This window comes from Carex rostrata, chromosome 3, assembly GCF_964058835.1.
Source record: "Carex rostrata chromosome 3, lpCarRost1.2, whole genome shotgun sequence".
Lineage (NCBI taxonomy): Eukaryota > Viridiplantae > Streptophyta > Magnoliopsida > Poales > Cyperaceae > Carex > Carex rostrata.
The window spans coordinates 14106701-14225114 of record NC_135920.1 but is presented as its reverse complement, the minus strand read 5'-3'; the positions used below and the strand labels follow the sequence as shown (position 1 = coordinate 14225114).

At 33.7% G+C, this 118414-nt stretch overlaps 9 protein-coding genes, 1 long non-coding RNA gene and 1 pseudogene across 16 annotated transcripts; 1 reads left to right on the top strand and 10 right to left on the bottom strand.

The window, feature by feature from the left end:
- Positions 1-10808: 10808 nt before the first annotated feature.
- Positions 10809-12730, bottom strand: LOC144551663 (chalcone synthase 4). Its single transcript, XM_078299727.1, has 3 exons — positions 12284-12730; positions 11471-12163; positions 10809-11325 (listed from the first exon to the last, which is right to left on the bottom strand). The coding sequence occupies exons 1-3, from the start codon at positions 12459-12461 to the stop codon at positions 11018-11020; spliced, it is 1179 nt and encodes a 392-aa protein (XP_078155853.1). The 5' UTR covers positions 12462-12730; the 3' UTR covers positions 10809-11017.
- Positions 12731-13984: 1254 nt separating this feature from the next.
- LOC144551872 (uncharacterized) lies at positions 13985-14512 on the top strand. The gene has a single exon (XM_078299970.1). The coding sequence runs from the start codon at positions 13985-13987 to the stop codon at positions 14510-14512; it is 528 nt and encodes a 175-aa protein (XP_078156096.1).
- Positions 14513-25164: 10652 nt separating this feature from the next.
- LOC144552002 (uncharacterized) lies at positions 25165-28040 on the bottom strand. Of its 4 annotated transcripts, none has more exons than XR_013510913.1 (8): positions 27504-28040; positions 26947-27147; positions 26691-26792; positions 26513-26577; positions 26205-26265; positions 25909-26102; positions 25705-25782; positions 25165-25397 (listed from the first exon to the last, which is right to left on the bottom strand). It is a non-coding gene; the product is annotated as an uncharacterized LOC144552002 (long non-coding RNA). The 4 variants fall into 4 exon arrangements; XR_013510914.1 differs by having other exon boundaries at positions 26947-27054; positions 27504-28039; XR_013510915.1 differs by having other exon boundaries at positions 26947-27054; positions 27537-28039.
- Positions 28041-35626: 7586 nt separating this feature from the next.
- Positions 35627-37084, bottom strand: LOC144551666 (chalcone synthase 4-like; annotated as a pseudogene). The gene is made up of 2 exons (XR_013510853.1): positions 36801-37084; positions 35627-36680 (listed from the first exon to the last, which is right to left on the bottom strand). The product of XR_013510853.1 is annotated as a chalcone synthase 4-like (transcript).
- Positions 37085-43362: 6278 nt separating this feature from the next.
- LOC144551664 (chalcone synthase 4-like) lies at positions 43363-44884 on the bottom strand. Its single transcript, XM_078299728.1, has 3 exons — positions 44707-44884; positions 43894-44586; positions 43363-43744 (listed from the first exon to the last, which is right to left on the bottom strand). The coding sequence occupies exons 1-3, from the start codon at positions 44882-44884 to the stop codon at positions 43437-43439; spliced, it is 1179 nt and encodes a 392-aa protein (XP_078155854.1). The 3' UTR covers positions 43363-43436.
- A 16351-nt stretch (positions 44885-61235) lies between these two features.
- On the bottom strand, positions 61236-62994 carry LOC144551662 (chalcone synthase 2-like). Its single transcript, XM_078299726.1, has 3 exons — positions 62711-62994; positions 61898-62590; positions 61236-61767 (listed from the first exon to the last, which is right to left on the bottom strand). The coding sequence occupies exons 1-3, from the start codon at positions 62886-62888 to the stop codon at positions 61460-61462; spliced, it is 1179 nt and encodes a 392-aa protein (XP_078155852.1). The 5' UTR covers positions 62889-62994; the 3' UTR covers positions 61236-61459.
- A 9085-nt stretch (positions 62995-72079) lies between these two features.
- Positions 72080-73838, bottom strand: LOC144551665 (chalcone synthase 2-like). Its single transcript, XM_078299729.1, has 3 exons — positions 73556-73838; positions 72741-73433; positions 72080-72596 (listed from the first exon to the last, which is right to left on the bottom strand). The coding sequence occupies exons 1-3, from the start codon at positions 73731-73733 to the stop codon at positions 72289-72291; spliced, it is 1179 nt and encodes a 392-aa protein (XP_078155855.1). The 5' UTR covers positions 73734-73838; the 3' UTR covers positions 72080-72288.
- A 4035-nt stretch (positions 73839-77873) lies between these two features.
- Positions 77874-79580, bottom strand: LOC144551668 (chalcone synthase 2-like). The gene is made up of 3 exons (XM_078299730.1): positions 79382-79580; positions 78569-79261; positions 77874-78441 (listed from the first exon to the last, which is right to left on the bottom strand). The coding sequence occupies exons 1-3, from the start codon at positions 79557-79559 to the stop codon at positions 78134-78136; spliced, it is 1179 nt and encodes a 392-aa protein (XP_078155856.1). The 5' UTR covers positions 79560-79580; the 3' UTR covers positions 77874-78133.
- Positions 79581-86451: 6871 nt separating this feature from the next.
- On the bottom strand, positions 86452-88440 carry LOC144551656 (chalcone synthase 2-like). The gene is made up of 3 exons (XM_078299718.1): positions 87991-88440; positions 87178-87870; positions 86452-87032 (listed from the first exon to the last, which is right to left on the bottom strand). Exons 1-3 carry the CDS (start codon positions 88169-88171, stop codon positions 86725-86727), a joined length of 1182 nt encoding a protein of 393 aa, XP_078155844.1. The 5' UTR covers positions 88172-88440; the 3' UTR covers positions 86452-86724.
- A 10372-nt stretch (positions 88441-98812) lies between these two features.
- On the bottom strand, positions 98813-100448 carry LOC144551659 (chalcone synthase 2-like). Its single transcript, XM_078299720.1, has 3 exons — positions 100157-100448; positions 99344-100036; positions 98813-99213 (listed from the first exon to the last, which is right to left on the bottom strand). Exons 1-3 carry the CDS (start codon positions 100332-100334, stop codon positions 98906-98908), a joined length of 1179 nt encoding a protein of 392 aa, XP_078155846.1. The 5' UTR covers positions 100335-100448; the 3' UTR covers positions 98813-98905.
- A 6493-nt stretch (positions 100449-106941) lies between these two features.
- Positions 106942-115222, bottom strand: LOC144551660 (chalcone synthase 2). 3 transcript variants are annotated; one of them, XM_078299724.1, is made up of 3 exons: positions 108481-108665; positions 107664-108356; positions 106942-107518 (listed from the first exon to the last, which is right to left on the bottom strand). In XM_078299724.1, the coding sequence occupies exons 1-3, from the start codon at positions 108656-108658 to the stop codon at positions 107211-107213; spliced, it is 1179 nt and encodes a 392-aa protein (XP_078155850.1). In that variant the 5' UTR covers positions 108659-108665; the 3' UTR covers positions 106942-107210. The 3 variants fall into 3 exon arrangements, with proteins under 3 accessions (XP_078155850.1, XP_078155847.1, XP_078155848.1); XM_078299721.1 differs by lacking the exons at positions 107664-108356; positions 108481-108665 and adding exons at positions 114123-114815; positions 114936-115222 and having other exon boundaries at positions 106944-107518; XM_078299722.1 differs by lacking the exons at positions 106942-107518; positions 107664-108356; positions 108481-108665 and adding exons at positions 113532-113995; positions 114123-114815; positions 114936-115222.
- Between the last annotated feature and the right edge of the window lie 3192 nt (positions 115223-118414).

Below are 118414 nucleotides of genomic sequence, written 5' to 3'. Positions count from 1 at the left end.
TTCGACATTTCTGGGGTTACAAATATTGGAAACAACAGGGTCTTCACGGATGATGTCCTAATCGGAATGTTGAACGAACGTGATATGCGACTAGCTGAAGAAAGACAAGAGAGAAAAATAGAAGGAGCAAGATATAACATGCTCTTGAACAAATTATTCACCCTTGTTGGACAACAAAACCCAAATGTACAGGTAAGTAAGAATAACTGGGTCTTCCATGTTATAACTCCACTCACTGCCTTTATTACAAATTTTATTTATTTTGTCTTCTTCCAACATGACAGCTTGTCCTAAGAATGTTACAGTTTCGTTCATATGCTAATTAGGAATGCAAAATGAAATATCAATTTAGTTTGTTTTTATTTCCTTTTAACTTTCTTGTTAAATATATATTTCTCATATGACCAATTTAATTTCACAAGATTGTGCAAGGGACTGCGCAAGTACAATAGAAAGTAGTGTACTGTTGCACTATGATGGTTAGCTCTTATTGGTTTGTCACATATGTAATTTAAAAAGTACCCACTCCTTGATCCTATTAATTACTGATCTCATACCATTCTACATCCTAGTGCTAACCTTTCCTCTTGCAAAATTTTTACATAGGAACCACTTTACAGTTCTCATGCACTGCATGAGGGGGTAATGGGGAATATGCAAACTCTGCAGGTGACATCTTTCAACTTTAGGACTTGATCATTGTAATGTTATTCTATTATCAGATGTTGTTCTTCCAAATGCTAACAATGCCCTTGCATATGTAATTACTAGGGTCAGTGTCCTACATCTCTACCTCAATCTCAGGAAGGAGGCTCACTAATGCAGATTCCACACTCTCAGGTAAGGAGATTTACTAGTACTTGCATACTTACATACCTTGAAATTTTCAAGCAATGACAAGCACTGATAATGTAAAAAGACCCAAAAAAAAAAACTGGAATTTCACTGAATACAGTGACTAGGTTGCAAAATCGATTTCATCGAGGGTGCATATGGAAATCTAGCCTCAATAACATGTCACATTTTGTTTCAAGGGTTAATTTCTTATGTACCCTCCAACTCTTACTAAGTCTCTTACTCATCCCTCAAGACTTAAGTTAGCCACATGAAATGATTTATTTGGACTCGAATAAAATTCATTGGTGCTAGATTAATTGAGGTTCATACATTTCATTGGTAAAGCAATTTGCAATTTTGTCAGTGGGCATAGAGGAGATCAAGAGTAGGAAAAAAGAAGAGTATAATGGGAAAAAACATATCTTAGTAATTTTGAACTGTAGTTAACTATTTTTATGGATAAATAGAGAATAATAAAAAGAGTAAAGGGGTATATTACATACAATGAAAAGTACAAGGGTAAATAGAAAATTGAAGAAGTTTTGAAGGGTAAATTTTCAGATAAACCCTTGTTTCAATGCTTATACTGTACGAACAGTACTAACTTGGTGCTTACCACAATGTATACACAGGGTCTTCCATCTTTGCAGGCATCAACAAATCGAGATGGGGGATTCCAAACCCTACTACAAGCAAATTCTGGACCAGAGGTGGCCAACCTTATGGGGGCCGAAGTGTCAATGTGTGAATGGTTCGGGCAAGGCAACTTGGACAACAACCCGCTTTAATTGTCTGGGGTATTGCCAATATTTAACCGATAATTATAGATTTTTGGATTTTCAATAGGAACATAGTGGATGTTTAATTTTGGTAAATTTTTGTTGATGGGTGGTGCTCATATTTTGGTATAGGTAAATGTTTCATATTATCTATGGTTGTAATGTTATAACACATGTAAGGTTATAACAGTTTTTATTTTGGTACAATGCATGCTTTGTACATGGTTGATTTTTTTACTGTCATTGCTATTTCCAAGCTTTCCTATTCAATTTCAATGTGTTATGTTATGATTTATTTATTTCAATGTTAAACGTATCAAATTACTGGTACCGGGTTGGTACAGGGTTGGTACCGGGAGAATTTTATAAACATGGCTACTGATATGTTGGCATTAATAGTAATTTTATAAATTGTTCCGGATTATCAAAAATAAATATGATTAAATTATATTGTATTTACAAATAATTGGGTGGGACCCACAATAAATACCCTTGCAAATAAAATATGGGCCCCACTAAAGCTAACCTTGCTAATAACCTGGTAGGTCCCACGAGAGTCACCCTTGCTAATAACCGGAAGGGACCCACGCTGGATACGCTTGCTAATAATCAAGTGGGACCCACATGGGACATCCTTGCAAATAATACGTGGGACCCACAAATAATATCCTTGCTAATACTCTGTGGGGCCTACACTACATATCCTTGCTTATACTCAGTGGGACCCACAAAACATAACCTTGCTAATACTCAGTTGGGCTCCAAAAATCAATGTATTAGCAAGCGTGCTATTTGCAAGCGCCCCCCTTGCAGATACCCTGGACAAGAATATTAACAAGCGTAGCCCTTGCAACAAATCAGAATCCTAGTATTAGCAAGGGAGCTTTAACCAACGGTAGTTATTGCAAGCGCCGCGCTTGCTAATGGCCTTTTTTGGACTTGTAGCAAGGGCACGCCGTTGCTACAATCAGAATCCTACCGTTGCTAATATTGGGGATTCTAGTAGTGGCGTCTCTTAAAAATCAGGACGTGTCATTGTCGAAAATTTTGTTTCTTGTTCTAATATAATGTCACATTTATAAATAAATTTGAGTTGGGCTATGTTATATACATTGCAATGTATGAACTTTTGTACAATGAATCATAAATCGTTGGATTCAAAGTTCAAATAGTCTAACTCGAACTTTTCAGCATGATTTTCATATTAAAAATGTGGTTGGAGACCAAATTTTATATTTTTTTTTTGAATTTTTTTACTACTTATAAAGATTTTTTGAAATCACTGTTTATTAGAAATTTTTTAATTAATGAAAAACCGTGATTTAAAAAAAAATCAACAAATATATAATTTTGTCTCCAAGCAATTTAATATGCAGATCATGTTGAAATGTTCAAATTAATTGTTTGAACTTAATTTGAATATAACGGTTTATGATTCAATGTACAAAGTGGTCTATTTATTGTAATGTACCATAGCTCAACTCATAAACCATACTCCGTTCAATGAGTTTAGTAGATTGAAAAATGGAAATAGAATATATTTTGAGTGTTGGACTATCATGCTTTGAGAAATAAAGTGTTCGTTGTATTTTCCGCTCATATTTTTATTTTTAAATTTCAAACATTGGATCCAAAAAGTTCAACATATTCTCCATGTTAAAATATGTTTGGAGACCAAAATTTTCATTTTTTGGGCATTTTTTGCATTTCTTAAATTGATTTTAAAATCGCTGTTTTTAAATTTTTTTTACTATAATAAAATAGCAATTAAAAAAAATTCTAAGCAAATAGAATTTTTTTTCTAAAAAAAGATAAAATTTGTTCTCTAAATACATTTCATATGAAGAATATATTGAACCTTTCGGATTGAATGTTTGAACTTTAAAAATAAAGATATAAGCAAGAAGTAGAACATACACTTTACTTCCAAAAAAAAAAACAGACCAACTCATATTTCGAATTTTTTTTGGAAGATTAGTAGGTCTACTCGCCTATTTCAATTCATGTACAACAAAAAAATAGTGCGTCACAATACCAATATGCTCCCATAATTTCTTATTAAATTCTGCGTAAACTGAATTGCAGACTTAGTGTAGTGGCACGAGATCTTGTCTTTCTTCAGAAGAACGCATGTTTAATTTTCGAAAATAACATTTAAAAAATGCTACCAGTGGAATTTCTCTCACTTTTTATGTAGAAGTTTTATGTTTTGTATTTTTTTTGGGTTTCATTTTAATCTCTTTTAGTTTCACTTTTTAAAGTTCAACTAAGTTGAACCATTTTTAAACTTTCTGTAACAGGTTTCATATTGAAACTTAATTTATAGTATCAATAAAACAAATGAAGACTAGCTAGGTCCTTAATTATTTTTCCTCAAAAAAAAAATGCTACCAGTGTAGTTCTTTAATAATAATAAAAAAACAATAAGAAACTTCTACATAAACTTCCATTCTAAGAATGAATTATATAAACTAAGTAGAGATCTTGAAAAATAAAGCAGATACCAACACCGCTTCAAACTGAAACTCAATCCAGATTCTACATTGGCAAGCAATTTATTAGTCCTTAAAAATCTCCTGATTACACAAAATCTTCAATTGAATTTCTTAGCCTACTTATATAAAATTATTGTTTCTAACGATGATGGAAGTTTTGTAATCTAAACGTTTGAAGAAAAAGTATCACTTTATGAGTATGATACCATATTGTGAGTTGTGTCTAGGACTGCATAAAAAGCTCATTAATTGTAACCAATGTTATCGGAATCGGATTGGACATCGACTTGATAAAATTCTGAGTCAACGGTTCACTAGTTGGACCGATATATCAACCGGTCCAACTGCTGATTTTGTAAATACATATATTTATGAGATATGAGTACAATTATCAAAATTGTTCATATTTTTATATTAGTAAAAATTCTCACATACATATTAAATAAGTACTATAAAAAATAAATGTATAAATAATTAAAAATGCAAGAATTACATGTTTTTACAGCTCAAAATATGTTTAACTCATTCTTAAAATTATTAAAGTAAAAATAGTATGACAGCTTTTTTTTTACTAATGAGATTTTATTTTTACATTTTATTTTAAAATTGAATAATCAACCCCATAGGAATTCTTCATTTTTTGGTGATGAACAAAATTCCAACGATCTATATTAAAAAACATAATGTTGGGAAGACTCTTATATCATGCTCAAACGTAATTGCTTAAAAAGATACATTACAAAAATACAAACAATTGTACAGAATTGTCCACAGCAACCTTTTTCTCCTCAAAAAAATAAATGAGCCATGAGTTTGTGACAATTAACTAAATAAAAAGGAACTGAGTTCATCGGTTTTCTGCATAAACGACCAGCCTTTTTTTTTTTTTTTTAATTTTTCGGAGTCATATGCTTGTTTGGTCTTTCGTTTGAACCAAACCAGATTAGAGTCCGGGTCCTATTTTTTCTGGTCCACCTGTCCGGTCCGGTCCAGTTTTAATAACAGTGCTTGTAACTCATTTGGAATCAACTCTGATTCAACTCGCTAATAATTCGAGTTGAAACTGACTCGAGTTCACTGACTCAATTGACTTACGAGTTGAATCCAAATTGCCTTCTAACTCGATTCGGAATCAGCTCTGTTGGACTTGGACCAAGACTTGATATCATATTAAGCGGTTCGGATCATCTAAAAATCACTCCTTATGGACTATCCAAAAACAGTGATTTTGTACCTATCTAAACAAATAGTAAAAAAGTTCTAAAAAATATAAAATTTGATCTCTAAGCACATTTTCATATGAACATTATGTTGAGCAATTTGGATTGACTATTTAAACTTTGAGAATAGAAATAAAGATGCAGAGTATAGTTGTGGCACAAAATCAGTGTTGCATTTTAAATCTCCTCTTTTTAATTATGTATTTGCCACTGTCTCGTTAATGTTTTTCTATGTATTATGTAAGATTTTATTTTGATAATTTTTAATTTGATAAACTATCTACAATCTCACGAGTCACAAGTCAACTCAAGTTGCTCATGAGTAAAATTTGAGTTAGATTTTCTGAACCGGTTCTGGATTAGCAACCCGCACTAGTGGAAAATATGGAATCAGGATCGGTTATATACACATATCAGTAACGGAATCCAACCGATCCTGATGAAGGCGATACTGATACTATCAGGATCGGTTTTATATTTTTTAAAGAACCGTTCCAAATAGAAACTAATAGGATCGGTTTTTTCATAAAACCGATCTTAATAGTAGTTATCTAGATCCGTTTTAGAATACCAACCGCTCCAGATAGGAACTATTAAGATCAGTTTTAATATAAAAACCGTTCTTGATAATATTTTCGAATATTTTTTTTTATTAAAAATTTCATATCTAGATCAGTTTTTGAATAAAAACCGATCCAGATAGGAACTATTAAGATCAGTTTTTATATAAAAACCGTTCTTGATAATATTTTCGAATATTTTTTTTTATTAAAAATTTCATATCTAGATCAGTTTTTGAATAAAAACCGATCCAGATAGGAACTATTAAGATCAGTTTTTATATAAAAACCGTTCTTGATAATATTTTCGAATATTTTTTTTTATTAAAAATTTCATATCTATATCAGTTTTTGAATAAAAACCGATCCAGAAAGGAACTATTAAGATCAGTTTTTATATAAAAACCGTTCTTGATAATATTTTCGAATATTTTCTTTTATTAAAAATTTCATATCTAGATCAGTTTTTGAATAAAAACCGATCCAGATAGGAACTATTAAGATCAGTTTTTATATAAAAACCGTTCTTGATAATATTTTCGAATATTTTTTTTTATTAAAAATTTCATATCTAGATCAGTTTTTAAATAAAAACCGATCCAGATACGAACTATCAAGATCAGTTTTTATATAAAACCGATCCTGATACTTTTTTTTTTGTTGGAATGAGGATCTGAAATCTGGATCGGTTTTTAAAAAAATAACCGATCATAATAGTAGTAATCTGGATCGGTTGTTTAAAATAACCGATCCTGATGTTTTATTGAAGCTAAAAAAAATATTTTTATTTATTTGACCAGCTTCCATATATATTTTGCTGGCCAGCATCCTAAATATTTTTTTTTTTGCACAGTAAGAAACAATAATCAAATATCATATACACATCATAAATTAAATATCATACACATCTTAAATTATTACAAAAAATTCATGTTCATACAAAGTTTTGTGAAGCATTACATATTATAACAAGAAATTTAAATCCAAAAAAAATTAATTAACAAACATACAAGTGACTAATTGAGCTATTTCTTCAATTAACACACATTTATGCAATTAATGTAAAGCACAACAATAAAAAAATCAATAATTACCTCTTTTGCAATCACATCACTTGAGATTAAAAAAGATCCTAAAAATAAAAACAAATGTAACAATTAGATGGAAAAACATTTTACAATAAAAATACAAAAAAATGTGTTTTTAAAGCATAATAATGAGAAAATTATATAAAGTTAATACCGTAATAGTTGATCGGCCGAGCCGGAGGTGCGAGAGGCTCGGCTTTGAGAGGAAGAGACGGAGAGAAAGAGAGAGAGAGCCACGGAGGAGAGGGAGAGACGGAGACACAAAGAGTACAGAGGGAGAGACGGAGACAGTGAGAGAGACGCTAAGTTGAAAATGAGAGGCGCGGAATGAAAATAAGAAGAACCCTAAGCAGGTTATATAGGGAGTTATCATTAGGATCGGTTGTTTATAAAAAACCGATCCTAATAGTATCAGGATCGGTTTTTTATAAAAAACCGATCCTAATACTAATTTTTTTTGGCGGGACTAACTTTGAAAAAAATAGTATCAGGATCGGTTTTTTATATAAAAACCGATCTTGATAAATTTTTTTTTCAAAATGGGTTCTGCAAAAAAAAAAAAAAAATCAGGATCGGTTTTTTATAAAAAACCGATCCAGATACTATCAGGAACGGTTTTATTGCTAAAAACCGTTCTTGATAATTTTTTTTTTTTTTTTTTTTTTTTTTTTTGCTGCAGAACCAACTTTGAAAAAAAATAGTATCAAGATCGGTTTTTTATAAAAAACCGATCCTGATACTATATATAAGAAAGATCACTGCGGTAAACCCCACTCATATTGATGGTCTATCAACCATCAAACGGCTACCATTTATTTTCTTTTCTGTTGATAATGCATGTACACAGATAAATATTAAGAAAAATGTGAAAAATATCAAATTTATTTATTTGTGTTTGTATGGCCAAATCAACTCTACTATGATCAATTTTGTACAATTTTATTATTATTAATGGCATCAAATTGTTAAATGGAATGCAGACCGTTCATTTCTGCATGATCATCCAACGGTGGGTCTGTAATTAAATGACATGTAATAATTTTTAAAATGATCAAGATATAACATGGAACATTAATAACGTAAAAGTGCCGAAGGCCCGACAACTGTAAGTTTTGATCCAACGTAAATTATTTACGGCCGTGCGATGTTGCTATATTGTTTTGCTTTGATGAACTAGTACACGAATCCCGAATTGTATCAAATTTTATAATGGTGAAATTAATATGACATTCTTTCATTTTAACGGTTCCGATCGACCAAATGCTAATATTCATATTCGTTCCTTCACAACCCCACACAACAAGGGTTCAAGTCCTATGTATATTATTATATGGCACAAGTCATTGATGCATCATGCATGATTGTATAAAAAAATTCAATAGTCAAAATGACTTCAAAATGAAATATCAATGTCAAATAACTAATTATATTATCACATAAATTTTAATAATGTAAATTACATTAATTTTCATCAAAAAATATTTATAATTGAACCATATGCCATATACAACAACCATATATATATTCTATTAATCACCACACTAATTACATATACAACAACCATATAATTGAACCATATGCCATATACAAAAAAATAGTATTAGAATTGGTTATTTGAAATAACTGATTCTAATACTATTTTATTTTCAAAGTTGTTCTTAAAAAAAAAAAAAAAAAAAAAAATTATCAAGAACGGTTTTTAGCAATAAAACCGTTCCTGATAGTATCTGGATCGGTTTTATTGCTAAAAACCGATCCTGATGCTATTTTCTGATATATATTTCATTTGTTAGATGTATTTAAGTTATCTGAGAAATATATATATAACCAGAGATTATTTAAAAAAAATAAACAACTTGTTTGTGTTTGTATAATTGTTTGTTTAATTATTTATTTGTTATTTATAAATTAATACCATAAAATTAATTGCTTAATTGATGTCATGAACAAATGGAAACGAATTCATATTACCTGAGATAACAAAATATATATGGTTAGACCAAGACCATATTGATTCGAATTTGATCAGACGGTTCATATATAGGATGTACATAGGGAATGAAATATCTTTAATTTGACATCTTTAAAGAAATTAATTCAATTATAAACCTCTTTTAAAAAAAAAAACATACTTGAAAGCTGGCCAGGTTTTACAATGCTACCTTTAAAAAAAAAAAAAAAAAAAAAAAAAAAAAAATTATCAAGAACGGTTTTTAGCAATAAAACCGTTCCTGATAGTATTTGGATCGGTTTAATTGCTAAAAACCGATCCAGATGCTATTTTCTGATATATATTTCATTTGTTATATGTATTTAAGTTATCTGAGATATATATATATAACCAGAGATTATTTAAAAAAAAATAAACAACTTGTTTGTGTTTGTATAATTGTTTGTTTAATTATTTATTTGTTATTTATAAATTAATACCATAAAATTAATTGCTTAATTGATGTCATGAACAAATGGAAACGAATTCATATTACCTGAGATAACAAAATATATATGGTTAGACCAAGACCATATTGATTCGAATTTGATCAGACGGTTCATATATAGGATGTACATAGGAAATGAAATATCTTTAATTTGACCTCTTTAAAGAAATTAATTCAATTATAAACCTCTTTTAAAAAAAAAACATACTTGAAAGCTGGCCAGGTTTTACAATGCTACCTTTAAAAAAAAAAAAAAAAAAAAAAAAAATTATCAAGAACGGTTTTTAGCAATAAAACCGTTCCTGATAGTATCTGGATCGGTTTTATTGCTAAAAACCGATCCAGATGCTATTTTCTGATATATATTTCATTTGTTATATGTATTTAAGTTATCTGAGAAATATATATATAACCAGAGATTATTTAAAAAAAATAAACAACTTGTTTGTGTTTGTATAATTGTTTGTTTAATTATTTATTTGTTATTTATAAATTAATACCATAAAATTAATTGCTTAATTGATGTCATGAACAAATGGAAACGAATTCATATTACCTGAGATAACAAAATATATATGGTTAGACCAAGACCATATTGATTCGAATTTGATCAGACGGTTCATATATAGGATGTACATAGGGAATGAAATATCTTTAATTTGACCTCTTTAAAGAAATTAATTTAATTATAAACCTCTTTAAAAAAAAAAAAACGTACTTGAAAGCTGGCCAGGTTTTACCATGCTACCTTAAAAAAAAAAAAAAAAAAAAAAAAAAAAAAATTATCAAGAACGGTTTTTAGCAATAAAACCGTTCCTGATAGTATCTGGATCGGTTTTATTGCTAAAAACCGATCCAGATGCTATTTTCTGATATATTTTAATTTGTTAGATGTATTTAAGTTATCTGGATCGGTTATTATGTATAGACCCGATCCAGATGCTATTTTATGATATATTTCAATTAATAAGATTTATTTGAGATATTTTAATTATCAGGATCGGTTTTTGTTGGAAACGGATCCTGATACTATCAGGATCGGTTTTTACTAAAAACTGATCCAAATGATTGAACTATTAGGATCGGTTCTAAAATAAAACCGATCCTGATAGTATCAGGATCCGTTTCCACAAAAAACCGATCCTACTAGTAATAAACTAGGATCGGTTGTTACTAAAAACCGATCTGAATAGTTTTTAGGATCGGTTTTTTTAAATAAACCGATCCAGATACTTATTAGGATCGGGTGTCCATATAACCGATCCAGATAGGCCGATCCTGATTTCTGTTTTTCCACTAGTGCCGGATGTGATCAAGTTAGCTTGAGCTAATCCTTGACATTTTATAAAGGCTGAAAACATCAGAAAAACAGAAACAAAATCTGAGATGGATTACAATATATTCCGTGGGTTACACCATTTTCTTAGATAAATAAAATTTATTAATTACTTAACATTTTCCTTTAGTGATCACTCTTTATAGATAATAGTCACAGAAAAATAAAAGAATCGATAACCATTTGAATAAAATTTAGCAGAAATTAAATTTGGAGGGAAAGCAGATTGATAAAAGCCATCAGGCGTAGTACGTCTTCTCTCTCTTATTGCACTGTGATAGGCATGCTGTGCAGTACCACCGTCTCGACTGTAAGACCTGGGCCGAAGCCAAAAAGCACACCCCACTCGAGCCCCTCTCCAGTGGTTGCCCTGCCTTCCTCTACTGACCGCCTCCTCATCTCATCCAAAATAAACAATACACATGCACTAGACATGTTCCCATACTCACTTAAGATGTGTCTGGTGTCGCGCATTTTTTCCTTTTTTAATTCAAGCTTAGCCTCTACCTGGTCCAGGATTGCTGGGCCTCCAGGGTGTGCAATCCAGAAAATTGAGTTCCAGTCATTGATGCCTGTTGAACAAAAGAATGGAAAATTTTAGAAAAATATATCTTATTTTCCCTCAAGCTGTTACAGGATTAAAATTGTTCAACGAGAGGAATGTAATAGATTTTATAAATTAAATTGATGTTATCATAATAATTAACTTTTACGTACCAATAGGAGTGAATGCCTCAACGAGACTCTTCTCGATGTTCTTGGAGATGAGCCCTGGCACATCCTTAAGGAGGTGAAAGGTCAGACCTACTTCACGAAGATGGCCGTCTATGGCTCCCTCCGAATCGGGCAGAATTGTTTGTGAAGCCGAAACTAGTTGGAACAATGGTCGTTCAATTTTGGGCTCGGGATCAGCTCCAACTATGACAGCAGCTGCGCCATCCCCAAAAAGTGCTTGTCCAACCATGGAATCGAGGTGTGACTCTGTCGGTCCACGGAAGGTAACAGCAGTGAGCTCTGAGCAAATCACCAACACTCGGGCCCCACGGTTGTTCTCAGCAAGGTCTTTGGCCATACGAAGAACGGTGCCCCCTGCAAAGCAGCCTTGTTGGTACATCATGAAGCGCTTGACGGATGGACGGAGGCCAAGGAGTTTGGTGACTTGATAGTCAGCACCTGGCATGTCCACACCACTGGTAGTGCAGAAAATCAAGTGGGTGATCTTGGATTTGGATTGGCCCCATTCCTTGATGGCTTTGACTGCTGCCTCCTTCCCGAGCTTTGGAACCTCCCTGACAACAATATCCTGACGAGCATCGAGAGATGGCGCCATATAAGCACAGATGTTTGGATTTTCGTTCAGAATCTCCTCTGTCAAGTGCATGTATCTTTTCTTTATCATGGATTTGTCACCTGCAAAACAATAAATAACAATAGTGCATGTCTTGTTAGTAAGGGAAGATATATAAATTATGATAGATGATGATCTAAATTTAAATGTCTCATTATATAAAAAGTAGCAAAATCACTTACACATGCGCTTGAACTTCTCCTTCAGCTCAGTCATATGTTCGCTCTTTGTGATACGGAAGTAGTAATCAGGATAATCAGCCTGGTTAATGCAGTTGGCCGGTGTGGCAGTACCTATTGCCAGTATGGTGGCTGGACCCAAAGCACGCTGTGCCTGTCTGATTTCTTCGACTGTTGTCATGTCTATAATTTGTCTTGGAAAGAAAGTAAGGCTTGGCAAAGGTTATAGGGTTTTAGTTCCTGGTTAATTAATCAGGAGGTTCTGTTGGTAAACTAATTAAAGCAAGATAAGTCTTGTGGAATTGTGAGCAGAGGAGAAACGAGGACAGGATTTATAGAAGTGAAAAGATAGGAGTAGGTTCAATATACAAAGAAATTAGTTGCACTCGGACTGGCGGTCTGTGAGAATTGCCTTTAGTAGTTGGTGTGTATAATTGGAAAGAGTATGACAAATTTGAACTGACCAAGTTTTCTATTACCCGAATGAAATAATTCAAATAATAAATGATTTAAAATATTAGAATATATGACAGGCATGTGTCTGGTTTAGTAAAAGTCCACGTTCAATACCAAAATCCTATGCGTGGTTCCTTCTTGCTTCCTTACCAGAAAAGGAATGAATTAAATTTACTAGGCTCTAGTACAATACATAATAGGAACAAATCAGACAGCAACACAATTCGTTCTTGGTGGGTTATTTTGAACCACCAACCCCCACATGGTAATAGATGCGTCAAGTGCTATCTTGTTTGTATGAATATTTCAGTTCTGACTTGCGGCACTCTGTAAAACTGAAATTAGAACCCAAGTTTCAGATTACATTTTATCTCAATTTGGGTGATGTCCACCAACTAAATTAATAACGAAGAAACAATGAAATGTGTTGGAATGACAAGCTGACACGTGTAGTTGGTGCCACACTAGATCTAGAGGAGAAAATCAAGAAGGTGGATTCGGCCAAAGATTTCCTGGAGATAATTCAAGATACTATGCTGCCTTTGTGGGATCTACCAAATATTGCTAGCTGGAGATTTATTTCCTGATTGTGTGATTTGTTTCTTGATTGTGTGCACATGATTTCTTTCATTTTATATGCGTGTACAACCCTATAAGTTCAGGCTCTCCAAACCAGAAAATTAAGAGAGAAAAAATAATTATTTTGAAGTGTTGTGTGTGTTGTAACAAAACTATCTTGAGATGAAATAAAATATTGAGAGGGTGTGTGTGTCGTGGAGTGCGCTATAGGCGATACCACGTTAAAATCTCTGTGTTCGTTTGATTCTCTTTTCTGTGATGCTGCTATGATATTTTTTGTCATGGTATCAGAGCAGGTGTGACCTAGTGGTATAACTTGAGAAATTGAAGTCCTTCTTGTCCCCTCTTCGATTTCTCAAATTATAACGCTCTAAGGAGTTACCCTGCTGCTGTTGTTTTCCGTTGTTTTTTTTTTTTTTCCAAAACTCCTAGCAGCATACTCAATCTCTGTCATCATAAATAATGCCAGAGGTACCTCCTGAAAACCCTATCAAAACTATTGAAGTAGGATAGACTTCAAATACGGCCGCTCTCCTAGAAAAGTTAACCCAACTCTTCATCCTACAACAATCATCTCCTAACACCACACCATCAACCGAAGGATCTGCACCACCTATTTCTGTGAAACTAGATGGTACCAATTATGGGTTGTGGTCCCAGGTGGTAGAAATGTACGTCAAAGGACGGGATAAGTTGAGGCACATCACTGGGGTTCCTGGACAACCGCTGCCAGCAGATCCTCTGTTCCGAAAGTGGAGTATTGATGACTCAATTGTGAAGGGATGGCTAATTAATTCACTTGAACCGAGGATAATTGGCAACTTCATCCGCTTTCCGACTGCAAAAGATGTGTGGGACGCAATAGCTACTACATTCTTCGACGGCAATGATGCATCTCTAGTGTATGATTTAAACAAGAGAGTTGCAAAACTCAAGCAAGAGGGTAAACCGGTTGAAGAATATTACAGCAAGTTGCAAACTCTTTGGCGGGAGATTGACTTTCGACGCCCGAATCCAATGGAGCACACCAGCGACATAGAAAAGTTTAACTCTTATGTTCAAGAAAATAGAGTATACACCTTTCTAGATGGACTTGATGATCGCCTCGACAACGTGAGAGCAGATGTCCTTCAAATGAATCCGTTCCCTACTGTCGAGCAGTCTTTTGTGCGGGTTCGAAGGGAAGAAATGCGCTAGGTGGTGATGATGAAGGGAGATGAAGTGGGAAACAATCCGATGGCCTTGGTGTCTCGTGGGTATAAGCCGGCTGAGGTAAATCTGACTTTCACTAAACCTGGACCGAACCAAGAAAGAACTCAAACTAAATATAGTTGTACTAATTGTGGGGGTTCAAAACATACTAGAGAAAATTGTTTTAAGTTGATTGGTTATCCCGAATGGTGGAAAGACCAGAAAAAACGGAAACAAGATGGTCAAAAAGGGCGTGCAGCTGTTGTCATGACTGGACCAGCAGAATCGAACCAGAAAGGCAGCAAGTTCGGGTCTGATCAGCTGATCAAACAGACCCAAACCAGCTCGGGTCAAGTCTCTGACTCGGGTCAGATTAATGGAGCAGCACATGCCACAACTACAGTACCTTCGGACCGGTTAGTTTTGGGTTCTAATTCTGGGACAGCAGGTAAGCAATTGGCTCAAGGTAATATTTCAATCTCTGAAAATAATTGTGATGTCCAAAACATGCAAAATTGGGTGATTGATTCTGGAGCAACCGATCACATGACCTTTTCAGAAAAAGACTTTGTAAATATTATTGAACCAAGGAAGAATGGGATTCTGAATGCAAATGACATTTCTTATCCCGTGAAAGGAATGGGTGATGCACCTATTTCTTCATCGTTAACTCTTAAAAATACCCTATTTGTTCCGTCTTTATCTACTAGACTGATATCGGTTGGTCAGATTACGGAAGAATTGAATTGTGCAGTCCTAATGTTTCCTGATTTTTGTATCTTTCAGGATATCCTGACGAGGGAGATTATTGGGCGTGGTACTAAGCGGGGAGGATTGTATTACTTGGACAACTTGAAGTTGGGTCATACATGTTGTTCTAGCAATAACCCTTTTAGTCTATTTGACTAATTTGCAAAAACATACAATTATTGAATTTTACGATTTCTTCTATTTTAGAATTATGCAGGTTCAAGTCAAATGGAATTGCAATATGGAATACTTGAACTAAAGAAATCATGAAGACTTATCAAGAATGTAAATTGTAAAATCTAAACTTGGTAAAGTGTTTTTGATGTTGTTTCAACAGGATAAAAACGTTGGTAACGTTTATAAAACGTTATAACGATTATACCTTAAGAAAACGCTGTGAAACAACTCGATCAAAGTCAAAAAAAGTCAAAAAAAGTCAAAAAACGGTGCTGTAACGTTTTAAAACGTTGGTAACGTTTTCTGAACGTTTTAAAACGTTGGTAACGTTTTAATTAATTTCCAAACTTCAGAAATTCCTGATTTTGATCAAGTTTTTTACAGTGCAAAACGTTATGTAACGTTTTATAAACGTTGTAACGTTTTATAAACGTTGTAACGTTTTTGAAACGTTTGTGTAACGTTTTGGTGCAGCTCTCGGACTTTTGAAGGCTCATAAAACGTTACCAACGTTTCTGGAAAACGTTGTAACGTTTTAGCTCAATCAGCTCATTTTTGAGCTGCCACTATAAATAGACCGAAGGGATCACTTTTAAATCTAACCTAGCCGTCCCTAAACTTCAAAAGAGGCGATTTTCTGAGAGCTTGGTTCCACCATTGTTGATTGAGCTTAAAACTTCAATATCTCTCAATCAATCTCAAACAACCTCAAATCCACTTCACTAATCTCTAATTAGATTAGGTTAGAGTGATCTATTGAGTGTTTCTCTTGTTCTTGAGTAGCTCGTGTGACTTCCCTTGGTTGTAAGGGCTCGCCGGCGCTCATCTCTCGTTGGCCGTGACTTCCCGTTTTGTAAGGGCTCACGGTTCACAATTGTAATCCTTTCATATTGGGTAATAGAAAGGCGCACCTAGAAAGAGGTTGCGACGCCCCGGAGACGTAGGCCATTGTTTTGCCGAACTCCGTTATCATCCCGCGTGTCAATTTCTCTAAACTCATCTCTTTTACTTTCAATTGCAATTTATTTTCAGTTTTTGTTCAATTAGAGGTGCCCCTTATAGAGGTGCCCCTTAGTGTAACAAAGTGGTATCAGAGCAAGTTGCTCAAATTAAGACTCACTTAGTTTGAGTTAGATCAACTTGGGAAATGACACCTTATAGATGTGTGAGAGAACCCCCAATTTTCGGTAATACAACCAACAATTTTAGTCATTGGAAAAATCTTATGATTCAATTTTTTAAAACCAATGAGGTTTGGGACATTGTAGAAAATGGATATGTACCGAAAATTGATGACAATAATAATGTGACCGCCACATCCAAACTTGAAAAGCAAATTAATCTAATTGCAATAAATTATATAATTAATTCGGTTAGTGAATCTATCTCATCATTAATTAATGATTCGTGTAGTGCCCATGAAATATGGGAGGATCTAACCAATCGATTTGAAGTAAATGCCCAGATTAAAATGAGTAAGACAAAGATGGATGAACAAGATCTCAATCTTGCGTTGACGGCAAATGTAGATAAAGGTCCCTCGGCAATTGATGTGGACTCAATTATTGCAAGCAAGAACATCACCGACGAGACCACTATCGAATTTCTCATAGACCTTGTGAAATCAAGGAACATCAAGAAGGGCGATGATGGAATCGAAGCCTCAACTAGCTCCGCTAATGAGGTACATTTAAATTGGGGTCTTGATGGTATTGAGTCCGAAGATGAATTGACCGATGAGGAAGAAGGTGGTGAAGAATACAATGGTACCATTGATGAGACCGAAAATAACTTGTACACCAATCGGTTAGAAATCAATGAGTCAAGCATTTTCAAAAATGAGAGTATATCATGCTATGATGATGAATCAAAATTACAATCTCTCCTTGATGAGTCCAATAGAATTTTGGTTGAAAAGGAAGGTATTATTCAAAAATTGATTGCTAAAAATGACATGTTAGAATGTGAAGTTAGGAATTTAAAAACATCGCACATAGGTGAAATAGGCATATTAAAGGTTAAAGTTCAAACCTTAGAGACCGAAAATAGGGCATTAAGGTCTCCTAGTGAATCTTCAAATGTCACTAGTCTAGATCCTTATTATGTGAGTAATTTGATACATGATCAATCTTATCATAAAATAGATAGAGTTGGTCTTGGATTTGAGAATGATAAATCCTCATTTAAATCCAATCACATAAAAGGCCCAAAAGAAAAAGGGGAACATTCTCAAACTTCAAGTATTCCAAATGCCAAACTTAAGTTTAATTGTGAGCAATACTCAACTTATCAATTCTTTACCAAAAAGGGTTTAACTCCCTTGAACAAGGAGTCATCCAAATTGAAGTCTTCTCATGCCTCAAATGCTAAACAAGATAAAAAGTCACCAAATTATGCATTTAGGTATAAGTACAATAAAAGAAATTTCAAGAACAAAAATACTTTTCAAAATAGTGATAAGAACATGTTTAATCCAAAGGGGTCAAACAAAACTTATTTCAAAGGACCCGATGGATGGTTTTATGAACTTAAAAATAAAAATGCTTTACAAAACCAAACTCAAAGAAATGGTGTAGCTAGAGATGTTCCCCAACATCATAATCGATTTGATTTCAACAAAACTAAGAGTGTCACATCTAAAGTTGCAAATAGGTCTCATGATAGTCGTAGGTGTAGCATGCATGAAATTAAGCATCAATACCAATCCGCTTTCAAGCAAGGTTCTATTGCTCAAAAGCCATCAATTACATTTTGTAATTATTGTTGCAAAATTGGTCATACCTCCTTAGAGTTTAGGTTTAGGAATGGAGACAACAACTCAAATGTTGTTTGGGTTCCTAAAGTTAAACTAACTTAGATTCATACATAATCTCCCCTAATTTATTCAATTTGCCAAAAATCAAGGGGGAGATTAAACAACGTATGTGTTAGTTACTAACTCAACAATAACTAATATATACTATTGTAGGAGTGATTGATTGCATCTCATAAACAAAATGCTTGGATCATTGATAGTTGTTGTTACACACAAATATTATGCGCAATCTAAACTCTGCATAATTATGAAATTCGCTTCCGCTACATACCAATTATGTGTGACAACACTAGTGCCATAAAACTAAGCAAAATAAAAATATTTGTGTTAGCTATGACTCATACATATCGACACCAAAAACCAAATTGTCAATATTTTCACGAAATCCTTGAATTGTTGAGTCTCATGAATTGTGAACTTGTTAAGGGTTTGAATGCAAAAATGTTAATTGCTTGAATTGCTATATCTTAGTTAATTTGGTATTTGTTGTTGGTATGTATGAGATGTATGAATTATTTGAATTGTGTGAATTGATAACTTGTCAAGGGTTAAATTGCAAAATTGTTGAATGAGTAGAATTGTGTATCTTAGAATCTTGACAAGTTGTGTGATATATAGAAATGCATGAATTGAATTATTTTATATGAATTGATATGCATTGAATTGATTTGTCGATTGATAATCATTGCTTTAAAATTGCGACATTTAAATGGATTTGTAAAATGTTTGACATGAAGTATTAGAGTAATCCCTCAATTTTATCTCATTTGTGAATTATCGGTATCATATTACTAAATTGAGGGGGAGTGCATATTTTGAGGGGGAGCAATCTTAATTTGTGCTAATTTTTCTTCCTTTCGTCGATTTCCAAAAGGGGGAGAAATTGCTAAACGTGCAAAATAACAATTGGGTAAACCAAATTGAAAAAAAAAAAATTCTCATTTATGCACTTACTCGCATTGTATGTTTTTGCAAATCGTCAAAAGGGGGAGATTGTTGTTCTAGCAATAACCCTTTTAGTCTATTTGACTAATTTGCAAAAACATACAATTATTGAATTTTACGATTTCTTCTATTTTAGAATTATGCAGGTTCAAGTCAAATGGAATTGCAATATGGAATACTTGAACTAAAGAAATCATGAAGACTTATCAAGAATGTAAATTGTAAAATCTAAACTTGGTAAAGTGTTTTTGATGTTGTTTCAACAGGATAAAAACGTTGGTAACGTTTGTAAAACGTTATAACGATTATACCTTAAGAAAACGCTGTGAAACAACTCGATCAAAGTCAAAAAAAGTCAAAAAAAGTCAAAAAACGGTGCTGTAACGTTTTAAAACGTTGGTAACGTTTTCTAAACGTTTTAAAACGTTGGTAACGTTTTAAAACGTTGGTAACGTTTTAATTAATTTCCAAACTTCAGAAATTCCTGATTTTGATCAAGTTTTTTACAGTGCAAAACGTTATGTAACGTTTTATAAACGTTGTAACGTTTTATAAACGTTGTAACGTTTTATAAACGTTGTAACGTTTTTGAAACGTTTGTGTAACGTTTTGGTGCAGCTCTCGGACTTTTGAAGGCTCATAAAACGTTACCAACGTTTCTGGAAAACGTTGTAACATTTTAGCTCAATCAGCTCATTTTTGAGCTGCCACTATAAATAGACCGAAGGGATCACTTTCAAATCCAACCTAGCCGTCCCTAAACTTCAAAAGAGGCGATTTTCTGAGAGCTTGGTTCCACCATTGTTGATTGAGCTTAAAATTTCAATATCTCTCAATCAATCTCAAACAACCTCAAATCCACTTCACTAATCTCTAATTAGATTAGGTTAGAGTGATCTATTAAGTGTTTCTCTTGTTCTTGAGTAGCTCGTGTGACTTCCCTTGGTTGTAAGGGCTCGCCGGCGCTCATCTCTCGTTGGCCGTGACTTCCCGTTTTGTAAGGGCTCATGGTTCACAATTGTAATCCTTTCATATTGGGTAATAGAAAGGCGCACCTAGAAAGAGGTTGCGACTCCCCGGAGACGTAGGCCATTGTTTTGCCGAACTCCGTTATCATCCCGCGTGTCAATTTCTCTAAACTCATCTCTTTTACTTTCAATTGCAATTTATTTTCAGTTTTTGTTCAATTAGAGGTGCCCCTTAGTGTAACAAAGAGGTTGCGACGCCCCGGAGGTTGCTCAGTTTTTGTTCAATTAGAGGTTGCTCAGTTTTTGTTCAATTAGAGGTGCTCAGTTTTTGTTCAATTAGAGGTGCCCCTTTTTGTAAGGGCTCACGGTTCACAATTGTAATCCTTTCATATTGGGTAATAGAAAGGCGCACCTAGAAAGAGGTTGCGACGCCCCGGAGACGTAGGCCATTGTTTTGCCGAACTCCGTTATCATCCCGCGTGTCAATTTCTCTAAACTCATCTCTTTTACTTTCAATTGCAATTTATTTTCAGTTTTTGTTCAATTAGAGGTGCCCCTTAGTGTAACAATACATGCATTGTAAGGAGTGAATCTGAGAGTTCGAAGGAAAAAAGTGTGGTTATGGCATAGGAGACTAGGGCATCCCTCATTTGGGTATATGAGAAAGTTATCCCCTACTTTATTTTCAGGTTTAAATAATGAAGACTTTGTTTGTGAAACCTGTATTAAGGCCAAGAGCCACCGTGCAACTTATCATCTTAGCTTGAATAAAAGTTTTTTTCCTTTTGATTTGATTCATACCGATGTTTGGGGTCCTTCTCCAGTTATATCCAAATCTGGTTATAGATGGTTCATTATTTTTACTAATGATTGTACTCGTATGACATGGCTTTACCTTCTTAAGTCCAAAGATGAAGTACCCAAAGTTTTTCAAATTTTTTACAAGATGGTAAAAACACAATTTGAGAAAGAAATAAAGGTGGTTAGAAGTGATAATGGTAGGGAATACATTAACAAAAATTTACAAGATTTTTTTAAAGATAACAGAATAGTGCATGAAACCTCGTGTGTAGGAACACCACAACAAAATGGAATTGCAGAACGAAAAAATAGACATATTCTTGAAACCGCTAGATCACTTCTATTTGAAAACCATGTACCACAAGTTTTTTGGGATAATGCTGTGTCCACTGCTGTATATTTGATCAATCGTGCTCCTACAAAAACCAATGAATTCAAAACTCCGTTACAAAGGCTAGCTAATCATGTAAACATTCCTTCCGTTCTAAATATGCCTCCTAAAATATTTGGATGTATCGTGTATGTTCATGTTCAAAAGAAGTTTCGTTCCAAAGTTGAACCTTGTGCAGAAAAGTGTGTATTTTTGGGTTTTGGATCACACCAGAAAGGATATAAATGTTACAACCCGTCAACTAGAAAATTTTACACAACAATGGATGTAACCTTTATTGAAAATGAACCGTTTTTTAAACACCAAGTTCCTGTTCAGGGGGAGATGGAAAGTGAACCCGAACTGCTGTTTAGTAGTTTAGTGGGTTCAGCGGGCCCATTTTTTGAAACAGTTGATCCAAACCCAGCAGACCCGAACATAGTAGACCCTAATGCCACAGTTGATCCGAACCCGGCAATCCCGAATACCATAGTTGATCCAAACTCAGCAGATCCGAGTCTTATAGCCGATCTGAACTCAGAAAACCCGAGTTCAACAGACCCGAGCCCAGTCAAAGAAGGGTATGAGAATTTTGAAGAATCAGGAATCAATTTCTGGATAGAAATGGATGTGAGTAATGGAGGAGTAATACAATCCGAACTACAACCACATGGCTCAGAGTCTCCCGGGAATATTCATGAGGTAAGTTCACAGAACCCAAATTTTGTTATACAATCTAAATTACCACCAAGAACCAATCGAGGTAAACCACCAAAACGGTACATCCTTGAAAATGGAACAAGCAAAGAAATAAACTACCCTATTGCAAATTACACAACAACTGACCAACTAGCTGAACCCTTGAGAAGTTTTGCACATCAAGTCTCGTCAGAAGTTGTACCAGAAAGGGTAGAGGAAGCTATTAAAGATCCAAAATGGGTAAAAGCAATGGAAACTGAAATGGATGCACTTGAGAAAAACCAAACTTGGAAGATAATGGATTTACCCGAGGGAAAGAAAACTGTAGGGTGTAAATGGGTCTATTCTATAAAATACAATGTAGAAGGAAAAATTGAGAGGTATAAAGCACGCCTCGTTGCCAAAGGATATACTCAGACTTATGGAATTGATTTCCAAGAAACCTTCTCACCTGTTGCAAAACTAAATACTGTGCGAGTCCTCTTATCCCTTGCAGCGAATTTTGATTGGCCACTACACCAATTTGATGTGAAGAATGCCTTTTTACATGGTGACCTAAAAGAAGAGATCTATATGGATCTTCCACCCGGGTACCAATGTTCCGAAATAAAGCGAAAGGTGTGCAAATTAGAGAGGTCTTTGTATGGCCTGAAACAATCTCCTAGAGCATGGTTTGGCAGGTTCTGTAGCGCAATGAAGGGGTATGAGTATGACCAAAGCAACTCCGATCACACCCTGTTCTTCAAACGGAATCAAGGTAAACTCACAGTACTAATCATATATGTGGATGATATGATTATTACAAGTAATGATCATGAGGAGATCAAATTGCTAACAACAAAACTGTCTAAAGAGTTTGAGATGAAAAATTTGGGTGTCTTGAAATACTTCCTAGGGATTGAAGTAGCTCGAAGTAGCAAAGGTATTTTTCTTTCTCAAAGAAATTACATTCTTGACTTACTTGCCGAGGTTGGGATGCTAGAATGTAAACCAGCTGACACACCCATGATACAAAATCACAAATTGGGGTTAGACCCGAATCAGAGTCCAGCAAACAGGGAAAGGTACCAAAGGTTAGTTGGAAAATTGATTTATTTATCTCATACTAGACCTGACATAGCTTATGCAGTGAGTGTTGTTAGCCAATTCATGCACTCTCCAAGTGAAGAACACATGGAGGCGGTAATGAGAATTCTTAGGTACCTAAAAGGCGCTCCAGGAAGAGGAATAATGTTTAAGAAACATGGACATCTCGAAATAGTTGGTTATACTGATGCAGACTGGGCAGGAAGTGTGAGTGATCGCAAGTCAACGGCATGTTACTTCACATTCGTGGGAGGAAATCTAGTTACTTGGAGAAGCAAGAAACAAAATGTGGTAACCTTGTCTAGTGCAGAAGCGGAGTTTAGGGGAATGGTAAAAGGTATTTTTGAATTATTGTGGTTACGAAAACTTTTAACTGAACTAGGTTTTGAACCAACCAGTGAAATGCAACTGTTTTGTGATAACAAGGCCGCAATAGACATTTCTCATAACCCGGTACAGCATGACAGAACGAAACACATTGAAATAGATAGGCACTTTATCAGAGAGAAAATAGACTCAAAGATTATTAAAATTCTGTTTGTAAGATCAGGTGAGCAGTTAGTGGACATGCTAACCAAAGCTGTGTCAAGCAATGTGTTTAATGAGTCTCTTCTCAAACTAGGTATGATTGATATCTACGTGCCAACTTGAGGGGGGATGTTGGAATGACAAGCTGACACGTGTAGTTGGTGCCACACCAGATATAGAGGAGAAAATCAAGAAGGTGGATTCGGCCAAAGATTTCCTAGAGATAATTCAAGATACTATGCTGCCTTTGTGGGATCTACCAAATATTGCTAGTTGGAGATTTATTTCCTGATTGTGTGATTTGTTTCTTGATTGTGTGCACATGATTTCTTTCATTTTATATGCGTGTACAGCCCTATAAGTTCAGGCTCTCCAAACCAGAAAATTAAGAGAGAAAAAATAATTATTTTGAAGTGTTGTGTGTGTTGTAACAAAACTATCTTGAGATGAAATAAAATATTGAGAGGGTGTGTGTCGTGGAGTGCGCTATAGGCGATACCACGTTAAAATCTCTGTGTTCGTTTGATTCTCTTTTCTGTGATGTTGCTATGATATTTTTGTCAAAATGCATCCGCGCATAACAGTGATTGGAATGAATTGACATTGGAGGAGAGGAGAGGTGACATTAAAAACATAACCGTACCATCATTGGGGTGGTTTGTCAAGATCACAAATTGCACATTGTAGTGGAATCATTCAAATAATCATCAATTTTATTACGGTAGCAGACGAAGTAAATAATACTCAGCAGAGAAAACAAGGAACTGTTCTTCTAAAATAATTGTCATCAGATATCAACTATAGTTCCTTTTATGCAAAATAACTTCTATAAAATACATTATCTTAGATAGTTCACTACTAGAATCAGATTTTTTTACATGACAAGGAAAATGGCCTTTTACAAGGAGATACGCTTGCAACAAGCCCAAAAAAGCTATTTTCAAGAAGATACGCTTGCAAATGTACCCTTGGAACTGCATTCGTCACAAATACTCAGTATTTGCAAGGCCTTCCTTGGAAATACGCTGTTCTGACCTTTTGCAAGAGATTTGCCTTGCAACAACTACGCATGAAAATACTTTCAGAGTTGGCCCAGTTTGGAGTATTTGCCAGGGAAGCGAAGGTGGGTCCCACCTGATTATTTGCAAGGTTGGAAAACGTGGGTCCTACTTGACTATATGCAAGGCTAGCACAAGTGGGTCCCACCTGACTATTAGCAAGACTAGTCAACATGGGTCCCACCTGACTATTAGCAAGGCAATGTAACATGGGTCCCACATGACTATTAGCATGGGAGATGATTATCTTTTTACATGGTTGATTATTTTCAAGGATATGATTTACATTTTTTGCATGCACTTCAGTTCACACTATTTGCGTGGACGTACCAATGAATATATTAACAAGTGATTGCTGTAAATTATTATGCTCCAATTCTACCACCCTCTCCCTGTACCAATCTGGTACCAGCCCAGTTTTCCATTCATCAAGATTTACATAAAACACAATGAGAAATATATAAAAAGCAACTAATAAGCATTGAACAATAGTATAATCATCTTACATTATACCAGATTTAAAAAGTCATAAAACAACATCACCAATAACGACTTAACTTCTAAATATATCCAAAATGTACCCATCTGTCAAGCAGTAAAAGGAGACTAACAGTAATATTAAGAATTGACAACATGAAAAAATATTTTACGGGAATGATGCAGTCACTATTTCTCTTCTCTTGCTATGTTCTCACTGCAGTAAAAATGAGAAAGTGACTTAGTTTGTTTTGAAGAGTGGAGTACTGTTGATTATTGGATATTTTAATTTTTCAAGCATTGTTTCAATAATGTACAAAAAAAAATAACAAGTATATACAAGCATTTAACACAAATTTTGAATTTTATGAATGATAAGCAAAAGAAAAGCTAGGCTGAGTAATATATATAAGCACTTGACACAAATTTTGAAATGAGCTTTAGCAAGTACATATATATAAATAAGAATATGCATATTATTAATGGATAAGATGAAATAACATATATGAATAAATAATGCATACTTTTGTTTGGAAAATGATAGCAGTCAACATTATCCTTCATTGCTATGAAAATTCCATGCATTATGGATATTGGTTTCCCTGTGAATAAGATGGTCTAAATCAGTAACAACTTCCCATTAAAGCTTGTTGCTGAATCTGAAAGCACGTTATTTAGATGCACATGTTTACTGATTTCATAAGCAATTAATGTTACAAGTTAAATACCTTCAACAAATCTTCAAGTGGGAACCACTGCTTGCTTACTGACATCGTCAGAATTGAAGTGTATGAACATTGGCATGGAAGGCTTAGTAGTGTTGCACTCTTATATAACTGATATTAGTTGCCATAAAACAGATGCATAAATAATTATTAAGAAACCTGAAATAAACTGCTTTTGCTTCCCACCCTCTACAAACCTGAAAAATTACAACTTCGCCACTTAAAATGATAGCCATAACTTAAATCAACATTCAACTTAGTAAGATGACAGCCATAAGGCCCATAAATGAGATCCTTACCTCTGACAAGTATTCCTTTCAAGATTGGATGTCTCATCAAAGTTGTGTGTTTCACCTGTACCTGTGAATCAGAAAGTAAAGGATAGATGCTTGTGCTTTCTCTAAACATGTAACCTTTGACATTCGTCGTATTAGTTCAAATAGGAGAGCATCTATTAGTTCAAATAATCATCTAAAAATTCACCATAAGGCCAAATTCAGAAAATAAAATTCAAATTACAACTCATTATTTGCCTAGTCAGATTATAATCTTATCTACGAAAGAATGAGTGTTAATTTACTATAAGACACAAGCAAATTAAACTAACCGTAGATCAGCAAAGGGACCAAACCTCTAACTTCCAAACTGAGACCGAAAACAAAGTCCAGAACACTACATGAAAACATAATAAAACAGTTAATGTAGGTATCTTGTATAATTTCTTAGTTAATCGTGATTAGTGAGATAAAAACAAATCATGGTTATGAATCAATGTATTATTATACCTTAGTGTGAAAAGTAGTAAAATAAGTAGTCATTGGCTTGAGCATTAACCTCATGACATAGAATCCACATCTCTTAACATCACCCTTCAGCTGTTGAGGGCACTGTATAGCATATTTCAGACAAAAGATTAGTATTGTGAAAACTACAAGTAGCAACAATATAAAAAATATTTTTTCAAGCTTGATTAATTTACTTTTTATAATTCCATTGTCTATAGAATCTCAAATTTTAACTGTAGATAAGAAATGTGCAAACCTGTACTACCAATATATCTATGATCTGAGGTGAAAATTGCGAAACGAGCATCTTGCAGTCTTGACTGACAGTTCCGGTGGCTCCAATTTGTGCATTTTACAGAATATACTTGGATTTCATACAACAATACAAATCATTATATGAAAAAAAATTCAATTGCTTCTACTTTCAATAATAACAAGATTCTTCTGCATATCCACCCTAAAAAAATGGATTTGGCATTGTAGTCATTGGAATCACTCAAATCAATCAAAATAAAGTTTAAGAAAGCAGAAAGTTAATTGCTTTTTTTTTACTGGGTTCCTTAGGCTATGGTCGGGATTTTCATCAAATTCCATGGAGGTTTTCAAGTTTCAAGCACCATTGAATTTAATCTTTTCAGTCTGCTTAATCTCTTTTAATATTGTTGGCCGAATAGTTTAAGACAGAATACCAGTACACATTAATCTCTTTTGCAAACTTTTACTTTTGATCCAGGTCTTTCTGTTTCTGATACAAGCCGAGGTACAACTTATTTAGCAAAGTAAAATAGAAAATAAATAACAAGAACTGACCACCTTGCTTTAGATTCAAGGTTGTCGGAAGGTTACCGCTTGCCAGTATTCAAGGCTGAGCGGCGGCAGCTGTACCCCGTCCCGCCTGAGCCACCGACTCGCCCGCCTCCCGTTGTCCCGCCTGAGTGCGCACTACCTGAGCCGACCGTCGCTCCTCTTCTCATTTATCTTCCGCACTTTAGATCTAGGGTTTGGAAAACTAGAACTGGAAGGGGGCGTGGAGAGAGGACTGGTTGAAAGAGAGCGAAGGCAAAGAGAAGAGGTGGGAGGTGCTGGTTGAGAGAGAGCGCAGGTATTGTTTCGGGAGAAGAAAAACCAAGTCAGGGGGCGGCAGTTAACAACAGAGAGGCGAGAGAGAGAGAGATGGCGGAGAGTCTGAATTTAGGAAGGTGGACAGAAACAGTTAGGTTTTAGTAAAAGGGGAGGGAAAGAGAAGCGGGGGAAAGGCGGAAAGCCAACCTAGACGAAAATTGGGGGGGGGGGGAAGAGAGGCGGGGAACGCCAACCCTAGAAATTTGGTGAAATTTTAGGAGGGAGGCACGGAGCTGAGGAGGAAAGTGAAAAAAAATATCCACAGAAAGTATTCACTGGGAGGGTCTTTCGTATACTCAAAGGTAACATAATAAATGTGTTTATATCGGACTGTCTGATCATCATTATACATGAATATTAAAGGATCTTGTCCATCGCATAGGACAAGATCTAAACAGAAATATTATGTTACCGCTGAGAATATGGACTCTTTACCTCCATCATCTTAAATGAAAACATCAGGACCGTTCTTTGCTTATCGGACAGTCAGAAAAACTTGATAATTACTAATCACTTAATACATATACAACAATACATATGAAAAAAATTCAAAAAAAAAAAAAAATCTTTTTTTTACATCTTATATGGCTAAATAATACATATATATGTCATTTTTATAAACTTTTATTATTGTATACCTCTTCAAATTTAGAAAATATTTTTGGACCATTCATTTTCAAGCGAAAAATCAACGGTCAATCTACAATGAAATCACTCCAAATTTATTTTAAGATGATCAAGGGAGAAAATTAAACGTAACCAATATAAAAGTATGGAATTTTTATTAGGTATAAGCTTCGATCAAACACGAAATGTTTATGGCCATACGATTCTTCAATTTTTGGTGAACTAGATGGATGGGTAAATAAAAACAAAATTTGATCAAACTTGGATGCAAGACAATAAATGTAGTGCTATTTGATTTAAAAGGTTCGGATTGATCAATGGACGACATATTATCGTGTGTCTTTGTTAATTCCCGAAACAAGAGTTCATGTTTCATGTTCATGCATACGAGATGTAAGTCATATATATATGTTGAAGGAGCACATAAATTTGTTGTCCGTTAGTCGATCCTAACCGTTCAAATTAAGAAGCATTGCATTAATTTAATTGCAAAAAAGTTTGATCAAATTTTACGTTGATTTAACTATTCATCCCGCTATCAGAAAATTACGTCATCGAATGGCTACAAACACTTTACGTTAGATCGAAGCTTAGATATAACCAAACTCGAGAATTTTCATGTTGTTTATGTTCAGAGTTCCCTAATGATCATTTAAAAAAAAACTCTAGAATCATAGAAGATGTGAGTTGTGTATACAACATGCATGTATTGCTATAACATTTAATATGTCAAAATTATTTAATTAAGCAATAAACACTGTTATACACAATTAAGCAATAACATTTTTAATACAAAATATTTTACTAAATTAATGTCAAATTTGTTCATTAATCGCATAAATTTCATTAATCACGTAAATTATTAATTTTTTCCATCTCCAATTAAAAATATCAATCACGGACAATTAAAAATGAACACATTATATCCGAAATTTCATTCGAACGCTTGATAATTCTAATGAAACTGACAAGAATAATTGAGCCAAAATATTAAGAAACTATTTATAAGTGTTTAAGATCACCAACAAATTGAGTCTATGAAATAAGCGGCCCGCCTGTCAGACAGAACCACACAAATAGCTGTATGGCCTTGCCTCACTTTTTTCTTTCATTTGCTCTCAATTTCTCTATCTCTTCCAAGTGGATCCCACCCCAATAAAATATATCCCATCTCTCTCCCTCCATTTCCTTCCTGGAGAAGATAACTAACCCGCTCCATTTACAATTTTGCTCCAAAATTTCCAAACCAATTTTTTCATTTCGCTCCAAAACTCTAATTTTCATTTCCCTCTAAAACTCCAAAACTCCAGTACTTTTTAGTGACTTCCCTCTACATTTTTCCTCCACAATTTTTGGCTGCCGCCAAACAATTTTTTTACGGTGTAATCGACGATTAGTGTTATTGCTACCGTCATTCCGTCGAGAGACCGTCAGATAGGGGCAATCAGACTCGGTGCCGGCGCGTCTCTCTACACCAACGATTGCGCAGTGATCTCAGATCAAAATAGACGGGTGGCTTTGGACTCTTCAATGTTCCTTCCAAACTGTAAGACTGACTTTGTATCATAACTAATTTCTATGATTTGAACTGACTTCAGAACATAACTTCAAAATTGTGAAAGGTACTTGATGAATTGTGATTAGAAACTGACTGCATGTACGTTATGTGAAAGATGTTTGATGAATTGTCTGACTTAGGCAAAGTTATTAATTCAGATTTTTGTTTGTCAAATTGATACTGTACTCTATTTCAATATGTCTTTCATCAATTAATTAAAGATAAGAATATTTACAATGAGGATTTGTAATTAAATAAAGCTTTAATTTTTTTTTTATCTTGTCGTGCATACAAGATTTTTGTTGAAATGCCCCACACGAATTAGATTACAACTACCTACTTTTTCATTCAACAACTAATGGTGGCAGCTTTACATGTTTGCGGAGCTTAAACAAGCTAACACTTTGATTTTAACTTTCATTCTTAGGTAGGTCGAAGGATACGTGTCTATAGGGGAATTGCTTGCCATTTCTCCATTTTACAAATAAGTCCCAATTTTTCTTGAAATGGATGCAAACCATCATTTTATCTCAACTTTAATGTATAAGATCTATTTTGTTAATTATTGACAAATTTGTCACCTACTTGACAATATTTAAGTGGATTTTAATTTTGGTTGAAACTAATGATATTTAAATCGTATGATGTATAAAAGAATGGGTGAATTTGGTTATTTAGTTTAGTTTAATAGTATATATTTATCTTTCAGTTATTTACTTAAAAAAAAGTGTATGAAATATGGGTGTTTCAAGATTTTCATAACACATATGCTAGGGTACACATGGTGTTGGTACTAAAAAATCAATTACTTGACTTTACACGCCACTGGTACCAACTTATGGAGTTATCAGGATCTTAGTACAATATAGTTGAATTTAACAATTAACACTTTCTTGCATGCCAATTAGAAGATTTCATTTGGGAAATTTCATCAAACAATTTCATTAAACACTATCGCCCTTTCTTGCTTCTGTCTCCCTCTCTCTCTCTCCCTCTTTCTTTTTTGGCACCTTAGGTGTTTAATTTCATTGGTTTCTGGTCTGATTTTCTGTTTGAGGTATTCTCTGTATCAGTACCAGATTTCATGTGCTGCCATGATAGATATGCTTTTCAAGTTACATTACATAGTTGAAATCAGTGGCAAGACCCTTGTACTTTCTGAAAATTCTTAATTTTTCCTTTTCTTCTTCTTTTCTGTTGCTGGTACACAAGGACCATGGTATCGAACCCCTTACCAGTACACTAGGGAAGCCAGAAAAAATATGAAATAAATCATATAAGTACATTAAGTCTAAATGGACATTTTCATGAAAATAAATCCAAATTTCATGTAGCCAATTGCCTAGAATAAAATTAACAATTAAATGACAGAAAATGACAAACTGATGCCCTTGCATGCCAAATTTATGAATTAAAAATATAAATAAAATCTGTAAAAATGTGAAATTGGATCTAGAAGTGCCTAACATGGCCAAGGATGTGATTATGTAATAAAAATACATAACTATATTCAAAAATAAAAAGTTTAAGGATCAAATCCTGAACCACTAGCATATGAACTACACAGTGAATTTTTTTTAAACACTCAAATTGAAAATTTAATAAAACATAAGGTACATATGCACTCCAGAATCAATCTAAATGATTGAAACAATATCATTGATGCTCCTCTATGTTCTAATTTGACAAAAATCAAAGTTTCATATGATGAGATAGGCTTCCAGTACCAAACCGAAAGCTAAAACTTCAATTAATGAGATTCGACATGCGCATGCTAGTGGAGTATTTACACGGACCTTCAATAAAATATTATATAAACAGGTGGTGTAGTATTTGCAAGCGAATGTGGTTGAGTATTTGCAAGTACTTTTAATAAAATATAACATCTAAAATGTGCCAAAGTATTTGCAAGCGAATGGGGTTGACTATTTGCAAGGACATTCAATTAATTATAATATCTGACTTTCAAAATGTATTTACAAGGGCAGGATGAAAATATTTTCAAGGTTGCAGATCACACATTTTCCTGCGATACAATTTACAAGGGACTAGCCTTGCAAAAAGTTTGAGGATTCTAGAAATATCATTTCTTTTGCAAGGGCCGTCCTTATCTTGGAAAAAACTAGTCCTACGCTTGCAAAAAAATCAGATTCTAGTAGTGGTTGTACTCCTAGATAGCACGGACGCAACTATGTAATTTATAATATCTTCCAATCTATTGGAGTTTGTTAAATATGATAATTGCCCTGTTAACTCGTCTTCCATCCAATAGAAATATTTAATTATAAGCTTTTCTTTTTCAGAATTAAGATCTAAATATGGATTCATGTGCTATTTAAAACAGAGCTTCTGTGACATCAATATATATCGAACTTCTCATAAGGAACAACAACTATACCTTCTCATGTTGGTGATCTATTCAAAAAATGACTAATTGACTATGGCAATATCTAGGAGGGTACCGGTACCGGCGTGCACCAATAATCGAATAATCTCCCATCCTCTGAGACTCTGAGTCTATGCCAGGTTCTTCTTGTATATATTGCTTATTTTGCTCATAAAGCAATCACAAGGGTACGTAATAAGAATTAAAATAAGAAAAATGCAGATAATAGTACTACTTATTCCAATTTCTCATTTGGATCGCTGGAATAAATTCTTGATTGCGTCACATAGATTTTTTTTTTTTTTATTACAGCCCATACTCGTAGGCACGCACACCAACTCGCAGACGCTACTTGAACCCAGGTTCTCCCATAGGAGAACTAAGAACTAATACCATAACTAGCTGTTCTAGGCAGTGGTGGCGACTTTATCCTTAATGACCGCAACTCTTGCTAATGTTTTGGAAGATCATTAAGAGATGTAAATTGATACCGAATTTTTATTAATGCCCTAAAAAAAAATATTTTAATGAATATGCCCTAGATTTTTTTTTTTTTTTAAAACTGCCCTAACCGCCTCCCCATAGGTAGAGGTTTGCTAAACCCGTTAGGGGTTGAACCCGTTTTGCCCGGCCCGTACCCGTTACCCGTGGTACCCGTACCCGTTGCCCGGGTACAAATGGGTAGACGGGTACGGGTAATAAACGGACCGGACAACATATTTTTTTAAAAAACCCGTTGTACCCGTACCCGTCTACCCGCCAACCTGTACCCGCCTACCCGTACCCATCTACCCGCATACCCGTACCCGTTACCCGTACCCGACCCGTTTCAGTTCAAAAAAATTTGAATTTTTTGAATTTTCTGAAAAAAACAGAAAAAAACAAAGAAAAAAACAGGGAAAAAAAAAAACGGGTGGACCGGACCCGTACCCGCGGTACCCGTACCCGTCAACCCGCAACGGGTACGGGTAATAAACGAACCGGATAGAGGTTTTGGGAAAATTATCCGTCTACCCGTTACGGGTTTTACCCGTACCCGACCTACCCCTTTACCCGTCCTACCCGTTACCCCTAACGGGTAACTCGGAACGGGTCACGGGTAACCCGTTAGCAAACCACTACCCATAGGGCGGCCAGTTCTCAGCACCTGCCCCCATAGGGCAGTTAACTTTTTTTTTTTTAGATCTTAATATTTTTATTTAAATAATTTTGTGGAGTTTTAGTTTTCTCTTTTAGGATGTATGCCAAAAAAATAAAACATTTGATATATTTATGAGTGATGTCGTAACTCTTTGTAACTTTGACTTGATTTGTCAGTTGAATATCACAAGTATTAAGATAACACTAATTAAGGACTTGGCATTGATTCTTAATACTTTATTTTATTCAAATGTATACAAGGAATTATGATTAGTTGCCTCAATTACCTTCAACTACATAAATATAACAATTATTTTTTTTATTCCAAACAAGATGCTTTTGATGATTTTTGGATCATAAATATAACCATAATTCATGCTTTCGATGATTTTTGAATCATAAATATAACCATAATCCAAGGAAATAATCAGTTTAGAACAAGATTGTGAAATCTAAGAGGAGACGATTTTGAATTTTGAAAAAAAAAATTACCGTGTAAATGGCATATATTGAACAATCATAGATAATTTCAATGATATTTGAATAATAAATTAAACTGTAATCAATTAAAAAAAATAAACACACACTCACAATAAATAGTAAATGCATTTTAAAGTTATGGTCGTTTAGAAAGGATGAGTGCGTCATCGATGTTTTGATAATAATAAAGTTATGGTTATTTAGAAAGCATGGGTCCGTCATCGATGTTTTGGTAATGAAACATCAATGCACTTTTGCCTTCGTTAAGCTGGGCATAAAGCATCGGTGCGTTATCAGTGTTTTTGCATGGAAGCATCGCTGTTTTTTGAAAAAAAAACTTTAAACAACCATAACTTTGGCTTGGAAAATCAGATTTGCTCGTATGACCCCAATTCGAAAAGGGGGGGGGGGGGGGGGGGGAGAGGGACGAGACAGGTTGGAATTTTTCCCGGGGACGGGCATTCGACGGAATTAGAATTGCAAAAAAACTTCGTTAATTTGGTGTCTCAAAAATTCAGTTTAAGTTCTCTATCAATGGGAGACATACAATGACTGGTATTAGTTTTTTTTCAAAAGCCTAAGAGATTATTCAAGAATTACCCATATAATTATTTTAAAATGCATGTACTATTTATTGTGTGTGTTTGATTATTCAAGTAAATGATATATGTTGACAATAATCAAATAATCCAATTATTATCTAAAAAAAGAAGAAGTTGACATCATTGAGTCAATCTAACCATACTTCCTTGTATATATTTGAATAAAATAAATTATTAAGAATCAAGGCTAAGTCCTTAATTAGTATTATCTTTAGACTTGTGATATCTAACTGACAAATCAAGTCAAAGTTATAAAGAGTTACGACATTATTCATAAATATATCAAATATCTTATTTTTTGGCCTACACCCTAAACGAGAAAACTAAAACTCCACAAAATTATTTAAAAGAAAATATTAAGATCTTAAAAAAAAAGAGTTGATGGTCTCTATGGGGGACAGTCAGTTGCTGAGAGATGATAGCCCCTATGGGGGGCGATTAGGGCAGTTTTAAAAAAAAAAAAATCGAGGGTATATTCATTAAAATCTTTTGTTTTACTAAAAAAATTGGAAATTGATATCATGGCTGACATTAATGGCGTGAACTTAGAAATTAAACAATCTCTTTCCCGGATTACTTTTATTTTTTATTAGAATTTTCTTATAGTACAAGATGTTATTTCCGTTTTATTTTGGCAGAATTAGAGGAGCATACTTTTGACAATTATTGGCTAAAACTAATCTTTCAAACTTCACTCAAACTTCACATTACAAAAATCAGTCACTATCCGCGAAGGTAAAAGTGTTTTTTGCTGACGGTATCTTCGATACGTTCAAAAATAGCAATTTCTATTAGCATATCGATCCTTGGCAACTAGTCACTTCTTACTCTCATGAATAGTGTCATATTATTTGTAAATTACTGTTCACATTTTTCAGTAAAATAAATGAACATAATACATTATTTTTAGTAAAAGATATATAAAAAAAAAACAACATTTATTTTTCACTTTTCTCTTTAAAATTTTCAATGAACATAAATACAATAAATAAATTTGTATCTAATAATGTACTTCAATAGTATTTTTTCATAGAAGTGACATAGCTAAATTGGGCCAATTCAGTCATGAAGATGCGATTCTCTCTTATTAGGCGGTGATGGGAATGCTATGCAAAACAACAGTCTCGACGGTGAGTCCAGGCCCAAAACCCAAAAGCACTCCCCACTCGAGCCCCTCTCCAGTGGTCGCCTTGCCTTCTTCTGCTGATCGCCTTCTCATCTCGTCCAAAATAAACAACACACAAGCACTGGACATGTTACCATACTCGCTCAAGACCTGCCTTGTTGCACGCATTTTTTCCTTCTGCAACTCAAGTTTGGCCTCAACCTGGTCCAAGATTGCCGGGCCTCCGGGGTGTGCTACCCAGAAGATTGAGTTCCAATCATTAATACCTGCCAGAGGTACATGTAATTATCGATGTTTTTGGAGATGAGCCCTGGCACATCCTTGAGGAGGTGGAAGGTCAGACCTACTTCACGAAGGTGGCCGTCTATGGCTCCTTCCGAGTCGGGCAGGATTGTTTGTGAAGCTGAAACTAGTTGGAACAATGGTCGTTCAATTTTTGGCTCGGGATCAGCTCCAACTATGAGAGCAGCTGCCCCGTCCCCAAAAAGTGCTTGTCCAACCATGGAATCGAGGTGTGAATCTGTGGGTCCACGGAAGGTAATAGCAGTGAGCTCTGAGCAAATCACCAACACTCGGGCCCCACGGTTGTTCTCAGCAAGGTCTTTGGCCATACGAAGAACGGTGCCCCCTGCAAAGCAGCCTTGTTGGTACATCATGAAGCGCTTGACGGATGGACGGAGGCCAAGGAGTTTGGTGACTTGATAGTCAGCACCTGGCATGTCCACACCACTGGTAGTGCAGAAAATCAAGTGGGTGATCTTGGATTTGGATTGGCCCCATTCCTTGATGGCTCTGACTGCTGCCTCCTTCCCGAGCTTTGGAACCTCCCTGACAACAATATCCTGACGTGCATCGAGAGATGGCGCCATATAAGCACAGATGTTTGGATTTTCGTTCAGAATCTCCTCTGTCAAGTGCATGTATCTTTTCTTTATCATGGATTTGTCACCTGCAAAACAATAAATAACAATAGTGCATGTCTTGTTAGTAAGGGAAGATATATAAATTATGATAGATGATGATCTAAATTTAAATGTCTCATTATATAAAAACTAGAAAAATCACTTACACATGCGCTTGAACTTCTCCTTCAGCTCAGTCATATGTTCGCTGTTTGTGATGCGGAAGTAGTAATCAGGATAGTCAGCCTGGTTAATGCAGTTGGCCGGTGTAGCAGTACCTATTGCCAGTATGGTAGCCGGGCCTTGTGCACGCTGTGCTTGTCTGATTTCATCAACTTTCGACATGACTGATGTTGTTAGATTGTACTACAACAGAAATGACACTTTAATATTTTGGTTTTGGTTTGTAGGAAAGGAGGCTGTGAGAGTTTTGATAGATGGAAAAGGCAGAGGTGGTGAGAATATGTGAAAGAAGGGTGACTTATATAATTCAGAGAAAGATATGGTAACTAGTGGTAGGTTATGTGGACGGTCAGATATCATGCTACGTTGCATTGTATATCTGGATGCAAATGTAGTTAGAGATAGTAGGAGTGTTGCAAATTGGAAGAGGCCCGCCTACCTGGACGTTCTTACTTGGACTTCTTCGAGTCACATGTCCGAAAATTTAGAATAATATTTCTATGATGACCAACTATGGTTCTTTAATTTCCTTTTTCAAACAAAAAGCTAGCTGATAATTACTTCCGTGGGCACAAACCAAAAACTTTCTTTCAAGTGCTACGTACGTTGTGGTCAATTCTTCAAATTGTGAATTATTGCACCAGGAAAACAACCTACCTAGCTAATAGTCAAATTAGGTTGATTGAAGTAGTATTAAACGCAGAGACCGGCAACCTTCTCAAGTCTATGTTTTTTCTTTTCTCTCCTTTTTATGTTTGGACAGTATATAGTTAAAAATTATTGTATGGATTTCTACTTTTATGTAGAATTTGTGAATTGAAACAGAGAATATGAATGAGAAAGAAATGTATTTCACTCTTTTGTTTTATTGTTACAGTGAGCTTCTTATATAAGAAACATAAAGAGAAAAATAATGGTTGCCTAATCTACCTACTCTCTGACCCTATAAAACAGTAACTTACTATAAATGTACATAAGATTGAGTTGCTTTTTATTCTATAATTTGTAACTCTCTTATTTGTATCTAAACTCTATGATGGATAATCCTTAATAGATCTGAGGGTATTGGATCCTTTATTCATCTCTTTTCTCAACACCTCTCAAACTAGGGTTATAGATATCGATTAATCCTAGATTGCTTACATTATTCTCAAATGGTCTCGGATTAAGTCTCTTGGTAAATATGTCTGCCAATTGATCTTCGCATTGTACATAGGGAGTTTCAATTTCTTTGGCTTGAATTTTTCCTCAAATAAAATGGCAATCCACCTCGATGTGTTTTGTTCTTTCATGAAACACCGGGTTGGATGCAATGTTCCGTGTTGGATGATTATCGCAAAATATTTTCATCGGCTCTTGAATTTTAATTCCAATGTCCTCAAGGAGTTGTTTGATCCATGTTAGTTCGCTAGCGTTTGACGCCATGGCACAATATTCCGCCTCGGTGCTTGATCGTGTTACAACGTTTTGTTTCTTGTTTTTTCATGTGACTAGATTTCCGCCTATAAAAGTACAAAATGCGGTTGTTAATTTTCAATCAAAGCTACTGGCCAAATCTGCATCAGAATAGCCACACACTTTGTTAGAATCATTACATTTCATGAAAATTCCTATACTGGGTGTTCTTTTTGAATATTTCAATATTTCAATATTCTATTGATGGCCTCTAAGTGTGGTGTCCTTGGACTATGCATAAACTTACTAATTTGGCTTACGGAATATGAGATATCCGGTCGGGTTACCGTGAGATAAATCAATTTACCTACAAGTCGTTGAAATTGGTTTATGTCTTCTAATGGTTCACCATCCTCGGTATTTAGTTTAAATTTGCTATCTATTGGTGTAGAGGCCGGTTTACATCCTAGTTTTCCAGTTTCTTTCAACAAATCTAAGGTGTATTTTCTTTGAGAGATAGATCGATAAACCTTGACTTGAATATGCTACTTCTATCCCAAAAAATATTTTAAATAACTTAAATCTTTGATGTCAAGATTTTCTTTTCATTGGAGCTTTATTATTTTAACGTGTTCTAAATTGTTTTTGGTAATGATAATATCATCTACATACACTAAAATAATAGTGATATTTTTCTCTTCAATTTTGACAAATAGTGAGCGATCGGCATTACTAATTTTAAAATTGTAAGAGATTAAATGAGAGCTTAATTTTTCATACCATGTCTTTGGAGATTGCTGCATTAATCCGTAAATTGACTTCTTTAATTTACAAGCTAAATCACAATTTTGATCTTTTTCTTGACCGGATAGTAAGGACATATATACCCCTTCTTCAAGTGTCCCTTGAAGAAATATATTTTTGACATCCATTTGGTACAATTTTCATCCTTGATTTACCGCAATGGAAAGTAAAATTCTTACAGTATTAATTTTTGCAATGGGTGCAAATGTTTCATAATAGTCTGTACCGTAAATTTGTGTATTTTGGCAACCAAGCGAGCATTATACCGTTCTATGATACAATCGCTATTGTATTTAATTTTGTATACTCATTTGCATCATACAAGTTTTTTATTTTTTGGTAATTGAACAATTACCCAAGTTTCATTTTTCTCAAGGTCACTCAATTCTTCTTTCATGACTTTGGTCCATGTAGAATTTTTTATGGCTTTTACATAATTGTTTGGTTCTTGTTCTTTTGCAATTGAGGTAAAAAAAACTTTATAATTGAAAGATATATTACCATATGTAATAAAATTATGTGTAGGGTATTGTAACTGGTAGGTTTGTATGGACGTACGGTCAGATATCTTGCCACGAGGCATTGTAAATCTGGATGGCAAATGTAGTTAGAGATAGTAAGTTAGTTGACCTGGGTAGGTGTATATGCTCAAGGAGTGTTACAAATTTGAAGAGACCCATCTACTTGGCAATGAGTATTCTTACTTGGACTTCTTTGGGTCACATGCCCAAAATTTTAGAATAATATTTTAATGATGACCAAACAATGGTTCTTTCTTTTTTCAAACAAAGAAGCTAGCTGATAATGACTTCGTTAAGCACAAACCAAAACTTTCACAAAAGTCTACGTTGTGATCAATTCTTCAAATTAATGGTGAATTATTGATCAAACTCAGAGACCGGCAACCTTCTCGACCGAGTCTATGTTTTTTTTTTCTCCTTTTTATGTTTGAACAATCTAGTTAAAATTATTTAATGGATTTCTACTATTCTAATTTTTATTTATAACTTTGTTACGTTCCGTCTCTTAAAAATCAGGACGTATCATTGTCGAAAATTTTATTTCTTGTTCTAATATAATGTCACATTTATAAATAAATTTGAGTTGGGCTATGTTATATACATTGCAATGTATGAACTTTTGTACAATGAATCGTAAATCGTTGGATTCAAAGTTCAAACAATCTAACTCGAACTTTTCAACATGATTTTCATATTAAAAAATGTGGTTGGACCAAATTTTATATTTTTTTTTGAATTTTTTTACTACTTTTAAAGATTTTTTTGAAATCACTGTTTATTAGAAAATTTTTAATTAATGAAAAAACCGTGATTTAAAAAAAAAAAATCAACAAATATATAATTTTGTCTCCAAGCAATTTAATATGCAGATCATGTTGAAATGTTCAAATTAATTGTTTGAACTTAATTTGAATATAACGGTTTATGATTCAATGTACAAAGTGGTCTATTTATTGTAATGTACCATAGCTCAACTCAAAAACCATACTCCGTTCAATGAGTTTAGTAGATTGAAAAATGGAAATAGAATATATTTTGAGTGTTGGACTATCATGCTTTGAGAAATAAAGTGTTTGTGTATTTTCCGCTCATATTTTTATTTTTAAATTTCAAACATTGGATCCAAAAAGTTCAACATATTCTCCATGTTAAAATATGTTTGGAGACCAAAATTTTCATTTTTTGGGCATTTTTTGCATTTCTTAAATTGATTTTAAAATCGCTGTTTTTAAATTTTTTTTACTATAATAAAATAGCGATTTAAAAAAATTCTAAGCAAATAGAATTTTTTTTCTAAAAAAAGATAAAATTTGGTCTCTAAATACATTTTCATATGAAGAATATATTGAACCTTTCGGATTGAATGTTTGAACTTTGAAAATAAAGATATAAGCAAGAAGTAGAACATACACTTTACTTCCAAAAAAAAAAAAACAGACCAACTCATATTTCGAATTTTTTTTGGAAGATTAGTAGGTCTACTCGCCTATTTCAATTCATTTACAACAAAAAGATAGTGCGTCACAATACCAATATGCTCCCATAATTTCTTATTAAATTATGCGTAAACTGAATCGCAGACTTAGTGTAGTGGCACGAGATCTTGTCTTTCTTCAGAAGAACGCATGTTTAATTTTCGAAAATAACATTTAAAAAATGCTACCAGTGGAATTTCTCTCACTTTTTATGTAGAAGTTTTATGTTTTGTATTTTTTTTGGGTTTCATTTTAATCTCTTTTAGTTTCACTTTTAAAGTTCAACTAAGTTGAACCATTTTTAAACTTTCTGTAACAGGTTTCATATTGAAACTTAATTTATAGTATCAATAAAATAAATGAAGACTAGCTAGGTCCTTAATTATTTTTCCTCAAAATAAAATATGCTACCAGTGTAGTCCTTTAATAATAAAAAAAAAACAATAAGAAACTTCTACATAAACTTCCATTCTTAGAATGAATTATATAAACTAAGTAGAGATCTTGAAAAATAAAGCAGATACCAACAAAGCTTCAAACTGAAACTCAATCCAGATTCTGCACTGGCAAGCAATTTATTAGTCCTTAAAAATCTCCTGATTACACAAAATCTTCAATTGAATTTCTTAGCCTACTTATATAAAAGTATTGTTTCTAACGATGATGGAAGTTTTGTAATCTAAACGTTTGAAGAAAAAGTATCACTTTATGAGTATGATACCATATTGTGAGTTGTTTCTAGGAGTGCATAAAAAGCTCATTACTTGTAACCAATGTTATCAGAATTGGATTGGACATCGACTCGATAAAATTCTGAGTCAACGGTTCACTAGTTGGACTGATATATCAACCGGTCCAACTGCTGATTTTGTAAATACGTATATTTATGAGATATGAGTACAATTATCAAAATTGTTCATATTTTTATATTAGTAAAAATTCTCACATACATATTGAATAAGTACTATAAAAAAATAAATGTATAAATAATTAAAAATGCAAGAATTACATGTTTTTACATCTCAAAATATGTATAACTCATTCTTAAAATTATTGAAGTAAATATAGTATGACAGCTTTTTTTTTTTACTAATGAGATTTTATTTTTACATTTTATTTTAAAATTGAATAATCAACCCCATAGGAATTCTTCATTTTTTGGTGATGAACAAGATTCCAACGATCTATATATATTAAAAAATAATGTTGGGAAGACTCTTATATCATGCTCAAACGTAATTGCTTAAAAAGATACATTACAAAAATACAAACAATTGTACATAATTGTCCACAGATAATCACCCTCAGCTACAACCTTTTTCTCCTCAAAAGAATAAATGAGCCATGAGTTTGTGACAATTAACTAAATAAAAAGGAACTGAGTTCATCGGTTTTCTGCATAAACCAGCCGGGTTTTTTTTTTTTTTTTTTAATTTTTAATTTTTCGGAGTCATATGCTTGTTTGGTCTTTCATTTGAACCAAATCAAATTAGAGTCCGGGTCTGATTTTTTCTGGTCCACCTGTTCGGTCCGGTCCAGTTTTAATAACAGTGCTTGTAACTCATTTGGAATCAACTCTGATTCAACTCGCTAATAATTCGAGTTGAAACTAACTTGAGTTCACTGACTCAATTGACTTACGAGTTGAATCCAAATTGCCTTCTTACTCGATTCGGAATCAAATCTGTTGGACTTGGACCAAGACTTGATATCATATTGAGCGGTTCGGATCATCTAAAAATCACTCCTTATGGGCCATCCAAAAACAATGATTTTGTACCTATCTAAACAAATAGTAAAAAAGTTCTAAAAAATAAAAAATTTGGTCTCTAAGCACATTTTAATATGAACATTATGTTAAATAGTTTGAATTGACTATTTAAACTTTAAGAATAGAAATAAAGATGCGGAGTATAGTTGTGGCACAAAACCAGTGGTGCATTTTAAATCTCCTCTTTTTAATTATGTATTTGCCAGAGTCTCGTTAATGTTTTTCTATGTACTATTTTATGTAAGATTTTATTTTGATAATTTTTAATTTGATAAACTATCTACAATCTCACGAGTCACAAGTCAACTCAAGTTGCTCGTGAGTTGAATTTGACTTAGATTTTCTGAACCGGTTCTGGATTAGCAACCCGGATGTGATCAAGTTTGCTTGAGCTAATCCTTGACATTTTATAAAGGCTGAAAACATCAGAAAAACAGAAACAAAATCTGAGATGGATTACAATATATTCCGTGGGTTACACCATTTTCTTAGATAAATAAAATTTATTAATTACTTAACATTTTCCTTTAGTGATATGATCACTCTTTATAGATAATAGTCACAGAAAAATAAAAGAATCGATAACCATTTGAATAAAATTTGGAGGGAAAGCAGATTGATAAAAGCCATCAGGCGTAGTACGTCTTCTCTCTCTTATTGCACTGTGATAGGCATGCTGTGCAGCACCACCGTCTCGACTGTAAGACCTGGGCCGAAACCAAAAAGCACACCCCACTCGAGCCCCTCTCCAGTGGTTGCCCTGCCTTCCTCTACGGACCGCCTCCTCATCTCATCCAAAATAAACAATACACATGCACTAGACATGTTCCCATACTCACTTAAGATGTGTCTGGTGTCGCGCATTTTTTCCTTTTTTAATTCAAGCTTAGCCTCTACCTGGTCCAGGATTGCTGGGCCTCCAGGGTGTGCAATCCAGAAAATTGAGTTCCAGTCATTGATGCCTGTTGAACAAAAGAATGGAAAATTTTAGAAAAATATATCTTATTTTCCCTCAAGCCATTAGAGGATTAATTAAAATTGTTCAACGAGAGGAATGTAATAGATTTTAAAAATTAAATTGAAGTTATCATAATAATTAACTTTTACGTACCAATAGGAGTGAATGCCTCAACGAGACTCTTCTCGATGTTCTTGGAGATGAGCCCTGGCACATCCTTGAGGAGGTGGAAGGTCAGACCTACTTCACGAAGGTGCCCGTCTATGGCTCCTTCCGAGTCGGGCAGGATTGTTTGTGAAGCAGAGACTAGTTGGAACAATGGTCGTTCAATTTTTGGCACGGGATCAGCTCCAACTATGAGTGCAGCTGCCCCGTCCCCAAAAAGTGCTTGTCCAACCATGGAATCCAGGTGTGACTCTGTGGGTCCACGGAAGGTAACAGCAGTGAGCTCTGAGCAAATCACCAACACTCGGGCCCCACGGTTGTTCTCAGCAAGGTCTTTGGCCATACGAAGAACGGTGCCCCCTGCAAAGCAGCCTTGTTGGTACATCATGAAGCGCTTGACGGATGGACGGAGGCCAAGGAGTTTGGTGACTTGATAGTCAGCACCTGGCATGTCCACACCACTGGTAGTGCAGAAAATCAAGTGGGTGATCTTGGATTTGGATTGGCCCCATTCCTTGATGGCTTTGACTGCTGCCTCCTTCCCGAGCTTTGGAACCTCCCTGACAACAATATCCTGACGAGCATCGAGAGATGGCGCCATATAAGCACAGATGTTTGGATTTTCGTTCAGAATCTCCTCTGTCAAGTGCATGTATCTTTTCTTTATCATGGATTTGTCACCTGCAAAACAATAAATAACAATAGTGCATGTCTTGTTAGTAAGGGAAGATATATAAATTATGATAGATGATGATCTAAATTTAAATGTCTCATTATATAAAAACTAGCAAAATCACTTACACATGCGCTTGAACTTCTCCTTCAGCTCAGTCATATGTTCGCTCTTTGTGATGCGGAAGTAGTAATCAGGATAATCAGCCTGGTTAATGCAGTTGGCCGGTGTAGCAGTACCTATTGCCAGTATGGTGGCTGGACCCAAAGCACGCTGTGCCTGTCTGATTTCTTCGATTGTTGTCATGTCTATAATTTGTCTTGGAAAGAAAGTAAGGCTCGGCAAAGGTTATAGGGTTTTAGTTCCTGGTTAATTAATCAGGAGGCTCTGTTGGTAAACTAATTAAAGCAAGATAAGTCTGGTGGAATTGTGAGCAGAGCAGAAACGAGGACAGGATTTATAGAAGTGAAAAGAGAGGAGTTGGTTCAATATACAGAAGGGAAGAAATTAGTTGCACTTGGACTGGCGGTCTGTGAGAATTGCCTTTAGTAGTAGGTGTGTATAATTGGAAAGAGTATGACAAATTTGAACTGACCAAGTTTTCTATTACCCGAATGAAATAATTCAAATAATAAATGATTTAAAATATTAGAATATATGACAGGCATGTGTATGGTTTACTAAAAGTCCACGTTCAATACCAAAATCCTATGCGTGGTTCCTTCTTGCTTCCTTACCAGAAAAGGAATGAATTAAATTTACTAGGCTCTAGTCCAATACATAATACTAACAAATCAGACAGTAACACAAGTCGTTCTTGGTGGGTTATTTTGAACCACCAACCCCCACATGGTAATAGATGCGTAAGTGCTATCTTGTTTGTATGAATATTTCAATTCTGACTTGCGGCACTCTGTAAAACTGAAATTGGAACCCAAGTTTCAGATTACATTTTATCTTAATTTGGGTGATGTCCACCAACTAAATTAATAACGAACAAACAATGAAATGCATCCGCGCATGCATAACAGTGATTGGAATGAATTGACATTGGAGGAGAGGAGAGGTGACATTAAAAACATAACCGTACCATCATTGGGGTGGTTTGTCAAGATCACAAATTGCACATTGTAGTGGAATCATTCAAATAATCATCAATTTTATTACGGTAGCAGACGAAGTAAATAATACTCAGCAGAGAAAAGAAGGAACTGTTCTTCTAAAATAATTGTCATCAGATATCAACTATAGTTCCTTTTATGCAAAATAACTTCTATAAAATACATTATCTTAGACAGTTGTACTCCTAGATAGCACGGACGAAACTATGTAATTTATAATATCTTCCAATCTATTGGAGTTTGTTAAATATGATAATTGCCCTGTTAACTCGTCTTCCATCCAATAGAAATATTTAATTATAAACTTTTCTTTTTCAGAATTAAGATCTAAATATGGATTCATGTGCTATTTAAAACAGAGCTTCTGTGACATCAATATATATCAAACTTCTCATAAGGAACAACAACTATACCTTCTCATGTAGGTGATCTATTCAAAAAATGACTAATTGACTATGGCAATATCTAGGAGGGTACCGGTACCGGCGTGCACCAATAATCGAATAATCTCCCATCCTCTGAGACTCTGAGTTTATGCCAGGTTCTTCTTGTATATATTGCTTATTTTGCTCATGAAGCAATCACAAGGGTACGTAATAAGAATTAAAATAAGAAAAATGCAGATAATAGTACTACTTATTCCAATTTCTCATTTGGATCGCTGGAATAAATTCTTGATTGCGTCACATAGATTTTTTTTTTTTTATTACAGCCCATACTCGTAGGCACGCACACCAACTCGCAGACGCTACTTGAACCCAGGTTCTCCCATAGGAGAACAAAGAACTAATACCATAACTAGCTGTACTAGGCAGTGGTGGCCACTTTATCCTTAATGACCGCAACTCTTGCTAATGTTTTGGAAGATCATTAAGAGATGTAAATTGATACCGAATTTTTATTAATACCCTTAAAAAAATATATTTTAATGAATACGCCCTAGATTTTTTTTTTTTTTTTAAAACTGCTCTAACCACCTCCCCATAGGGCGGTCAGCTCTCAGCACCTGCCCCCCATAGGGCAGTTAACTTTTTTTTTTAGATCTTAATATTTTTATTTAAATAATTTTGTGGAGTTTTAGTTTTCTTCTTTAGGGTGTATGCCAAACAAATAAGACATTTGATATATTTATGTGTGATGTCGTAACTCTTTGTAACTTTGACTTGATTTGTCAGTTGAATATCACAAGTATAAAAATAACACTAATTAAGGACTTGACATTGATTCTTAATACTTTATTTTATTCAAATATATACAAGGAATTATGGTTAGATTGCCTCAATTACCTTCAACTACATAAATATAACAATTATTTTTTTTATTCCAAACAAGATGCTTTTGATGATTTTTGGATTATAAATATAACCATAATTCATGCTTTCGATGATTTTTGAATCATAAATATAACCATAATTCAAGGAAAACATCAGTTTAGAACAAGATTGTGAAATCTAAGAGGAGACGGTTTTGAAGTTTGAAAAAAAAAATTACCGTGTAAATGGCATATATTAAACAATCATAGATAATTTCAATGATATTTGAATAATAAATGAAACTGTAATTCATTAAAAAAATAAACACACACTCACAATAAATAGTAAATGCATTTGAAAGTTATGGTCGTTTAGAAAGGATAAGTGCGTCATCGATGTTTCGATAATAATAAATTTATGGTTATTTAGAAAGCATGGGTGCGTCATCGATGTTTTGGTAATGAAACATCAATGCACTTCTGCCTTCATTAAGTTGGGCATAAAGCATCGGTGCGTTATCAGTGTTTTTGCATGGAGGCATCGCTGTTTTTTGAAGAAAACTTTAAACAACCATAACTTTGGCTAGGAAAATCGAATTTGCTCGTATGAACCCAATTCGAAAGGGGGGGGGGGGGGGGGAGGGGGACGAGACGAGTTGGAATTTTGCCCGGGGACAGGCATTCGACGGAATTAGAATTGCAAAAAAACTTCGTTTGGTGTCTCAAAAATTCAGTTTAAGTTCTCTATCAATGGGAGACATACAACGACTGGTATTAGTTTTTTTTCAAAAGCCTAAGAGATTATTCAAGAATTACCCATATAATTATTTTAAAATGCATGTACTATTTATTGTGTGTGTTTGATTATTCAAGTAAATGGTATATGTTGATAATAATCAAATAATCCAATTATTCTTTAAAAAAAAAAAAGTTGACATCATTGAGTCAATCTAACCATATTTCCTTGTATATATTTGAATAAAATAAATTATTAAGAATCAAGGCTAAGTCCTTAATTAGTGTTATCTTTAGACTTGTGATATCTAACTGACAAATCAGTTCATAGTTATAAAGAGTTACGACATTATTCATAAATATATCAAATATCTTATTTTTTGGCCTACACCATAAACGAGAAAACTAAAACTCCACAAAATTATTTAAAAGAAAATATTAAGATTTTTTGTAAAAAAAAAAGAGTTGACGGACGCTATGGGGGGCAGTCAGTTGCTGAGAGCTGGTCGCCCCTATGGGAGGCGATTAGGGCAGTTTTAAAATAAAAAAATCGAGGGCATATTCATTAAAATCTTTTTTTTCGAGTACTAATAAAAAATTTGGAAATTGATATCATGACTGACATTTATGGCGTGAACTTAGGAATTAAACAATCTCTTTCCCGGGTTACTTTTAATTTTTATTAGAATTTTCTTATAGTACAAGATGTTATTTCCGTTTTATTTTGGCAGAATTAGAGGAGCATACTTTTGACAATTCTTGGCTAAAACTAATCTTTCAAACTTCACATTACAAAAATCAGTCACTATCACGAAGGTAAAAGTGTTTTTTGCTAACAGTATCTTCGATATGTTCAGAAATAGCAATTTCTATCAGCATATCGATCCTTGGCAACTAGTCACTTCTTACCCTCATGGATAGTGTCATATTATTTGTAAATTACTGTTCACATTTTTCAGTAAAATAAATGAACATAATACATTATTTTTAGTAAAAGATATATAAAAAAAACAACATTTATTTTTCACTTTTCTCTTTAAAATTCTCAATGAACATAAATACAATAAATAAATTTGTATCTAATAATGTACTTCAATAGTATTTTTTCTTAGAAATGACATAGCTAAATTGGGCCTATTCAGTCATGAAGATGCGATTCCCTCTTATTAGGCGGTGATGGGAATGCTATGCAAAACAACAGTCTCGACGGTGAGTCCAGGCCCAAAACCAAAAAGCACTCCCCACTCGAGCCCCTCTCCAGTGGTCGCCTTGCCTTCTTCTGCCGATCGCCTTCTCATCTCGTCCAAAATAAACAACACACAAGCACTGGACATGTTACCATATTCGCTCAAGACCTGCCTTGTTGCACGCATCTTTTCCTTCTGCAACTCAAGCTTGGCCTCAACCTGGTCCAAGATTGCAGGGCCTCCGGGGTGTGCTACCCAGAAGATTGAGTTCCAATCATTAATACCTGCCAGAGGTACATGTAATTATCAGATATGCTTACTTATAGGGGACATGAACAAGTGATTAAATGAACCTACCTTAAATTAAGCGCTTTAGAGTTTTGTTTCCTTCTTTTTTATAATTAAACGTACCGATAGGAGTGAATGCCTCAACAAGACTCTTCTCGATGTTTTTTTTTTTTTTTTTGAAAAAATTGGTAGTGGCCTTCTCGATGTTTTTGGAGATGAGCCCTGGCACATCCTTGAGAAGGTGGAAGGTCAGACCTACTTCACGAAGGTGGCCGTCTATGGCTCCTTCGAGTCACATGTTGCAAATTGGAAGAGACCCACCTACCTTGGCGTTCTTACTTGGACTTCTTCGAGTCACATGTCCGAAAATTTAGAATAATATTTCTATGATGACCAACTGTGGTTCTTTAATTTCCTTTTTCAAACAAAAAGCTAGCTCATAATTACTTCCGTAGGCACAAACCAAAAACTTTCTTTCAAGTGCTACGTACGTTGTGGTCAATTCTTCAAATTGTGAATTATTGCACCAGGAAAACAACCTACCTAGCTAATAGTCAAATTAGGTTGATTGAAGTAGTATTAAACGCAGAGACCGGCAACATTCTCAAGTCTATGTTTTTTCTTTTCTCTCCTTTTTATGTTTCGACAGTATATAGTCAAAAATTATTGTATGGATTTCTACTTTTCTGTAGAATTTGTGAATTGAAACAGAGAATATGAATGAAAGAAATGTATTTCACTCTTTTGTTTTATTGTTACAGTGAGCTTCTTATATAAGAAACATAAAGAGAAAAATAATGGTTGCCTAATCTACCTACTCTTTGACCCTATAAAACAGTAACTTACTATAAATGTACATAAGATTGAGTTGCTTTTTATTCTATAATTAGTAACTCTCTTATTTGTATCTAAACTCTATGATGGATAATCCTTAATAGATCTGAGAGTATTGGATCCTTTATTCATCTCTTTTCTCAACACTATCTCTCAAACTAGGGTTATAGATGTCGATTAATCCTAGCTTGCTTACATTATTCTCAAATGGTCTCGGATTAAGTCTCTTGGTAAATATGTCTGCCAATTGATTTTCGCATTGTACATAGGGAGTTTCAATTTCTTTGGCTTGAATTTTTCCTCAAATAAAATGGCAATCCACCTCGATGTGTTTTGTTCTTTCATGAAACACCGGGTTGGATGCAATGTGTCGTGTCGGATGATTATCGCAAAACATTTTCATCGACTCTTGAATTTTAATTCCAATGTCCTCAAGGAGTTGTTTGATCCATGTTAGTTCGCTAGCGTTTGACGCCATGACACAATATTCCGCCTCGGCGCTTGATCGTGCTACAACGTTTTGTTTCTTGTTTTTTCATGTGACTTGATTGCCGCCTACAAAAGTGCAAAATGCGGTTGTTGATTTTCAATCAAAGCTACTGGCAAAATCTGCATCAGAATAGCCACACACTTTGTTAGAATCATTACTTTTCATGAAAATTCCTATACTGGGTGTTCTTTTTGAATATTTCAATATTTCAATATTCTATTGATGGCCTCTAAGTGTGGTGTTCTTGGACTATGCATAAACTTACTAATTTGGCTTACGGAATATGAGATATCCGGTCGGGTTACCGTGAGATAAATCAATTTACCTACAAGTCGATGAAATTAGTTTATGTCTTCTAATGGTTCACCATCCTCGGTATTTAGTTTAAATTTGCTATCTATTGGTGTAGAGGCCGGTTTACATCCTAGTTTTCCAGTTTCTTTCAACAAATCTAAGGTGTATTTTCTTTGAGAGATAGATCGATAAACCTTGACTTGAATATGCTACTTCTATCCCAAAAAATATTTTAAATAACCTAAATCTTTGATATCAATATTTTCTTTTAATTGGAACTTTATTATTTTAACGTGTTCTAAATTGTTTTTGGTAATGATAATATCATCTACATACACTAAAATAATAGTGATATTTTTCTCTTCAATTTTGACAAATAGTGAGCGATCGGCATTACTAATTTTAAAATTGTAAGAGATTAAATGAGAGCTTAATTTTTCATACCATGCCCTTGGAGATTGCTGCAATCCGTAAATTGACTTCTTTAATTTACAAGCTAAATCACAATTTTGATCTTTTTCTTGACCGGATAGTAAGGACATATATACCCCTTCTTCAAGTGTCCCTTGAAGAAATATATTTTTGACATCCATTTGGTACAATTTTCATCCTTGATTTACCAGAATGGAAAATAAAATTCTTACAGTATTAATTTTTGCAACGGGTGCAAATGTTTCATAATAGTTTGTACCGTAAATTTGTGTATTTTGGCAACCAAGCGAGCATTATACCGTTCTATGGTACAATCGCTATTGTATTTAATTTTGTATACCCATTTGCATCATTCAAGTTTTTTATTTTTTGGTAATTGAACTATTACCCAAGTTTCATTTTTCTCAAGGTCACTCAATTCTTCTTTCATGACTTTGGTCCATGTAGAATTTTTTATGGCTTTTACATAATTATTTGGTTCTTGTTCTTTCGCAATTGAGGTAAAAAAAACTTTATAATTGAAAGATATATTACCATACGTAATAAAATTATGTGTAGGGTATTGTAACTGGTAGGTTTGTATTAAAATTATGTGTAGGGTATTGTAACTGGTAGGTTTGTATGGACGTACGGTCAGATATCTTGCCACGAGGCATTGTAAATCTGGATGGCAAATGTAGTTAGAGATAGTAAGTTAGTTGACCTGGGTAGGTGTATATGCTCAAGGAGTTACAAATTTGAAGAGACCCATCTACTTGGCAATGAGTATTCTTACTTGGACTTCTTTGGGTCACATGCCCAAAATTTTAGAATAATATTTTAATGATGACCAAACAATGGTTCTTTCTTTTTTCAAACAAAGAAGCTAGCTGATAATGACTTCGTTAAGCACAAACCAAAACTTTCACAAAAGTCTACGTTGTGATCAATTCTTCAAATTAATGGTGAATTATTGATCAAACTCAGAGACCGGCAACCTTCTCGACCGAGTCTATGTTTTTTTTTTCTCCTTTTATGTTTGCACAATATAGTTAAAATTATTTAATGGATTTCTACTATTCTAATTTTTATTTATAACTTTGTTACGTTCCGTCTCTTAAAAATCAGGACGTGTCATTGTCGAAAATTTTGTTTCTTGTTCTAATATAATGTCACATTCATAAATAAATTTGAGTTGGGCTATGTTATATACATTGCAATGTATGAACTTTTGTACAATGAAATCATAAATCGTTGGATTTAAAGTTCAAACAGTCTAACTCGAACTTTTCAGCATGATTTTCATATTAAAAAATGTGGTTGGAGACCAAATTTTATATTTTTTTTTGAATTTTTTTTACTACTTTTAAAGATTTTTTGAAATCACTGTTTATTAGAAAATTTTTAATTAATGAAAATCCGTGATTTAAAAAAAAAATCAACAAATATATAATTTTGTCTCCAAGCAATTTAATATGCAGATCATGTTGAAATGTTCAAATTAATTGTTTGAACTTAATTTGAATATAACGGTTTATGATTCAATGTACAAAGTGGTCTATTTATTGTAATGTACCATAGCTCAACTCAGAAACCATACTCCGTTCAATGAGTTTAGTAGATTGAAAAATGGAAATAGAATATATTTTGAGTGTTGGGCTAAGTTTATTTAAGCTGGTTTGACGCTCAGAGTGAAGGGAAGCTGAAAACCGAGAAACTGAAAGCAGAGAAGAGAAGAAAAGAAGGACTCGTATCAGGTTTTTTTTTTTGAAAGAAAATATTAAATTAGTTTAGAATATTTATTAGAATAGTTTAAATTTTTGATTAGATTGTTTAGAATTTTTTGAAATATTATTTAGATTGTTTAGAATTATTTGAAATATTGTTTAGATTATTTAGAATTATTCGGAATATTATTTTGGAATATTGTTTAGAATTTATTTGTTTGGAATGTTTAGAATTTATTTTTAGAATTTATTTTTAGAATTAATTTGTAATTATTTTTGTTGTTATTTGTACTAAAAAAGTTAGAATTCGTAATTTATTAATTAATTTGGATATTTATAAAAATTTCGGTACATATATTGTTCAGACTAAAAATAGTTTTTTTTTTAATTTAATTAAATTTATAATATAATTAATTAGTTCATTTCAACTGGTTAAAGATATTGTCCAAATAATTTTAAATTTTTCGAACATACCAAAATGGTTTAGAATATTTTATAAAATTCGAAAATAGTTAAGGATATTGCAAAATTGGGCATAATAAGTTAGGAATATTCAAAATGGGCTAGAATAATTTAGAAAATTGTAAAATAATATAGAATAATTTTCATAGGTCCGGACAATTTTTAATTACTTATATGTTGTTATTTTTTGAATTGCCAGACCAATTGAAACTAAAAATGGATAGAACTATTTGTGTGAAGATTTATATTGGAGGAGAAATCCAATACAATGATGATGAGGTATTTTACAGTACCCGAGCTAAATACTCATTACCGCTAACCGTGAACCACAACTTTGATTATCTTCGGAATGAGATTTATAAATTGGTTGGGTATAATGTTAGTCAAGTAAATCTGGAAATCCAAGCCAGATTTAATATGTCTATCGATGGGGGATGTGACCATCAGTTAATACCTGTAATAAACCAACAATCTTTCGAAATGATTTTAGGAATTGTGTCGTCATTTTCACAAATGTTACCGATTCTGGAGTTATATGTAGAATTGGAACCGAACTACACCAATCAGATTCCTGAACCTCGATCCTGACCCAGTACTAGTCGGAATCCTGTGGATCCCGACCCAATACCAGTTAGATCCCGACCTAGTACCGGTCGGCACTCTGTGGATATACCAGTGAGACCCCGACCTAGTATCGGTAGCAACTAAGTGGATCTACCAGTTAGACGCCGACACAGTACCAGTCGAAACTCTGTGGATCTACCAAGCACATCCCAACCCTGTACCAGTCGGGTCCGTAGATAGGTACGTGATTATTCGCGTGTCCCTGTGGATGCAATTGATTCTGACAGTTTGGAGAGTGGAGATGAGATGCTCTCAGGTGAAGAATCGGGTTCGGACGAAGATATTGAACCACCCAGCCAGTCACCTTCACAGTACCGTCAAACACATACCCATCAAGCACAGTACCCGATAACTGTTCGGGAAAGTATGACACATCCGGTTGATAGTTTCAATGACATATCTGGTTTTCGGCCTGCGGATGTCGATTTTTTTGGCAGGTCAAAAAAAACATTCGATAATCCATTGGCTAAGGGTGTAGTTTATGAGTCGAAAACGGCTCTAAGGATAGCAATCAATGAGTTCCATCTTGATAAGAATTGTGAGTGCAAGGTCCTTAGAAGCGAACCTAGACGTTACGAGGTGGTGTGCAGAGATAAATTTTGTAAATTTAAGGTATGCGCGAAGCAGAACGGTCTTTCAGAATCTTGGATTATTACGAAACAAGCATATCCTCCCACGTGCACAGTATCGGCAACACGTACTGATCATTGTCAGCTTACAGCAGAGATGATTGCCCTTGCAATTGATAAGACCATTAGAAGGGATGTGTGCTCTCCTATAAATCATATCCGAGATATCGTCATGAAGAAATATAATAAGGTAACCCCCAAGTACAACAAATTATGGAGAGGCCGTGAGCTTGCTATTGCAAATCTGTTTGGGAGTTGAGAGAACTCGTACAACTTGCTTATTCCACTATTAGAAGCCATCAAAAGAACGAATCCAGGAACTAAGTATTGTGTGATGTCGACCCCGATTGACAAAGAAACTGATAGGCACTTCCAATTGTACGGTACCGGCTGGTCCAAATTCACAATTAGATCGAGATACCACAACGGTATCCCGTCCCCGCTACTGTTCGAGAACAAACTGGACGACATCAGGTCCAAGATATATGCACGGAAGTACCTAGAAAAATTTAAGACAATGTGAGTACATTATTGATAGGCTAAAGCACGAATAAATTAATATATATATAGTTACCACTTCAGCGTTTGATCGTTACAATCTGCCGGTAGCTTCTCAAATCGTTCACGAAACTTAGATTTCAGGAAAATCAACTCCATGCTTCTTTCATTTCCCTCAGGCCCCCGTTTTTTCATAAGTCCACTCTGCTCATGCTCTTTGATTCCTAACAATTCGAAGAGCCGGCCTTTTGCATTCCTACCGTCTGTACTCCCCGTCACTGGGACCCCCGTAATGGGCAAACCCCACAAACAACTCACGTCCTCCAAAGTAACTGTAATTTATCAAATAAAAAATATAAATTTCTTCATTTTAATTATCAGTAAATTATCACGAAGAACAGATTCATTTAAATTAGTTTTGATGTTAATACCAGTCATCTCTCCGAAGGGAAGATGAAAGGTGTGTGTCTCAGGACGCCACCGCTCCACAAGTCCGTGTATCAGCGCCGCATCAATTTTTTGTGAGGCATGACTACGATCTGGTATAAACCCAATCGAATCAAGAATGGCGCGTATGCAACGTGGTATGTGGTCTGGCAACGGTAGTGCTTCACGTTTATAACCTCTTTTTTCTACATTACTGAAAATAAAAATTACAAATTAAAACAAGAATATATTTTTGAACAAGTAAAAAATAGAAATAACTAATTGCTTACCTCCTCAAAAGCTTGACACACTCTGTGACTGCTGTGCGGTATCCACAACAGATCACTAAAAGTATCCCGTGCCATATCTATTTCATCATTCATTTCATCTGCCATGCTACAAAATTTATTCAAACTTAATTCATTGTTTTCGAAATTTTTAAACTAATCTAAACCGGTTTGGATGTTTCTAATTATTTCTAAACCAATTTAGATTACCTAAATAATTCTAAACCGTTTCGGAACCAATTTGTAATTTTCTAAACTATTTTACAATATTTTAAAATTTTCTAATTTATTCTATACCATTTTGGAACTTTTCTAAATTATTCTCGACTATTTTGGAACTTTCTAAATTATTTGAGCACCATTTTCAAATTTTCTAAATTATTCTCGACATGCATTTTTGGCATATTACACATGCATTTTTGTTATTTCTAAATAATATTCCAAATAATTATTCAAACCAATTTGAAACTTTCTAAATCATTCTAAACCATTTTGAAACTTTTCTAAATTATCCGTGTAACACTTTAAAATTTTCTAAATTATTCTACACTATTTTGGAACTTCCTAAATTATTCTACTCTATTTTAAAACTTTTCTAAATTATTCTACACTATTTTGCAACTTTCTAAATTATTCGGGCTACTATTTTAAAATTTTCTATACCGTTTTGAAATTTTCTAAATTGAACAAAACCATTTTCATAACAATTAATATTTATCTATTTAAAAAATTAATATTTATCGAATTTAATAATTAAATAGACAATTCCATAAAATAATAAAAAAAGTATAATAAATTCACAAAGAGAAAAAAATGTTTAATTTAAACATAAAATAATAAAAAAGTTGAATAAATTGACAAAAGTTTCTAAAATGTCTAATTTAAACTTTTCATTTTCATAGTTTATTTTGTATGCATTAATTTATCTTACTAAAAAAATATTTTGTCTCATAACAATTCAATATTTATCAAAATAAAAAATAAATAGAACAAACCATTGTTGCAATTATGCACCTTTTAGATTATTTTGATCCTGGATATTACTAGAGTTTCAAATAAATTTCAAATAAATATTCTAATAATTTTCAAAATAAATATTCCAAATATATTTCAAATTATATTTCAAATAATTTTAAACAATCTAAACAAATTTCAAATAATTCTAAACAATTATAATCAATATTACAAACTATTTTAATATTTTTTAAATTAAAAAAAAACCTGATCTGCTTGGAGACCTTCTCTTCTCTCTTCTCTTCTCCCCGCGTCACCAATTTTTTTCTGGTTTGATTCTAACTCAATCCCACCTCTAACTCAGCTAAATTCAAAATTCAGCCACGGGTCTACAGTAAATGCCACGCGTCCGCACCCCACGAGGAAAAAAAAAACGAAATGTCCGGTTAACCATTAACCGGACCGAGGAGTTGCCACGCGTCGAAGCCCCACGCTGCATGCCCCCCACGCGGAAAAAAAAAATTCTTTCCGGTTAGCAGTTAACCAGACCAATGAATTCTTTCCGGTTAGCAGTTAACCGGACCCAAATCTTCCAGTTATTGGTTAACCGGGCCCGAATATTTCTGGTTAACCATTAACCGATTAATTTCAACGGGTCTGGGAAGTGGGTAACCGGAAATTTGATTTTTGTTCGGTTAACCGTTAACTGGTTTTGATATTTTTGCATTTCCAATGAGAAATTGGTTATTTTTTAAAATTTAATTTAAATTTTGGATATATATAAAAAAATCGGAATTTCTTAGCCTACTTGTATAAAATTATTGTTTCTAACGATGATGGAAGTTTTGTAATCTAAACGTTTGAAGAAAAAGTATCACTTTAAGAGTATGATACCATATTGTGAGTTGTGTCTAGGAGTGCATAAAAAGCTCAATACTTGTAACCAATGTTATCAGAATCGGATTGGACATCGACTCGATAAAATTCTTGAGTCAACGGTTCACTAGTTGGACTGATATATCAACCGGTCCAACTGCTGATTTTGTAAATACATATATTTATGAGATATGAGTACAATTATCAAAATTGTTCATATTTTTATATTAGTAAAAATTCTCACATACATATTAAATAAGTACTATAAAAAAATAAATGTATAAATAATTAAAAATGCAAGAATTACATGTTTTTACAGCTCAAAATATGTAAACTCATTCTTAAAATTATTAAAGTAAATATAGTATGACAGCTTTTTTTTTACTAATGAGATTTTATTTTTACATTTTATTTTAAAATTGAATAATCAACCCCATAAGAATTCTTCATTTTTTGGTGATGAACAAGATTCCAACGATCTATATTAAAAAATAATGTTGGGAAGACTCTTATATCATGCTCAAACGTAATTGCTTAAAAAGATACATTACAAAAATACAAACAATTGTATAGAATTGTCCACAGATAATCACCCTCAGCTACAACCTTTTTCTCCTCAAAAGAATAAATGAGCCATGAGTTTGTGACAATTAACTAAATAAAAAGTAACTGAGTTCATCGGTTTTCTGCATAAACCAGCCGGTTTTTATTTTTATTTTTTTATTTTTCGGAGTCATATGCTTGTTTGGTCTTTCATTTGAACCAAACCAGATTAGAGTCCAGGTCCGATTTTTTATAGTCCACCTGTCCGGTTCGGTCCAGTTTTAATAACAGTGCTTGTAACTCATTCGGAATCAACTTGGGTTCAACTCGCTAATAATTCGAGTTGAAACTGACTCGAGTTCACTGACTCAATTGACTTACGAGTTGAATCCAAATTGCCTTCTAACTCGATTCGGAATCAACTCTGTTGGACTTGGACCAAGACTTGATATCATATTGAGCGGTTTAGATCATCTAAAAATCACTCCTTATGGACTATCCAAAAACAGTGATTTTGGATCTATCTAAACAAATAGTAAAAAAGTTCTAAAAAATATAAAATTTGGTCTCTAAGCACATTTTCATATGAACATTATGTTGAGCAGTTTGGATTGACTATTTAAACTTTGAGAATAGAAATAAAGATGCAGAGTATAGTTGTGGCACAAAATCAGTGTTGCATTTTAAATCTCCTCTTTTTAATTATGTATTTGCCACTGTCTCGTTAATGTTTTTCTAACCTCTTTTAATATTTATGGTTATTTTAAAAATTATAATTTCTAAACATTTCAATTAGTTTTTAAATTATTCATTTTAAAGAACAATTACTAACAAAAAAAAAGTTAGAACTCCGCCTATGTTATTTTACATAGCCGGTCCCAAGCCCGGAATAAAGGAGGAGGGTAACTTTTATTTTTTAATCTATTGTTTTCAAATTATTCATAATTATTTTTAATGTAATAAATTAATTTAAGATATTATTATTTATAATTTATTGTTTTAATTATAATGAGAATTTGAAAATAAAATAAAATGACTTGCTTAAAGAAATAAATAAATAGATTTGTACTTAGCCGTATAAATATACAAATTTTCGTACGAATAATTTTTATATATAAGGTACAAATTTTATTCATTTATAAATTATAAAGACGCGACTTGATAATTTCATGTATATATATACTCTATTTGATATCGAACTATTCATATTAAAAAAATCGAATTATAAACACGTAATAATATTTATACGACACTGTAAAAAAACAGAAAAAAAATATTAAACAAAACAGGAAAAAAAAACAGAAACAAAGACAGAAAAAATAAAAAAACGGAAATACAAAACTGAAAAAAAAAACTGAAAAAAAAACTGAAAAAAAACAGAAAGAAAAACAGAAAAAAAAAACAGAAAAAAAAACGGAAAGAAAAACAGAAAAAAGAACAAGGAAAGAACAGAAAAAAAAAAAATGGGCGGACCGGACCCGTACCCGGATACCCGGACCCGTACCCGCGGTACCCGTACCCGTCAACCCGCAACGGGTACGGGTAATAAACGGACCGGATATACATTTTTGGAAATTTACCCGTCTACCCGTTACGGGTTTTACCCGTACCCGACCTACCCCTTTACCCGTCCTACCCGTTACCCGTAACGGGCAACCCGGAACGGGTCACGGGTTACCCGTTAGCAAATGTCTAGCTGTACTAGGCAGTGGTGGCGACTTTATCCTTAATGACCGCAACAGATCTTGCTAATGTTTTGGAATATCATTAAGAGATGTAAATTGATACCGAAGTTTTATTAATACCCTAAAAAGATATTTGAATGAATATGCCCTAGATTTTTTTTTTTTTTAAAACTGTCCCAACCGCCCCCCATAGCCAGCTCTCAGCACCTGCCTCCCATAGGGGCAGTTAACTTTTTTTTTTCTTTTAGATCTTAATATTTTTATTTAAATAACTTTGTGGAGTTTTAGTTTTCTTCTTTAAGGTGTATGCCAAAAAAATAAAACATTTGATATATTTATGAATGATGTCGTAACTTTTTGTAACTTTGACTTGATTTGTCAGTTGAATATCACAAGTATAAATATAACACTAATTAAGGACTTGGCATTGATTCTTAATACTTTATTTTATTCAAATATATACAAGGAATTATGATTAGATTGCCTCAATTACCTTCAACTACATAAATATAACAATTATTTTTTTATTCCAAACAAGATGCTTTTGATGATTTTTGGATCATAAATATAACCATAATTCATGCTTTCGATGATTTTTGAATCATAAATATAACGATAATTCAAGGAAAACATCAGTTTAGAACAAGATTGTGAAATCTAAGAGGAGACGGTTTTGAATTTTGAAAAAAAAAATTACCGTGTAAATGGCATATATTGAACAATCATAGATAATTTCAATGATATTTGAATAATAAATGAAACTGTAATCCATTAAAAAAAAATAAACACACACTCACAATAAATAGTAAATGCATTTTAAAGTTATGGTCGTTTAGAAATGATGAGTGCGTCATCGATGTTTTGATAATAATAAAGTTATGGTTATTTAGAAAGCATGGGTGCGTCATCGATGTTTTGGTAATGAAACATCAATGCACTTCTGCCTTCGTTAAGCTGGGCATAAAGCATCGGTGCGTTATTAGTGTTTTTGCATGGAAGCATCGTTGTTTTTTGAAAAAACTTTAAACAATCATAACTTTGGATAGGAAAATCGGATTTGAACGTATGACCCGAATTCGAAAATGGGGGAGGGGGACGAGACGGGTTGGAATTTTGCCCAAGAACGGGCCTTCGACGGAATTAGAATTGCAAAAAAACTTCGTTTGGTGTCTCAAAAATTCAGTTTAAGTTATCTATCAATGGGAGACATACAACGACTGGTATTAGTTTTTTTCAAAAGCCTAAGAGATTATTCAAGAATTACCCATATAATTATTTTAAAATGCATGTACTATTTATTGTGTGTGTTTGATTATTCAAGTAAATGGTATATGTTGACAATAATCAAATTTTTCAGTAAAATAAATGAACACAATACATTATTTTTAGTAAAAGAAATTAAAAAAAAACATCATTTATTTTTCACTTTTCTCTTTAGAATTCTCAAAGAACATAGATACAATAAATAAATTTGTATCTAATGTACTTCAATAGTATTTTTTCTTAGAAATGACATAGCTAAATTGGGCCAATTCAGTCATTATGATGCGATTCTCTCTTATGAGGCGGTGATGGGAACGCTATGCAAAACAACAGTCTCAACGGTGAGTCCAGGCCCGAAACCGAAAAGCACTCCCCACTCGAGCCCCTCTCCAGTGGTCGCCTTGCCTTCTTCTGCTGATCGCCTTCTCATCTCGTCCAGAATAAACAACACACAAGCACTGGACATGTTACCATACTCGCTCAAGACCTGCCTTGTTGCACGCATTTTTTCCTTCTGCAACTCAAGTTTGGCCTCAACCTGGTCCAAGATTGCCGGGCCTCCGGGGTGTGCTACCCAGAAGATTGAGTTCCAATCATTAATACCTGCTAGAGGTACATGTAATTATCAGATATGCTTACTTATAGGGGACATGACCAAGTGATTAAATGAATCTAATTCAATTAATTAAGTGCTTTAGAGTTTTTTTTCCTTCTTTTTTATAATTAAACATACCGATAGGAGTGAATGCCTCAACAAGACTCTTCTCGATGTTTTTGGAGATGAGCCCTGGCACATCCTTGAGGAGGTGGAAGGTCAGACCTACTTCACGAAGGTGGCCATCTATGGCTCCTTCCGAGTCGGGCAGGATTGTTTGTGAAGCCGAAACTAGTTGGAACAATGGTCGTTCAATTTTCGGCTCGGGATCAGCTCCAACTATGAGAGCAGCTGCGCCATCCCCAAAAAGTGCTTGTCCAACCATGGAATCGAGGTGTGACTCTGTGGGTCCACGGAAGGTAACAGCAGTTAGCTCTGAGCAAATCACCAACACTCGGGCCCCACGGTTGTTCTCAGCAAGGTCTTTGGCCATACGAAGAACGGTGCCCCCTGCAAAGCAGCCTTGTTGGTACATCATGAAGCGGTTGACGGATGGACGGAGGCCAAGGAGTTTGGTGACTTGATAGTCAGCACCTGGCATGTCCACACCACTGGTAGTGCAGAAAATCAAGTGTGTGATCTTGGATTTGGTTTGGCCCCATTCCTTGATGGCTCTGACAGCTGCCTCCTTCCCGAGCTTTGGAACCTCCCTGACAACAATATCCTGACGAGCATCGAGAGATGGCGCCATATAAGCACAGATGTTTGGATTTTCGTTCAGAATCTCCTCTGTCAAGTGCATGTATCTTTTCTTTATCATGGATTTGTCGCCTGCCAAACAATAAATAACAATAGTGCATGTCTTGTTAGTAAGGGAAGATATATAAATTATGATAGATGATGATCTAAATTTAAATGTCTCATTATATAAAAACTAGCAAAATCACTTACACATGCGCTTGAACTTCTCCTTCAGCTCAGTCATATGTTCGCTCTTTGTGATGCGGAAGTAGTAATCAGGATAATCAGCCTGGTTAATGCAGTTGGCCGGTGTAGCAGTACCTATTGCCAGTATGGTAGCCGGGCCTTGTGCACGCTGTGCTTGTCTGATTTCATCAACTTTCGACATGACTGATGTTGTTAGATTGTACTACAACAGAAATGACACTTTAATATTTTGGTTTTGGTTTGTAGGAAAGGAGGCTGTGAGAGTTTTGATAGATGGAAAAGGCAGAGGTGGTGAGAATATGTGAAAGAAGGGTGACTTATATAATTAAGAGAAAGATATGGTAACTAGTGGTAGGTTATGTGGACGGTCATATATCATGCTACGTTGCATTGTATATCTGCATGCAAATGTAGTTAGAGATAGTAGGAGTGTTGCAAATTGGAAGAGGCCCACCTACCTGGGCGTTCTTACGTGGACTTCTTCGAGTCACAAACCAAAAACTTTCTTTCAAGTGCTACGTACGTTGTGGTCAATTCTTCAAATTGTGAATTATTGCACCAGGAAAACAACTTACCTAGCTAATAGTCAAATTAGGTTGATTGAAGTAGTATTAAACGCAGAGACCGGCAACCTTCTCAAGTCTATGTTTTTTCTTTTCTCTCCTTTTTATGTTTCGACAGTATATAGTTAAAAATTATTGTATGGATTTCTACTTTTATGTAGAATTTGTGAATTGAAACAGAGAATATGAATGAGAAAGAAATGTATTTCACTCTTTTGTTTTATTGTTACAGTGAGCTTCTTATGTAAGAAACATAAAGAGAAAAATAACGGTTGTCTAATCTACCTACTCTCTGACCCTATAAAACAGTAACTTACTATAAATGTACATAAAATTGAGTTGCTTTTTATTCTATAATTAGTAACTCTCTTAATTGTATCTAAACTCTATGATGGACAATCCTTAATAGATCTGAGGGTATTGGATCGTTTATTCATCTCTTTTCTCAACACTCCCTCTCAAACTAGGGTTATAGATGTCGATTAATTCTAGCTTGCTTGCATTATTCTCAAATGGTCTTGGATTAAGTCTCTTGATAAATATGTCTGCCAATTGATCTTCGCATTGTACATAGGGAGTTTCAATTTCTTTGGCTTTAATTTTTCCTCAAATAAAATGGCAATCCATCTCGATGTGTTTTGTTCTTTCATGAAACACTGGGTTGGATGCAATGTGCCGTGTCGGATGATTATCGCAAAACATTTTCATCGGCTCTTGAATTTTAATTCCAATGTCCCCAAGGAGTTGTTTGATCCATGTTAGTTCGCTAGCGTTTGACGCCATGGCACAATATTCCGCCTCGGCGCTTGATTGTGCCACAACGTTTTATTTCTTGTTTTTTCATGTGGCTAGATTTCCACCTACAAAAGTGCAAAAGACGGTTGTTGATTTTTGATCAAAGTTACTGGTCCAATTTGCATCAGAATAACCACACACTTTGTTAGAATCATTACATTTCATTAAAATTCCTATACTGGGTGTTCTTTTTGAATATTTCAATATTCGATTCATGGCCTCTAAGTGTGGTGTCCTTGGACTATGCATAAACTTACTAATTTGGCTTACGGAATATGAGATATCCGGTCGGGTTACCGTCAGATAAATTAATTTGCCTACAAGTCGTTGGAATTGGTTTATGTCTTCTAATGATTCACCATCCTCGGTATTTAGTTTAAATTTGCTATCTATTAGTGTGGAGGCCGGTTTACATCCTAGTTTTCCAGTTTCTTTTAACAAATCTAAGGTGTATTTTCTTTGAGAGATAGATCGATAAACCTTGACTTGAATATGCTACTTCTATCCCAAAAAATATTTTAAATAACCTAAATCTTTGATGTCAAAATTTTCTTTTAATTGGAGTTTTATTATTTTAACGTGTTCTAAATTGTTTTTGGTAATGATAATATCATCTATATACACTAAAATAATAGTGACATTTTTCTCTTCAATTTTGACAAATAGTGAACGATCGGCATTACTAATTTTAAAATTGTAAGAGATTAAATGAGAGCTTAATTTTTCATATCATGCCCTTCAAGATTGCTTCAATCCGTAAATTGACTTCTTTAATTTACCAGCTAAATCACAATTTTGATCTTTTTCTTGACCAGGACATATATATCTTTTCTTCAAGTGTCCCTTGAAGAAAAACATTTTTGACATCCATCTAGCATAATTTTTATCCTTGATTTACTGCAATGAAAAATAAAATTCTTACAGTATTAATTTTTGCAACGGGTGCAAATGTTTCATAATAGTCTGTACCATAAATTTGTGTATTTTGGCAACCAAGCGAGCATTATACCGTTCTATGGTACAATCGCTATTGTATTTAATTTTGTATACCCATTTGCATCATACCAGTTTTTTATTTTTTGGTAATTGAACAATTACCCAAGTTTCATTTTTCTCAAGGTCACTCAATTCTTCTTTTATGACTTTGGTCCATATATGTAGAATTTTTTATGGCTTTTACATAATTATTTGGTTCTTGTTCTTTCGCAATTGAGGTAAAAAAAACTTTATAATTGAAAGATATATTACCATACGTAATAAAATTATGTGTAGGGTATTGTAACTGGTAGGTTTGTATGGACGTACGGTCAGATATCTTGCCACGAGGCATTGTAAATCTGGATGGCAAATGTAGTTAGAGATAGTAAGTTAGTTGACCTGGGTAGGCGTATATGCTCAAGGAGTGTTACAAATTTGAAGAGACCCATCTACTTGGCAATGAGTATTCTTACTTGGACTTCTTTGGGTCACATGCCCAAAATTTTAGAATAATATTTTAATGATGACCAAATTGAACAATGGTTCTTTCTTTTTTCAAACAAAGAAGCTAGCTGATAATGACTTCGTTAAGCACAAACCAAAACTTTCACAAAAGTCTACGTTGTGATCAATTCTTCAAATTAATGGTGAATTATTGATCAAACTCAGAGACCGGCAACCTTCTCGACCGAGTCTATGTTTTTTTTTTCTCCTTTTATGTTTGCACAATATAGTTAAAATTATTTAATGGATTTCTACTATTCTAATTTTTATTTATAACTTTGTTACGTTCCGTCTCTTAAAAATCAGGACGTGTCATTGTCGAAAATTTTGTTTCTTGTTCTAATATAATGTCACATTCATAAATAAATTTGAGTTGTGCTATGTTATATACATTGCAATGTATGAACTTTTGTACAATGAATCATAAATCGTTGGATTCAAAGTTCAAACAGTCTAACTCGAACTTTTCAGCATGATTTTCATATTAAAAAATGTGATTGGAAACCAAATTTTATATTTTTTTTTGAATTTTTTACTACTTTTAAAGATTTTTTTGAAATCACTGTTTATTAGAAAATTTTTAATTAATGAAAAACCGTGATTTTAAAAAAAAATCAACAAATATATAATTTTGTCTCCAAGCAATTTAATATGCAGATCATGTTGAAATGTTCAAATTAATTGTTTGAACTTAATTTGAATATAACGGTTTATGATTCAATGTACAAAGTGGTCTATTTATTGTAATGTATTATAGCTCAACTCATAAACCATACTCCGTTCAATGAGTTTAGCAGATTGAAAAATGGAAATAGAATATATTTTGAGTGTTGGACTATCATGCTTTGAGAAATAAAGTGTTCGTTGTATTTTCCGCTCATATTTTTATTTTTAAATTTCAAATATTGGATCCAAAAAGTTCAACATATTCTCCATGTTAAAATATGTTTGGAGACCAAAATTTTCATTTTTTGGGCATTTTTTGCATTTCTTAAATTTTTTTTAAAATCGCTGTTTTTAAATTTTTTTACTGATGCTTCTATGGACATAAGCACCTATTTGTAAAATGAACATATTTTTATTTTCAAAGTTCAAACAGTCGATCCGAACCGTTCATCTTGTTCTCCATATGAATATGTGCTTGGAGACCAAATTTTACATTTTTCTGAATTTTTTTACTATTTATTAAGATGGCTACAAAAAATATCAAATTCAGACCATTGAATTTTGTACTCATCTTAATAAATAGTAAAGATTTTTAGAAAAATGTAAAATTTGGTCTCCAAGCACAAATTAATATGGAGAACAAGATGAACGGTTCGGATCGACTGTTTGAACTTTGAAAATAAAAATATGTTCATTTTACAAATAGGTCCTTATGTCCATAGAAACCTTTGCCTTTTAAAAAATTCTAAGCAAATAGAAATTTTTTTCTAAAAAAAGATAAAATTTGGTCTCTAAATACATTTTCATATGAAGAATATATTGAACCTTTCAGATTGAATGTTTGAACTTTGAAAATAAAGATATAAGTAAGAAGTAGAACATACACTTTACTTCCAAAAAAAAACAGACCAACTCATATTTCGAATTTTTTTTGGAAGATTAGTAGGTCTACTCGCCTATTTCAATTCATGTACAACAAAAAGTTAGTGCGTCACAATACCAATATGCTCCCATAATTTCTTATTCAATTCTGCGTAAACTGAATCGCAGACTCAGTGTAGTGGCACGAGATCTTGTCTTTCTTCAGAAGAACGCATGTTTAATTTTCGAAAATAACATTTAAAAAATGCTACCAGTGGAATTTCTCTCACTTTTTGTAACATTGTGAATTTTATAAAAATAAACTTTCAAAATGTTAAACTAAATATAGGTTTAAAAATTCTAAATTTTCTGATGCTTTACAAGATTTTATTTTGATTGATTGGTTAAGCATCAAAATCATTTTTATTATAGAGTGAATATTATAATATGAATAATTAAATTAACTAAATTTCAAATTTAATTTTTGCAATTTTCCCGAATCATGCAAAACTGGGAAGTTATAAACTTTGAATATTTATTTTTAACACTATGTTATGGTATACATGCATTGATCAATTACAACTTTTAAGATTATATTCATTTATATGCTTACTGGGCCGTAGGCCTTATAGGAAATAAAATGTTAGCAGCTCAATTAAATAGAATAGAAAAATAAGCTTATACCTATCCTCTGAGATATTTCCTTTTTACTTCTACCACCGCTTTTTCACCGAATATCTCTGTCTCTCTCTCTCTCTAAAACCCTTGTTCTCATTTCTAAGCTCTTCTGTCGCTAGAGCTCAATTTCGCTAGGGTTTCTCTTTTGATTTCGTTTTTGCAATTGAAGCCGCTAGGTGTGTTAGTTCTGTTTCTTCCCCAATTGGTAATATAGCATAGTAAGTTTCATGCTCCTTGAGTTGATTCTCTAATTATTCTCTCAATTAATTAGAGTTTGGAAACCTTATTAATAGAAGAGCACAAGTGTTGAGTCACAGTTAGTTGAACCTATAAAGCTTGTTTCATGATTGTGTTGATTTGACTCAAATCTGAATTTGACAGTTAGTTTGGGTAATTATGCTATCTTTCTTTTATTTGTTACAATGCTAAATTGAAGTGACAAATACCCTTTTCTTTGCTGTACCAATTTGGTACTGAAATGAAATTAGGGGAAAGTACGGTTTAAACCCTAGTATCGTACCAATATCTTATTGTACTAATTTTCTTACTAAAAATCTGGAGTTGGAAGTATTTAGTTATTAAATTTATACCTCTTGACACCGGTACCCTTCCGTACTAGTGTCTATACTAAGTTATAGTATATTTTAAAGTTTAAGGGTTGAAATTGCAAAATTACCTAATTTAGTGGATTGACCTTGTCAGAGGGACTGAAATGTTTAATGATGAAGTCACTAGCTGAATTGTGTATAAATAATTCAATAGACATGACTCGGGGGAAAAATTATAAGTGTGTTTAAAATGAAATGTACAAGGTCCAAATGAATTTTTGGAAAATCTAAATGCCACTGGATATAGGAAAATACTTATAGGAACTATATGTTAGGTTATAAAAAAAAATGATACCTGACAGCATACAAACTTTAATAAGAGAAAAGTTATATAGATTAGAAATGTAAATATGCATATGATTTATATATTGGAGCTTAGGGTTATATAATTAAGATTGTTTTTATTTTATTTTACTAACTCACCTATGCTATGTTAACATAGGCATAGATCCTATCGAGCACGACTTAGCGAGATCGTCTGAAGTTCTGAATCTAGTGATAGCTGATCCTCTACGCATCTTACGTGATAAGGTGCGGGGGTTCACGGGATTTGTCTTGAGGTTTATTTTACGAATTAAATTGGATCGTATAATCTGCATGTTGAATTTCTGATTGCATGCATCATTGATTTATTGCATACTTGATTGAATTAACTGCTTAAATGGATATGGTTTTGCATATTGGTATGGTTTATCGATTGATTGTTCCTTTGATTCTGATATGAACTGAAACCACAGTACTGAATTGATATTATTATATATATATATATTGTTACTGCAAAGTCTAGAGTCGACGCTAGACTTTGACTCAGGAACCATATGCGCATTTGGGGAATGACCCCACTGACTCCAGTACCGGTTGGAAAGGGGATATTGTTATACTGTTATTACTGTGATCGTAGGAATACTGAACTGTGGTATACTGTACATTGTTAAACTATTTCTGAACTGATAGGCTTTGCTTCTGATGGAATTACTGATTATTGGGAATTGTGATATCTTTAAATTGATATGGATGTCTTAATTGTGAACCAGAATTAATAGAGTTGTTAAGCCGAGGAAGATAGATTTAGATATCTGTTTTCTCTAACCTGACCCTATACTTATGCATTTAAGTCCAAATATCTTACATGATTCCGATTGGTGTTTTTTTTCAAAGGATGGTATTATTTAGAGATTCATTTGGAATTTCATTTCAAGTTACTGCATTTATGTTCGTAACTGATTATCGTATTTAATTCTGATATGGATTTCTTACAAATCCAGTAGCCCTGTATAAATTCTGCACTGAGAAACTGCGAATAAGTTTCTCACCCCTTTTCCCCTCGTGGGTTTTACAGGAAAGAAGGAGTAGACTACGGGATCGCTCGAGAGAGAGAGAGAAAGCAAGATAGGTATACTTATGCCTTGGTTAAATGATCATTTTTGTACTAGTTAAGTACTTGGATCATGTTTTTGTTGTATATAACCTTTTGGAAACCAGACTTGTGTAAATTATAATTATGTAGTACAACTTTAAATGTGTTAAGTAGGATGTGTAATAATTAAATTGTTCTTGTTTGCATGTTTTGGTTTATATAAAAAAGGTGATCGAGTAAGGTTTTTGAGATGAAAAAAAAATCCATTCATTTCATCGTTCTTGCCTTGAGAATATATAGGAAATATATATTCTTGGCATAACTGCGCGCCCCTAGTTCCGGGGTGTGACACTTTTTATGGAGAAGTTTTATGTTTTGTATTTTTTTTGGGTTTCATTTTAATCTCTTTTAGTTTCACCTTTTAAAGTTCAACTAAGTTGAACCATTTTTAAACTTTCTGTAACAGGTTTCATATTGAAACTTAATTTATAGTATCAATAAAACAAATGAAGACTAGCTAGGTCCATAATTATTTTTCCTCAAAAAAAAATGCTACCAGTGTAGTCCTTTAATAAAAAAAAAAACAATAAGAAACTTACATAAACTTCCATTCTAAGAATGAATTATATAAACTAAGTAGAGATCTTGAAAAATAAAGCAGATGAAAGTTTCTTATTGTTTCTTAGCCTTAAAAATCTCCTGATTACACAAAATCTTCAATTGAATTTCTTAGCCTACTTATATAAAATTATTGTTTCTAACGATGATGAAAGTTTTGTAATCTAAACGTTTGAAGAAAAAGTATCACTTTATGAGTATGATAACATATTGTGAGTTGTGTCTAGGAGTGCATAAAAAGTTCATTACTTGTAACCAATGTTATCAGAATTGGATTGGACATCGATTCGATAAAATTCTGAGTCAACGGTTCACTAGTTGGACCGATATATCAACCGGTCCAACTGCTGATTTTGTAAATACATATATTTATGAGATATGAGTACAATTATCAGAATTGTTCATATTTTTATATTAGTAAAAATTCTCACATACATATTAAATAAGTACTATAAAATAAATAAATAAATGTTTAATCAAATTTTTTTTTAAACTTTAATAAAAATAAATAAATGTATAAATAATTAAAAATGCAAGAATTACAAGTTTTTACAGCTCAAAATATGTATAACTCATTCTTAAAATTATTAAAGTAAATATAGTATGACAGCTTTTTTTTTTACTAATGAGATTTTATTTTTACATTTTATTTTAAAATTGAATAATGAACCCCATAGGAATTCTTCATTTTTTTGGTGATGAACAAGATTCCAACGATCTATATTAAAAAACATAATGTTGGGAAGACTCTTATATCATGCTCAAACGTAATTGCTTAAAAAGATACATTACAAAAATACAAACAATTGTACAGAATTGTCCACAGATAATCACCCTCAGCTACAACCGTTTTCTCCTCAAAAGAATAAATGAGCCATGAGTTTGTGACAATTAACTAAATAAAAAGTAACTGAGTTCATCGGTTTAAACCAGCCGGTTTTTTTTTTTTTTTTTTAATTTTTCGGAGTCATATGCTTGTTTGGTCTTTCATTTGAACCAAGCCAGACTAGAGTTCGGGTCTGATATTTTCTGGTCCACCTGTCCGGTTCGGTCCAGTTTTAATAACAGTGCTTGTAACTCATTCGGAATCAACTCGGGTTCAACTCGCTAATAATTCGAGTTGAAACCGACTCGAGTTCACTGACTCAATTGACTTACGAGTTGAATCCAAATTGCCTTCTAGCTCGATTCGGAATCAACTCTGTTGGACTTGGACCAAGACTTGATATCATATTAAGCGGTTCGGATCTTCTAAAAATCACTCCTTATGGACCATCCAAAAACAGTGATTTTGTACCTATCTAAACAAATAGTAAAAAAGTTCTAAAAAATATAAAATTTGGTCTCTAAGCACATTTTAATATAAACATTATGTTGAGCAGTTTGAATTGGCTATTTAAACTTTGAGAATAGAAATAAAGATGTGGAGTATAGTTTTGGCACAAAACCAGTGGTGCATTTTAAATCTCCTCTTTTTAATTATGTATTTACCACAGTCTCGTTAATGTTTTTCTATGTACTATTTTATGTAAGGTTTTATTTTGATAATTTTTAATTTGATAAACTATCTACAATCTCACGAGTCACAAGTCAACTCAAGTTGCTCACGAGTTGAATTTGAATTAGATTTTCTGAACCGGTTCTGGATTAGCAACCCGGATGTGATCAAGTTAGCTTGAGCTAATCCTTGACATTTTATAAAGGCTGAAAACATCAGAAAAACAGAAACAAAATCTGAGATGGATTACAATATATTCCGTGGGTTACACCATTTTCTTAGATAAATAAAATTTATTAATTACTTAACATTTTCCTTTAGTGATCACTCTTTATAGATAATAGTCACAGAAAAATAAAAGAATCGATAACCATTTGAATAAAATTTAGCAGAAATTAAATTTGGAGGGAAAGCAGATTGATAAAAGCCATCAGGCGTAGTACGTCTTCTCTCTCTTATTGCACTGTGATAGGCATGCTGTGCAGTACCACCGTCTCGACTGTAAGACCTGGGCCGAAGCCAAAAAGCACACCCCACTCGAGCCCCTCTCCAGTGGTTGCCCTGCCTTCCTCTACTGACCGCCTCCTCATCTCATCCAAAATAAACAATACACATGCACTAGACATGTTCCCATACTCACTTAAGATGTGTCTGGTGTCGCGCATTTTTTCCTTTTTTAATTCAAGCTTAGCCTCTACCTGGTCCAGGATTGCTGGGCCTCCAGGGTGTGCAATCCAGAAAATTGAGTTCCAGTCATTGATGCCTGTTGAACAAAAGAATGGAAAATTTTAGAAAAATATATTTATTTTCCCTCAAGCTGTTAGAGGATTAAAATTGTTCAACGAGAGGAATGTAATAGATTTTATAAATTAAATTGATGTTATCATAATAATTAACTTTTACGTACCAATAGGAGTGAATGCCTCAACGAGACTCTTCTCGATGTTCTTGGAGATGAGCCCTGGCACATCCTTAAGGAGGTGAAAGGTCAGACCTACTTCACGAAGATGGCCGTCTATGGCTCCCTCCGAATCGGGCAGAATTGTTTGTGAAGCCGAAACTAGTTGGAACAATGGTCGTTCAATTTTGGGCTCGGGATCAGCTCCAACTATGACAGCAGCTGCGCCATCCCCAAAAAGTGCTTGTCCAACCATGGAATCGAGGTGTGACTCTGTGGGTCCACGGAAGGTAACAGCAGTGAGCTCTGAGCAAATCACCAACACTCGGGCCCCACGGTTGTTCTCAGCAAGGTCTTTGGCCATACGAAGAACGCTGCCCCCTGCAAAGCAGCCTTGTTGGTACATCATGAAGCGGTTGACGGATGGACGGAGGCCAAGGAGTTTGGTGACTTGATAGTCAGCACCTGGCATGTCCACACCACTGGTAGTGCAGAAAATCAAGTGTGTGATCTTGGATTTGGATTGGCCCCATTCTTTGATGGCTTTGACTGCTGCCTCCTTCCCGAGCCTTGGAACCTCCCTGACAACTATATCCTGACGTGCATCGAGAGATGGAGCCATATAAGCACAGATGTTTGGATTTTCGTTCAGAATCTCCTCTGTCAAGTGCATGTATCTTTTCTTTATCATGGATTTGTCACCTGCAAAACAATAAATAACAATAGTTCATGTCTTGTTAGTAAGGAAAGATATATAATTAAATTATGATAGATGATGATCTAAATTTAAATGTTTCATTATATAAACTAGCAAAATAACTTACACATGCGCTTGAACTTCTCCTTCAGCTCAGTCATATGTTCGCTCTTTGTGACACGGAAGTAGTAATCAGGATAATCAGCCTGGTTAATGCAGTTGGCCGGTGTAGCAGTACCCATTGCCAGTATGGTGGCTGGACCCAAAGCACGCTGTGCCTGTCTGATTTCTTCGACTGTTGTCATGTCTATAATTTGTCTTGGAAAGAAAGTAAGGCTTGACAAAGGTTATAGGGTTTTAGTTCCTGGTTAATTAATCAGGAGGCTCTGTTGGTAAACTAATTAAAGCAAGATAAGTCTGGTGGAATTGTGAGCAGAGCAGAAACGAGGACAGGATTTATAGAAGTGAAAAGAGAGGAGTTGGTTCAATATACAGAAGGGAAGAAATTAGTTGCACTTGGACTGGCGGTCTGTGAGAATTGCCTTTAGTAGTAGGTGTGTATAATTGGAAAGAGTATGACAAATTTGAACTGACCAAGTTTTCTATTACCCGAATGAAATAATTCAAATAATAAATGATTTAAAATATTAGAATATATGACAGGCATGTGTATGGTTTACTAAAAGTCCACGTTCAATACCAAAATCCTATGCGTGGTTCCTTCTTGCTTCCTTACCAGAAAAGGAATGAATTAAATTTACTAGGCTCTAGTCCAATACATAATACTAAGTTACTAACAAATCAGACAGTAACACAAGTCGTTCTTGGTGGGTTATTTTGAACCACCAACCCCCACATGGTAATAGATGCGTAAGTGCTATCTTGTTTGTATGAATATTTCAATTCTGACTTGCGGCACTCTGTGAAACTGAAATTAGAACCCAAGTTTCAGATTACATTTTATCTCAATTTAGGTGATGTCCACCAACTAAATTAATAACGAAGAAACAATGAAATGCATCCGCGCATGCATAACAGTGATATTTGGAATGAATTGACATTGGAGGAGAGGAGAGGTGACATTAAAAACATAACCGTACCATCATTGGGGTGGTTTGTCAAGATCACAAATTGCACATTGTAGTGGAATCATTCAAATAATCATGAATTTTATTACGGTAGCAGACGAAGTAAATAATACTCAGCAGAGAAAACAAGGAACTGTTCTTCTAAAATAATTGTCATCAGATATCAACTATAATTCCTTTTATGCAAAATAACTTCTGTAAAATACATTATCTTAGACAGTCACTCCTAGATAGCACCGACGCAACTATGTAATTTATAATATCTTCCAATCTATTGGAGTTTGTTAAATATGATAATTGCCCTGTTAACTCATCTTCCATCCAATAGAAATATTTAATTATAAGCTTTTCTTTTTCATAATTAAGATCTAAATATGGATTCATGTGCTATTTAAAACAGAGCTTCTGTGACATCAATATATATCAAACTTCTCATAAGTAAGGAACAACAACTATACCTTCTCATGTAGGTGATCCATTCAAAAAATGACTAATTGACTATGGCAATATCTAGGAGGGTACCCGTACCGGCATGCACCAATAATCGAATAATCTCTCATCCTCTGAGACTCTGAGTTTATGCCAGGTTCTTCTTGTATATATTGCTTATTTTGCTCACAAGGGTACGTAATAAGAATTCAAATAATAAAAATGCAGATAATAGTACTACTTATTCCAATTTCTCATTTGGATCGCTGGAATAAATTGTTGATTGGGTCACATAGATTTTTTTTTTTTTTTATTACAGCCCATACTCGTAGGCACGCACACCAACTCGCACACGCTACTTGAACCCGGGTTCTCCCGAGAACTAATACCATAATTAACCAGCTGTATTAGGCAGTGGTGGCCACTTTATCCTTAATGACCGCAACTCTTGCTAATGTTTTGGAATATCATTAAGAGATGTAAATTGATAGTGAATTTTTATTAATACCCTAAAAAAATATTTTAATGAATATGCCCTAGATTTTTTTTTTTTTTTAAAAACTGTCCTAACCGCCCCCCCATAGGGCGGCCAGCTCTCAGCACCTGCCCCCAATAGGGGCAGTTAACTTTTTTTTTTTTAGATCTTAATATTTTTATTTAAATAATTTTGTGGAGTTTTAGTTTTCTTCTTTAGGGTGTATGCCAAAAAATAAGATATTTGATATATTTATGAGTGATGTCGTAACTCTTTGTAATTTTGACTTGATTCGTCAGTTGAATATCACAAGTATAAAGATAACACTAATTAAGGACTTGGCACTGATTCTTAATAATTTATTTTATTCAAATATATATAATGAATTATGGTTAATTAGATTGCCTCAATTACCTTCAACTACATAAATATAACCATTATTTTTTTTTTATTCCAAACAAGATGCTTTTGATGATTTTTGGATCATAAATATAACCATAATTCATGCTTTCGATGATTTTTGAATCATAAATATAACGATAATTCAAGGAAAACATCAGTTTAGAACAAGATTGTGAAATCTAAGAGGAGACGGTTTTGAATTTTGAAAAAAAAAATTACCGTGTAAATAACATATATTGAATAATCATAGAGATCATAGATAATTTCAATGATATTTGAATAATAAATGAAACTGTAATCCATTAAAAAAAATAAACACACACTCACAATAAATAGTAAATGCATTTTAAAGTTATGGTCGTTTAGAAAGGATGGGTGCATCATCGATGTTTTGACAATAATAAAATTATGATCATTTAGAAAGCATGGGTGTGTCATTGATATTTTGATAATGAAACATCAATGCACTTCTGCCTTCGTTAAGTTGGGCATAAAGCATCGGTGCGTTATCAGTGTTTTTGCATGGAGACATCATTGTTTTTTGAAAAAAATTTTAAACAACCATAACTTTGGCTAGAAAAATCGGATTTGTGCGTATGACTCCAATTCGAAAAGGGGGGGAGGGGGACGAGAAGGGTTGGAATTTTGCCCGGGGACGGGCATTCGACGGAATTAGAATTGCAAAAAAACTTCGTTTGGTGTCTCAAAAATTCAGTTTAAGTTCTCTATCAATGGGAGACATACAACGTCTGGTATTAGTTTTTTTCAAAAGCCTAAGAGATTATTCAAGAATTACCCATATAATTATTTTAAAATGCATGTACTATTTATTGTGTGTGTTTGATTATTCAAGTAAATGATATATGTTGACAATAATAAAATAATCCAATTATTCTCTAAAAAAAGAAGAAGTTGACATCATTGAGTCAATCTAACCATATTTCCTTGTATATATTTGAATAAAATAAATTATTAAGAATCAAGGCTAAGTCCTTAATTAGTATTATCTTTAGACTTGTGATATCTAACTGACAAATCAAGTCAAAGTTATAAAGAATTATGACATTATTCATAAATATATCAAATATCTTTTTTTTTGGCCTACACCCTAAACGAGAAAACTAAAACTCAACAAAATTATTTAAAAGAAAATATTAAAATCTTAAAAAAAAAAAAGTTGACGGGCGCTATGGCCGGGGGGCAGTCAGTTGCTGAGAGCTGGTCGCCCCTATGGGGAGTGATTAGGGCAGTTTAAAAAAAAAAAAATCGAGGGCATATTCATTAAAATCTTTATTTTTAGAGTACTAATAAAAAATTTGGAAATTGATATCATGGCTGACATTGATGGCGTGAACTTAGGAATTAAACAATCTCTTTCCCGGATTACTTTTAATTTTTATTAGAATTTTCTTAGAGGAGGGTTCAAATGCACCCAAATTTTTGTGCCCCCCAAATGCACCCTATCTTTGAAATCTCTTTTCTCCGTTTTCAAAGTCCGAATAGTCAATCCGAACTGTTAGATGCGATTTATATATTAAGATGTGCTTGGAGACCAAATTTTACATTTTTTGGAATTTTATTACTATTTATTAAGCCACTTTGAAAATCGCTGATTTTATATTTTCTGGACCATTGGATCAGCGATTTTTCAAAGTGGCTTAATAAATAGTAAACAAATTCCAAAAAATATAAAATTTGGTCTCCAAGCACATCTTAATATATATATCGAATTTAACGGTTCGGATTGACTATTCGGACTTTGAAAATAGAGAAAAAAAATAGGGTGCATTTGGGTGCACAATAATTTGGGTGCATTTGAACCCTCCTCATTTTCTTATACTACAAGATGTTATTTCCGTTTTATTATGGCAGAATTAGAGGAGCATACTTTTGACAATTCTTGGCTAAAACTAATCTTTCAAACTTCACTCAAACTTCACATTACAAAAATCAGTCAATATCCGCGAAGGTAAAAGTGTTTTTTGCTGACGGTATCTTCGATACGTTCAGAAATAGCAATTTCTATCAGCATATCGATCCTTGGCAACTAGTCACTTCTTATCTCATGGATAGTGTCATATTATTTGTAAATTACTGTTCACATTTTTTCTGCAAAATCAATGAACATAATACATTATTTTTAGTAAAAGATATATAAAAAACAACAACATTTATTTTTCACTTTTCTCTCTATAATTCTCAATGAGCATGAATACATTACATAAATTTGTATCTAATGTATTCAATAGTAATTTTTTTAGAAATGACAAAGCTAAATTGGGATAATTCATCATGAAGATGTGAGACTCTCTTATGAGGCGGTGATGGGAACGCTATGCAAGACAACGGTCTCGACGGTGAGTCCAGGCCCAAAACCAAAAAGCACTCCCCACTCGAGCCCCTCTCCAGTGGTTGCCTTGCCTTCTTCTGCTGATCGCCTTCTCATCTCGTCCAAAATAAACAACACACATGCACTGGACATGTTACCATACTCACTCAGGACCTGCCTTGTGGCACGCATCTTTTCCTTCTGCAACTCAAGCTTGGCCTCAACCTGGTCCAAGATTGCTGGGCCTCCGGGGTGTGCTACCCAGAAGATTGAGTTCCAATCATTAATACCTGCCAGAGGTACATGTAATTATCAGATATGCTTACTTATAGGGGACATGAACAAGTGATTAAATGAACCTAACTTAAATTAAGTGCTTTAGAGTTTTGTTTCCTTCTTTTTTATAATTAAACATACCGATAGGAGTGAATGCCTCAACAAGACTCTTCTCGATGTTTTTGGAGATGAGCCCTGGCACATCCTTGAGAAGGTGGAAGGTCAGACCTACTTCACGAAGGTGGCCGTCTATGGCTCCTTCCGAGTCGGGCAGGATTGTTTGTGAAGCTGAAACTAGTTGGAACAATGGTCGTTCAATTTTTGGCTCGGGATCAGCTCCAACTATGAGAGCAGCTGCCCCGTCCCCAAAAAGTGCTTGTCCAACCATGGAATCGAGGTGTGAATCTGTAGGTCCACGGAAGGTAACAGCAGTGAGCTCTGAGCAAATCACCAACACTCGGGCCCCACGGTTGTTCTCAGCAAGGTCTTTGGCCATACGAAGAACGGTGCCCCCTGCAAAGCAGCCTTGTTGGTACATCATGAAGCGCTTGACGGATGGACGGAGGCCAAGGAGTTTGGTGACTTGATAGTCAGCACCTGGCATGTCCACACCACTGGTAGTGCAGAAAATCAAGTGGGTGATCTTGGATTTGGATTGGCCCCATTCCTTGATGGCTTTGACTGCTGCCTCCTTCCCGAGCTTTGGAACCTCCCTGACAACAATATCCTGACGTGCATCGAGAGATGGCGCCATATAAGCACAGATGTTTGGATTTTCGTTCAGAATCTCCTCTGTCAAGTGCATGTATCTTTTCTTTATCATGGATTTGTCACCTGCAAAACAATAAATAACAATAGTGCATGTCTTGTTAGTAAGGGAAGATATATAAATTATGATAGATGATGATCTAAATTTAAATGTCTCATTATATAAAAACTAGAAAAATCACTTACACATGCGCTTGAACTTCTCCTTCAGCTCAGTCATATGTTCGCTCTTTGTGATGCGGAAGTAGTAATCAGGATAGTCAGCCTGGTTAATGCAGTTGGCCGGTGTAGCAGTACCTATTGCCAGTATGGTAGCCGGGCCTTGTGCACGCTGTGCTTGTCTGATTTCATCAACTTTCGACATGACTGATGTTGTTAGATTGTACTACAACAGAAATGACACTTTAATATTTTGGTTTTGGTTTGTAGGAAAGGAGGCTGTGAGAGTTTTGATAGATGGAAAAGGCAGAGGTGGTGAGAATATGTGAAAGAAGGGTGACTTATATAATTAAGAGAAAGATATGGTAACTAGTGGTAGGTTATGTGGACGGTCAGATATCATGCTACGTTGCATTGTATATCTGGATGCAAATGTAGTTAGAGATAGTAGGAGTGTTGCAAATTGGAAGAGGCCCACCTACCTGGACGTTCTTACTTGGACTTCTTCGAGTCACATGTCCGAAAATTTAGAATAATATTTCTATGATGACCAACTATGGTTCTTTAATTTCCTTTTTCAAACAAAAAGCTAGCTGATAATTACTTCCGTGGGCACAAACCAAAAACTTTCTTTCAAGTGCTACGTACGTTGTGGTCAATTCTTCAAATTGTGAATTATTGCACCAGGAAAACAACCTACCTAGCTAATAGTCAAATTAGGTTGATTGAAGTAGTATTAAACGCAGAGACCGGCAACCTTCTCAAGTCTATGTTTTTTCTTCTCTCCTTTTTATGTTTCGACAGTATATAGTTAAAAATTATTGTATGGATTTCTACTTTTATGTAGAATTTGTGAATTGAAACAGAGAATATGAATGAGAAAGAAATGTATTTCACTCTTTTGTTTTATTGTTACAGTGAGCTTCTTAGAGCATCTACATCCCTAAAACTCAAAATAATTTCTAAATAACTGTTAACTACTTTTTAGAAATTATGGTCTTTAAAGTTTCTAACTCTCACATTCCTGAAACTCATTTTAGAGTTTCTATTAAGCCACGTCAGCAACAAATTAAAAAGGAGAAACAATTTGAGCCAATCATTTGGTCAACATAGAGTTTATAAACAGTTTTTTATTAAGAAACTTTCCTGCATAGTTTCTAAATAAGAAACTCTCCCATATCCCTGAAACTGGATTAGAAACTGCCACGTCAGATTAGAAACTCTAATAGTTTCAGGGATGTAGATGCTCTTATATAAGAAACATAAAGAGAAAAATAATGGTTGCCTAATCTACCTACTCTCTGACCCTATAAAACAGTAACTTACTATAAATGTACATAAGATTGAGTTGCTTTTTATTCTATAATTAGTAACTCTCTTATTTGTATCTAAACTCTATGATGGATAATCCTTAATAGATCTGAGGGTATTGGATCCTTTATTCATCTCTTTTCTCAACACTACCTCTCAAACTAGGGTTATAGGTATCGATTAATCCTAGATTGCTTACATTATTCTCAAATGATCTCGGATTAAGTCTCTTGGTAAATATGTCTGCCAATTGATCTCCGCATTGTACATAGGGAGTTTCAATTTGTTTGGCTTGAATTTTTCCTCAAATAAAATGGCAATCCACCTCGATGTGTTTTGTTCTTTCATGAAACACCGGGTTGGATGCAATGTTCCGTGTCGGATGATTATCGCAAAATATTTTCATCGGCTCTTGAATTTTAATTCCAATGTCCCCAAGGAGTTGTTTGATCCATGTTAGTTCGCTAGCGTTTGACGCCATGGCACAATATTCCGCCTCGGCGCTTGATCGTGCTACAACGTTTTGTTTCTTCTTTTTCCATGTGACTAGATTTCCGCCTATAAAAGTGCAAAATGCGGTTGTTAATTTTCAATCAAAGCTACTGGTCAAATCTGCATCAGAATAGCCACACACTTTGTTAGAATCATTACATTTCATGAAAATTCCTATACTGGGTGTTCTTTTTGAATATTTCAATATTTCAATATTCTATTGATGGCCTCTAAGTGTGGTGTCCTTGGACTATGCATAAACTTACTAATTTGGCTTACGGAATATGAGATATCCGGTCGGGTTACCGTGAGATAAATCAATTTACCTACAAGTCGTTGAAATTGGTTTATGTCTTCTAATGGTTCACCATCCTCGGTATTTAGTTTAAATTTGCTATCTATTGGTGTAGAGGCCGGTTTACATCCTAGTTTTCCAGTTTCTTTCAACAAATCTAAGGTGTATTTTCTTTGAGAGATAGATCGATAAACCTTAACTTGAATATGCTACTTCTATCCCAAAAAATATTTTAAATAACCTAAATCTTTGATGTCAAGATTTTCTTTTAATTGGAGCTTTATTATTTTAACGTGTTCTAAATTGTTTTTGGTAATGATAATATCATCTACATACACTAAAATAATAGTGATATTTTTCTCTTCAATTTTGAGAAATAGTGAGTGATCGGCATTACTAATTTTAAAATTGTAAGAGATTAAATGAGAGCTTAATTTTTCATACCATGCCTTTGGAGATTGCTGCATTAATCTGTAAATTGACTTCTTTAATTTACAATCTAAATCACAATTTTGATCTTTTTCTTGACCGGATAGTAAGGACATATATACCCCTTCTTCAAGTGTCCCTTGAAGAAATATATTTTTGACATCCATTTGGTACAATTTTCATCCTTGATTTACCGCAATGGAAAGTAAAATTCTTACAGTATTAATTTTTGCAACGGGTGCAAATGTTTCATAATAGTCTGTACCGTAAATTTGTGTATTTTGGCAACCAAGCGAGCATTATACCGTTCTATGGTACAATCGCTATTGTATTTAATTTTGTATACCCATTTGCATCATACAAGTTTTTTATTTTTTGGTAATTGAACAATTACCCAAGTTTCATTTTTCTCAAGGTCACTCAATTCTTCTTTCATGACTTTGGTCCATGTAGAATTTTTTATGGCTTTTACATAATTATTTGGTTCTTGTTCTTTTGCAATTGAGGTAAAAAAAACTTTATAATTGAAAGATATATTACCATATGTAATAAAATTATGTGTAGGGTATTGTAACTGGTAGGTTTGTATGGACGTACGGTCAGATATCTTGCCACGAGGCATTGTAAATCTGGATGGCAAATGTAGTTAGAGATAGTAAGTTAGTTGACCTGGGTAGGTGTATATGCTCAAGGAGTGTTACAAATTTGAAGAGACCCATCTACTTGGCAATGAGTATTCTTACTTGGACTTCTTTGGGTCACATGCCCAAAATTTTAGAATAATATTTTAATGATGACCAAACAATGGTTCTTTCTTTTTTCAAACAAAGAAGCTAGCTGATAATGACTTCGTTAAGCACAAACCAAAACTTTCACAAAAGTCTACGTTGTGATCAATTCTTCAAATTAATGGTGAATTATTGATCAAACTCAGAGACCGGCAACCTTCTCGACCGAGTCTATGTTTTTTTTTTTCTCCTTTTTATGTTTGAACAATCTAGTTAAAATTATTTAATGGATTTCTACTATTCTAATTTTTATTTATAACTTTGTTACGTTCCGTCTCTTAAAAATCAGGACGTGTCATTGTCAAAAATTTTGTTTCTTGTTCTAATATAATGTCACATTTATAAATAAATTTGAGTTGGGCTATGTTATATATATTGCAATGTATGAACTTTTGTACAATGAATCGTAAATCGTTGGATTCAAAGTTCAAACAATCTAACTCGAACTTTTCAGCATGATTTTCATATTAAAAAATGTGGTTGGAGACCAAATTTTATATTTTTTTTTGAATTTTTTTACTACTTTTAAAGATTTTTTAAAATCACTGTTTATTAGAAAAATTTTAATTAATGAAAAACCGTGATTTAAAAAAAAAAATCAACAAATATATAATTTTGTCTCCAAGCAATTTAATATGCAGATCATGTTGAAATGTTCAAATTAATTGTTTGAACTTAATTTGAATATAACGGTTTATGATTCAATGTACAAAGTGGTCTATTTATTGTAATGTACCATAGCTCAACTCATAAACCATACTCCGTTCAATGAGTTTAGCAGATTGAAAAATGGAAATAGAATATATTTTGAGTGTTGGACTATCATGCTTTGAGAAATAAAGTGTTCGTTGTATTTTCCGCTCATATTTTTATTTTTAAATTTCAAATATTGGATCCAAAAAGTTCAACATATTCTCCATGTTAAAATATGTTTGGAGACCAAAATTTTCATTTTTTGGGCATTTTTTGCATTTCTTAAATTGTTTTTAAAATCGCTGTTTTTAAAATTTTTTACTGATGCTTCTATGGACATAAGGACCTATTTGTAAAATGAACATATTTTTATTTTCAAAGTTCAAACAGTCGATCCGAACCGTTCATCTTGTTCTCCATATTAATATGTGCTTGGAGACCAAATTTTATATTTTTCTGAATTTTTTTACTATTTATTAAGATGGCTACAAAAAATATCAAATTCAGACCATTGAATTTTGTACCCATCTTAATAAATAGTAAAGATTTTTAGAAAAATGTAAAATTTGGTCTCCAAGCACAAATTAATATGGAGAACAAGATGAACGGTTCGGATCGACTGTTTGAACTTTGAAAATAAAAATATGTTCATTTTACAAATAGGTCCTTATGTCCATAGAAACCTTTGCCTTTTAAAAAATTCTAAGCAAATATAAATTTTTTTCTAAAAAAAGATAAAATTTGGTCTCTAAATACATTTTCATATGAAGAATATATTGAACCTTTCAGATTGAATGTTTGAACTTTGAAAATAAAGATATAAGTAAGAAGTAGAACATACACTTTACTTCAAAAAAAAAAACAGACCAACTCATATTTCGAATTTTTTTTGGAAGATTAGTAGGTCTACTCGCCTATTTCAATTCATGTACAACAAAAAGTTAGTGCGTCACAATACCAATATGCTCCCATAATTTCTTATTCAATTCTGCGTAAACTGAATCGCAGACTCAGTGTAGTGGCACGAGATCTTGTCTTTCTTCAGAAGAACGCATGTTTAATTTTCGAAAATAACATTTAAAAAATGCTACCAGTGGAATTTCTCTCACTTTTTATGGAGAAGTTTTATGTTTTGTATTTTTTTTGGGTTTCATTTTAATCTCTTTTAGTTTCACCTTTTAAAGTTCAACTAAGTTGAACCATTTTTAAACTTTCTGTAACAGGTTTCATATTGAAACTTAATTTATAGTATCAATAAAACAAATGAAGACTAGCTAGGTCCATAATTATTTTTCCTCAAAAAAATGCTACCAGTGTAGTCCTTTAATAAAAAAAAAAAACAATAAGAAACTTACATAAACTTCCATTCTAAGAATGAATTATATAAACTAAGTAGAGATCTTGAAAAATAAAGCAGATACCAACACCGCTTCAAACTGAAACTCAATCCAGATCCTGCACTTGCAAGCAATTTATTAGTCCTTAAAAATCTCCTGATTACACAAAATCTTCAATTGAATTTCTTAGCCTACTTATATAAAATTATTGTTTCTAACGATGATGAAAGTTTTGTAATCTAAACGTTTGAAGAAAAAGTATCACTTTATGAGTATGATAACATATTGTGAGTTGTGTCTAGGAGTGCATAAAAAGTTCATTACTTGTAACCAATGTTATCAGAATTGGATTGGACATCGATTCGATAAAATTCTGAGTCAACGGTTCACTAGTTGGACCGATATATCAACCGGTCCAACTGCTGATTTTGTAAATACATATATTTATGAGATATGAGTACAATTATCAGAATTGTTCATATTTTTATATTAGTAAAAATTCTCACATACATATTAAATAAGTACTATAAAATAAATAAATAAATGTTTAATCAAATTTTTTTTTAAACTTTAATAAAAATAAATAAATGTATAAATAATTAAAAATGCAAGAATTACATGTTTTTACAGCTCAAAATATGTATAACTCATTCTTAAAATTATTAAAGTAAATATAGTATGACAGCTTTTTTTTTTACTAATGAGATTTTATTTTTACATTTTATTTTAAAATTGAATAATGAACCCCATAGGAATTCTTCATTTGTTTGGTGATGAACAAGATTCCAACGATCTATATTAAAAAACATAATGTTGGGAAGACTCTTATATCATGCTCAAACGTAATTGCTTAAAAAGATACATTACAAAAATACAAACAATTGTACAGAATTGTCCACAGATAATCACCCTCAGCTACAACCGTTTTCTCCTCAAAAGAATAAATGAGCCATGAGTTTGTGACAATTAACTAAATAAAAAGTAACTGAGTTCATCGGTTTAAACCAGCCGGTTTTTTTTTTTTTAAAATTTTTCGGAGTCATATGCTTGTTTGGTCTTTCATTTGAACCAAGCCAGACTAGAGTTCGGGTCTGATATTTTCTGGTCCACCTGTCCGGTTCGGTCCAGTTTTAATAACAGTGCTTGTAACTCATTCGGAATCAACTCGGGTTCAACTCGCTAATAATTCGAGTTGAAACTGACTCGAGTTCACTGACTCAATTGACTTACGAGTTGAATCCAAATTGCCTTCTAGCTCGATTCGGAATCAACTCTGTTGGACTTGGACCAAGACTTGATATCATATTAAGCGGTTCGGATCATCTAAAAATCACTCCTTATGGACCATCCAAAAACAGTGATTTTGTACCTATCTAAACAAATAGTAAAAAAGTTCTAAAAAATATAAAATTTGGTCTCTAAGCACATTTTAATATAAACATTATGTTGAGCAGTTTGAACTGGCTATTTAAACTTTGAGAATAGAAATAAAGATGTGGAGTATAGTTTTGGCACAAAACCAGTGGTGCATTTTAAATCTCCTCTTTTTAATTATGTATTTACCACAGTCTCGTTAATGTTTTTCTATGTACTATTTTATGTAAGGTTTTATTTTGATAATTTTTAATTTGATAAACTATCTACAATCTCACGAGTCACAAGTCAACTCAAGTTGCTCACGAGTTGAATTTGAATTAGATTTTCTGAACCGGTTCTGGATTAGCAACCCGGATGTGATCAAGTTAGCTTGAGCTAATCCTTGACATTTTATAAACGCTGAAAACATCAGAAAAACAGAAACAAAATCTGAGATGGATTACAATATATTCCGTGGGTTACACCATTTTCTTAGATAAATAAAATTTATTAATTACTTAACATTTTCCTTTAGTGATCACTCTTTATAGATAATAGTCACAGAAAAATAAAAGAATCGATAACCATTTGAATAAAATTTAGCAGAAATTAAATTTGGAGGGAAAGCAGATTGATAAAAGCCATCAGGCGTAGTACGTCTTCTCTCTCTTATTGCACTGTGATAGGCATGCTGTGCAGTACCACCGTCTCGACTGTAAGACCTGGGCCGAAGCCAAAAAGCACACCCCACTCGAGCCCCTCTCCAGTGGTTGCCCTGCCTTCCTCTACTGACCGCCTCCTCATCTCATCCAAAATAAACAATACACATGCACTAGACATGTTCCCATACTCACTTAAGATGTGTCTGGTGTCGCGCATTTTTTCCTTTTTTAATTCAAGCTTAGCCTCTACCTGGTCCAGGATTGCTGGGCCTCCAGGGTGTGCAATCCAGAAAATTGAGTTCCAGTCATTGATGCCTGTTGAACAAAAGAATGGAAAATTTTAGAAAAATATATCTTATTTTCCCTCAAGCTGTTAGAGGATTAAAATTGTTCAAGGAGAGGAATGTAATAGATTTTATAAATTAAATTGATGTTATCATAATAATTAACTTTTACGTACCAATAGGAGTGAATGCCTCAATGAGACTCTTCTCGATGTTCTTGGAGATGAGCCCTGGCACATCCTTAAGGAGGTGAAAGGTCAGACCTACCTCACGAAGATGGCCGTCTATGGCTCCCTCCGAATCGGGCAGAATTGTTTGTGAAGCCGAAACTAGTTGGAACAATGGTCGTTCAATTTTGGGCTCGGGATCAGCTCCAACTATGACAGCAGCTGCGCCATCCCCAAAAAGTGCTTGTCCAACCATGGAATCGAGGTGTGACTCTGTCGGTCCACGGAAGGTAACAGCAGTGAGCTCTGAGCAAATCACCAACACTCGGGCCCCACGGTTGTTCTCAGCAAGGTCTTTGGCCATACGAAGAACGGTGCCCCCTGCAAAGCAGCCTTGTTGGTACATCATGAAGCGGTTGACTGATGGACGGAGGCCAAGGAGTTTGGTGACTTGATAGTCAGCACCTGGCATGTCCACACCACTGGTAGTGCAGAAAATCAAGTGTGTGATCTTGGATTTGGATTGGCCCCATTCCTTGATGGCTTTGACTGCTGCCTCCTTCCCGAGCTTTGGAACCTCCCTGACAACAATATCCTGACGAGCATCGAGAGATGGCGCCATATAAGCACAGATGTTTGGATTTTCGTTCAGAATCTCCTCTGTCAAGTGCATGTATCTTTTCTTTATCATGGATTTGTCGCCTGCAAAACAATAAATAACAATAGTGCATGTCTTGTTAGTAAGGGAAGATATATAAATTATGATAGATGATGATCTAAATTTAAATGTCTCATTATATAAAAAGTAGCAAAATCACTTACACATGCGCTTGAACTTCTCCTTCAGCTCAGTCATATGTTCGCTCTTTGTGATACGGAAGTAGTAATCAGGATAATCAGCCTGGTTAATGCAGTTGGCCGGTGTGGCAGTACCTATTGCCAGTATGGTGGCTGGACCCAAAGCACGCTGTGTCATGTGTCTGATTTCTTCGACTGTTGTCATGTCTATAATTTGTCTTGGAAAGAAAGTAAGGCTTGGCAAAGGTTATAGGGTTTTAGTTCCTGGTTAATTAATCAGGAGGTTCTGTTGGTAAACTAATTAAAGCAAGATAAGTCTTGTGGAATTGTGAGCAGAGGAGAAACGAGGACAGGATTTATAGAAGTGAAAAGATAGGAGTAGGTTCAATATACAAAGAAATTAGTTGCACTCGGACTGGCGGTCTGTGAGAATTGCCTTTAGTAGTTGGTGTGTATAATTGGAAAGAGTATGACAAATTTGAACTGACCAAGTTTTCTATTACCCGAATGAAATAATTCAAATAATAAATGATTTAAAATATTAGAATATATGACAGGCATGTGTATGGTTTACTAAAAGTCCACGTTCAATACCAAAATATTATGCGTGGTTCCTTCTTGCTTCCTTACCAGAAAAGGAATGAATTAAATTTACTAGGCTCTAGTCCAATACATAATACTAACAAATCAGACAGTAACACAAGTCGTTCTTGGTGGGTTATTTTGAACCACCAACCCCCACATGGTAATAGATGCGTAAGTGCTATCTTGTTTGTATGAATATTTCAATTCTGACTTGCGGCACTCTGTAAAACTGAAATTGGAACCCAAGTTTCAGATTACATTTTATCTCAATTTAGGTGATGTCCACCAACTAAATTAATAACGAAGAAACAATGAAATGCATCCGCGCATGCATAACAGTGATATTTGGAATGAATTGACATTGGAGGAGAGGAGAGGTGACATTAAAAACATAACCGTACCATCATTGGGGTGGTTTGTGAGTAAAAATGAAAATTGCATTTTAGTCTCAAAAAAAGGGGATATGGCGAAATTGGTAGACGCTACGGACTTGCATTGGATTCTTCTTATGAAAACTTGCTAAGTGTTAACTTCTAAATTTAGAGAAACCCTGGAATTAAAAATGGGCAATCCTGAGCCAAATCTTCTTTTTGAGAAAAAGAAATATATAAAATATTTCTTATTTCAGATAAGAAATAATATTTTTTCTTATCTAATATTAAAGATAGGTACAGAGACTCGATGAAAGCTTTTCTAACGAATAGAATTTATCATGTTGCAATACTAGAATTTATCTGATCACAAATTGCACATTGTAGTGGAATCATTCAAATAATTATCAGTTTTATTACGGTGGCAGACGAAGTAAATAATACTCAGCAGAGAAAACAAGGAACTGTTCTTCTAAAATAATTGTCATCAGATATCAACTATAGTTCCTTTTATGCAAAATAACTTCTATAAAATACATTATCTTAGACAGTTGTACTCCTAGATAGCACGGACCAAGGTTCTAAATAGCGATTATAGCGGCATAGCGGAGAGACAAAAAAAAAAGCTATTGTGAATAGCGTAGCTATAGCGGAAGCTATCATACATAGCGATTTTCCCTTTTCAAACTTTATATTTTATATTTCTACTAATTATCAACATAATCAATATTAGAGAATTGATGTAACAACTAAATGACAACTAATTTAAGTCTATACTTTTTATCAATTACACAAATAAGAAGGAAAAAACATCTAAAAAATAATATTATTTAATAGTTTATACTTCATAGTATTACATATTATAATAGACAAAGAGCAATTAATTTTATAAGATAAATAAAGTCAATATACATATTTAAACATTTTATATATTATAATAATAATCAAAATCAACTTTCAATTGAAACGAACGATAATAATTTTACAAATGAATACTATAAAAAGAGTAATCAAAATGAAGAATTAGTATTTGAATATTTCTCGATATATAATAATAGAATAAAGTACAAATAAAAATAGAAGCATATAGTTTGGTTTAGTATACTTATCGTAGAAGACCATGTAGCATTAGAAATAAGAATAGAAGTACAGAAGTCCATATAAATTGCAAAAAAAAAAAACCATGTAGCATAGCGAGTCTCATATAACGGTAATAGCGGTCAGCTATTATAGCTATAGCGGCCGTAGCTGTGTTAGTGCAATTTTATCTCATAGCTTAGCGTTTATGGTTCGGAAAAGTTATAGCGTCGCTATAGCTAGCTATTTAGAACACTAGCACGGACGCAACTATGTAATTTATAATATCTTCCAATCTATTGGAGTTTGTTAAATATGATAATTGCCCTGTTAACTCGTCTTCCATCCAATAGAAATATTTAATTATAAGCTTTTCTTTTTCAGAATTAAGATCTAAATATGGATTCATGTGTTATTTAAAACAGAGCTTCTGTGACATCAATATATATCAAACTTCTCATAAGGAACAACAACTATACCTTCTCATGTAGGTGATCTATTCAAAAAATGACTAATTGACTATGGCAATATCTAGGAGGGTACCGGTACCGGCGTGCACCAATAATCGAATAATCTCCCATCCTCTGAGACTCTGAGTTTATGCCAGGTTCTTCTTGTATATATTGCTTATTTTGCTCATAAAGCAATCACAAGGGTACGTAATAAGAATTCAAATAAGAAAAATGCAGATAATAGTACTACTTATTCCAATTTCTCATTTGGATCGCTGGAATAAATTCTTGATTGGGTCACATAGATTTTTTTTTTAATACAGCCCATACTCGTAGGCACGCACACCAACTCGCACATACTACTTGAACCCGGGTTCTCCTATAGGAGAACTAATACCATAATCAGCTGTACTTAGACTTTTGCTAAACCCGGAACGGGTAGAACCCGTTTTACCCGGCCCGTACCCATTACCCGTGGTACCCGTACCCGTTGCCCGGGTACAAACGGGTAGACGGGTACGGGTAATAAACGGACCGGAGAACGTGATTTAAAAAATAACCCGTTGTACCCGTATCCGTCTACCCGCCAACCCGTACCCGCCTACCCGTACCCCTATACCTGCCTACCCGTACCCGTTACCCGGTTGCCCGTACCCGTTACCCGTACCCGTTATCCGTACCCGTTACCCGTACCCGCCAACTTTACCCGTACCCACTTTTGAAATTCAAATTTTGAATTGTACCGCCGGTTCAAGAGGGGCCCGGTCCGGGTCAAATCAAACCCGGCCGGACCCAACCGGGTCACGTCGGTTTTTTTTTTTTTTTTTTTTTTCAAATTTTATTCCCTCTCCAATTTTTTCTTTAAATACACCCCTCTAATCCTCTTTCTCTCCACATTCTAACTCAAATTCTCAAATTCTCAAATTCTCAATCCCTCAAACTCAATCTCAAATTCTCATTTTTCATTATTCTCAATTTTTAAATTTATTTTTTAAAAAATATATGGTTGTAATTTAATTCATTTTACCAATACGCAAACGGAATTAGAGGTTCGCTAAACCCGTTACGGAATTACGAAGGTATCAAAATTACAAAGTTCGGCACCTCCCGCAAGATTTTTCCGCGAAATTTAAAGGTTAGATTTATTTTATGTTAGATTAATTTATTTTTGTAGAGTAATTTAAAATTTGATATTAGATTTATTGTTGTAGATAAATGTATAATTTAAATTGAATGTTAGATTTAGTTTATGATAGATTTGTTAGATTTATTTAATTTATGTTAGATTTGTTAGATTTATTGAATGTTACAATTATTTAATTTATGTTAGATTTGTTAGATGTGATTATGTGAACTTGTGAAATAATTAGATTTTATTTTTGAAATTCGGATTTATTTTTAATAGGTTAAAAAAATATGTTAGATTCATTTTTGTTAGATTCATTTATTTTTGTAGAGTAATTTAAAATTTGATATTAGATTTATTGTTGTAGATAAATGTATAATTTAAATTGAATGTTAGATTTAGTTTATGATAGATTTGTTAGATTTATTTAATTTATGTTAGATTTGTTAGATTTATTGAATGTTACATTTATTTAATTTATGTTAGATTTGTTAGATGTGATTATGTGAACTTGTGAAATAATTAGATTTATTTTGAATATGTTAGATTTTATTTTTGAAATTCGGATTTATTTTTAATAGGTTAAAAAAATATGTTAGATTCATTTTTGTGAATATGTGAAATATTTTGAATATGTTAGATTTATTTTTGAAAATGATAAATTTATTTTGAATAAGTTATATTTATTTCGAATATGATAGATTTATTATGTGAACTTGTGAAATAATTAGATTTATTTTGAATATGTTAGATTTATTTTTGAATAGGTTAGATTTTATCTTTGTTTTTTCAAATTTTTTTTTTTTTTTCTGTTTTTCCTATTTTTTCTGTTTTTTTCCAGATTTTTTTAATTTTATTTTTTTCTGTTTTTTTTAAATAAAGTTGTATTTGAAATTCATTATATAATTAGGTTAGATATATTTGTTGAATATGTTAAGTAATTGTATTTATTTTTGAATATGTTAGATTTATTTTTCAATAGGTTAGATTTTATCTTTGTTTTTTCAAATTTTTTTTTTTTTTCTGTTTTTCCTATTTTTTCTGTTTTTTTCCAGATTTTTTTAATTTTATTTTTTTCTGTTTTTTTTAAATAAAGTTGTATTTGAAATTCATTATATAATTAGGTTAGATATATTTGTTGAATATGTTAAGTAATTGTATTTATTTTTGAATATGTTAGATTTATTTTTGAATAGGTTAGATTTTATCTTTGTTTTTTCCAATTTTTTTTTTTTTTTCTGTTTTTCCTATTTTTTCTGTTTTTTTCCAGATTTTTTTAATTTTATTTTTTTCTGTTTTTTTTAAATAAAGTTGTATTTGAAATTCATTATATAATTAGGTTAGATATATTTGTTGAATATGTTAAGTAATTGTATTTATTTTTTAATATGTTAGATTTATTTTTCAATAGGTTAGATTTTATCATTGTTTTTTCAAATTCTTTTTTTTTTCTGTTTTTCCTATTTTTTCTGTTTTTTCCAGATTTTTTTAATTTTATTTTTTTCTGTTTTTTTTAAATAAAGTTGTATTTGAAATTCATTATATAACTAGGTTAGATTTATTTGTTGAATATGGTAAGTAATTGTATTTATTTTTGAATATGTTAGATTTATTTTTCAATAGGTTAGATTTTATCTTTGTTTTTTCAAATTTTTTTTTTTTTTTTCTGTTTTTCCTATTTTTTCTGTTTTTTCCAGATTTTTTTAATTTTATTTTTTTCTGTTTTTTTTAAATAAAGTTGTATTTGAAATTCATTATATAACTAGGTTAGATTTATTTGTTGAATATGGTAAGTAACTGTATTTATTTTTGAATATGTTAGATTTATTTTTCAATAGGTTAGATTTTATCTTTGTTTTTTCAAATTCTTTTTTTTTTTTCTGTTTTTCCTATTTTTTCTGTTTTTTCCAGATTTTTTTAATTTTATTTTTTTCTATTTTTTTTAAATAAAGTTGTATTTGAAATTCATTATATAACTAGGTTAGATTTATTTGTTGAATATGTTAAGTAATTGTATTTATTTTTGAATATGTTAGTTTATTTTTAAATAGATTAGATTTTAATCATTTTATTTTTGTTTTTTCAAATTCTTTTTTTCTTCTTCTGTTTTTTCCGGATTTTTTAAGATTTATTTTTTTCTATTTTTTTTTTAAAGAAGTTGTATTTGAAATTCATTATATAACTAGGTTAGATTTATTTGTTGAATATGGTAAGTAATTGTATTTATTTTTGAATATAGGTTTACATTTTTTAAAAATGTCATCTCATCGTGATTCGGTGCAAGAAGATATCGCGAGAATGTCGGCCGATATTTTTGGCCTCGAAATACCAACTACAAATTATCCACAAGATTATTCACAAAATTATTTTGATAGTTCCTCTCAAATGCCGCCACCTAATTATCCACAAACTCCCCAAAATTATCAAAGAAGAGACCAAATGCTACAAACAAATTATCAACAAAACCCCCAAACGGGTGCACCGTATTATACTTCAAATGATCCAAACATATTCATTCCACAAGAATCACATCAACTACCACCACCGTATGCATATGGAGGCACTTCTTCCGTTGCATCGTCGAGTCAACTCAACCCCCCTATTTCAGGTACTCCTTCGACAAGTGTCACTGAAATTCAAGAAGAAGGTCTCGCTCCTCCTCCGCCAATTGTCCCCCGCCCCCCACAACAACCAGCAGCAAAGAAGGCTAGAAGACCTCCCGAATACAACCAATATTGGTTTGAATGGTATGATGTGACCAAAGATGACGACGGTTACTTGAAAACTCTTTATTGTAAGGTAGACCATTGCAAGAAACCTTATTTTGTTTATAAACAAGCTAGTGGTATGAGTAGCTTTAAAAGACATGTTGATGTGCATATTAGAAAGGGTGAAAACTATAACCCGAATAATACCCCGCAAATTCAAACTCAAATCACCCCGGATGGTACTTTAACCAACCCAAAATTTGATGAAAAAAGAATGCTTAGTGAATTGGCCCGGTACATAACCCACAAAGCCCAACCAATCAGTATGGGTGGTTGCACAGCCTTTGCCCGGTTGGTCATTCGGGGGTGTGCTCAACCAATGTACAAGAGGATGCATCATAGAAAGTTGGTTGGTGAAATAAAAAAACAGTTTACAACCATAAAAGATGACCTCAAAGGTACATTTGCATATCAATCCAACAAGGTCTCAATTACCTCCGATATATGGACTGCTGGTAAACATGGCCTTGGGTACTCTTGTATTACTGGGCATTGGATCGATGATCAGTGGGTATTACAAAAGAGGATATTAAGTTTTCGAGTGTTAGATTCCCCGCACACCGCAAATGTAATTTTTAAATCTATTATTGAGGTTTTACAAGAGTATAACCTTAAGAGGGATATGGCTAACAAGGTTTTTTCAATATCTTTCGATAATGCTAGCAACAACATTGCTTCCATTGAAATTTTTAAATGGTCACTAAACCCGATTATGAATGGTGAAATGTTTCACCAAAAGTGTGCTTGTCATATACTTAACCTCGTCGTGAAGGCGGGACTTAAAACAGAAGCCATAAAATTATTGATAGTTAAATTTAAGGATGCCCTCAACCACATTGTTTCAAACCATGAAAGAAGACAAGAGTTTGCGAAGTTGTGCGTAACCTATCGAGTAAGCAAGTTGAAAGTACCTTGGGATATAGATACCCGTTGGAACTCAACCTATAGGATGTTGAACCGATGCCTTCCTTATAAAGCTGTCATAGGGGAGTTTTTGAGGGGATCCACCCCTCAGGCAATGCAATTGGAACTCACCGTCGGGGAATGGGACCAACTAGAAAGGCTTTCAACATTCCTAGGAACCTTTTTTGAAGCAACCGTCAAACTATCCTGCTCGTATTCACCGACGGCATTTGAGTTGTTGGGGCAAATCTATCAAATTTCCAAGGTTTATCGTATTTTGGAACAAGCAGAAACCCACGATAAATCTCTCACACTGATTGTAGAGGCCATGAAACTAAAATTTCTAAAATATTGGGAAGATGTACCCCTCTTGGCCATTATTGCAAGCTGCCTCAACCCGGCATACAAGAAATATTACACGATCAAAATGGTTGAAGCGTACAAAGATAATCTACATTTAGTCGCAACCGGGGTCGAGGCATACGTGGATGCGAAGTTCGCTGAGATGTTTAACATATACAACTCAAGAATTAGTGGCAACCAGAACCCCTCTTCGTCCCGGGCTGGTCCTAGGTATGAATAAATATACATTATGCTTTTAATCTTTATTATTTATAATATCTACATTATTTGTCCACTAATTTTTTTTTTTTTAATAGTTCCACTTTCAGGAGCACTAGCAGTAGTGGATTGTTAGCAGATTTTCAATCAGATAGCGAACCGCACGCATCCACAAATGAGTTAGTGAGCTATTTGAATATGCGCAACGAAAATGAAAACGTTGACATCATGACGTGGTGGAAGAGGAATCAAAGGTCTTATCCAACACTGGCGATGATGGCCCGTGACGTCTTTGCCGTACCCGTGTCAACCGTCCCTTCAGAAAGTTGTTTTACTTCGGCGAACAGGATCCTCTCCGACAAACGCAGTAAATTGGGTCCACATGTTTTTGAAAGACTTGTGTGCTTGAAAGATTGGATTAATGCTGACGAGCGCAACCAACATCAAGCTCAAGAATCATCTTCTGCAGCTGATACTGAAGAAAGCGTTACCGAGCCGCAGCCTCAACCTAATTCAGATTCAGACGGTGCGGAAGAAAACGAACAATGGTATATGAATCCAAACTACTAGATAGGTAGTGTCGGTATAATTTTGTAACCTCTTTTAATATTTATGGTTATTTTAAAAATTATAATTTCTAAACATTTCAATTAGTTTTTAAATTATTCATTTTAAAGAACAATTACTAACAAAAAAAAAGTTAGAACTCCGCCTATGTTATTTTACATAGCCGGTCCCAAGCCCGGAATAAAGGAGGAGGGTAACTTTTATTTTTTAATCTATTGTTTTCAAATTATTCATAATTATTTTTAATGTAATAAATTAATTTAAGATATTATTATTTATAATTTATTGTTTTAATTATAATGAGAATTTGAAAATAAAATAAAATGACTTGCTTAAAGAAATAAATAAATAGATTTGTACTTAGCCGTATAAATATACAAATTTTCGTACGAATAATTTTTATATATAAGGTACAAATTTTATTCATTTATAAATTATAAAGACGCGACTTGATAATTTCATGTATATATATACTCTATTTGATATCGAACTATTCATATTATAAAAATCGAATTATAAACACGTAATAATATTTATACGACACTGTAAAAAAAACAGAAAAAAAATATTAAACAAAACAGGAAAAAAAAACAGAAACAAAGACAGAAAAAATAAAAAAACGGAAATACAAAACTGAAAAAAAAACAGAAAAAAAAAACTGAAAAAAGACAGAAAGAAAAACAGAAAAAAAAAAAACAGAAAAAAAAACGGAAAGAAAAACAGAAAAAAGAACAAGGAAAAAACAGAAAAAAAAAAAATGGACGGACCGGACCCGTACCCGGATACCCGGACCCGTACCCGTACCCGTCAACCCGCAACGGGTACGGGTAATAAACGGACTGGATATACATTTTTGGAAATTTACCCGTCTACCCGTTACGGGTTTTACCCGTACCCGACCTACCCCTTTACCCGTCCTACCCGTTACCCGTAACGGGCAACCCGGAACGGGTCACGGGTTACCCGTTAGCAAATGTCTAGCTGTACTAGGCAGTGGTGGCGACTTTATCCTTAATGACCGCAACAGATCTTGCTAATGTTTTGGAATATCATTAAGAGATGTAAATTGATACTGAAGTTTTATTAATACCCTAAAAAGATATTTGAATGAATATGCCCTAGATTTTTTTTTTTTTTTAAAACTGTCCTAACCGCCCCCCATAGCCAGCTCTCAGCACCTGCCTCCCATAGGGGCAGTTAACTTTTTTTTTTCTTTTAGATCTTAATATTTTTATTTAAATAACTTTGTGGAGTTTTAGTTTTCTTCTTTAAGGTGTATGCCAAAAAAATAAAACATTTGATATATTTATGAATGATGTCGTAACTCTTTGTAACTTTGACTTGATTTGTCAGTTGAATATCACAAGTATAAATATAACACTAATTAAGGACTTGGCATTGATTCTTAATACTTTATTTTATTCAAATATATACAAGGAATTATGATTAGATTGCCTCAATTACCTTCAACTACATAAATATAACAATTATTTTTTTATTCCAAACAAGATGCTTTTGATGATTTTTGGATCATAAATATAACCATAATTCATGCTTTCGATGATTTTTGAATCATAAATATAACGATAATTCAAGGAAAACATCAGTTTAGAACAAGATTGTGAAATCTAAGAGGAGACGGTTTTGAATTTTGAAAAAAAAAATTACCGTGTAAATGGCATATATTGAACAATCATAGATAATTTCAATGATATTTGAATAATAAATGAAACTGTAATCCATTAAAAAAAAATAAACACACACTCACAATAAATAGTAAATGCATTTTAAAGTTATGGTCGTTTAGAAATGATGAGTGCGTCATCGATGTTTTGATAATAATAAAGTTATGGTTATTTAGAAAGCATGGGTGCGTCATCGATGTTTTGGTAATGAAACATCAATGCACTTCTGCCTTCGTTAAGCTGGGCATAAAGCATCGGTGCGTTATTAGTGTTTTTGCATGGAAGCATCGTTGTTTTTTGAAAAAACTTTAAACAATCATAACTTTGGATAGGAAAATCGGATTTGAACGTATGACCCGAATTCGAAAATGGGGGAGGGGGACAAGACGGGTTGGAATTTTGCCCGAGAACGGGCCTTCGACGGAATTAGAATTGCAAAAAAACTTCGTTTGGTGTCTCAAAAATTCAGTTTAAGTTATCTATCAATGGGAGACATACAACGACTGGTATTAGTTTTTTTCAAAAGCCTAAGAGATTATTCAAGAATTACCCATATAATTATTTTAAAATGCATGTACTATTTATTGTGTGTGTTTGATTATTCAAGTAAATGGTATATGTTGACAATAATCAAATTTTTCAGTAAAATAAATGAACACAATACATTATTTTTAGTAAAAGAAATTAAGAAAAAACATCATTTATTTTTCACTTTTCTCTTTAGAATTCTCAAAGAACATAGATACAATAAATAAATTTGTATCTAATGTACTTCAATAGTATTTTTTCTTAGAAATGACATAGCTAAATTGGGCCAATTCAGTCATGATGATGCGATTCTCTCTTATGAGGCGGTGATGGGAACGCTATGCAAAACAACAGTCTCAACGGTGAGTCCAGGCCCGAAACCGAAAAGCACTCCCCACTCGAGCCCCTCTCCAGTGGTCGCCTTGCCTTCTTCTGCTGATCGCCTTCTCATCTCGTCCAAAATAAACAACACACAAGCACTGGACATGTTACCATACTCGCTCAAGACCTGCCTTGTTGCACGCATTTTTTCCTTCTGCAACTCAAGTTTGGCCTCAACCTGGTCCAAGATTGCCGGGCCTCCGGGGTGTGCTACCCAGAAGATTGAGTTCCAATCATTAATACCTGCCAGAGGTACATGTAATTATCAGATATGCTTACTTATAGGGGATATGAACAAGTGATTAAATGAATCTAATTCAATTAATTAAGTGCTTTAGAGTTTTTTTTCCTTCTTTTTTATAATTAAACATACCGATAGGAGTGAATGCCTCAACAAGACTCTTCTCGATGTTTTTGGAGATGAGCCCTGGCACATCCTTGAGGAGGTGGAAGGTCAGACCTACTTCACGAAGGTGGCCGTCTATGGCTCCTTCCGAGTCGGGCAGGATTGTTTGTGAAGCCGAAACTAGTTGGAACAATGGTCGTTCAATTTTCGGCTCGGGATCAGCTCCAACTATGAGAGCAGCTGCGCCATCCCCAAAAAGTGCTTGTCCAACCATGGAATCGAGGTGTGACTCTGTGGGTCCACGGAAGGTAACAGCAGTTAGCTCTGAGCAAATCACCAACACTCTGGCCCCACGGTTGTTCTCAGCAAGGTCTTTGGCCATACGAAGAACGGTGCCCCCTGCAAAGCAGCCTTGTTGGTACATCATGAAGCGGTTGACGGATGGACGGAGGCCAAGGAGTTTGGTGACTTGATAGTCAGCACCTGGCATGTCCACACCACTGGTAGTGCAGAAAATCAAGTGTGTGATCTTGGATTTGGTTTGGCCCCATTCCTTGATGGCTCTGACTGCTGCCTCCTTCCCGAGCTTTGGAACCTCCCTGACAACAATATCCTGACGAGCATCGAGAGATGGCGCCATATAAGCACAGATGTTTGGATTTTCGTTCAGAATCTCCTCTGTCAAGTGCATGTATCTTTTCTTTATCATGGATTTGTCGCCTGCAAAACAATAAATAACAATAGTGCATGTCTTGTTAGTAAGGGAAGATATATAAATTATGATAGATGATGATCTAAATTTAAATGTCTCATTATATAAAAACTAGAAAAATCACTTACACATGCGCTTGAACTTCTCCTTCAGGTCAGTCATATGTTCGCTCTTTGTGATGCGGAAGTAGTAATCAGGATAATCAGCCTGGTTAATGCAGTTGGCCGGTGTGGCTGTACCTATTGCCAGTATGGTAGCCGGGCCTTGTGCACGCTGTGCTTGTCTGATTTCATCAACTTTCGACATGACTGATGTTGTTAGATTGTACTACAACAGAAATGACACTTTAATATTTTGGTTTTGGTTTGTAGGAAAGGAGGCTGTGAGAGTTTTGATAGATGGAAAAGGCAGAGGTGGTGAGAATATGTGAAAGAAGGGTGACTTATATAATTAAGAGAAAGATATGGTAACTAGTGGTAGGTTATGTGGACGGTCAGATATCATGCTACGTTGCATTGTATATCTGGATGCAAATGTAGTTACAGATAGTAAGAAGTTGGTTGACCTGGGTAGGTGTATATGCTTTAGGAGTGTTGCAAATTGGAAGAGGCCCACCTACCTGGGCGTTCTTACTTGGACTTCTTCGAGTCACATGTCCGAAAATTTAGAATAATATTTCTATGATGACCAACTGTGGTTCTTTAATTTCCTTTTTCAAACAAAAAGCTAGCTCATAATTACTTCCGTAGGCACAAACCAAAAACTTTCTTTCAAGTGCTACGTACGTTGTGGTCAATTCTTCAAATTGTGAATTATTGCACCAGGAAAACAACCTACCTAGCTAATAGTCAAATTAGGTTGATTGAAGTAGTATTAAACGCAGAGACCGGCAACATTCTCAAGTCTATGTTTTTTCTTTTCTCTCCTTTTTATGTTTCGACAGTATATAGTCAAAAATTATTGTATGGATTTCTACTTTTCTGTAGAATTTGTGAATTGAAACAGAGAATATGAATGAGAAAGAAATGTATTTCACTCTTTTGTTTTATAGTTACAGTGAGCTTCTTATATAAGAAACATAAAGAGAAAAATAATGGTTGCCTAATCTACCTACTCTCTGACCCTATAAAACAGTAACTTACTATAAATGTACATAAGATTGAGTTGCTTTTTATTCTATAATTAGTAACTCTCTTATTTGTATCTAAACTCTATGATGGATAATCCTTAATAGATCTGAGAGTATTGGATCCTTTATTCATCTCTTTTCTCAACACTACCTCTCAAACTAGGGTTATAGATGTCGATTAATCCTAGCTTGCTTACATTATTCTCAAATGGTCTCGGATTAAGTCTCTTGGTAAATATGTCTGCCAATTGATTTTCGCATTGTACATAGGGAGTTTCAATTTCTTTGGCTTGAATTTTTCCTCAAATAAAATGGCAATCCACCTCGATGTGTTTTGTTCTTTCATGAAACACCGGGTTGGATGCAATGTGCCGTGTCGGATGATTATCGCAAAACATTTTCATCGACTCTTGAATTTTAATTCCAATGTCCTCAAGGAGTTGTTTGATCCATGTTAATTCGCTAGCGTTTGACGCCATGACACAATATTCCGCCTCGGCGCTTGATCGTGCTACAACGTTTTGTTTCTTGTTTTTTCATGTGACTAGATTGCCGCCTACAAAAGTGCAAAATGCGGTTGTTGATTTTCAATCAAAGCTACTGGCAAAATCTGCATCAGAATAGCCACACACTTTGTTAGAATCATTACATTTCATGAAAATTCCTATACTGGGTGTTCTTTTTGAATATTTCAATATTTCAATATTCTATTGATGGCCTCTAAGTGTGGTGTTCTTGGACTATGCATAAACTTACTAATTTGACTTACGGAATATGAGATATCCGGTCGGGTTACCGTGAGATAAATCAATTTACCTACAAGTCGATGAAATTAGTTTATGTCTTCTAATGGTTCACCATCCTCGGTATTTAGTTTAAATTTGCTATCTATTGGTGTAGAGGCCGGTTTACATCCTAGTTTTCCAGTTTCTTTCAACAAATCTAAGGTGTATTTTCTTTGAGAGATAGATCGATAAACCTTGACTTGAATATGCTACTTCTATCCCAAAAAATATTTTAAATAACCTAAATCTTTGATGTCAATATTTTCTTTTAATTGAAACTTTATTATTTTAACGTGTTCTAAATTGTTTTTGGTAATGATAATATCATCTACATACACTAAAATAATAGTGATATTTTTCTCTTCAATTTTGACAAATAGTGAGCGATCGGCATTACTAATTTTAAAATTGTAAGAGATTAAATGAGAGCTTAATTTTTCATACCATGCCCTTGGAGATTGCTGCAATCCGTAAATTGACTTCTTTAATTTACAAGCTAAATCACAATTTTGATCTTTTTCTTGACCGGATAGTAAGGACATATATACCCCTTTTTCAAGTGTCCCTTGAAGAAATATATTTTTGACATCCATTTGGTACAATTTTCATCCTTGATTTACCACAATGGAAAATAAAATTCTTACAGTATTAATTTTTGCAACGGGTGCAAATGTTTCATAATAGTTTGTACCGTAAATTTGTGTATTTTGGCAACCAAGCGAGCATTATACCGTTCTATGGTACAATCGCTATTGTATTTAATTTTGTATACCCATTTGCATCATACAAGTTTTTTATTTTTTGGTAATTGAACAATTACCCAAGTTTCATTTTTCTCAAGGTCACTCAATTCTTCTTTCATGACTTTGGTCCATGTAGAATTTTTTATGACTTTTACATAATTGTTTGGTTCTTGTTCTTTTGCAATTGAGGTAAAAAAAACTTTATAATTGAAAGATATATTACCATACGTAATAAAATTATGTGTAGGGTATTGTAACTGGTAGGTTTGTATGGACGTACGGTCAGATATCTTGCCACGAGGCATTGTAAATCTGGATGGCAAATGTAGTTAGAGATAGTAAGTTAGTTGACCTGGGTAGGTGTATATGCTCAAGGAGTGTTACAAATTTGAAGAGACCCATCTACTTGGCAATGAGTATTCTTACTTGGACTTCTTTGGGTCACATGCCCAAAATTTTAGAATAATATTTTAATGATGACCAAACAATGGTTCTTTCTTTTTTCAAACAAAGAAGCTAGCTGATAATGACTTCGTTAAGCACAAACCAAAACTTTCACAAAAGTCTACGTTGTGATCAATTCTTCAAATTAATGGTGAATTATTGATCAAACTCAGAGACCGGCAACCTTCTCGACCGAGTCTATGTTTTTTTTTTCTCCTTTTATGTTTGAACAATATAGTTAAAATTATTTAATGGATTTCTACTATTCTAATTTTTATTTATAACTTTGTTAAGTTCCGTCTCTTAAAAATCAGGACGTGTCATTGTCGAAAATTTTGTTTCTTGTTCTAATATAATGTCACATTTATAAATAAATTTGAGTTGGGCTATGTTATATACATTGCAATGTATGAACTTTTGTACAATGAATCGTAAATCGTTGGATTCAAAGTTCAAACAATCTAACTCGAACTTTTCAGCATGATTTTCATATTAAAAAATGTGGTTGGAGACCAAATTTTATATTTTTTTTTGAATTTTTTTACTACTTTTAAAGATTTTTTAAAATCACTGTTTATTAGAAAAATTTTAATTAATGAAAAACCGTGATTTTTAAAAAAAAAATCAACAAATATATAATTTTGTCTCCAAGCAATTTAATATGCATATCATGTTGAAATGTTCAAATTAATTGTTTGAACTTAATTTGAATATAACGGTTTATGATTCAATGTACAAAGTGGTCTATTTATTGTAATGTACCATAGCTCAACTCATAAACCATACTCCGTTCAATGAGTTTAGCAGATTGAAAAATGGAAATAGAATATATTTTGAGTGTTGGACTATCATGCTTTGAGAAATAAAGTGTTCGTTGTATTTTCCGCTCATATTTTTATTTTTAAATTTCAAATATTGGATCCAAAAAGTTCAACATATTCTCCATGTTAAAATATGTTTGGAGACCAAAATTTTCATTTTTTGGGCATTTTTTGCATTTCTTAAATTGTTTTTAAAATCGCTGTTTTTAAATTTTTTTACTGATGCTTCTATGGACATAAGGACCTATTTGTAAAATGAACATATTTTTATTTTCAAAGTTCAAAAAGTCGATCCGAACCGTTCATCTTGTTCTCCATATTAATATGTGCTTGGAGACCAAATTTTACATTTTTCTGAATTTTTTTACTATTTATTAAGATGGCTACAAAAAATATCAAATTCAGACCATTGAATTTTGTACCCATCTTAATAAATAGTAAAGATTTTTAGAAAAATGTAAAATTTGGTCTCCAAGCACAAATTAATATGGAGAACAAGATGAACGGTTCGGATCGACTGTTTGAACTTTGAAAATAAAAATATGTTCATTTTACAAATAGGTCCTTATGTCCATAGAAACCTTTGCCTTTTAAAAAATTCTAAGCAAATAGAAATTTTGTTCTAAAAAAAGATAAAATTTGGTCTCTAAATACATTTTCATATGAAGAATATATTGAACCTTTCAGATTGAATGTTTGAACTTTGAAAATAAAGATATAAGTAAGAAGTAGAACATACACTTTACTTCAAAAAAAAAAACAGACCAACTCATATTTCGAATTTTTTTTGGAAGATTAGTAGGTCTACTCGCCTATTTCAATTCATGTACAACAAAAAGTTAGTGCGTCACAATACCAATATGCTCCCATAATGTCTTATTCAATTCTGCGTAAACTAAATCGCAGACTTAGTGTAGTGGCACGAGATCTTGTCTTTCTTCAGAAGAACGCATGTTTAATTTTCGAAAATAACATTTAAAAAATGCTACCAGTGGAATTTCTCTCACTTTTTATGGAGAAGTTTTATGTTTTGTATTTTTTTTGGGTTTCATTTTAATCTCTTTTAGTTTCACCTTTTAAAGTTCAACTAAGTTGAACCATTTTTAAACTTTCTGTAACAGGTTTCATATTGAAACTTAATTTATAGTATCAATAAAACAAATGAAGACTAGCTAGGTCCATAATTATTTTTCCTCAAAAAAATGCTACCAGTGTAGTCCTTTAATAAAAAAAAAAAACAATAAGAAACTTACATAAACTTCCATTCTAAGAATGAATTATATAAACTAAGTAGAGATCTTGAAAAATAAAGCAGATACCAACACCGCTTCAAACTGAAACTCAATCCAGATCCTGCACTTGCAAGCAATTTATTAGTCCTTAAAAATCTCCTGATTACACAAAATCTTCAATTGAATTTCTTAGCCTACTTATATAAAATTATTGTTTCTAACGATGATGAAAGTTTTGTAATCTAAACGTTTGAAGAAAAAGTATCACTTTATGAGTATGATAACATATTGTGAGTTGTGTCTAGGAGTGCATAAAAAGTTCATTACTTGTAACCAATGTTATCAGAATCGGATTGGACATCGATTCGATAAAATTCTGAGTCAACGGTTCACTAGTTGGACCGATATATCAACCGGTCCAACTGCTGATTTTGTAAATACATATATTTATGAGATATGAGTACAATTATCAGAATTGTTCATATTTTTATATTAGTAAAAATTCTCACATACATATTAAATAAGTACTATAAAATAAATAAATAAATGTTTAATCAAATTTTTTTTAAACTTTAATAAAAATAAATAAATGTATAAATAATTAAAAATGCAAGAATTACATGTTTTTACAGCTCAAAATATGTATAACTCATTCTTAAAATTATTAAAGTAAATATAGTATGACAGCTTTTTTTTTTACTAATGAGATTTTATTTTTACATTTTATTTTAAAATTGAATAATGAACCCCATAGGAATTCTTCATTTGTTTGGTGATGAACAAGATTCCAACGATCTATATTAAAAAACATAATGTTGGGAAGACTCTTATATCATGCTCAAACGTAATTGCTTAAAAAGATACATTACAAAAATACAAACAATTGTACAGAATTGTCCACAGATAATCACCCTCAGCTACAACCGTTTTCTCCTCAAAAGAATAAATGAGCCATGAGTTTGTGACAATTAACTAAATAAAAAGTAACTGAGTTCATCGGTTTAAACCAGCCGGTTTTTTTTTTTTTTAAATTTTTCGGAGTCATATGCTTGTTTGGTCTTTCATTTGAACCAAGCCAGACTAGAGTTCGGGTCTGATATTTTCTGGTCCACTTGTCCGGTTCGGTCCAGTTTTAATAACAGTGCTTGTAACTCATTCGGAATCAACTCGGGTTCAACTCGCTAATAATTCGAGTTGAAACCGACTCGAGTTCACTGACTCAATTGACTTACGAGTTGAATCCAAATTGCCTTCTAGCTCGATTCGGAATCAACTCTGTTGGACTTGGACCAAGACTTGATATCATATTAAGCGGTTCGGATCATCTAAAAATCACTCCTTATGGACCATCCAAAAACAGTGATTTTGTACCTATCTAAACAAATAGTAAAAAAGTTCTAAAAAATATAAAATTTGGTCTCTAAGCACATTTTAATATAAACATTATGTTGAGCAGTTTGAATTGGCTATTTAAACTTTGAGAATAGAAATAAAGATGTGGAGTATAGTTTTGGCACAAAACCAGTGGTGCATTTTAAATCTCCTCTTTTTAATTATGTATTTACCACAGTCTCGTTAATGTTTTTCTATGTACTATTTTATGTAAGGTTTTATTTTGATAATTTTTAATTTGATAAACTATCTACAATCTCACGAGTCACAAGTCAACTCAAGTTGCTCACGAGTTGAATTTGAATTAGATTTTCTGAACCGGTTCTGGATTAGCAACCCGGATGTGATCAAGTTAGCTTGAGCTAATCCTTGACATTTTATAAACGCTGAAAACATCAGAAAAACAGAAACAAAATCTGAGATGGATTACAATATATTCCGTGGGTTACACCATTTTCTTAGATAAATAAAATTTATTAATTACTTAACATTTTCCTTTAGTGATCACTCTTTATAGATAATAGTCACAGAAAAAATAAAAGAATCGATTACCATTTGAATAAAATTTAGCAGAAATTAAATTTGGAGGGAAAGCAGATTGATAAAAGCCATCAGGCGTAGTACGTCTTCTCTCTCTTATTGCACTGTGATAGGCATGCTGTGCAGTACCACCGTCTCGACTGTAAGACCTGGGCCGAAGCCAAAAAGCACACCCCACTCGAGCCCCTCTCCAGTGGTTGCCCTGCCTTCCTCTACTGACCGCCTCCTCATCTCATCCAAAATAAACAATACACATGCACTAGACATGTTCCCATACTCACTTAAGATGTGTCTGGTGTCGCGCATTTTTTCCTTTTTTAATTCAAGCTTAGCCTCTACCTGGTCCAGGATTGCTGGGCCTCCAGGGTGTGCAATCCAGAAAATTGAGTTCCAGTCATTGATGCCTGTTGAACAAAAGAATGGAAAATTTTAGAAAAATATATCTTATTTTCCCTCAAGCTGTTACAGGATTAAAATTGTTCAACGAGAGGAATGTAATAGATTTTATAAATTAAATTGATGTTATCATAATAATTAACTTTTACGTACCAATAGGAGTGAATGCCTCAACGAGACTCTTCTCGATGTTCTTGGAGATGAGCCCTGGCACATCCTTAAGGAGGTGAAAGGTCAGACCTACTTCACGAAGATGGCCGTCTATGGCTCCCTCCGAATCGGGCAGAATTGTTTGTGAAGCCGAAACTAGTTGGAACAATGGTCGTTCAATTTTGGGCTCGGGATCAGCTCCAACTATGACAGCAGCTGCGCCATCCCCAAAAAGTGCTTGTCCAACCATGGAATCGAGGTGTGACTCTGTCGGTCCACGGAAGGTAACAGCAGTGAGCTCTGAGCAAATCACCAACACTCGGGCCCCACGGTTGTTCTCAGCAAGGTCTTTGGCCATACGAAGAACGGTGCCCCCTGCAAAGCAGCCTTGTTGGTACATCATGAAGCGCTTGACTGATGGACGGAGGCCAAGGAGTTTGGTGACTTGATAGTCAGCACCTGGCATGTCCACACCACTGGTAGTGCAGAAAATCAAGTGTGTGATCTTGGATTTGGATTGGCCCCATTCCTTGATGGCTTTGACTGCTGCCTCCTTCCCGAGCTTTGGAACCTCCCTGACAACAATATCCTGACGTGCATCGAGAGATGGCGCCATATAAGCACAGATGTTTGGATTTTCGTTCAGAATCTCCTCTGTCAAGTGCATGTATCTTTTCTTTATCATGGATTTGTCGCCGGCAAATTAAACAATAAATAACAATAGTGCATGTCTTGTTAGTAAGGGAAGATATATAAATTATGATAGATGATGATTTAAATTTAAATGTCTCCTTATATAAAAACTAGCAAAATCACTTACACATGCGCTTGAACTTCTCCTTCAGATCAGTCATATGTTCGCTCTTTGTGATGCGGAAGTAGTAATCAGGATAATCAGCCTGGTTAATGCAGTTGGCCGGTGTAGCAGTACCTATTGCCAGTATGGTAGCCGGGCCTTGTGCACGCTGTGCTTGTCTGATTTCTTCGATTGTTGTCATGTCTATAATTTGTCTTGGAAAGAAAGTAAGGCTCGGCAAAGGTTATAGGGTTTTAGTTCCTGGTTAATTAATCAGGAGGCTCTGTTGGTAAACTAATTAAAGCAAGATAAGTCTGGTGGAATTGTGAGCAGAGGAGAAACGAGGACAGGATTTATAGAAGTGAAAAGATAGGAGTAGGTTCAATATACAAAGAAATTAGTTGCACTTGAATTGGCGGTCTGTGAGAATTGCCTTTAGTAGTTGGTGTGTATAATTGGAAAGAGTATGACAAATTTGAACTGACCAAGTGTTCTATTACCCGAATGAAATAATTCAAATAATAAATGATTTAAAATATTAGAATATATGACAGGCATGTGTATGGTTTTGTAAAAGTCCACGTTCAATACCAAAATCCTATGCGTGGTTCCTTCTTGCTTCCTTACCAGAAAAGGAATGAATTAAATTTACTAGGCTCTAGTACAATACATAATACGAACAAATCAGACAGCAACACAATTCGTTCTTGGTGGGTTATTTTGAACCACCAACCCCCACATGGTAATAGATGCGTCAAGTGCTATCTTGTTTGTATGAATATTTCAATTCTGACTTGCGGCACTCTGTAAAACTGAAATTGGAACCCAAGTTTCAGATTACATTAATTTTATCTCAATTTGGGTGATGTCCACCAACTAAATTAATAACGAAGAAACAATGAAATGCATCCGCGCATAACAGTGATTGGAATGAATTGACATTGGAGGACAGGAGAGGTGACATGAAAAACATAACCGTACCATCATTGGGTTGTTTTTTCAAGATAAAAAATTGCACATTGTAGTGGAATCATTCAAATAATCATCAGTTTTATTACGGTAGCAGACGAAGTAAATAATACTCAGCAGAGAAAACAAGGAACTGTTCTTCTAAAATAATTGTCATCAGATATCAACTATAGTTCCTTTTATGCAAAATAACTTCTAAAAATACATTATCTTAGACAGTTGTACTCTTAGATAGCACGGACGCACGGACGCAACTATGTAATTTATAATATCTTCCAATCTATTGGAGTTTGTTAAATATGATAATTGCCCTGTTAACTCGTCTTCCATCCAATAGAAATATTTAATTATAGGAGCCTGATAATTGTACCCTAGACAAAATTTCCGAGCGTGTCCCCAAGTAATTTAACAGAAAAAACTTTTAATGTTATCTAACTTTCATTTCCAGCGCTAATATCCAAACATTTAAAGCTATGTTTATAACGTTTTACAATGCTACTTACAATCATTTAAATCTCTGTTTGCAAGCATTAAAATTCTAAATCTGTATAGTTTTAACTTCTAACTACTTTTGTTTTCAAGCCAAAAACAAAAAGATTCATTTCACCAACTTTTTTTTATTTTTTTCTTTGATCATTCTCATTCATTTTCTCGACGATCCGTGATGAATTTTGCGAATCTAAAAATATGAACGTTTTTTATCCGATTTTGTCTTTCAAATGAGATTCATGAAGAATAACTTTCGAGTTATATTTGTGTCGGAATTATTTTTACCACTTTCTGTTTTTGGGTGAAATGAATCTTTCCGTTTTTGGCTTGAAGACAAAAATAGTTAGGAGTTAAAACCATGCAGATTTAAAATTTTAATGATTTCAGACAGAAGTTTACATACTTGCGAGTAGCATTATAAAATGTTATAAGCATAGCTTTAAATGTTTTGATATTAGCACTGAAAATGGAAGTTAGACAACACTGGATGTTTTTTATGTTAAACTACTTGGGGGACGAGCTCGGGTATGATGGCTCGGGGTACCAGAACATTTATCTTAATTATAAGCTTTTCTTTTTCAGAATTAAGATCTAAATATGGATTCATGTGCTATTTAAAACAGAGCTTCAGTGACATCAATATATATCAAACTTCTCACAAGGAACAACAACTATACCTTCTCATGTAGGTGATCTATTCAAAAAATGACTAATTGATCCTATGGCAATATCTAGGAGGGTACCGGTACCGGCGTGCACCAATAATCGAATAATCTCCCATTCTCTGAGACTCTGAGTTTATGCCAGGTTCTTCTTGTATATATTGCTTATTTTGCTCATAAAGCAATCACAAGGGTACGTAATATATAAGAATTCAAATAAGAAAAATGCAGATATATAGTACTACTAATTGCAATTTCTCATTTGGATCGCTGGAATATATAAATTCTTGATTGGGTCACATAGATTTTTTTTTATTACAGCCCATACTCGTAGGCACGCACACCAACTCGCACACGCTACTTGAACCCGGGTTCTCCCATAGGAGAACTAATACCATAACCAGCTGTACTAGGCAGTGGTGGCCACTTTATCCTTAATGACCGCAACTCCTGCTAATGTTTTGGAAGATCATTAAGAGATGTAAATTGATACTGAATTTTTATTAATACCCTAAAAAAATATTTTAATGAATATGCCCTAGATTTTTTTTTTTTTAAAACTTTCCTAACCGCCCATCCCATAGGGCGGCCAGCTCCTCTCAGCACCTGCCCCCCCATAGGGGCAGTTAACTCTTTTTTTTTTTTTTAGATCTTAATATTTTTATTTAAATAATTTTGTAGAGTTTTAGTTTTTTTCTTTAGGGTGTATGCCAAAAAATAAGACATTTGATATATTTATGAGTGATGTCGTAACTCTTTGTAACTTTGACTTGATTTGTCAGTTGAATATCACAAATATAAATATAACGCTAATTAAGAACTTGGCATTGATTCTTAATAATTTATTTTATTCAAATATATACAAGGAATTATGGTTAGATTGCCTCAATTACCTTCAACTACATAAATATAACCATTATTTTTTTAATTCCAAACAAGATGCTTTTGATGATTTTTGGATCATAAATATAACCATAATTCATGCTTTCGATGATTTTTGACTCATAAATATAACGATAATTCAAGGAAAACATCAGTTTAGAATAAGATTGTGAAATCTAAGAGGAGACGGTTTTGAATTTTGACAAAAAAAAATTACTGTGTAAATGACATATATTGAACAAGAGGAGGGTTCCAATGCCTCATTTTTTTTATACCTCATCATACCTCATATTTTATATTTTCATTTTCTTCATATTCAAAGTCTAAATTGTCGATCCGAACCGTTCAACATAATATCTATACTAAAATATGGTTAGGGATGAAATTTTATAATTTTTGAAATTTTTTTACTATTTTTTAAGATGGGTAGAAATTCATTATTTTTTGAACGGTTCAAAAACAGTGATTTTGTACCTATCTTAAAAAATAGCAAAAAAAATTCCAAAATATATAAAATTTCATGTTCATGCATATTTTAGTATAAATATTTTGTTGAATGGTTCGGATCGACAATTTGGACTTTGAAAACGAAAATATAATATATGAGGCATTGGAACCCTCCTCATTGAACAATCATAGATAATTTCAATGATATTTGAATAATAAATGAAACTGTAATCCATTAAAAAAAAATAAACACACACTCATAATAAATAGTAAATGCATTTTAAAGTTATGGTTGTTTAGAAAGCATGGATGCGTCATCGATGTTTTGACAATAATAAAGTTATGGTCATTTAGAAAGCATGGGTGCGTTATCGATGTTTTGGTAATGAAACATCAATTCACTTCTGCCTTCGTTAAGCTGGGCATAAAGCATCGGTGCGTTATCAGTGTTTTTGCATGGAAGCATCGTTGTTTTTTGAAATACATTTTAAACAACCATAACTTTGGCTAGGAAAATCGGATTTGCGCGTATGACCCCAATTTGAAAAGGGGGGGGACAAGACGGGTTGGAATTTTGCCCAAGTACGGGCATTCGACGGAATTAGAATTGCAAAAAAACTTTGTTTGGTGTCTCAAAAGCCTAAGAGATTATTCAAGAATTACCCATATAATTATTTTAAAATGCATGTACTATTTATTGTGTGTGTTTGATTATTCAAGTAAATGGTATATGTTGACAATAATCGAATAATCAAATTATTCTCTAAAAAAGAAGAAGTTGACATCATTGAGTCAATCTAATCATATTTCCTTGTATATATTTGAATAAAATAAATTATTAAGAATCAAGGCTAAGTCCTTAATTAGTGTTATCATTAGACTTGTGATATCTAACTGACAAATCAAGTCAAAGTTATAAAGAGTTACAACATTATTCATAAATATATCAAATATCTTATTTTTTGGCCTACACCCTAAACGAGAAAACTAAAACTCCACAAAATTATTTAAAAGAAAATATTAAGATCTTAAATAAAAAAAAATAGTTGACAGGTACTATGGGGGGGGGGGGGGGGGGGGGGGGGGGGGTTGGGGTGGTGGGGGGCAGTTGCTGAGAGCTGGTTGCCCCTATGGGAGTTGATTCATTAAAACAAAATCGAGGGCATATTCATTAAAATATTTTTTTTTTTCGAGTACTAATAAAAAATTTGGAAATTGATATCATGACTGACATTTATGGCGTCAACTTAGGAATTAAACAATCTCTTTCCCGGATTACTTTTAATTTTTATTAGAATTTTCTTATAGTACAAGATGTTATTTCCGTTTTATTTTGACAGAATTAGAGGAGCATACTTTTGACAATTCTTGGCTAAAACTAATCTTTCAAACTTCACTCAAACTTCACATTACAAAAATCAGTCACTATCTGCGAAGGTGAAAGTGTTTTTTGCTGACAGTATCTTCAATACGTTCAGAAATAGCAATTTCTATCAGCATATCGATCCTTGACAACTAGTCACTTCTTACCCTCATGGATAGTGTCATATTATTTGTAAATTACTGTTCACATTTTTTCAGTAAAATCAATGAACATAATACATTATTTTTAGTAAAAGATATATAAAAAAAAACAACATTTATTTTTCACTTTTCTCTTTAAAATTCTCAATTAACATAAATACAATAAATAAATTTGTATCTAATGTACTTCAATAGTATTTTTTTTAGAAATGACATAGCTAAATTGGGCCAATTCAGTCATGAAGATGCGATTCTCTCTTATTAGGCGGTGATGGGAATGCTATGCAAAACAACAGTCTCGACGGTGAGTCCAGGCCCAAAACCAAAAAGCACTCCCCACTCGAGCCCTTCTCCGGTGGTCGCCTTGCCTTCTACTGCTGATCGCCTTCTCATCTCGTCCAAAATAAACAACACACAAGCACTGGACATGTTACCATACTCGCTCAAGACCTGCCTTGTTGCACGCATTTTTTCCTTCTGCAACTCAAGTTTGGCCTCAACCTGGTCCAAGATTGCCGGGCCTCCGGGGTGTGCTACCCAGAAGATTGAGTTCCAATCATTAATACCTGCCAGAGGTACATTTAATTATCAGATATGCTTACTTATAGGGGACATGAACAAGTGATTAAATGAATCAAACTTAAATTAAGTGCTTTAGAGTTTTTTTTCCTTCTTTTTTATAATTAAACATACCGATAGGAGTGAATGCCTCAACAAGACTCTTCTCGATGTTTTTGGAGATGAGCCCTGGCACATCCTTGAGGAGGTGGAAGGTCAGACCTACTTCACGAAGGTGCCCGTCTATGGCTCCTTCCGAGTCGGGCAGGATTGTTTGTGAAGCAGAAACTAGTTGGAACAATGGTCGTTCAATTTTTGGCTCGGGATCAGCTCCAACTATGAGTGCAGCTGCCCCGTCCCCAAAAAGTGCTTGTCCAACCATGGAATCGAGGTGTGATTCTGTGGGTCCACGGAAGGTAACAGCAGTGAGCTCTGAGCAAATCACCAACACTCGGGCCCCACGGTTGTTCTCAGCAAGGTCTTTGGCCATACGAAGAACGGTGCCCCCTGCAAAGCAGCCTTGTTGGTACATCATGAAGCGGTTGACTGATGGACGGAGGCCAAGGAGTTTGGTGACTTGATAGTCAGCACCTGGCATGTCCACACCACTGGTAGTGCAGAAAATCAAGTGTGTGATCTTGGATTTGGATTGGCCCCATTCCTTGATGGCTTTGACTGCTGCCTCCTTCCCGAGCTTTGGAACCTCCCTGACAACAATATCCTGACGAGCATCGAGAGATGGCGCCATATAAGCACAGATGTTTGGATTTTCGTTCAGAATCTCCTCTGTCAAGTGCATGTATCTTTTCTTTATCATGGATTTGTCGCCTGCAAAACAATAAATAACAATAGTGCATGTCTTGTTAGTAAGGGAAGATATATAAATTATGATAGATGATGATCTAAATTTAAATGTCTCATTATATAAAAACTAGCAAAATCACTTACACATGCGCTTGAACTTCTCCTTCAGCTCAGTCATATGTTCGCTCTTTGTGATGCGGAAGTAGTAATCAGGATAATCAGCCTGGTTAATGCAGTTGGCCGGTGTAGCAGTACCTATTGCCAGTATGGTGGCTGGACCCAAAGCACGCTGTGCCTGTCTGATTTCATCAACTTTCGACATGACGTCTGATGTTGTTAGATTGTACTACAACAGAAATGACACTTTAATATTTTGGTTTTTGTTTGTAGGAAAGGAGGCTATGAGAGTTTTGATAGATTGAAAAGGCAGAGGTGGTGAGAATATGTGAAAGCAGGGTGGCTTATATAATTAAGAGAAAGATATGGTAACTAGTGGTAGGTAATGTGGACGGTCAGATATCATGCTACGTTGCATTGTATATCTGGATGCAAATGTAGTTAAAGATAGTAATAAGTTGGTTGACTTGGGTAGGTGTATATGCTTTAGGAGTGTTGCAAATTGGAAGAGACCCACCTACCTGGGCATTCTTACCTGGACTTCTTTGATTCACAAGCCCAAAAATTTAGAATAATATTTCTGTGATATGATGACCAACAATGGTTCTTTAATTTCCCTTTTCACACAAAACGGTAGCTGATAATTACTTCCATAAGAACAAACCAAAAACTTTCTTTCAAGTGCTACGTACGTTGTGGTCAATTCTTCAAATTGTGAATTATTGCACCAGGAAAGCAACCTACCTAGCTAATAGTCAAATTTGGTTGATTGAAGTAGTATTAAACGCAGAGACCGGCCGGCAACCTTCTCAAGTCTATGTTTTTCTTTTCTCTCCTTTTTTATGTTTATACAATATATAATTAAAAATTATTGTATGGCAATCCAGAACAAAATATTAACTCAGCAGGTCCTAGCTGAGAGGGGATGCCATGTCACTTATAGATGCACAACACTGTGTGGAAATGACAGTCAGGAGATGAGGGATCACATATTCCTAACGTGCCCATATGCTAATGCCTTCTGGGAGCATTTGCTCCGTGACTTGAGCATCATCATTGCCATTGGACCCATCTCGACGGTGGTTCACTTCTTGATATCGAATAGGCGGCCGAGGGATAAGGAAGCATGTGTTAAGTGGGATGCGATGTGGGCGGCAGGGGTGTGGACATTTTGGCGAGAAAGGAATAGAAGGATGTTTGGAGGCGACGAGAGGACTGTCATTAGCCTAACGGCTGATACTAAACAACAAATACAACGATGCACTGGAGGTGTAAATATTTATGTACAACACTTTCTTTTCTTTAATGGAATAGTCGGTAAGCACTTGCTAACTAACCTTCAAAAAAAAAAATTGTTGTATGAATTTCTACTTTTCTGTAGAATTTGTGAATTGAAAGTTTGAAACAGAGAATATGAATGAGAAAGAAATTTCTTTCATTCTTTTGTTTTATTGTTATAGTGAGCTTCTTATATAAGAAACATAAATAGAAAAATAATAGTTGCCTAAGCTGCCTACTCTCTGACTCTATAAAACGGTAACTTACTATAAATATACATAAGATTGAGTTGCTTTTTATTCTATAATTAGTAACTCTCTTATTTGTATCTAAACATTATGATGGATAATCCTTAATGGATCTGAGTGTCCTTTATTCATCTCTTTTCTCAACACTCCCTCTCAAGCTAAAAAATTAGCTAGTTGCACTTGGACGGCGGTCTGTGAGAGTTGCCTTTAGTAGTAGGTGTGTAATTGGGAAGAGTATGACAAATTTGAACAGACCAAGTTTTCTATTACCCGAATAAAATAATCCAAATAATAAATGTTTTAAAATATTAGAATATATGACTGGCATGTGTCTGGTTTACTAAAGGTCCACACTCCACAGTACCAATCCTATACGATGGTTCCTTCTTGCTTCCTACTAATTCCCTGCAAGGAATCAGTTAAAAGCGCCAGAAGTCAGAACTTACAGCACTATGTGAAACTGAAATTGGAACACAAGTTTCAGATTTGATTTTCTCTCAATTTGGGTGAATTCCACCAACTAGAGTAATAATGAAAAAAAAATGAAATGCATCCGAGCATACCCGTGATTGGGATGTGTCACACCTCAGATCCGGGGCTGAACAGTCAGTCATGTATATTTATGTTAAAATAATTCACACCCCACTGCCTGCCGCGTATATTTATACTATAAATACGCAAGATTACTAATAACACAATTTAATACTGCCATATAATATAATTCTATTACTTCCCAAATATTTACAATTAAAGAACATAAAATAAGATCAAAAGAACCATCCTGATAATACGAGAATACTGACTAATGTTTCATATTTACAATTAATACTGACTAATTTTTTTAGATTGTACTACAACAGAAATGACACTTCAATATTTTGGTTTTGGTTTGTAAGAAAAGAGGCTGTGAGAGTTTTGATAGATTGAAAAGGTAGAGGTGGTGAGAATATGTGAAAGCAGGGTGTCTTATATATATAATTAAGAGAAAGATGGTAACTAGTGGTAGGTTATGTGGACGGTCAGATATCATGCCATGTGGCATTTCTATATCTGGATGCAAATGTAGTTAGAGATAGTAATTAAGTTAGTTGACTTGGGTAGGTGTATATGCTTAAGGAGTGTTGCAAATTGGAAGAGACCCACCTAGGATTCTTACTTGGACTTCTCTGGGTCACATCCCCAAGAATTTAGAATAATATTTCTATAATGACAAAACAATGGTTATGTAATTTCCTTTTTCAAACAAAGACGCTAGCTGATAATTACTTCCGTAAGCACAAGCCAAAAACTTTATTTCAAGTACGTGCTACGTTGTGGTCAATTCTTCCAATTGTGAATTATTGCACCAAGAAAACAACCTATAGCTAATAGTCAAATTAGGTGAAATAAGTAGTATTAAACGCAAAGACCGGCAACCTTCTCAAGTCGAAGTTTTTTTTTTTTTTTTTTTTCTTATTTTTATGTTTGGACAATATATAGTTAAAATTATTTTATGGTTTTCTACTTTTCTAACTTTTGTCGTTTCCGTCTCCAAAAATCAAAACGCGACATTATCGAAATTTTTTGTTTCTTGTTCTAATATAATGTCACATTTGTAAATAAATTATACTCCGTTCAATGAGTTTATTAGGTTTAAAAAATGGAAACAGAATATATTTTGAACTTTTTTTTTTTGAAGGTTAATTAGTAGGTCTTAAACGCCTATTTCAATTCATATACAACAGAAACTGTCTCAATATGCTTCATAATTTCTTACTAAGTTATACGTGAACTGAACTACGGACTTAGTGCAGCGGTACAAGATCTTGTCTTTCTTTAAAGAAATGTAGATTCAGTTCTCAAAAATAACATTTAAAAAATGCTCCTAGTGGAATTTTTTTTAAATAGAATTACTCAAAATTATTTCGTTGAAACATGCCTTAATTGGTCTGATTTTTGAAAACTAGCCTCCACCGATCCCTAGGATCAGTGTAGTAACAA

What these genes read in the sequence shown, in the direction of transcription:
- LOC144551656 (XM_078299718.1), bottom strand. Translation starts at nt 88,171, where the DNA reads ATGACAACAGTCGAAGAAATCAGACACATGACACAGCGTGCTTTGGGT. An exon ending in GGAGAAGTTCAAGCGCATGT is followed by an intron (nt 87,871 to 87,990) that starts GTAAGTGATTTT and finishes ATTGTTTTGCAG; the next exon opens with GCGACAAATCCATGATAAAG. An exon ending in TGAGGCATTCACTCCTATTG is followed by an intron (nt 87,033 to 87,177) that starts GTACGTAAAAGT and finishes TTTGTTCAACAG; the next exon opens with GCATCAATGACTGGAACTCA.
- LOC144551662 (XM_078299726.1), bottom strand. Translation starts at nt 62,888, where the DNA reads ATGTCGAAAGTTGATGAAATCAGACAAGCACAGCGTGCACAAGGCCCG. An exon ending in GGAGAAGTTCAAGCGCATGT is followed by an intron (nt 62,591 to 62,710) that starts GTAAGTGATTTT and finishes ATTGTTTGGCAG; the next exon opens with GCGACAAATCCATGATAAAG. An exon ending in TGAGGCATTCACTCCTATCG is followed by an intron (nt 61,768 to 61,897) that starts GTATGTTTAATT and finishes TACCTCTAGCAG; the next exon opens with GTATTAATGATTGGAACTCA.
- LOC144551659 (XM_078299720.1), bottom strand. Translation starts at nt 100,334, where the DNA reads ATGTCGAAAGTTGATGAAATCAGACAAGCACAGCGTGCACAAGGCCCG. An exon ending in GGAGAAGTTCAAGCGCATGT is followed by an intron (nt 100,037 to 100,156) that starts GTAAGTGATTTT and finishes ATTGTTTTGCAG; the next exon opens with GCGACAAATCCATGATAAAG. An exon ending in TGAGGCATTCACTCCTATCG is followed by an intron (nt 99,214 to 99,343) that starts GTATGTTTAATT and finishes TACCTCTGGCAG; the next exon opens with GTATTAATGATTGGAACTCA.
- LOC144551660 (XM_078299721.1), bottom strand. Translation starts at nt 115,113, where the DNA reads ATGTCGAAAGTTGATGAAATCAGACAGGCACAGCGTGCTTTGGGTCCA. An exon ending in GGAGAAGTTCAAGCGCATGT is followed by an intron (nt 114,816 to 114,935) that starts GTAAGTGATTTT and finishes ATTGTTTTGCAG; the next exon opens with GCGACAAATCCATGATAAAG. An exon ending in TGAGGCATTCACTCCTATCG is followed by an intron (nt 107,519 to 114,122) that starts GTATGTTTAATT and finishes TTTGTTCAACAG; the next exon opens with GCATCAATGACTGGAACTCA.
- LOC144551663 (XM_078299727.1), bottom strand. Translation starts at nt 12,461, where the DNA reads ATGACAACAGTCGAAGAAATCAGACAGGCACAGCGTGCTTTGGGTCCA. An exon ending in GGAGAAGTTCAAGCGCATGT is followed by an intron (nt 12,164 to 12,283) that starts GTAAGTGATTTT and finishes ATTGTTTTGCAG; the next exon opens with GTGACAAATCCATGATAAAG. An exon ending in TGAGGCATTCACTCCTATTG is followed by an intron (nt 11,326 to 11,470) that starts GTACGTAAAAGT and finishes TTTGTTCAACAG; the next exon opens with GCATCAATGACTGGAACTCA.
- LOC144551664 (XM_078299728.1), bottom strand. Translation starts at nt 44,884, where the DNA reads ATGACAACAATCGAAGAAATCAGACAGGCACAGCGTGCTTTGGGTCCA. An exon ending in GGAGAAGTTCAAGCGCATGT is followed by an intron (nt 44,587 to 44,706) that starts GTAAGTGATTTT and finishes ATTGTTTTGCAG; the next exon opens with GTGACAAATCCATGATAAAG. An exon ending in TGAGGCATTCACTCCTATTG is followed by an intron (nt 43,745 to 43,893) that starts GTACGTAAAAGT and finishes TTTGTTCAACAG; the next exon opens with GCATCAATGACTGGAACTCA.
- LOC144551668 (XM_078299730.1), bottom strand. Translation starts at nt 79,559, where the DNA reads ATGTCGAAAGTTGATGAAATCAGACAAGCACAGCGTGCACAAGGCCCG. An exon ending in GGAGAAGTTCAAGCGCATGT is followed by an intron (nt 79,262 to 79,381) that starts GTAAGTGATTTT and finishes ATTGTTTTGCAG; the next exon opens with GTGACAAATCCATGATAAAG. An exon ending in TGAGGCATTCACTCCTATCG is followed by an intron (nt 78,442 to 78,568) that starts GTATGTTTAATT and finishes TACCTCTGGCAG; the next exon opens with GTATTAATGATTGGAACTCA.
- LOC144551872 (XM_078299970.1), top strand. Translation starts at nt 13,985, where the DNA reads ATGTACGTCAAAGGACGGGATAAGTTGAGGCACATCACTGGGGTTCCT.
- LOC144551665 (XM_078299729.1), bottom strand. Translation starts at nt 73,733, where the DNA reads ATGACAACAGTCGAAGAAATCAGACAGGCACAGCGTGCTTTGGGTCCA. An exon ending in GGAGAAGTTCAAGCGCATGT is followed by an intron (nt 73,434 to 73,555) that starts GTAAGTTATTTT and finishes ATTGTTTTGCAG; the next exon opens with GTGACAAATCCATGATAAAG. An exon ending in TGAGGCATTCACTCCTATTG is followed by an intron (nt 72,597 to 72,740) that starts GTACGTAAAAGT and finishes TTTGTTCAACAG; the next exon opens with GCATCAATGACTGGAACTCA.